Raw genomic sequence first — 121,896 nt, 5'->3', positions numbered from 1 at the left:
GAACATCCAAGAGGGGAATGACTGATTAGTCTTTTCTATCCATTTTCTATATATTTTTCCCCTCAGCTATTTTAGATTAGTGATATTATAGTTTCTTCCTCTACATTCCTCCCATACATGTATCTCATACAGGCTCAGCTCCAATTCTTCCTATCCACATTCAGGCGATGTAATATATATATATATATATTTTTAATATATTTTTCTCCACTCACCTCTTTTGGATTTACTACATATTTATTTTGTTTAGTTACATGTATGCTGTAGTTCCTTCATATACATTCCCCTCTCTTATACAACCTCGGCTTCTATATTTACTCTACCCTTTTAGGCAATATGCTTCTCCCTTTTCATATATACATGTCTCATTTCTTCTATATAGCATTATGGTTTTTTCCCCTCACCCCTAGAGGATTTACAATACTAGTTACACTATATATTTATATATGTGTGTATGTTGTTTTTTTTGCTTTGTCATTTATACTTATATGTCTTTTGCACACTATCAGTTGTTCCCCTTTCTTTCCCTTTTTTTCCCCACTCTTATGCACCAGTTTATTTCTTTGTATCCTGTTTGACCCACCTCTCACCAATTCTCTTGTTACTCATCATCTCTTCCTCACACCCCCTATCACTGTTTTGTTCCAGATCCTGTTTGATGTTGCCTGCCCAATTGTTTTGATCCCTCACAGCTTAGGGTCTTTTACTGGCCTTACTTACACTGACTTCCCTTTGTGTCTGCCTACACCTTTGCTTTTGTCCCCTTCTCTAACCTGATTGGTCATCGCAACTCTCTAATGCCCTTTTTGTCTCCTTGTTTCTAGTGTTGCTGTTGCATGTCTATGGTCTATATTATGTTTGTTCCACTTTATATGTTTGTCATTTTGCCTCCGACGAAGATTCTGCTAGGATCGAAATCTTAGGCCCCTTTTGACTCTCTATTTATTTTAGACATAAACATTTTCAACCCTGAGCATCCCTTTAATTATTTTGTAGCTCCTGGCATATAAGTAGCAAAATTCATATATAATATTATTTATAGCAAAGAAAAAAGTGAAAGAGAATAAATATCTAAAAGATGATTGGTAATATTCACCATAGAATAAACAAAGACATCTGGATAACCAAAAGATGAACATTGACCACACTTCATATGTCAAGAGACACAGCTGTTCTGGTTGAATGTATTGATGCCTTGATAAATATACATACAGTAGTCATATATTTAGAAGGAAGGGCATTACAAATTTGCTTGAACTCGCCCCACAAAAAGGTGGTGTTGTTATGCTTTTTCAAATTTCATTTGGTTTAAACTCTATCTAGGCCGGGGTATTTTGGGAGATTACATGGCCGGGGGGGCTCACGGGCTCCCCTTGAGAGCTCTGCCGTCGATCGCGCGATCACGCTGAAAATTGGCACACAGGTTGTCTGCGACATACTCTACAAAACTGTACATCAATTTATTTCTTGCAAATTACTATTAAGTGATTTTGCTAATTTATGCATAATTAGTATGCAAAATCATACTTTTACCTCTAACTCACTAAATAAAGCTCCAAATGTTCTTTTTTTTGGTATAAAAACTCTTTTTGGTGTTCTTAGCAAATGTGCATGAAAGAAATAGTGTTATCAGATCAATTTCTTATGTATTATTTTTTTTTTTTGCAATTTCTTATGTATTACTTTGTTTTTTTACCTTTTGTTTTTCATTGCTTTGTCGGAGACTGTGTTTTAATTAACAAACAACATAAAATAAATCCATTTTAGACAGGCAAAACTAAAAATAAACATACATTTATGATTTTTGGTTGAAAACACAATTTGCATTGACTTTGTACACAAAATCATGTTTTTAAGCAATTTTTGGTCTGACATGCACCTGCGAAAGTTGCGTAATTTCGGAACCACTTATCTGGACGTCGCAAAATTGGTTTCAAAAGATGTGCAAGACTTGAATATCTCTGCTGAAGTGAGAGATAGTGTGATAAAATTGGTGTCATTTTAAGGCTGAATATACACTCTATCAGGTCTGTAAATATGAGCGCGCGAGCACATGAATTCTCGACACTGTGATTGATTGAACGAAAGATGGCGAGGGTGGTGGATGGGGTGGGGGCGGGAGGAAGCGGTATACATAACAAGTGGAATGCCTCTGGCCGTCTCACCTGCATCACGCGATTCAATATAGCAGCAGTGCTGATTTTGAAAACTACTATAACTCGCACAAGATGTTCAGTGATACTTGGTTACTCGTATTTCCACGTTTTATGAATTAGACCAATACACTTATAGAGATATGATGGCAATTCAACAAATACCCCCAACGTGGCCAAAGTTCTTTGACCTTACATGACCTTTGACCTTGATCATGTGACCTGAAACTCGCACAGGATGTTCAGTGATACTTGATTACTATTATGTCCAAGTTTTATGAACTAGACCAACACACTTTCAAATTTATGGCTGTAATTCAACAAATACCCCAATTTGGCCAAAGTTCATTGACCCTAAATGACCTTTGACCTTGATCATGTGACCTGAAACTTGCACAGGATGTTTAGTAATACTTGATTACTATTATGTCCAAGTTTCATGAATCAGATCCATAAACTTTCAAAGTTATGATGGTAATTCAACAGATACCCCCAATTCGGCCAAAGTTCATTGACCCTAAATGACCTTTGACCTTGGTCATGTGTCGTGAAACTCATGCAGGATGTTCAGTGATACTTGATTAACCTTATGTATAAGTTTCATGAACTAGGTCCATATATTTTCTAATTTATGATGACATTTCAAAAACTTAACCTTAGGTTAAGATTTTGATGTTGATTCCCCCAACATGGTCTAAGTTCATTGACCCTAAATGACCTTTGACCTTGGTCATGTGACATGAAACTCAGGCAGGATGTTCAGTAATACTTGATTAACCTTATGGCCAAGTTTCATCAACTAGGTCCATATACTTTCTAAGTTATGCTGTCATTTCAAAAACTTAACCTCAGGTTAAGATTTGGTGTTGATGCCGCCGCCGCCGCCGCCGTCGCCGTCGGAAAAGCGGCGCCTATAGTCTCACTCTGCTATGCAGCTGAGACAAAAACTATGGGAAAGACACATTTCATATTTCAAACATGAATAACTTAAGTATACAGGGGGCTAGGGATTTAATTCTTAATTTTGGTCTCATTTTAAAGCTTGATGTGACTAGCATAATAAAACTTTTCACAATTAATTGTAGTTAACAATATTTAAGAAAACCCCCAAATTCTGTGTACAAAAATCACAACAAATTCCTCGCATATGAACTCATTATGATATGATTTTTCTGCCAAATGGAGATGTATTGTTATGAAATTGGTGTCACTTGAAAGCTGTAATAGGGTAAACATTATCAGCTTATATACATATCACTTTGTGATGTTGCGCTCGATATATAGAGTACCGAACTGATGACGTCACAAAAAAATGTTTTTTGCATTTTAGCATATTTGATACCATATTCTGGTAAAGCATGATGAAAAACACCTACTTTCAAAATTTGTTGAGAATCAGTCCATGGGGGCCTGAGATATGACCTCATGAATACATAATTAGCATGGGTGGAAATCCCAGGGGGGACAGGGGGGACGTGTCCCCCCTACTCAAAATAGTAGGGGGGACACAATATCAAATGTCCCCCCTACTATTTTTTGTTTTTATGATGGTAAGAAATACATCATTCTAAATCGAAATAAAACATGTATTTTGGGACGAGTTGGGACGAGATGACCGTACTTTTGGGATAATATCCTTTTTTTTTGCTTGTCAAATTTTCCCGCCCCTTGTCCCCATAGGCGGATCCAGGGGGCCGAGGCCCCCCCCCCTATTTAATAATAATATAAAATTTTCGCTCGCGCTTCGCGCTCGCATTGCCTGTTAGGTGATTTACATATCTTGTTCAATATGGAGCTCAAATATCAAGTTTGAAAGTCAAAATACAAAACATATTTCACTTCGGAAATCGAACTTTCATTATTTTGTGTGATTTACAAATTGATTTTTTTAAAGTGCTCTGTAAAAATGTCAGTTTTATGGTCAAAATAGTTTCATCAACATTCGCTGCTTGCGCTGCGTGCTCGCAAATTTTGATTTATCAGGTACCTATTATTTTCGTGTATTCCATAAAGTTTTCAAAATATCCCTTTTCAGGTCTGATTGTCAAGACCTATCAGCTAGTGCTGCACGCTGGCATTTTGATTGGCGAGTTATGTATGTTTCAATTATGATTATACAACAAACTACTTAAAATCGCCTTTTCATGACAGTTTATCAAAAATTTTAGCTCGCGATTTGCGCTCGCATTAATGGTTAAAAATATTTTAACTGATGCATCCTATTCATAATTACAAAAGTGAAATGTCTAGTTTTTTTGCCATAATATCATCAGATTTCGCGCCCTCATTATATAGGCATTAATAAATATGATATTAATTTAATAATTAAATTGTCCCTCTTGTTTCATCTCGCGCTTAGCAAGAGGAATAGGAAGATAGTCATCATTTTCATGACATGTTGTAAGGATGTCCCAGTCCTATGTCAATACTCAAAGTAATGATAATGAAAATGTTAGTTCTTTTTTTAAGTGCGATCCATATCCACCTTACAGTTTTCCTACAAAGTGCTTGAAATATAAAGCTGTAATTGACTCTTTTTTCAGATCGGAATATCAAAGTTTCATGATTTTCATGATTAAAGATGTATTTAGAATGCCTAAATTCTAGGTCTAAATATGAAACACGCGCGCGCATGTTTATTCAAATACTCTTTAGAAATTTTCAAAAAATTTTAGCTCGCGCTTCGCGCTCGCATTTTTTTATTGTTGAAATATGTAACGCCTTCATGGCTAAGTGCAAGCAGTCCTTAACAGGCACCTTTTCAACAGGTACCAGTTCAAAACGTATATAAAAAATTTCTGCTCGCACTTTGCGCTCGCATTATTAATACTCATCGTTTTCATGATTTACAAAACATGAATAGAGTGTCTCGTTCAGTAAAAATATTATAGGACTAAATCTCGAAATTTTCTGCTCGCGCTTCGCGCTTGCATCAATTGTTTACTTATATACCTATTCTGCTTGAGTTACAAAAATTGCTTAGAATTTCCATTCTTTAGGTGGAAATGTAAAAAAAAAATCAGCTCGCGCTTCGTGCTCGCATTATTTGATTGTTAAATGCTAACTGCACGCAGTCTTTAACAGGTACCTTTCCATCAGTTCATTTCTGCTCGCGCTTTGCATTTGTAGTAATTATTAGGTTGCATACACATTTTTTTCAGGATAACAAACATTGCCCAGAATGTTCAAATTTTAGGAAAAAATACATAAAATTTCCAAAAAATTAGCTCGCGTTTCGCGCTTGCATCATGTAAATAAGGATTATGATATTATATATGAATAAATATTTATAAGAATAAAGCTAAGAAGTGACTAATGAGGACTACCCCTTCCAAGAAACAAACACAAATCATCTTCGAGCTGCCGATTTCCCCCCTATTGGCGAAGGCTGGATCTGCCCCTGATGTGTCCCCCCTACCTTTTGGGAGAGATTTCAGCCCCTGATAATTAGCCCCATTGAAGTCAATGTATTATTGGCCTGGGGTGGTATTCTGAGATCCATTTTATCTCAGATAAAATAAAATATTTTATCTTGGTTAAAATCATTGAGATAAAATACCCTTAAAATCTCTCAGAATTTGTATTCTGAGAAGTGAGAACAATTTTATCTTCACTTTATCTCTGTAAGACACACCTACATGTATTTTTTAATCAATATCCAGTGAGAAAAGCTCTCTCATCTCACTCAACCAATGGAAATTAATTCCGCCAGGAGGTGTGGCAAAGGAGTGAGATTGCGTCAATTTATTGACTTAAAATACACTTGCACTTTACGCTTGTGCATCTTTACAGAGATTTCTTTTTTTTTAAATGACAATACTCTCATCTTTATCTATATTGCATCTTTTCAAGCATCATTTCAAAGACAATATTAGTCAAGAAAAGTCCTATGAAATAATTCCTGATTGTACAGGAATAGCGTTAAGGTGCTATTCTCAATAAATATATAATTTTTCTTCATTTTCATGTCAACATTTGGAGTAAATTCACTAGTAGAAATACTGATGAAATCAATCTTGCGGAGATAAAGTAGCCGCTACCTTCTTTTCAGTTTAATCTATTTTTTCTTCAAAGTAACATGGGCGCAAGCATATCATCTGCAGTGTAATGGTAAAATATGCGATTGGTATGTCTATGCAGACAGTGTTCTGTTGTGTATCATCTATAGATAAGCAAGATAAAATGAATGCACAAGATAAAATTGAAAATTTTATCTGAGAGATAAAATGTCATCTCAGAATATCAATCTCAATTTAAGAGATAAAATGAAATATTTTAAAGATAAAATGACCTCAGAATACCGCCCCTGGTTCCTAGCATTTAGAACCAGGCCAATAATACACTGACTTCAATGGGGCTATTGTACATGTATGTATTCATGAGGTCATATCTAAGGCCCCCATGGACCGATTCTCACCATATTTGGGCTGTGGGGGGGGGGGTTATCATGCTCCACCAAAATATGGTTTAAAAAGCGGTGAAATGCAAAATATGAAAATTGATGAAGTCACAATTCGGTACTCTATAACAAATAACACAACGGTAATTGAGGGGTGGTGGTAGTGGTACACATTACATGTGACTGTATGAGATTGCTGTATTACTAGTATTAAACATGCATAGCTTCAGTTCTGCTAGACCTTTGATTTTTGGTCTCATTTTACAGCTAAGTACAGTGTCTCCAAAAATTGTTTTAGTTACAAATTAATGATTCCCCTTAAGTTATATATCATCTGAAAGAGAATATTTTAAAGTTTTGATCATTTTAATCCTGAATGGTATGCTATCATTAAATTTGGGTGACGCAACACAAATGGGGTGAGTTCAAGACCCATGGCCACATGTACATGTAATAGAAGTTTTGTTCATTTCATATTTTCTGTATGATGATTTTAGATCTACACGATAAATGTTAATATGATAATGCAGTAATGAAGCTATCTACATAACTTTCTTTCTTTCCTTTCATGCTCTTCCCATGTTTACCATACTTTTATTTATTCACTGCTCCCCCCTCCCCATTATCCTTTCTATCCATCCTTTCCCCTGTGTCTCTCCTATTCAAACCTCAATCTTCAGAATGGATTTCACTTTTCTGCAACTGGAATCTTCTTTCTGTAAGCCTAACTGCTCACGAGTATATTATCAAAATTTCGCAAAATGGTTGCTGAAAACTCTCTTTTTCAGCTTCCTTTTCTCTGATCGCTGGACCACTACCCAAACACACCAGACAGGATCTTACCTTTCTGTTTATAATTGATATAGTTCAGGACCATGTCATGTAGGAAGAGGATCAGTTCAAAGTCCATGGAGACATTGATGTGATCCGTGAAGAGGGTCACAAAGGTCACCTGGACCTCTGGTGGTATTGAAGATGGTATCCCTGATGAAAATTAAAAACAAGAGAATAATTAACAAAGTGAGGATTTGTATCAAGATTAATAACCATGACAGATTAATTAAAAAAATGAGCCATTTTTACAGGACAAAATTAGAATCAAACATGCACTACACCAATAGTCATGATAGTGCCATTTCCTGCTTATATGAACTCCTCAATTATTTTGGAAATCTGACTTTGATTGATAATTCCTCCTTGGTTTTAGTGAACATTAATATGTGATTAATACCAATGAAGAGATCATTTAATTTCCTTTAAAATGATACCCTACATGACATGATTATGGTTCACATGGAGGTGCAGTGCCTTGAAATGTGGGACAAGGTCAAAATTCAAAAGTTGCAAAATGACACAATATTGAAAGTCACTGTTCTTTTTTCTGTGGAGATGAGTGAGTTTCTCAGCGGTTAATTTCGTTTTCATGCACCTTAACATCAACATTAACATGGAATCAAACAGACCTCTGCACAAGCAAACACATAACAAACAAACAATCAAACAAACATGCATGGGTATTTCAAACAACGACTCAAACCATCTCACAGAACCATCACTACATACCGGTACCTGTAAACCACAACAAAGCATCAAAAGTGAAGAAGTGGGGGCTTGATTTGAATGGATTTTCATCTCTATTGACACAGACAAAAGAATCATGTTCTTTATTGACCCTTCATGACTATTTCTGCTTGTTTTGCAGCTTTTCAATTCAGACCTCATCCATCTTGCTCTTTTCGTGATGGCATGATCATAACAAGCATGCATCATTTTGAAGATGATTAAATGATCTTTTGAATGATATCAATTATGCATTGTGTAGAACTGGGAGTTGGGAGAAATTAATGGCCAAACTCAGATTTCCAAACTGATTTTGAGGGGTTTATTAATCCTATACAAAACTAATGAGGCATGTTGTGTTCTTTTTTTCTATGATGGACATTTACCCTTCTTAAAATAAATTACAATAGTTCAGGGAGAAGTCAAGAGCAAGTCTGCAAGTCTTTACCCTATCTAATCTCCTGTTCTTTAGCCTTAACCATTAAACTGCCGGAAGGGGGGGGGGGGTTGATTCAACCCCCCTTGACATTTGCGACCATTGCTCTGCACAAAATTGTTTGACTGCGCCACTCACTGACCTTTTACATTGAAGTCTTCCGCATCTTTTTAAACTTAATTTATGATGCGCAGATATGTGGTTGAAAATCAAACAACATTCCGTAAGTGCATGTCAGACCCAAAATTACTCCAAAATGTGATTTTGTGTACAAGGATAAGATTTTATTTTCATCAGCTGAAATTAATTGATTTTTGCATCATCATGCTTCAAACAGGTTCTGTTGTAAATCTGGCAAAAAAACTAAGAAAAAAAAGTCGAAAAAGAAAGAAATATATATGAAATTCATAAAACAACAAGTGGAACGCCTCTGGCAGTCTCGCCTGCATTACGCGATTAAATATACATGTGTAGCAGCAGTGCTGACTTTGAAAACAGCTATATCTATATAGAATAATTATTCACAAAATACTATGTCCATTGACCCAACATGACCTTGACCATGATCATGTGACCTAAGACATGTGCAAAACATACTTGATTACCCTTATGTCTATGTTTCATGAACTACATGTGTAAATCCATAAACTTTCTAAGTTATGATGCCAATTCAACCAATACCCCCAAACACGGACAAAGTTCATTGACCTTAAATGACCTTTGATCTTGGTCATGTGACCTGAAAGGCACAGAGGATATTCAAGGATACATGGTAACTCTTATGTCAAAGTTTCATGAACTAGATCCATAGACTTTTAAAGTTATGACAATTCCACAAATACCCCCATTATCAAAGTTCGTTGACCCTAAATGACCTTTGACCTTGATCATGTGACCTGAAACTTGTACAGGATGTTGAGGGATACTTAATTAATCTCATGTCTAAGTTTCATGAACTAGGGCCATAAATTTTCAAAGTTATGATGACAATTCCACAAATACCCCAAAAATGGTCAAAGTTTGTGACCCTGTGACCTTTGACCTCGGTGATGTGACGTGAAACTCGGGCAAGATGTTCAGTGATACACTATTACCCTTATGTCTAAGTTTCATGAACTAGGTCCATATACTTTCCAAGTTATGACAACATTTCAAAAACTTAACCTTGGTTAAGATTTCAATATTGATTCCCCCAACATGGTCAAAGTTTGTTGACCCTAAGTGACCTTTGACCTTAGTCATGTGACCTGAAACTCACGTAGGATGTTCAGTAATACTTGATTAAACTTATGTCCAAGTTTCATGAGCTAGGTCCATATACTTTCTAAGTTATGATGACATTTCAAAAACTTAACCTTGGTTAAGATTTCAATGTTGAAGACGTCGCCGCCGTGCCGCCGCCGTCGGAAAAGCGCCGCCTAGTCTCGCTCTGCTATGCAGGCGAGACAATAACATGAATAAGAAATTAATGTTTAAACCAGGATTTTTTTACATTTGTAATGATTGTTATTAGTATTAAGAGCATTAATACCCAAAATTAGCATTCTTGGAGCTTTTTAGTGAATTACAGCAAAAAGTATGATTTATGCATAAATAAGCATAATTTAATTCCTATAAACAAATTTCCAATTAGCTTGGAAAAATTAACCACACAGCCTTGTAGATTACATCCCACACTATTATCATGCCAATTTTCACGGTAGCCGAGATCTCAAGGGGGGCTGATTTAACCCCCCCCCCCGCCATATATCACCCAAAAAAGCCCAGTCTGGTTAGATTAATCTTAATCTCCCTTTGCCTCAATATTAATCTATATCTCTTTGCCTCAGCCTTCTCTTTTGCCTTAATAACAATCTGACTCCAATTTTGCCTCATCTTAATCTTCAACCATCTTTTCTTCCTATACGTCTCTTTAATCTCATCCACCTCTCTCCTACGGCTTATTTTCAATTACATGTAGTAATGCTAATTCGTCCAATTACCAATTCGTCTACTATTATTCGGTCTACCAACAGTTCGTCCACTATCCGCATGGTCTAATTGCCATTTCAATGATTTCATCTAATAACCAGTTGGTCCAAAAGTTATTTAGTCCATATACCATTTGGTCTAGTTGGAATAAGTAATAATTGGGCAAAATGAAAGAAAATTAAATGGATATTAGTCCAAATGGTTATGAGATGAAATGGTCATAAACGTACAGGTGATTATAAATGTTTATAAATGTTTACAAATGTTTATAAAGTCTTCTAAAAGACATTTTTGCTGAGGTAAGAATCACAGCAATGACCTTTCAGTTCATACTTCATGGACCTTTGCTTTTAGCCACATCATATCTTCAATAATTCAATCATGTAAAGAATTTTTTTTCAAAAGGTCAGGGTTTCAATCATTCAGTTGTTTACTTAAGTTTTTTGCATTTACAATATAGGTTAATCACTTTCTAGAAAAGGAGGGATATTCATTCTTCATCTTGCAAGACTTGCTGCGAGGTCTGTCCATCAAGGGATTAAGTGTTTATGCTTGCCTTTGGCAAACTTAAGATTACAAGGCCTTCTTTCAAATCACCCATATTTTCTGAAAATATAAAGAGAATTGAATTCAAATTGAAATTGAAATCTCATGCATCGGCCGAATTGTAAATAGGTAATGGACAAAGCAGTACAGGAGAGTGATTTGAGTTGCATGACATGTGTGAGCATGTGTGAGAGAGGGAGTGATTAAAGGATGCAAGGAGGCGGAATATTTGAATACAATGAGAAGTAAACGCCAAAATGGAGAGTAGATACATGATGTCTTACTAAATTCTAGAAGACTTCAGTTGTTTGGATGTAAAATTTGGAAGTGAAAGAGACTACATGGATCACAGATGTTTCTACATGTATATCAGGCCACTGAGGCCAGCGCAATATTAAATACTCATCACATTTCACTTACAGTCATAATAGTGATCATCATCAAAACTACATGTAATATCATCATAATCATCATCATCATCAGCATCATCATCATAATAATAATAATAATAAGCATTTACATGTATATAGCGCCATCTATCTAGAAATATTCTATTCCAAGGCGCGTTGTTACTATTATTACCCTCGAGCTGCCTTTCAGTGCTCATGCATTCAAGGAATTAATCCTGCCGGGTACCCATTCACCTCACCTGGGTTGAGTGCAGCACAATGTGGATAAATTTCTTGCTGAAGGAAATTACACCGTCATCATCATCATCACGATTATCATCATCATCCATCATCATCATCACCATCACAATCACCATCATCATCATCATCATCATCATCATCACCATCATTATCATCATCATCATCATCATCATCATCACCAACATCACCATCACCATCATCATCATCATCATCGTCATCATCATCATCATCATCATCATAATCATCATCACCATCACCATCACCATCACCATCACCATCATCAATTTAGCTACATGTATCAATGCATTTTGCACTCACCAGGCCTTTGATTCTTAAGTTTCTGGAGTTGCTTGGATTTCATCTCCAGTTGAAGTTTGGGAAGGGCGAAGATAGGATCTGCTTCATGTCTCAGTGTACCTCTTCTCTGACTAGGCAGGTCTCCATACTGGAAGTACTGCTCAAATTCTGTTATAAAACAAAAACAGAAGATATTTTAAATGCAAATACATCACAATTGATACACACGATAAATAATTATCACGACACAATATACAACCAGCACAATCTTCATCGTTTCCATCATCATTGGTAGCAACAGTATTTTTCATAATTATCACATCAATATCAAAATCATTACCTCCAACTGTTCATCATAATCATTATTACATTCATTGACATGACTAGTTACAACTATCATCATTATTATCATGAATAAACTGCCAAGGTCACAATGATCATTTCCTTTATGGTCATAATTTCCCCAAGATCATCAACATCATGTTCAACATCATAATCACCACCATCCTCATAATCATCCACATCATCTTAATCAGCTTTATAATAATTATAATTATGAACACTACCATCATCTTCTTCCTCTTCTACTCTCCCTTGCCCTCTCCTCTTCCCCCTCTCCTCCTCCTTTTCCCCTTCCTCTTCCTTCCCCACCCCCTCTTCTTCTTCCTCCCCTCGCCCCCTTCTCCTCCCCACCTTCTCCTCACCCCTCCCCCTCCTCCTTCTCCTTCTCCTCCCCCTCGTTCTCTGCCTCCCCCTCCTCCTCCTCTTTCCAACTCCTTCTCCTCCTCCTCTCCTCCCCCTCCTCCTCCTCTCCCCAATCCCCACTCTCATCATCTGAAAGGTATTAGTATGCATGCTTACCTTCTGGAGTACTGATAGAGCTGACATACTGGAATGCCTCTAGCATGGAACCAGTGAACGGGAAATGGCTCTTGTCATTCTTGGACACCCTGAGTATGGTAGCCAGCCAGCCCTGTTCTCTCTGGGTTTGGTTGTGACCGAGGCTGAATAGAAGGTCCTGTAAGACCAACGTGTCTTCCCCACCTGCATGACAAAGACAAATCAAAAGAGATTACTCAAAGGCCATTCCAAATCTTAATACTCTAACTGTATCAAATAAGTGGCAGGTCCAGCTGGGGGTGCCATGGATGTGTACCCCTCTATATTTGAACAATAATCAACAACACTTAGGTATTTTGTTAATGTTCTGTACCTTGTTTACTCATAAGTATGTCTATTCATTGTTTATTTATTTATTTATTTTTCTATTTATTCACAATTCAAATGTATTTTCACTTTAGAATACATTAAACCCAACAGACCAATAAAAAAGTGAATATATTCATTTATCTAATGCAGCATCAATAAATGGCAAGGAAATGTTTAAAACATTGCATTTCAACAATCAAAATGAAATAGAGATTGGGTTACAGAAATATGATTGAACACCCTAACAATGTGTTATGTATTCCAAAATTGAAAAATTACCACATTATTCATATCAAGAAACCAAGCCCTATGCAGTAAACCACATTACATTTAAAGCGACCTTCCATTGATAAATCATGGGGAAATCAAGGCTAATCTCAGAACAGAGAAGGGATTCAAGTCTTTCACTGTGCTGCATGCCTGGGGGTGTTACATGTATGTAATAGACGCCAGCATGTCTGGGAGGTCTAATATAGGAGAGCAATAGTTAGTAGACTAACCAACCAGAAGTTAAACTGCGTGTTTTCACTTTGAAACATGTAACTTCACAGAGGTTATTTATTTTGGTTTAGCAAGAGACCTGCTAAGTGTCAAGGAATTGGGATTGCTGAAAACTAGAACTGCGACGACCCTAAGTAAATAACGATCACAAGTTCGGTCAATATTGTGCTGTCCGAACTTTTAATGCATTAGTCCGACGGGCTCTCATGACGGACGGATTATATTATGCAAGTCAACTGGCCTTTTGCAAATTTCGTATTGATTCAATTTCCCCATGATTTGTCAATGGCAGGCCGCTTTAATACAGAGATATTAATGAATTGTCACTTACAGTGTTCTGAGGAAGGCACCTGAAGAGCTTCCGTCTCAAACTCCACCTTGGGTTCCCGCATGGTGAAGAGCGCCCAGGAGTTGGAGCGGAAGTTGAGCCCGTGGAAGCAAGCCAGGAGGGCCTGCCGTCCCTGGAGGGTGACCTGTCCCCCGAGACGCATGCCCTCAGGGCGCGGCTGGTTCTTGTGGGCCTTGTGGAAGGTCTGGATGAGGAAGTCAAAGACACTCTGCCAGTGCTGGTGTTCCTTTGGTTCCTCTGCAGCATCGGTCTTCGAACCTTTTGATGTGATGATCAAAAAAGAGTTTAGTTTGAGGTCCCATATCACAGAGGCTTGTGTTCAATTTCAAATTTGATAAAAATTGGAAATGATTTTAGTTGGTTACTTGTCAGCCATCTGAACAGATTTTGCAAGCAAAAATGATCTTAATTAGCTAATTCAAGTTCCACAACTAATTGCCATTTTGGGTTACGGAACCCAGGGGAGCGTTTCATCAAACAAGTCCCATTTTATTCGACAGCTGATAGGGTGTTAGTGCTTCTAAGCCAATCAAAATCAAGTGAAGTTGTCAGACCCTGCAACTTGTCAGACAAGATTGTTGATTAAACACTCACCAGGCTGTGATTTCGAAAAGTGGAACAGACTTTGGATCCAATAAAAATCAAAGCCACATTTCATGCAGATCAAGAAAGCATGTCAAAGAGACATTTTGTTTGAAAAAAGTAGATGAATTTAATACCGCCCCCCGAAAAATCAAGATTTCTGATTTAAAAACTCATCCAATCTCACCTTTATAACCGCCTCCGTCGATCTCATCTATCGGCGCTGTACTGATGGAAGCCTTGCGAGCTGCAGCGAGGTGACTCGCTGCCGTGGCGATGGGATCCCAGGATGACAGCATCCTCCTGCTGGAGGCGAACTGTTGGGTGAAGAACTCCTCCAGACGGACTGCGATCCGGAGCATGTCGGGGGTTGTGGAGCGGCAGATCATCAGCTGCAGGATGTCCCAGGTGATGACGGAGTTGGCGTGGACACTCTCCACGGTGTGGTACTTGACTCTATGTAAAGGAGGGGAGGTGACAAGAGAGATATATATTAAGACCCGTATTCTGAAGTCGGGTTTAAATTAAACCCTGGTTTAAAGTTGTGGTTTAAGTATGGAGAGCCAATTGGGGCTCAAATCCCTAACAGTAAACAATCAATAATTAACTCATATGACACCAAATTGTTCGTAATTGTCTGGGAATGATAACTGAAGTATTTTCTTCATTATGAAAGCAAAAGGAAACAAAATATTAAACATAAGAAATATAAAATATAAACTTAATTTTTGATTTCTTGGCTTCCTATAATTTTAGTACATAGTTAGACCGTGGTCTAAGTTAAACCTGACTTCAGAATACGGGCCTAAATGTTCCTTGTGGACGGAGGTCTGTATGATGTATGGGCAATAACCTCAATGACTTAAGTCCTAGTTGTACATGTTTCTTTCCCAGGTGGGCGTTTCATGAAGCTGTAAGCTTGTTAAGCGACTTTACAAATGAATGGTGATCCTTTCTTACGAACACCAATGAGGATCTGTTGTGTATTATTTACCACAAGAAAGGATCACCAGTCGTCCCTAAAGTTGCTTGTAACTTACAAACAGCTTTATGAAACATTCATCTGGGATGTACTGATTGGGTATTCCATAGTCCAGCCATTAACTCTTTTTTTATGAAAGAAATATCACAGCTTTTTCAGAAATATTGGCATAATGTCATTAGGCGAATCGGCATGTTATTCATGATTGAATGAACTACAAAAACTTTGAATCCTATCTAACTTTTAACAAAATCTATCACATCTTGGGAGTACTTTATGAAGCATTATATGTGTGATCTTTATTGGTCACTGTGATAAGCTACTGAAATACTTGCACATGACTGGCTGAATGCAATCTTGTCAGTTTAAAAAACTTAATGACACTACCATTTATTTTGTAACACTATTTTCTAGCATAATTCTAACAGATTCTAGCAGGTGTAATATTCCAGGGGCCCATTTCATAAAGCTGTTCATAAGTTAAGAGCGACTTTAAGAACGACTGGTGATCCTTTCTTGTGGTAAATGATGTTCACCATTATATGTTGGTGATTATTTAGCGCACAAGAAAGGATCACCAGTCGTTCTTAAAGTTGCTCTTAACTTACGAACAGCTTCATGAAACACCCACCAGGGAGCTTGGCTGCATGTACATCTCATTACAACATTATAATCAACATGTAACTATCAGAGTGGTATAAGATATGAAAAAAACCCGGACAAATATCAGTTACAATTCATTACAAAACCAAACTTCTTTGGCTTACTTTGGATCAGAATTGGCCCTGAATTTCCATTCATCCTCGCACGCGATCTCCATCAGTGTAAGCCTAGCCAAGAGACTGCTGGATCCCATGTAGTCGATCCTGGACTCCAGGCTCTCCAGCTGGAGCTGTAGATCGTGGTGAGGCTCCTTGCCAGGGATCTTGACTTGACTACCTGGATCACAACAATGATATGATAATGGTGATAATTTCATATTTCCCATTTTTCTTCTTCACCTCTTCTCTCTCTCCTTTTTCATCAAAAGAACTGAAGTGAAACGAATATCTTCATCCATTTTTGTTAAAGTGCTGAACATCAGTCCTATTTGTTTGTATCATTTTTTTTTAAAGGGAAAACACAAGTTCTCCTTCCCTCCTTGTCCCCCACCCTTTCTCTTCCTTCCCTTTTTATGTCCCCTTCTTCACTTCCATACACATCCCTCCTTTAAAATATGCAAATGGGATGAGGGGGAGGAAGGGGGGGTTGACTCTATGGGGGCTATTATCCGTACTCATGTTCCATGAAACTTCATTCTGTACTATATTAATCCAATAGCTCTTTACATTACTTTAACTCTTGCACTTACTTACTAGGGCTTTTTCACATTTATTTTCATTCATTTATCAAGTACTTTTTTTGGAAAGAGGGGGGGGGGGGGTGGGATTGCACTTACATGTATTAACATGTATTGCCCCATGACTGAAAATCTTCATCATTTAACCCGCAAGCAGCAACTTGATAATTCAGAACCCATAATTCTCCAACAAACTGAGACTTGTAACTTACTGGTACAACTGAGTTTGGAGACCTCAAGAAGTCCACCGATCACCCCTCCTTTAGCCTCAAGACTGGATTTCTTCAGACCGGTGGTGATCTTGAAGACCCGATGACCAGTACTGTCGATGGTCAAGTGGGTTTGACATCGGAGATCTTCAGTTGACCACCTGAGTCGGTCAATAAAAGTAGACAAAATACAGGGAGGGAAATTGAAAATAATAATATAGGATTTGTATAGCGCACATATCCACCTTGCTACATGTAGGTGCTCAAGGCGCTTTTATATTACCCCGGCTAAACTAGTCTACCGATTCTGTTGCGCACAGCTTTTTGAGGAATTACTTCCTGCCGGTACCCATTTACCTCACTTGGGTCGAGTGCAGCACAGTGTGGATAATTTCTTGCAGAAGGAAAACACGCCATGGCTAGGATTCAAACCCATGACCCTCTGTTTGGAAGGAGAGAGTCAGAACCACTAGACCACGATGCACCTACATAAAATACATCTTTAATCAACTCTAACCAAGCAAACCAACCAACAAAAGTGTACTTGAGAGGAAAATATGTAGATCAAACCTGTTTTCAGTATTGAGTGTCAGTAATACCACAGAGCATGCTTTTCCAGATTTTTTACTATCTATAATGTTTCATTATATGTTTTTTGCAGGAATTTGCAATTTAGAAAAAAGAAAATTGAGGACTTCAGTCCGAGCTAAGCCAAATGAAAGACCACTTCTGGACTTACAATGTGCTTCCCATGACATTGCTCATGTTCATGTGAGTGTCGACCTTGGTGAAGTTGATAGCCAGGAGAAGAACAGTCTTCCAGGAAGGTCCAGAGACCACGGATCCTGAACTGCTACAGGTCGCCTGGGAATGGCTGTGTTCCGATCCGGACGGCTCCGATGATTGGCTGGTGGTCTCCTCTTTGGATAATCTCTTTTCTAGAAGGATTCACAGAAATAAAGAATTGTGTTTTTTAACTGATCTTTGTATAGATTCTTTATAGAAAGATGATCTCAGTCTGAGGAATGCTTCTCTTTCTGTTTGTTCACACTGTGCAACTAGCACATCAATGATGTAGAGCTCATCCGGCATCTCGCAAAGAGATTTAATACAATTTTTAATTTCAGCCCAGTTGACACTGTAGTGAATTATATTGGTAACAAAATTTGAGGAAACAGAATTGAAATTGATGAATAAATGACAGAGAAGAAGCAATTTTTGTGATTTATGAATAAATATTGCATAAATAAGCATAAATAATTTTCTACTTGAAATTTCAAAATTCTGTATAGAAGTTTGGTGAACCTCATGAAACTCTACCAGAGGAAAGAAAAAAAATCAAAATCGGTCAACAAATAAAGAAGCATTTTATGTGAATTTTGAAAAATATGCATAAAATAATTTTGCATAAATTGGCATTAGACGGACGCCACGCCACGGCATAAGCTCATCTGGCCCTCCAGGCCGGATGAGCTAAAAATGTAATATGCACGGCAAGAGTGGATGTGTGGTCTCCTCTTACTTGGATAGTCTCTTTTAAGGGTTTGTGAGGAGAAAGAATTGCTTTTCTTCATCCCTCTACTGATTCTGTATAGAATGATGTCAGTTTAAGAAATACTTTTCTTTCTGTTCACACTGTTCAAAACTAGAGTGGATAGGTGGTCTCTCTTTGGATAATCTCTTTTATTAGAAGGGTTTGGGAGAAGAAAGGATTGCTGTTCTTCATTCCTCTATTGATTCTGTACAGAAAAGTATCTCTGTCCAAGGTGTACTTTCCTTTCTATTTTCACACTCTACAAAAAATGTATCGTGTATACCATGAGCCATCTATTGTGTAAAAAATGCACCCGAACAATTTCTCCAAAAAAAGTTATCAAGGCTGACCTGTATAATGAAATCATGTTAGGGAATACTAAAGCAATCATATATGCTATTAAGGTAGTATTTCAACAATCTCTTACCTGTAACCATTCTCCTGAGATCAGGGCTACTCCTAGGGGGCGGTGTCCCACCCATCAGCGGGGTACCCGACTGAGACAGCGTGGGGGAGGAGGGGCTCGGCAGCTGAGAATAGATACTGAAGAGGCTCGGGGACGGAGGGTTATAGGGGAACTTCTCTCTACTCCCTTTGGAGCCTGGTGAGGTAGGAGAGGGAGAGGGGTCATCGGTGGCCGTCACAGAGGGTGCGGTGGAAGAAGGGGTGCCGGTCATGCTGCTGGCGGTAGAGGTTGGGGTGCGTTTCCGTTGGTAGCGACGGGGAGGAAGGTCAGTGAAGCTGTCTTCGGAGTCGGTTGATGTATCGCTGGACAGAACTGGAAGAAACAGCATATAACAGTGCTGTTACTGGTTGGCCCACGTGTAAATTTCTTTCATATTATACATTCATTTCATTCATAAGTAAAAATGCAAAAAAGTCAAAACTTTCTTATCAAAATGTAGGGATGATTCTTCTCTCAAAAATAAGAAACAAAAATCATTGCTCGTTGGTGTAAAGAGGAAAACTATTTTACAAAATTTTTACAATTCACAGAGCAACTACAGTAACTGTTCAAAATTAGTCGATTTTCAAAGCTTCAATTCAATCCCAAAAGAAATTTCAGCTATTACAGACAAGACTCATGACCTACTGTGGGTTATGAATTGGGTGACCACCTCAATTTTGAGGTGGGAACAATTAGGTGCAATGACAATGGTTGATTTGAAGTTGGGTGTTGACCTTTTGGTGTTGATGTTGGTCTGATCTTTACATTTGAACAGCATCAAAATAAAAATAAAACTGGTCTTGGGACAGACTTCACTTGGTATTGAGCTAGCAATAATCTGATTTGGACCATTATATTCTAATCTTAGATTATTGTGGTCCCAACACCGAACACTGAACTAAAAATCATCCAGTGTTTTATCTTTTGATGTTGGTCTGACTTTCATATCAACCCAACACTAACCCAAAAATAAAAATGGTCTTGGGACAAATTTCACTGTGCCATTGCGCTATCTATAAACTGATATGGACCACTATATTGTAAGCTGGAGCTATCACAGGCAATATACATGTAAACTGTGCTTCCGACACACACACCGAAACCAACACCAGCACGCACTGTACACCAACAATCACCCTGTGTCTTACTTGTTGATGTAGCTTCATCCTCAGGCGTTGACATCTCATCCTCCTGCTCCTCTTCTCCGAAGAACAACCTCTGCACGATGGACTTACGATACCATGCCTTGGGGAATGCAAGGACCTCGGTGAGGCGCCTCATGTCGTAGCGAAATGTTGCCGAGCCAACATCACACATTACTGTCAAAGATTAAAATAAGTGAAGGCAGATAAATATTAAAGATTGGAGGGCTGCACAATGTTGCACATTTCTAGGGTAATTTGCCTGGTTAACTGAAAATTTGTCCTTGGGGGAGATACATGTAATTTTGGGTGAGGTGATCTCGAAAGAGGCACATTCTCAAGGGAGGTTTCCATCGGCCGGGGTGCTTCTATGAGAGTGATGTTTGGGGAATCCTTTTGGGGAGTTGTCCTCCTGGGAGAGTGGATCTGTTAGCTTATATCACGATAAGGACATACAAAACACCATCCCTTCAGCAAAGTTCACATACCATGTACCATGTTTACTGATAATACTAATAATATGGTACATAAATATCGCATAATATTTGTGATCTCTATGCGCTTTACATATTAATTGTTTATTACATAATGAAATCAAGCAATTATTAATTTGAGTTTCATGACACTGTAATATTATTCTACAAAATACTAATTATTATGTTTACTGGGTGCCGTTTCATAAAGCTGTTCTTAAGTTAAGAGCGCCTTTAAGAACGACTGGTGAACCTTTCTTTCGCGCTAAACTATCGCCAATGAACATTTTTGTGTATACCATTTACCACAAGAAAGGATCACCAGTCGTTCTTAACTTGAGAACAGCTTTATGAAACACCCACCAGATAGCATACTAATAATACACTACCGGCAAATTTCTCTGCATATGGGAGGGCTTGTATGAGCGAAAAAAACAAATCTTACTTGAAAACTTGTTCAACGTGGCTGCATTTCTTGAGCCTGTGATGGTCGCTGATGACAGGGATGTGCTGTCTGACCTCAGGGACTCCCCCAACCTTCGACCCTCTTCTGCCCCCGGCACCACAGTCTGGTCACCGGCAACGGTTGGTCGCAGCTTGTGACGCTTCCTGGAGACGTTGACCCTGACGAAGGTCACCTCAAGAGAGAGGGCGTCCTTGCGGGTGCTTCCCGATGACAGTTTGGATGTGTCGTCATGTGTGTCCCCTATGTTGACAAATAAATTCATTATGAGCTACATTGACAAATTCAAAATGAGCTATATTGACAAATGAATTCATAATATATAAGCTATATTTACAAATATAGTAAATGAATATTTTCATTAATGGTTTAGCCTGTCATCACAATAATAAATGTCTTGTCCAAATTATAGCTCTTTATACAAAAACATAGGGCCCCAAGTTCATGTCAAACAGAAGAATGTCTCGTTGCATACAACGTTATGGCAGATATGTTTTCACTCTCCTGAAAATAACTTTTTTTTAGATAAAAAGGACTAGATTTTGTAATCAAAAAAGCACAAAGTACACACATGCCCAAAGCCAGACAAACATTACAACAAAAATATTTACCAGAGAGGCTCATGTTAGAGAGCATCTCCTCCACGAGCTTGCCTCCATCCCTCCTGAACTGACCGCCGCCGTAGGGATGGAAGATGACCAACGAAAAGTTGGAAAGGACGGCAGAGAGACTCATATCGGCCTTGTTGGCTTCCTCCCGGATCTCTTCACCGGAGAGGTGGCGACTTCGACATCGGCTGAAGGACAGTCTCGAGGCTGGAAAGAAAACACAGCAATATTGAATAATCAGATTGGATGGGCAATCAACAGCGACGCAAATGGGTAAGGGATTTTGTGAGATGCTTCATGGGATAAGGTAAAATATGCTCATCATAAATGTAACACAATACTTGATACAAGGATGTCACTTAGGCTTGACAAAAAAAGTCTGAAAATCATCTAGAATGGCCCCTTTCCTTAACATGGAAGAAAATGTGTTGAAAAAGGTCTTAATTCGGACGTTGGTCTGGAAATTGGCACAGTCCCTGTCGGAAATAAAGTTGATTTAAATTATACAAATACAATGTAAGCCTGCAAAGGCTGATTGGGATGGCATGGGGGGGGGGTTTCCACGGTCGGCCTGTCCCACTTATATCACCCCCCTTCATGTCACCAGAGAATCCTGATGCTAACCCCTTCCCCACTACGATTCTCCCCTCCCCCAGGGCTTTCCTACCTTTGAGATCATTCCTGGTGCCCTGCAAATCTGTCTCACTATGACCGTCCTCAGTCATGTCATCTGTGAATCTGAATGCTTCCCCCCTCCCCTCTCCCCCACCCTCCTCACGTCCAGTTTCCCACTCCCTCCTTCCCAGACCCTTCCCTACCTGTCAGATCATCCCTGGCATCCTGGAAGTCCGTCCCACTCCGATCACCTCCGGTCGTGTCGCCCGACAATCCCGACGTCTGCTGCCCTCCCCTGGACGAGAAGGCAAACTCGACGCAGGGGAGCTGAAGAAGACATTCCACCTTGGAGGCCGGTAGGCAGCTGAGATGGACGAGGGACGGATCCATGCAGACGTAGACCACCACATCCACAGGGAAGGTGGTGTAATCCAAGGAGGAGGATGACACTAAGGAGTTGGCGGATGCCTCGAGGTTGGGTGGGTTTGCATCAAGGTTTTCTGCAAGACAAAGTTGACCATTAGTGGATACCACTTCACTGGCAAGATGCACGTTTTTCAGAACGATTCTTAAATTTTTGTAGCTAATAAATGCCAGTGTACTACAATATGATCGTTTGAAATGTAATTTTCGATAATGTTCAAAAAGGATTTTTGTACAGGTATCTGACAAAATCTCTGAAAAACCCCACCACCTCATCTCTTCAATAACATATAACAATGACCTATCTTTTCAATAAATGCTGCAGATTATAAGTCTGATATTACATTTAGATTAAACAGAAATTCTATATTTCTTGAATAAGGGAGCACACTATCTTTTATACCTCATCAAAATTACTGTACGAAGAGTCCTCTCTTACCTGACGATGGACTGGTTAGCATCATGCCAATATTAGATGGAATTGTCTCCAGGGCTTGCTCCAAGAAATCAAGGAGGCTTGTGGTCACAACAATTTCCTGGGTAAATCAAATGACAAACAGGGAACATTTTCTAGATAAAATTCATCTTAAGTCGTGATTATTGATGTGAAAAATGGGCATTGTGTAAATTACATCATAAATTGGAATGCTTTACAAGTTGTTCACATCAATAAATGGGCACTGTGAAAATTACATCATAAATTGGAATGCTTTACAAGTTGTTCACATCAATAAATGGGCACTGTGAAAATTACATCATGAAATTGGAATGCTTTACAAGTTGTTCACATCAATAAATGGGCACTGTGAAAATTACATCATGAAATTGGAATTCTTTACAAGTTGTTCACATCAATAAATGGGCACTGTGAAAATTACATCATAAATTGGAATGCTTTACAAGTTGTTCACATCAATAAATGGGCACTGTGAAAATTACATCATGAAATTGGAATGCTTTACAAGTTGTTCACATCAATAAATGGGCACTGTGAAAATTACATCATGAAATTGGAATGCTTTACAAGTTGTTCACATCAATAAATGGGCACTGTGAAAAATTACATCATGAAATTGGAATGCTTTACAAGTTGTTCACATCAATAAACGGGCACTGTGAAAATTACATCATAAATTGGAATGCTTTACAAGTTGTTCACATCAATAAATGGGCACTGTGAAAATTACATCATGAAATTGAAATGCTTTACAAGTTGTTCACATCAATAATTGGGCATTGTGAAAATTACATCATGAAATTGAAATGCTTTACAAGTTGTTCACATCAATTGATGAGTAAAAGATAGCTTCAGTTAAATTCTACTTGGTATGCGATCTGCATGTTTGCAAAGCTTTTTATACGTTCGTTGAATTGACAATGTGATTTTAAAAGACCTTCCTAACCAATGATTAAAAAAGAGAACCTCTAGGAATAACTTTCTAGCAAACACTAACCTCAGCTGGAGTGAGTAACCTGGCCCAACAGAACAAGCAGCCTCTTCTGGCCCCATTCTTCTTCTCCGACGCTCCTTCGGTCGTGGATAGACGAGGAGATGACTGCATTGATGTACTTGCTGTATCGGTGTTGGTGTCTTGCTTGCTATCTGGCTCCGACTGGTACTCAACCTGAACAAAGGAGGAGGAGTGGTTTGGTAGATAAGTCAGTAAATAGTCTCCCTGTGTGGTTTTAAAGTGTCTCCTTTGAGATTTAAAGGGGGAGTGAACTGTGTGTGGTCTATCATTGAATGTGTTATAAATAAATAGTCTTAAAATATACGTTTTCAGATATCTACTAACACTACAGATAATAAATTGACCTATAATTGTATTTGTATAGAGAAACTAAAATGTCTTGAGAGGAAAAGTGGTTGTTTTGCTACTTGTATAGAGTAGTCAATTAACACATTATCATTCATGTGGGTCTATATTACGAGACTACACTAGCATTATGGGTCAGGAAACTGGCCAGGTATGAGTAGTTGAGGGCTCAAGATGGGGCTATCGGTTCGTATCTGCTTTAAGGTGCCTCCATGTGGAATTCAAAGTGTCTCCTTGTGGGATTTAAAGGCCCAAATTCACAAAGGTAGTTTTCAAAACCCACGGTTGAGTCCATGGTTTATGCAGATTTCCTGTATAGATTACGCCTATTTTACCGCGTATATTGAATGTCCAATGCTGATGTGCGCTTTTGTCACAGTGCGCCAAATAGACGCCTGTTACCGTGGTTAGATACGCTATTTTATTCATGAGTCCACTGTTTTAAGAGTGGACTCATGAATTCAAAACAGTGGACTCATGAATAAGATAGCGTAGATACCCAAGGAAAAAGAGATATGACCTTCTCTTTTTTTTTGGGGGGGGGGAGGGCTTCAATGTTTATGCTTGGTTTGGAAAAGGAACCATTTCATTTACTGTTATGTGTACAGATGATGAACATTAACATACCAAAGATATTTTGAAAAACCACACAAAAAACAAAAAAACTTCATGTTCTCTGAAAGGGACCTTTTAATGAGGATAGATGACTGACCGACGATTATTAGCACATTGCCTGGGTTTTGAACCTGGGTCCCGTTCATAGAGACTTGTTGTAATCACAAATGCACAATTTCTTTAACAACTACACTATCGACCAATCAGATTGAAAGATTTCAGTAGCTTTTAACTGTTAATTTGTTGTTATAACAACTTTTATGAAAAGGATCCCTGGTTCAATAATTTACAAGACCACCATCCCATTGCAATTGCCCCATGTCAAGGATAGCTACTAGCTTTGTATGTTCTGAACAAACTTCTCTATTCTTATTTGAGAAAGGGGGAAACCATGATCAAGAAGAATAACTAGGGGTTAAGGCCCTGTCACATCGTTCTGTGCAAGCCTTGCCTGTGACTTGCGGGTAACTATTTTGCTACCTGCAGGTCACCCTCGTTGACAGTCCCGACCTTTCGTTGGAAGAACGCGAACGCTTATTTACGACGTTAGTTGATTTTGGAAGAGACTTTTGGGCCCGTCGTCATGGTCTTAAAACTCTGTCCTGCAATGCAAATTGTGTGACATGAGATTTTTTTTTCTTTTCGCATCTGGAACGGAAACATTCAATTTGCGTTTCGTGTGCAAAATTCTGGTTGCTACTATGGTAACAGCGATATATCCGATTTAGGATGACTTTCCAAATCCACATTTGGTTCCTCCCAGAGCTCGAGAGGCCGCCGGGGGGCCCACTTCCATTGAAGAGTTGATACCAGGCGCAAAGGGGAAAGAGTGGGTAAGTACGTTACGTATAGGCCTATGTAAAGTTATAAAGGTGTCAAAAACGATGATTAAAATACTGAAAAAAGGGATATATATCCAATACTTGTAGGGTTTCACAAGCCAAATTCTTGTTAAGAGATGCATTTTCATAATCTGGAAAAGAATTACTTCCCAGCTTGTTTAGGGTACTTTTCGAAACCCCATGGTCGTGCCTGGTATCCACTCATCAATGGAAGTGGTCCCCCCGGAATTTGAATCTAATTCCCCATTTCTGGGGAAAGTAAAACATAATGCCCATTACATCGTGAGCTAGAGGCGTATCGTTTGTGTAGAAGGAGAAAACAAAAGAAACCCGCATGTTAAAACGTATTGCATACACTGTGTACATATCAACGCATGCGAAATGGGTTCGGCTGGAGAGGTGATCTGACCCATGGAATCAATTGCCAGTCATCCACCAATAATCCACATTAAATGCAATATCGATTCTATGGACAGTAATGATCTATATCTAAGCCTTAATGCAGTAACTTTTTCCTCACTCAATATGTACTCGATTTGTTTGAAAAACCACTTTCTTATCCATGTCATATTCTATTTTAGGTCCTGCATTTCAAATATCTCCAGCCATCAGTCGTAATACATGCATGTATGGTGCGGGTGTCGCGGAAAAGAATTTTGCACACGAAAAGCAGATCTGTAGGGCCTGTAACCCCCCTGTAACACAAATCTTAGCATTGATTGTAGAGCAGTTTTCTACGTTTGATTCTATTGACTATAATGTACAATCAATCTTAAAAATCAAGTGTATGATTAAGCGTCAACTTTTGTGTTAGGGGACCCTAATATTAGCGTCCGTGAGGATTGCGAAAGGTGGCAAGTATCTCCCATGCATCTCACACGCAGTTGCCCGCAGAAGCGCACGCAAGTCTAATTTGCACGTAGAGAAGTTTTGAACATGTTCAAAACTTTTTTGCGGATAGTTGCGGGCAATCACCTGCAACTCACCCACAAGGCTTGCACAGAATTATGTGACAGGGCCTTTCAATTCATGTGGATGGCATATTACCACTCAGATGGCATCCATATATCCTAAAACACCAATATTTTTATAAAATATGGAAGTTTGACTAACAACAAACCTTGACATCAACCGCTGGTAGGTTGAAGAGGGCAAAGCCCTGAGACGACAACATAGAGGGCAGCGTACTGCCTTTCAGCTTCATTCCCGACGTTGACGAGGACGATGCAGAGGAGAGCTGAGATTTGACCCCGGGTTTCCGGGATGGAGACGACTCGGTGGAGTTCCAGGGTCTTCTGGATTCTTGTTTCAAAGCACTTGAGGGAAGACAGAGAGCAAGAGGGGTGGAAGAGAATTAATAGAATTCTTCGGGGTATGGATCTTAACGGTTAGATGCATTAAAAGCGGTCAAAGTATTTCAATCTTGGTTTTACATGTAACTACACCCTGAATCATCATTTGTGATTTATATCAATAATAATGACATTTATGCTGAACAAATCAAGACTGTTCTATCTTAATTGATCCAAAATGTGCTGCACTTTATCCAGGGGAGACTTGAAATTGCACTTAAAAGCAGACGCGTACATAATATGCAACACGCAATCTCGTTGATCAATACGCAGTAGTGCGCTCCTCTTCACACAATCTGACCAATAGGGTCATGCCTTTTATAACGCATGCAACTAGGCATTTATGTTAGACTCTAAGTCATGCTTAAATCTTTGTGAAACACCCCAGCCCCCTCTGGTGAGGTAAATGGGTACCAGTTAGAAGTAAATCCTCAAAAAGCTGTGAGCACTGGAATCGATACACTACATGTAGCTTAGCCGAGGTATTATACAGTTGTGCTCAAAAGTTATTGAACCCCACCACAAAATGCATTCCTTCATGCTGAGTGTTAAATGCAGACAAAAACACTAAGGTGTCCGGCAAGTCAAGAGAAACAGATTTTATTGAATATGATATTTTTATCACCTGACTTGACAATTAAATATCTGAAAACATAGCAGAACTTGAACACTTTAGGCACAAGAGATTTAATCCTCCTTGCATGCGAACGGGCTCTGAACGGGGATTAAGAAGGGTGGACAATAGACCCCGTTCGTTCATGTTCATTCACGTTCAGAATCTTACTGAAATTGTGAGCGGAAAAGTCTATTGAATTTCATTGTCTTCTCGCACAAAAGGAGTGTGCCACTGAACGGCAAAGCGAACGGTCGGATTATCAATGAATGAATACATGCGAACGTTCAGATTATCACAACGCTGGGCGCACACGCTGGACAATATTGTCGAGTATTAAGGATTGACCAAACTTCACGCTTTTTGAAATTAGACGAACATATACTTGTTATTCATATTTATATTGAAAGTTAATCAATTTGACATTCAGAATAGATCGTTGGCCTATCATTTCAATTAATTTCCCGAGTATGAAGGGATGTTGAAACTTTGAGTTTTTAATTTTTACGAATGGTATTCTGGATTTTTTTCAGTAACATTCACAATTAAAAACTAGGGACAAATCGTTGGGCGATCATTTCAAAACATTCCTCGAGTCTAAACTTAGCGGTTTCTTTATTTTTTCGATCGTATTTTGGTATTTCTTCGGTTACATTCGCAATTAAAAACTCAAGACAGATCGTCGGGCGATAATTAATTTGCAAGACAGTTCCAAGTATTTAGTTCCGAAACCCGGGTCCGAAACGAATCGGGTTTTTTTTTCTTTTTATTCTTACAAACGCATTCAAATTTCTTGAGTAACATTCAAACTCAATCAATGTAAAACGCAGGACAAATCGTTGGGCGATCGTTTCATTCATCGTATGAATGGATGTTTAAACTTTTCATTTTCTTTTATCTTTACGAACGTATTCCGGCATTTTTCAGTAACATTCACAATTTGAAACTCTGGAATTTCCCCGAGTATGAAGGGCTGTCTTAACTTCATTTTTTTGTATTTATGTTTCCGAACGTATTCTGGTATGTTTCGGTTACATTCAAAAGAATGTGCGATCATTTTAAGACATTTCCCGAGTATGATAGGCTGTCTAAACTAAAGAGTTTTTTTAAGTTTCCGAACGTATTTTGTTATTTTTCAGTTTAAAGTTAATCCACATTACTTTTTTAATAGAACGTTTGACACACATTTCTAAACATGTTCCGAGTATAAAGGGATGCCCAAACAGCATTTTCTTTTATGACGATCGTACTACGGTATTTATAAAGTTGAATTTAAAGTTAACATATTTGACATTAAAAATAGAACGTTTGACGCACATTTCTTAACATTTCCCGAGTATAAAGGGATTCTAAACTTTGCATTTTTTTATTTTTACGACCATATTCTGGTATTTCCCCGATTCTACATTCACAGTCTATTCAGAACAGATCGTTGGGTGGTCATTTCCAAACATTTCCCGGGTATAAAGGGATGTCCAAACTGCATTTTTTGACGAACGTATTCTTGTATTTATTTGATTAAATTAAAAGTTAATCAACCTGACATTTTGAATGGATCGTTTGATTCATATTTCTGAACATATCCCGAATATAAAGGGATGCCCAAACAGCATTTTTTTATGACGATCGTACTACGGTAATTATAAAGTTAAATTAAAAGTTAACATATTTGACATTAAAAATAGAATGTTCGACGCGCATTTATGAACATGTCCCAAGTATAAAGGGATTCTAAACTTTGCGGTTTTTAATTTTTACGACCATATTCTGGTATTTCCCCAATTCTACATTCACAGTCTATTATTCAGAACAGATCGTTGGGTGGTCATTTCCAAACATTTCCCGGGTATAAAGGGATGTCCAAACTGCATATTTTTTACGAACGTATTCTTGTATTTATTTGATTAAATTAAAAATTAATCAACCTGACATTTTTAATGGATCGTTTGATTCATATTTCTGAACATATCCCGAGTATAAAGGGATGCCCAAACAGCATTTTTTTATGACGATCGTACTACGGTAATTATAAAGTTAAATTAAAAGTTAACATATTTGACATTAAAAATAGAACGTTCGACGCACATTTATGAACATGTCCCAAGTATAAAGGGATTCTAAACTTTGCGGTTTTTAATTTTTACGACCATATTCTGGTATTTCCCCAATTCTACATTCACAGTCTATTATTCAGAACAGATCGTTGGGTGGTCATTTCCAAACATTTCCCGGGTATAAAGGGATGTCCAAACTGCATTTTTTTTACGAACGTATTCTTGTATTTATTTGATTAAATTAAAAATTAATCAACCTGACATTTTGAATGGATCGTTTGATTCATATTTCTGAACATATCCCGAGTATAAAGGGATGCCCAAACAGCATTTTTTTATGACGATCGTACTACGGTAATTATAAAGTTAAATTAAAAGTTAACATATTTGACATTAAAAATAGAACGTTCGACGCACATTTATGAACATGTCCCAAGTATAAAGGGATTCTAAACTTTGCGGTTTTTAATTTTTACGACCATATTCTGGTATTTCCCCAATTCTACATTCACAGTCTATTATTCAGAACAGATCGTTGGGTGGTCATTTCCAAACATTTCCCGGGTATAAAGGGATGTCCAAATTGCATTTTTTTTAACGAACGTATTCTTGTATTTATTTGATTAAATTAAAAGTTAATCAACCTGACATTTTGAATGGATCGTTTGATTCATATTTCTGAACATATCCCGAGTATAAAGGGATGCCCAAACAGCATTTTTTTATGACGATCGTACTACGGTAATTATAAAGTTAAATTAAAAGTTAACATATTTGACATTAAAAATAGAACGTTTGACGCGCATTTATGAACATGTCCCAAGTATAAAGGGATTCTAAACTTTGCGGTTTTTAATTTTTACGACCATATTCTGGTATTTCCCCAATTCTACATTCACAGTCTATTATTCAGAACAGATCGTTGGGTGGTAATTTCCAAACATTTCCCGGGTATAAAGGGATGTCCAAACTGCATTTTTTTTTAACGAACGTATTCTTGTATTTATTTGATTAAATTAAAAGTTAATCAACCTGACATTTTGAATGGATCGTTTGATTCATATTTCTGAACATATCCCGAGTATAAAGGGATGCCCAAACAGCATTTTTTTATGACGATCGTACTACGGTAATTATAAAGTTAAATTAAAAGTTAACATATTTGACATTAAAAATAGATCGTTTGATTCATATTTCTGAACATGTCCCGAGTATGAAGGGATGCCCAAGCAGCATTTTATATTTTTTGACGAACGTATTCTTGTATTTATTTGATTAAATAAAAAGTTAATCAACCTGACATTTTGAATGGATCGTTTGATTCATATTTCTGTACATGTCCCGAGTATTTCCTAGCATATCCTTATGTCGGGTCGGATAAAAAGGCAATACTCGTAAGTTGTTGAAAGATATATTAATTACGCAAGGCAAATAATAACCAGATTCTTTCCGACTCGGCACACTTCCGAAGTATTATGTTTTAAACAATCAAGGACATTTCTCAGGTAATATTCCATAATTCATGTACCGTAATGGTCGGAAAAAACAATCAAGAGATACTCGTATGTTGCATGGACCCTATAGATAGATGTAATTATATAATAATTACACAAGGTTTTCTTTACGGGTAGGAACTCTTTCGAAGTATGTTTCTACCTTTTTGAGGTCAATATTCCAGAATTTGAAACCATAAGGCGGATAAAAAAAAGTCGATATTCGTTCGTTGTTGGAAGGTAGATTTGATTCCCTCCGCCTCGAACCTCGTCAGAAGTTATGAGAAAAAGAGAGAGAGAGAGAATGGCTGCAGGGAAGAGAAAGATGGAAAGAAAGAAGGGAAAGAAGGAAGGATAGAAAAAAGAAAGAACGAAAAAAAAATGAGAGAAATAAAAACTCAGGGGAAGAGAAAGAAAGGAGAGAAGGAAAGAAAGGAACGAATGAAGAACGAAAAAAAGAAAAACAGGTTAAAGGAAAGAAAAGAGAAAAAGAAAGGTAAAGGATGGAGGGAAGGAAGGAAGGAAGAAAGGGAAAGAAAGAAAACGAAAGGAAAGAAGAAAGAAAAGGATAGATAGAAGCAAGGAAAAAAAGAAAGAAAAGAAAGATAGAAAGAAACGAAGGAATGAATGAAGGAAGGCAGAAAGAAAAAATAAGAAAAGGTAAAGAAGGAATGGACGGAAGGAAGACAGAAAGGATGAAAGGAGGGGGAAAAGAAGGAAGGATTAAAGAAAGAGGTAAACAAAGGTTGGATAGAAGGAAAAAAAATATAGAAAGAAAAGAATGACAGAAAGAAAGACAGCTATAAACAGAAAAAATGAATGAAAGAAGGAAATTTAAAGAAATAAAGATATATTCAAAAGATAGAAAGATAGGCAGAAAGAAAGAAAACAGTGAGGAAGAAAACTCAAACTCATATCCAGTCATAAATAAAGAAGAAAATATATCATTTTCCTTGGCTAAAAAAAATAGTTACGAAAGAAACCACGTTTATCAACATACTCACAAATGCCCATGTTGGACTGTCAAACAATGCATTTCAGTGTGTGTGATACAGACGATCATTCGAAACCCGATATTTTTCAAGCATAAGAGAAGTGAAAATTTCTCCTTTTACCTCTTACAAATGACAGAGCTACCCAATTTTTTTTAAGTATGGACATTACAAGAGTTTTCATTGGTAAGAAATGTGAATTTTGACAGTTCTTTGGGAGATTTCTTCCAGATCAAACTTCGTTCGTGCAGCACCGTAGAAACCATGGGCTGCGAGTACTAGGCGCTAGCTCGCTATACTGCCATAGATTCTCTGTGTGTGTGTGCTGTCTGAGCTGTGTGTTAATTGCAGAAAATGGCGCAAATTTTGCAATTCGAATCATGACTTATAAACTTTTTTAAAAGAAGAAATTAATGAAATGATTTGTTTTCTCTTTTTCTTTTCTATAATTTTGATGGTGAAATATGGGGAATATTCTATATGAGAATTTTGCTTGCCCGATTCGGGCAATTAGTTTTTGTCTTTGCTTCAAAACAATCGGGCAAGCGCTTTATAATATGTCGCACCCTGTATAATAACGTTTAACCTTTTGAGGGCAGTACTCCATAATTCTACACCCTCACAAAATCCCTTTATGTTCGCAATCTATTTTTAAATTCATGGGTACGACGCGGAGTTGGATGAAATTGCCGTCATACCCCCAAGACACTCGCACATCGGCGCTCATAGAAGGCCTTTAGCTCTGCTTAGAGGATTCTGAACGCATCCGGTTCGATCCCGTTCTGAACGCAGTACTTAAGTGCTCTTCTATTGACTCCTTTGTTAATAGTAATCCTTGCGTTCGGGTGTATGCATAGGGCGCTACGAACGCATTCATAGCAAGACAATAGAGCATTCCGAACGCGCACGAACGAACGTGATATTAAATCTCTTGTGCCTTAATAAGGTTCAATTTCTGGTGGGGTTCACTAACATTTGAGCACCACTGTAGAAGAGCCTTGAGCTGCTAACAACGTGGAAATGTGTGCTATACAAATACCCTATATTATAATATTTGAACCTGCACCCTCTACTTGACAGGCAAATTGGAACCACCTGACCACAACTACAAATTATGACAGAAGATATCCTTACTCTGGCAAAAGATGATCGTTGGGGGCTGCAGGTGGGCCAGGCCTGTGACAGTGCAGGGTCAGCTTGCCGCTGTCTATGAAGATGCTCACGTCCAGGTGAAGCTGTAGCTCCGGTTCGGGCGCCACAGACCTTGCAGGGGAAGTGGCGTTGCTGGTGCGGTCCCTGGCTGCACTAGACCGACTCAGAACTGTAGAGGGGGCTGTTCCATCTTTTCCGAGTAGCGTGCTGGAATGGCTAGGGTTTTACAAGTTGAAGGTAAAATTATTAGAATCTCTCTATTGATTGCCAACAGTTCAGACAAAAGTAATAACAAGCCAGATTGGATTGATTGAACTAGGATAAGATGCTCAAAGGAATTATGAAGCAGAAGGCACAGAACTGATAGATCTGAATGGTCTTATGAATTCTGAGTGAAAGAATACTTCTTATCAAAATGTAGTGATGACTTAGGTCAAATTGATAGTGAAAATTTGTTAAAAAGGGGAAACAACTACACTTATCCAGTTCACACAATTTATTGCCAATAAGATATTCATCCTCAAAATGTACAAGATACACGTATCATCAAAAGAAAAAGGCATAAGATATCACTCCTTTTTAACAATGATAAAACAACATGTATCAACCCAAAGACAAAGAAAAAAAGGAATTCTCACCTTCCATCCACGTCATCCATGGCTGATTGACCGCTGTACCTTTCCTTTTCTTCCTCTTCTTCCTCCTCCTCTTCTTCTTCCGTGTCACTGCCATCAAGGTTACTGGTCATGGGAGTGGAATGCAGGGTCAGGCGTCTCCGAATGCTCTTCCTGCTCTGCCGGATCTCCTCCTGTATCAGAGATAATGTGGAGGATGTATGAAGATGGTTTATTTCTAATTGGTCTAATGCTAATTCGTCCAATTCCCAACTCGTCTACTATCATTTGGTCTAATATCCATTTTCTTTTCATTCATTTTGCCAAATTAACACTTAGTCCAATTCGACCAGATAGTATATGGACTAAATGGCTGTTGGACCAACTGGTTATTAGACTCCAATTTGCCTCATCTTTAGCTTTAACCATCTTTTCTTCCCATCTGTCTCTTTAATCTTATCCATCTTTCTCCTACGGTTTATTTTCAATTGGTCTAATGCCAATTCGTCCACTCACCATTTCGTCAAATAACCAGTTGGTCCAATAGCCATTTAGTCCACATACCATCTGGTCTAACTGAACTTAGTGTTAATTGGGCGAAATGAATGAAAAGAAAATGGATATTGGACCAAATGGTTACATGACAAAATGGTCATTAATAAACTCGTGATGAGACAAAGTGATTATTGGACCAAATGGTTATTAGACCAAATGGCTGTCAGACGACATGTCGATGGATGGAATGGCATTAGACTAAATGAAGGTAGACCATATGATGAGTGGACGAGTTGGCAGTAGACGAATCAGCAATTTACCATGAAGATCTTTATCCCGATAGGTACAACATCCATCTTTTTTTCATTCACAGAAAAGTGGGGTAGTTTATGTTATTTGTACAGGGGTCAGCAGAAGAAAGATACAAAGAAAGGAAATTCCTAATAGATTTTTTTTTTACACTGAGGTTAAAAAATTTGTTCATGGATAAACCTTACTTATTTTTGGAATGAACGTAGTATTTCTTTTTTATGTTGAGCTTTCCATGTACAACAAAAACCCTCTTTGTCCTGTGAATTACAAAGCCCTTGGCTGCTGAATAACGTTCAGGGGGGCGTTTCATGAAAGGACTTGTCGGATAATTTATCCGACAGTTACCATAGGAACAGTGCCTCTCAGCCAATCAAAATCAAGGAAAGATGTCAGATCTGACAACTTGTCGGATGAAAATATTGATGAAACGCTCCCCGGATGTGATGTTGCCAACCATAAAATGGTGGCACTGGGCTTTTGTTCATGTGAATAGTCAAACAGAGTCTATAGAATAAATCTAGAGTTGGAAAAAGAAGTCAACGATGGGGAGGAAAAAGTTGATATACAATAAAGTGTGTTTCAAGTGACTGTTCATGGAAGACTACAAAAAGATCTTTTTTGGTTGGCTGTCTTTAACCCATAGGCCCGTATTCTCAAAGAGGTTTCAATTGTACCATTGTACAAAACCATGGTTTATACAGATTTCATCTGTTTTCGTGCTTCATCTAGGCACTCATTGCCGAAAGCGTGCATTTATAATTGGGCTTTTCTTTGTGTATGCGATTAAACAAACGTACTCATGTACAAAATCTGCATAGTCCATGGTTTTGTACCATGGTACAATTGAAACCTCTTTTGAGAATACAAGCCATAGAGGTCAAGATCTTTGTACAACTCACCTGTATTCTCGTAGGATCACCTATGGTGGAGTTCAGGTCCAGTGGGGTCAGGCCAGAATCCATACCAAGGCCCAGACGAGACATGGGTCCCTGCCGGACATCGGTGGTCCAGCCCATGGGGGAGGCTTCGGGCGTGGTCGGTGAAGGGGTGTGGAGGGGAAGGACGAACGACACCCTGGATGGCGGGTCGGGGTACAGGGTGGAGCGGGCATTCTTGGGTGTCTTCATGGAGGAAGGCGTGTCATAAATGCTGCTCTGATGGTGCTGGTAGTCTTTGTCATAGGGTGTCATAGGAAACCTGACAGGCAATTTTAGAATAAAGAAACATTACAACATTATACCTACACATCAGGGTTGGCAATTCTTTTTTTTCATTAAAAAAATCTTATTTATTTGATTTAAATCAGATTTTCAAAAATTTAAATCAGATTTTTATCTATTTTTATATATTTTTTTAAACGAAAATTTCTCAAACAAAGTGGAAACGAGGAAAAATATAACCCTTACACTGAAATCATTTTAAAAATCATACATTTAACAACTAAAATTATCATTAACTTCTATTCTATTTCATGATTGAATCTAGTCAAAATAGAATTTATATAGAATATGTAAGTCATGATGTAGATGCTGTTTTCTGCATCCTCTCATGTAGGGTATTAAGCTCCTACTGAATTGTTTGGTCCAAGTTGAGGAACTACCTTTTATAGCTAATACTCCAAAGTTAGTGTTCCTATTCAAACATGAAATGAGGATCAGTGTGGATGAATTCCATGACTCAGAGACTTACATTTTCTAAAGAGAAACATTCTTGATTTTCAAGCCAAGGACCGAAAATCACGTGTTAAAGAAAACTACGATACCATATCCCACAGGACAGGGTATTTTAGAAGCCATGATGTTACTCTTCCAAAATTTAACTTTTTTTAATGAGTAGAGAATGTATCGCCCCAGCAACGAACGATACCCGCATGGGCGTAGTACTTCTGACATAACAGGAAATCTGGTAGACATATCATTAATTGCAACTTTAGTGCCTCTAGCAACCACATACAGTACATTAGGTAGAGGCATAAAAAAGTGATTCCATGTTCCAAGCACCATTTCTACTTTGAACTACATATCATAGTATTGTGAAAACAGTTAAAACCCAAAATAAAAAGGTATTATCATCTATATAGGGTGTTTTAGCGATACATTAAAAATGCATATTTTGGTCTGCGTCAATTGCCCATGCAGTATCAGAGCGTATCCCTAAAAGGAATGAAATCCGACAAATGTCCCATAGGCTGCTGTACAAATTTGCCGTTGAATATGAGAGCGTATTCAACAGTCTAGTGCACAGGTGCAAATGCATGAAGTATACAACGCATACAAACAACAAAAGCAATGCGATGCGCAGCAGAGAGCACAAATACGCCAATGACATCATAATGAACTAAATGTAGCTCGCATGTCAACGACCAAATTTGATCCTATGAAGTAATGATGCCATGTGATAAGTGATATGACTTGTTAAATGAAATTTCTCCCTCTTTTTTTTTGGGGGGGGGGGGTGGGATAGATGATAATAATGATATTGGATCATGGAATACCAGAAATATTCCACTCGTTTCGTGGAATATTGGCCCAAACCCCTTGGAATATTTCTAGTATTTTATTCTGAGCCATCCAATATAATACAGATATCTTCAAATGACTATATATGATTTTGAATGTTATTTGTCACTCACGTTGATTGCCTGACGTAGGAAGCATGCCTTTCCTTTTGAGAGCGTACCAAGGGGTTACCCTGTGGCTTCGTACTCTTTCTACGAGACGATTTATCTCTTCCTGAAACCTACAAAACAAAAGAAAAATGTCAACAATTTATTTACATGTTTGATACATTTATGTACATGTATACATGTATTTGCTTTAATACATATAAATCTCGGTTGTCATTGAACAAGATTTACAACACTAGGATGGGAAACAGATTGCTTTTAAACAAATCAAAACAAAATATTAAAATGCATCATAAAATACCCAATGATTCATCACAATTCATTTCATTCTAGTACTAGAGACATGTATATGAGCTGCTATATCACAAGCAAATTCTAGTCCATGTGACTCATTTCCATTGAAAATATATTTTGATATTCAATAGATTTAAGGAGATAAATCAAATAAAAATAACTGAATAGACACCTTTGCAAGTAGACTGTAGAAAGGTAAGGCCACATACATGTACATGTACATACAATTACCAGGACATTTCCTTCAGCAATTAATTAATCAACTTCGTGTTGCACTCAACCAAGGTGAGGTGAGTGGATACCGGTAGGAAGAAATTCATCCAAAAGCTGTGAGAACCGAATTGGTAGCCTAACTAAGCCGGGGATGGACGTTGTAGGCGAGCCTTGAGCACCTAACAGTTTATGTGCAATATACATGTATATACCTTATATCATTTTTTTTCATTAATAGGCAATTCCATAAAATAATCAACCTTTTTGTACGTCCGAACCCCATTTTTCTAATTTCTTACTTCATTTCATAAACTGACCAAGTAATGGTCCTTTGACAGCATTACAGACTGTCAAAAGAACAAGAAATCAGAGACAAAAAATTTCCTGAAAGTCCCACACATAGGGGGGTGGACGTACATATTTAATGGAATTGCCCTAATGCATTCACTGTTTATATGAGTAAGTCAGCCCACCTCAGCGCTTTGAAATGTCCCTACACAGCGCCCTATTAATGTTATTATTGTTACTATTATCATTATCATCATCATCATTATTAGAGTAATGGGATTTTTTTCCCTTTTTTATTTCATTAGTAATATAAAGCTTACTTTCATGCCCTGAGCCTTGAGTTTCTTCCTGATGTCCCTCCTGAAATCTTTGAAGACTGCAGTCTCCATCTGTCTGAGCTTATCAGCCTCCTCTGCAATGGTGCCACTTTTGGCCCCCAATGTCCTGAGGAGAAAACAAAAATGATACAAACAGGCAAGCTTTAGTATTACTGCTTATGCAACTTGTCAAAAGTCTTGAGCTGTGTCTTTTAATAATAATAATAATAGTCAGTTCTTGTATAGCGCATAACACATGATAAATAATGTCTCTATGCGCTTCGAAAGGACTTGGATATTATCACCCCTGCTGTAGCTCAAGCAGCTCGCTTCCAGCGCTCGGCATTTCAAGGAATAAATTCCTGCCAGGTACCCATTCACCTCACCTGGGTTAAGTGAAGCACAATGTGGATAAATTTCTTGCCAAAGGAAATTACACCATGGCTGGGATTCGAACCCACGACCCTCTGTTTCAAAGTCCGGAGACTAATCCACTGGGCCACAATACTCCACTAGCAAGAGTCCCGCCAGGAAGGCCCTATGGGTGATTTCAAGTCCGGTGTTGGTGTTGGAATTTGGATTGCTTCCCCTAGCTCAAAAATCTATTCTGAGTTTGTAAAACTGATCCAGATCACATTACTGACATCTCCAAAACTAGTGAGTGACTTTTCAGGACCATCTTCATTTTATTTCAGTTTGGTGTTATACTCGTGTAAAAATTGACCTAACACCAACACCAAAAGGTCAACACTGAACTTGAAATCACACTATGTCTCTCTTCATAACAGCTTATCCAGCGGAAAAAATGCAGCTCTGACTTCGGACAAGGTACTTCAGCTCAGAGCAAAGCTGATCAAGAAAAAGAAGGTTGGTCAATGATGTTCACAGACTAATTTGTTTTCAGCCAATCAGGTGTAAGGATTTTCAGTAGCTTTTAACATCAGAATTTTAATGCAACACTCCCTAAGAAGGGAATGAGGAAGGAGGATATCAAGCTGAGGGTTGTGGGTTCAAATCTAAGCCATGGCATAGTTTCCTTCAGCAAGAGATTTATCCACATTGTGCTGCACTCAACCCAGGTGAGGTAAATGGGTACGGGGGAGGAATGAATTCCTTGAAATGCATGTGTGCTGTAAATAATTATAGCTGTCAAGCTATAGCCAGGGTAATAAAATCCAAGTCCTTTGGAAGCGCATGGAGACGTTATAATCATAATGTGATATGTGCCTTACAAGAATTATTTATCATTATGATTTTAATAGCAATGATTGTCACCTGAGATCGCTGACCACCTTGGCCTGTTCATTGATCTCCTGCATGATGGCCTTTGATTTCCGTCTGTCATCGTTACGATCCACCTTCAGCGATGTCGGTCTCTTCAGAGGGGTTACTTCCTATAGATGGAACACACAAGATTGGATAAATTCTGTCTCTGGCTTAAAATGAATAGTGATTGGAAACTAATGAATCATAATGCCTTGAATACAAAGATACATGTTGGAGTCCATCTGATATTAAGCAAAAGGTGAGCATGTACTGAGTGTATCCTATTACCAAACATTCATGAATTAATTTGTATAACACACTTAGGGGGTGTTGCAAGAAAATATTTGCAATCGATTGCAAATATTCTGTTGCAATTTTACAACTGATAAAGAAATTTTAACTGTAGCAAATGAGATTACACTCCATGTTTCAAGAAGCAGATAAGCAACCAATCACGGATTTGCAGTTAATTCCAAGACTTATGATCGCAAGTTTCCTACAACACAGCTACCCATAGAACACAAGGATGTTGATTACGTTACAATATCACCATTGAATATATGCAACAGTTTAGTGCTTTGAAAATGGTCTTGTACAATCAAAATGGTGTTACAGTGGGAAGATGGACAACTCGGGTCATGTGGTCCAGTGGTTAAGAGCATTGGACTGATGATTGTAAGGTTGTGAGTTCAAATCCCCGCTCTGTCAATGTCTCCACTTTGACAAACAGACCCAATAGTAATTTCTGCTGTCTATCATACTGTACCATCCACTATGTCTGATTAAGTTAGGCGTAAATTGTTTCCTATGTAATTGGTTATATCAGCTTGGTGTTATGCCAGCAGAAAGCCGTCCTGCCGAATTCCTACAGGAGTTACGATCACAGAATCAGAAACAATTTACATGCAACAACAATCAGCTATTCTGACCATATTCTGTTATTTTGAGAAAGAAAGACAAATATCTTATGAGCTATTTTGTCATCTTTATTTTTAAATTTCCTTTGGAACAATGTTGCATAGATCTAAGCAAATGAAATAATTTTATGACATGTACACATAAATGCATGTGTTTGGTAATGCAATACAATACAAATTAGAATTTCAGCTGTCATCCCTGTTATTCATTGCTACTTACCTGATCAGACAGTACATCATTGGAGCTGACTTCTTGCTGTTCACTGACGGATGTCAGGTCAGCAATGTCATCATCAGCCCCGGTCAATGAGGTCAGAGTGTTGGCCAGAGCGGTCAGCTGATGACCGATGGAGGGATCAAACTGGACGTCGATGCCTTCCATCCGCCACTTGAAGTTGAGCCGCCACTGACCGATGGTGACTCGGTGGAAATCTTTAGCTGGAATACAAATGTCAATTTATTTGACTTCATTCGATGAAAATAACAGCTATTATCAGTTTTTGCAGCAGGACATTCTCTTTTTCTCTAACAGGCCCCAGAGCATGCTCAGAGTAGTTTTTTGGTCTGTAAGTGACATTGATCGCTTTATGGATTCTACAGTAGCTTTATAGGGGAAGTTCACCCTGACAAAAAGTTTAGCGTAAAAACAGCAGAAAAAAAAATAAAATATTGCAGAAGATTTGAGAAAAATTCATAAAAGAATAAAAAAGTTATTAGAATTCTAATTATTTGATTTGTGACATTATATGCGAGCAGCATTCCTACATGGCAAATGGTAAAAAATCAATGAAATGTAATTATCTCATAAAATTGAAAATGGTTTTTACAATAGACAAATCATTTCACACCCGATCATGGAAAGAAAACATAAAAAAGTGATCAGGAACCACTGAAAATGAAATTCATGCATTTTATATTACATAACCAACATGGGGCAGCTGCTTGTATATGAGGTCACAAATCCTAAACTTAAAATTGTGATAACTTTCTTAATCTTTAATGGATTTCCCTCAAACCTTCACCAATATTTTTTATTATTTTTTCTGATATTTTTACAACAAAATTTTCTTCAGGGTGAACTTTCCTTTTAAAGCATGAAGAGGGCAACCATTTTTTTTATAGCATTTCAACTCCATTGGCAATACCCCTCAAAGGGTGACCTAAATCAGTTCATTGCATCTTGTACGGACTTTAATCTTCCAAAATTTGCAAAAACTGATCAGACCCAAGGCAAGTGCTTTAAATGTTTAAGTGATTAAGAAATAATGTAAAACATACCCTGGTTGCTGTTGGCACTTGAGCACACTTCATATGTTCCTTGAGGAATGACACCTGCAAACATAAGGTTAAAAAAAATTAGTTACAAATTTAAGATCGATGTCAAGACAAGAAAATTAAGAGAAACATTGAGTGAAAGACAAGTGGTCTGAAACACTTTTGCAATAAATGACCTAGAGAATTTACCAATAAATCTGGACAAATTTTAATCTACCCAATATCACTGACAAAAAGTAGTCTGAAACACTTTGTATTGACATTTATATTGACATTGCAGGGAGAAATTGCTGATAAATTGGGAGAAAATATGAAAATTACATTTAACTGAAAAGCAATCAATAAACGTAAATAGGAGAAATAAAAAAACAAATAGTTGGTTGATGGATATTTTGGGGTCACAGGCCCACAGCAGAAACTTGTCAACTCTGCAGGACAACAATCCTTGACTATGTTGGTCTCCTGTCATCCATGGCTATCAAGGAATCTTCAGTGAACCTGAGGCAGATGGTATGAAATGAGCCTTTGGTGGCCAGAGCGTTGCTGTAGCATGCACTGATCAAGGAACTCTCAAAGGTCAGTACCAATACTTACATGAATTCATGATATGATCATAGGATGATGGTCTCCAGTCATCCATGGCCATCTGGAAATCTTCAGTGAACCTGAGGCAGATGGTATGAAATGAGCCTTTGGTGGCCAGGGAGTTGCTGTAGCATGCGCTGATCAAGGAACTCTCAAGGGTCAGTACCAACGCAGAGTGGCAGTCAATGTCTGCTCTTGTCCCACTCACTCCAAGGTTCTACAAGATATGACAAATGCACAATTTCTATAACATTTTTTGTCCAGTCAATCAGATTGAAGGATTTCAGTAGCTTTTAACTGTTATTGCAAATTTGCTATCGTAGCAAGTTTCATGAAACGGGCCCCTTAGATGACATTTGCGCATAGAATTTGGAAGAAACAAAAACTCATTTATGCATCGATCAATTTTGCTTCACACTTTCAGGTATAAATGAAAACTGTTAGCAATGCAAAAATATCAAGCCAATCATAAAGCAGAACTAGTGTGTTCTCTGTTATGTCAAAAATCATCTTAAAGGAGAATGAAACTCTTGGAGCAAGTTAGCTTTTGTGAAAGCAGAAAAATAAAAAAATAAGATCAACAAAAGTTTGAGTAAAATAGGACTAGCAATAAAAGAGTTATGAGCATTTGAATGTCAAGATCACTAATGCTATGGAGATCCTCCCATTGGCAATGCGACCAAGATCTGTGATGTCACACACGTACAACTCTCCCATTTGGACACTGAAAATATACCCCAAAACATTTCTTTTTGCTCATTCTAATCATATGATAAACGATTCATCAATGATATAATGTTGTGAAACCTCTGTACTTGTCATCTCATAAAGAGAACACCTCACCTTGTGATAGACTCTATAAAAGTGAGAATATAAGTGAAATAAGTACTAAAGTAATGAGGGAGTTGTACGTGTGTGATATCACAGATCTTGGTCGCATTGCCGATGGGAGGATCTACATGGCACTAGTGATCTCAATATTCAAATGCTCATAACTTTCTTATTATTCATTCAATCTTCCTCAAACTTTCAACAATATGTTTCTTTGATTTTTCTCTTTGATATGGATTCAGCTGGTTTCAAGGGTTTCATTCTCCTTTAACAGCATCATTATTACCTTATGACATGAGCACACAGTATGTACCGTAAGTAACGGTGTATTAACCGCACCCCCCCTTTTCGGATGGAAAAAAAAAAAAAATCATAAAAAAAAAAGTCATCAAACTGACTTTCTATCTCTAATATGCGTATTTAAGAAAGAGTCAAGAACCAAAAATGTAAAAAAAAAAAATATCAAAGTATTACTGGTAAAAAAATGATGGGAAATCAGCGCTTCGTCACTTATCTGCAAATTGCCGACATTATTGGCCAACTACACACTCACCTCACACACACATATGGTACCGGTGTTCATTGCAAGTACCGATACCAGCATCAACATGGGGGCTCACCCATTCGAGAAGATCGTTCATACCATATTTCCTGCATCACAGCCCCACTTTTGCTTTCAGAATTCTGTCTAGCATTCAATGTCTTGACATGAATTTCAGACACGGGAATATGGGAAGGTTCAAGATACGAGAAATTTGCGATTTTGTTCAGGTGTTTTTCTTGTCTGCTTTGAACCACTACCGGTAGTTCTCAGTACGTGTGTGGCGGTATCTTACAGACAGCAAATAGGAAAAAAATGATAGTACCGGTATACCGTATTTTCAATGGGAGCTCTGGGCGGGAATAGTCGAAAGGAATGAAGACGGGGATTGAAGATTGATTTTAAGTTGATGGATGATAGAGAGAAATGAAGGAAAGGCAAATGAAAGAAACTTTCTTCCGTTTACCTCCCTCCTCATGGCACAAAATTGTCAAATAATACCAATAATTTGTCAAACATTATAACAGCCACGGAAAGGTAAAGCGCCAGCTTACGTTGACGTTGCGATAAGCATTACATATATGCGTGTCTTATTCGGCTAGCCGCACCGCGCTGTTCGGTCGATTGTCAATCGGCGTCTGAACTTTGCCGCGTTGACTAATAAATGACAACAAAGACAAAGTCACACCATTCAAAATGTCAGTTTCATGAAGGTAGGTGCGTTTGTTACCGTGATATAACTTTGAGGGACATTTACGGTAGATACCGGTAGTCATAGTTGCTTTTCTTTTAAACCCGCGGCTCATGCCCCTCTAAACGGCATTGGCCCAAGCGGCTACGCTCGGCCACCCGACGCAAGTTGTAAACTAGTAGTGGTATCGGGCCGAGATTGGCTTGGCTCAGACCTGTCACCGTGTATAAACCGCACCCCCGACTTTTGATTCTGTCCCGCCGAAAAAAAGGTGCGGTTAATACACCGTTACTTATGGTAATCATTGCAGTGATCATAGTTCAATAGGGAGAAGTTTCAAAGATTCATTTCAATTAATTGAATTCCACTTCAAGGTTAAACATGAATGCACACATGTTTATTGCATTGCAGAGGGCTCAAAAACATAATTCTTGTAAGAAAAACATACTTCAGACATTTTCTGGAATAGGCATGTGTCTATGTTAGCATTGCAGATGGTTAAAAAACATAATTCTAGGAGAAAACATACTTAAAATGTTTTCTAGAATAGACAACTGTAATCACAGCAAAATTCTAAATATACTTCACAATGAGAAGTAATTGAGCAAAAACATCAGTACAAACTGAAACATCAATAAATGCTACCATCCCTTGCCAAACCAATCAACACAAACTTCTGCTATTTGTTGTGTCGGAGCAAGAACACCCTTAGCGAAACATTTTGGTGCAACGCATCAGTGCAGAAATGCCCTTATGTTTGCTGCCAAGGGCATAATTGCGCACATGCAATGCGCAAAAGTGTGGTGTTAATGGTGTTCTTGCACCGACGCGACAATTTCCGAAGTTAGGTCAAATTGAATTGTCATGGATGGCGTACATCTATCGGAGAAGAAACTACTCATCTTTACCTGAACTGAAGGCAGGATCGGGATGCAGATGCCCAGCTCCTGCACCGTTAGCTGCAAGAAGAGGGTGGAGTCTGCCCCCTCCTGGTTCCTGATGAGGGGCAACCGGGGGGCATCCTGGACCACGCCCTGGATGTTGTCGTCCTGCGCCATCGTCTTCCACTGCTCCACCCACTGGTCGTAGGACGACGTGTAACTCAGCCATAGAAGCACCGCTGGGATGGGGAGGGAATACAGTACATAATTTTGTATTGATGGGACCAGAATATAATTGATATCAATTTAGTCCCGTAATAGGATATGACATGTACACAATATGTTGCATGTGGGATGACAGGAAAATAAAGGAGCTTCTGTTTAATTTTATCTAGGTTTTGGGGTCTTAACTTCCATTATAGTTAGTTTCTTTAACCCTGATTTAACTGGGGGGGGGGTCAAATTGACCCCCCCCCCTCAACAACTTTGGCCACTACGCCGCCGCGCGAAATCATCAACCTTTTTTTAATATCCAACTCTCATACTTTTTATTCTTTCTTCACTACATGAACTGATCAGGGGAGCGTTCCATCAACATTTTTGTCCGACAAGTTGTCAGACCTGACAACTTTCCCTAATTCTGAATGGCTGAGAGGCACTGTTACTATGGTAATTGTCGGATAAAACATGACTTGTTGGATAAAATCCTTTCATAAAACGCTCCCCAGGTCGCAATATCTTAAAGCGTTATAATCCTTCATATGAACTACAAAACAGAGTAATAATTTCAGAAAGATGCCACAAACCTGTACAGGGGGTCAGACCTACATTCTTTATGGAATTGCCCTTTACATTTTTGTATGTCATATAGACTAAAATTCATGTACCTACGAAAACCAAGTATTCAACAGAAACAATATTCCTTGATATGCTTCAAGATGGGAGCATTTACAAGAGCAAAGTTTGTACAAATTTATTGCCGTAAGACATTTTCAATGTCTTTTAGACCCAATCTTCGTGAAAGCAAAACCATGGGTGGAAAATACAGTATCACAGTATGAGGAGGGATAATCATCTTGTAGGGCATTTCATCATTTTTCTCCCCCTGCATGAAATTATTTGCCTAAAATGCCTACAGCCAAGGCCATGAGGTTTGATAAAATCAAAGGTACAGGTGATTCCACATCCTAAAGTTCTCTTTCCTCTCTCTCACCAAATTGTTATCAATAACAATAATCTTTTCAAGACATTGCTCTCAGCAAATCAAAAACAACTATTTCAGAAGGTTTTAAAGCAGATACGAAACGATAGCGCCGTCTTGAGTCCTCAACTATTCATACCTGGCCAGTTTCCAGACCCATAATGCTAATGTAGTCTAGTAATATAGACCCACTTGAATGATAACATGCTAATTGACTACTCAATACATTTATACTGCAATAATCATGTTACCAAGTAGCAAAACAATTCTTTGTCCTCTCAAAACATTTTAGTTTCTCTTTACAAATACAATTACAGGTCAATTTATTCTCTGTAGTATTAATAAATATCTGAAAACGTATATTTTAAGACTATGTATTAATAACACACAGTCAATGAGAGACCACACAACAGTTCACTCCCCCTTTAACAACTATCCTAATTCTGTTACAAGGATTTTTTAATGAAAATGATGTTACCTCTGTCCGCTGCACTGGACTGTACAAAGAGGGTTGGTCTATTTAGAGTGATCAGCAGTGTGTCCTTTCCTTCCGTTAGATCATCATTGATATCCTGTTATCAAAATGGAAAAAAAAAATCTTTCATATTATTATCAGAAGGGCAATTACATGAAATAATGAAACTTTTTATCCATTTGTCTATTCAATTAAATAATCTATCAAACAACCCAATTCAAAAATTTCAAAGGACATTGTAGACAATGTCTTTATATCAAGAGTGATGATCTATAAACTTAACTTATTCAATTGTCCTCAGTTTAACTTCAACTCACTATCGTCTCATCTCATCAGTAAAACATCATGTCTGGAAGAGAAGAGTGGAAAGACCCGAACCAAGCCAAAGACACGTTCATCCGTGCTGGTCTTCAGTTCCCAGTGGGACGTGTTCACCGATTTCTTCGTAGTGGAATTTTGCAATTTTTGTATCGTACATGTACATGAATACTTTTTTGTGAGGACCATTTCCAACAAGCCATTGATGGCTCTTTATGATCCTTGCACCACAGATATTTATGTTACCTTGTTTGATTGAATCTTTAGGGCCAATGAATTATTTTTTTTTATCTTGAAGTGGAATTTAATTAAATAAAATGAATTTTTGAAACTTCTCCCTATTGAACTATGATCACTGCAATGATCACATACTGGTTCCATACTGCCATGAAAAAGGGAATGGAAAAGGGTGGAAAAAGATTGATTGCAAAAACTGAAATCGATTCAATTAGGTGCAAACATAACATAAAATTTATTTAGCAGTCATAGACATTGTGGGTTTGAATCGTAGCCATGGCGTGTTTTCCTTCAGCAAGAAATTTATCCACACTGTGCTGCACTCGTCCAAGGTGAGGTGAATGGGTACCCGGCAGGAGTAATTCCTTGCATGCACTGAGCGCCAGTGATGGTAGCTCGAGCTAAAGCCGGGGTAATAATAGCAGCGCTTTGTATCTTCTGGCAAAAAGCGCTTTATAAATCCAGCTATTATTATTTAAACAAACCTTGACAGTATTGCGGAGTCCTATCTTGGTCTTGAAGTAGGCCATCTCATGGAACTCTGGTTCAGCCTCGATAAAGACCGGGTTCTTGACCAGGGTACCGAGGCTGAGGTTGAACTCGATGAGAGCCTTGGCAAACATCCTCATTCCATGGCCTGGATTGACTGAAGGTGAAAAAAGGGAAAATAAACATGATATGTAGGTGATGTCATCTTTCTAGTACGTTTAGGGAGATTAAGTCGATAATTTCAGTCAAGATTGGTATTGATTTCGGAAGGTTATAGCATAAGAAATGACCAAATATGCTACTCTACAGCGGTAGCTCATGTGGCATGTGCAGTAATACATAATGTATTACGAATAACGTGCTGAATATAGGGAAGCTATTGATAAATCTGACTATAGTAAACAAAAAAACCCAGTGATTTTGAGCCTAATACAGACACTGAAGTTGATATTTCTGTCTTTAGACTAGGTCTACAAGAAGCAAAACAACTTCAGCTGGGCCGGCTCGGGTACTGGTGGGGTGAAGATGCCAGTGGGGCTAGAATCATGGGAGTTTGTGAATGTGGTCGATACGTGAAAATAATTGAGGGTATGGGTCACGGGCGCTCCTAATAATCTAGGGTTCAAAGGTTAATGATTATCAAATTTCACAAAACATTTTTGGGTACAAATCTAGAAATTCATAACTTGAATTGCAGCATGAATCAGATTACAAAAGTTTTCATAATACATGTAATGTAGTGTACAATATACATGTAACACAACATAACATGATACAACTACTACTATAAGTCATATTATATTACATGTATGTTAATTATTGGGTAGCATGAGATGTCAAAATTTACATTACTAGAAGGCAAACAATTAAGAATGGGAAAGAGACCTTCTACTTTAACATACTAACCAGTAGACTGTAACACAAACCCTAACAACTGGGGAGCACTTCTTATAAAGACTTGTTAGATGTTTTATCCAACAGTTATCTCAGGAACTATACTTCTTAACCAATCAAAATCAAGGAATCTTGTAAGATGTGACAACTTGTCGGACAAATGTTGATGAACCACTCTCTGTACAAATGACTTATGCAATTGAATGCACATGATGGTCCATAAAATCAATCACATGCAAGCCCTACAATAAATCATTAAGCTTTTTGTTACTGGACCCTGACTGCTATTCCTATGTACATGTGCCTTGCTATGAAAATTTATTGAAATACATCTCTCAGTTCTGAAGTGTCCATCACTGGGCAGACAGACAGAAATATCAATAACCAAGGCCTTCTTCACTTCTGAGGGAGGAGGATTTCGACAAAAGAGTTAGAGTAAAAGAGGTGCAGCTAAGTACCACTTGTCATAATTAACCTACAGATACCCAGTTGCCAATTTGAAATTTACAAAGTCTTTGTGATCTCGTTTTTCTAGACAGCCATAAATTTCTTATCGCTCATCCACTTTGTTTCAAATGTTCACCATTTTTTTTGTTCTCTCTCTCCTCTCTCACATACCATTGTAAGGCCAACGTTGGATTTCTCCTTTGAGATATATACATACCTTCTTCTTCACCCGAGTCTGTTTCTGTATGCGGCCTGTTTGAGAGTTCAAGCTCCACCACCCCTGTCTCAAACCTGACTGCACTGGCTGTAGGACTGGTGGCTGTCACTTGGATACCCTGGTCAAACAAGATAAGAAAAACAAGGGTCAACACCATGAGTCAAAACAATGAGTCACACAAATAGTCAAAACAGGGAGTCTAGAACTGACAGCACTGGCTGTGGGACTGGTGGCTGTTACTTGGATACCCTGGTCAAACAAGACAATAAAAACAAAGAGTCAAACAGAGAGTCAAAACAGGAAGTCTAGAACTTGACTGCACTGGCAATAGGATTGGCAGCTCTTACTTGGATACCCTATCAAACAAGATAAGAAAAACAAGGAGTCAAACAAAAGAGTCAAAACAGGGAGTCTAGAACTGATTGCACTGGCTGTAGGACTGGTGGCGGTAACTCGGATACACTGGTCAAACAAGATAAGAAAAGCAAGGAGTCAAACAAAGAGTCAAAACAGGGAATCTAGAACCTAACTGCACTGGCTGCAGGAATGGCAGCTGTTACTTGGATACCCTGGTCAAACAAGATATGAAAAACAAGGAGTCAAACAAAGAGTCAAAACAGGGAGTCTAGAACCTGACAGCACTGGCTGTATGACTGGTGGTTTTTACTTGGATAACCTGGTCAAACAAGACAAGAAAAAACAAGGAGTCAAACAAAGAGTCAAGACAGGGAGTCTAGAACCTGAATGCACTGGCTGTAGGATTGACAGCTCTAACCTGGATACCCTATCAAACAAGATAAGAAAAAACAAGGAGTCAAACAGAGAGTCAAAACAGGAAGTCTAGAACTTGACTGCACTGGCGTCAAGGAGTCAACACCATGAGTAAAAACAAATAGTCAAAACAAAAAGTCAAAACAAGGAGTCAAGAACCTGACTGCACTGGCTGTAGGACTGGCATCTGTTACTTGGATACCCTGGTTAAACAAGTTTAGGAGATAAAATGGAGAGATTCAACTTATATCATTGATGTGCTGTCAAGGACAGCTCATTTTTTTAGAGCTATGACTTAAGTGACAACCTTATTTTGCCAAGTAAGATATCTTTACAGCAGATATCAGGCAATATGTGGTAGCCATCATTGCCAGAAATAAATATAGCTTTTTCTGAGCTATCCTATTTTTTTTTAATTCTGAGATGTAAGGATTTAGCGGCCTAGTGACAATGTATTGTCTTATTGAATGGTGTATGACTTAATTCTGTTCCACACCTGAAATTGTTAGGAATTACCATCCACCGTATTGCAACATACACCATCGCAGTCTAACAAAATACGAAAACAAGTAAGCTTTTAAACGGCCATTGAATGGCATTTAAACGTTTTGACTCTGCCCTAACTATGGTGCAACTTCAGAAAAAAATTTGAGGATTCAATGTGTGAAAATGGTAGATTTTTTGCAGTTTGTTTAAATTTTTTTTTTTAGATTGTTCTTTGGGCCTGATGTTGCCATCATAAAATGATGAAAAGTGGTCCATGATTGCCACATAATAAACCATAATTAAATAATGTGACAATAGTAATTAGATGGAATGGGCAGTCAACCCAAACCAAATATAGCCAGGAGCCAAAGCCACTTGCTCCTGGGACTGAAACATGGTTCCCCCCTTCACAGCCGTACGGATGCAAGCTAGGGTTGTCACCACCTAAGGGAGCATGGTCAGCTAGGAGCCAAGCTACACAACCTTTGACTTCTAACCTCCCTTCTGTGCATGGTCAAAGGAAAACTACATGGAACTCACCTCCAACCTAAGTTGCATGCTGTATGTGAGTCTCTCTACTGTAGGTGTAGAGGGTGGAAGCTTTGTCTTGGATGATTCTGAGACCGGCCAGTGAGTCTGCTGGATACCTCGAACCATGTTGTTCAATTCCTACACACAAATAAAAGACAGTCAAACTTGACCAATAGACGATGCAGGGGCCACGTAACACAGAGATTAGCAATTGTCGTGGGGCTGGCTTTGAATACTGTTCATGCACAATAATCAGGGGCGGATCCAGGATTTTCCAAAAGGGGGAGGGCACTTTTTCCGAGGATAAATTTGACAAGCAAAAAGGTTTTTAACCAAAAATTAATATTTCATCCCCGAAAATTTTTGACAAGCAAGCGACAAAAAAAGAAACAAGTGGAACTCCTCTGGCAGTCTCGCCTGCATTACGCAATTTAATATAGCAGCAGTGCTAACTTTGAAAACTACTATAAAATAATCATTCACAAAAACACCATTCATATAATGACATAATACCACGTTCATTGACCATAGATGACATTTGAACGGTGACTTAAGACTTGTCAACTACACCCATGTCCACATTTTATTCACTCTATCCATAAACTTTCAAAGTTATGATGGCAATTCAACAATTACCCCAACATGGCCTAAGTTTATTGACTAAAATGACCTTTGACCATGGTCATGTGACCTGAAACTCGTACAGGATGTTCAGTGATACTCGATTACTCTTATGTCCAAGTTTTATGAATTAGATCCATAAACCTTCAGAGTTAGGATGGTAATTTAACAAAGACCCCAACACGGCCAAAGTTCATTGACCTTAAATGACCATGGTCATGTGATGTGACCTGAAACTCGCATAGAATATTCAGTGGTACTTGATTAACCTCATGTCCAAATTTCATGAATTAGATCCATAAATTTTCAGTTATGAAGGTAATTCAACAAATACCCCCAACTTGGCCAAAGTTCATTGACCCTAAATGACCTTTGACCTTGGTCATGTGACCTGAAACTCAGGAAGGATGTTCACTAATACTTGATTAACCTTACGTCTAAGTTTCATGAACTAGATCCAGAGCTGCCAACAATGGGAAGATAGAATCCAGTAGATTTCGCGGAGGTACTATGGTTTTGTGAGGGAGTGACGGAATGCTGTCCCACGGAGGGGAGTTTTGGGTAGCAAAACACATTAAAAAAACAAAATTTGATATTTTCAATAATTCATAAAAGAATGCATTGAACGTGAAAATACCTTTAAATGTCCAGAGGGGAAGGGGCTTCAGTAGTGGTAAACATGGTACATGAGCTTGCCTGGCCCTGTACTAGTGTAAAGACTTTATAGACTCTAGTCTATGTGGCCTGTAATTAATTAAAGTCTCTGTCTGAGTGATTCTTGTGAAAATTGTCACACAGTCCCATTCCGCTTGAAAATTATCTTTAAACTTCAAAAAATATTTTGTTGTCTTGGTCTTGGATGACTCCATCTCCATAATCTCCATGGTCACTGACAATGCGATTGTAGTGTGGATGAATCGGGACGAGGCGTGCTTCACACTGCACAGCTCAGCCAGCCAGTGCCAAGCTAGCTCACTCACGATAGAGAAAATGTTTGAATCCGATCAACCCAAGTGAAACTTTAGTAGGCGAAAAAATCTCCACTTTGCTTCTGTTCTTCAGGATTGTCAATAAAATTATTCCTGAAAGTAATCCACTTGTTAATCCCATGATTGATCCACAGTTTCAGCTCGAATAAAGCGCACAAAAGCTTACGAAAAATGCCCCGCAATGCTCGTGGACTTCCCTTGTCGCGGCGTAGCAGGCCGGAGACCAGGCAGGGCCGCGCCGGGGCGCATCGGGGGGCATGTGCATCGAGTGCCGCTAAAGTGTTTCCATCCCACACATTTCAGAACCCGGAAATAAAATGGCTTGTTAGACTAATTCACCAGTCGTTTTGTAAAATTATCTTCATTTAGATTGGAAATCAATGTACGATTATACAAAAACTGGTATAAGTTACTGGATAAAATGAAAATGTGATCCGGAGGTTCCACGTGGGTGTAAAGGGAGTTGAACATGCTAGACTCGTAAAACAGCCGTTTGTATGAATTTTACAATTTAACAGCTAAAAATCACGATTATCCGGGAGATTTTAGCATGGGGTCGGGAGAACGGGAGATTCGATCGAAATCCAGTATTCTCCCGCAGGATCCGGGAGACTTGGAAGCTCTGTTAAGATCCATAAATTTTTAAAGTTATGATAGTAATTTAACAAATACCCCCAACTTGACCAAAGTTCATTGACCCTAAATGACCTTTGACCTTGGTCATGTGACCTGAAACTCGTGCAGGATGTTCACTAATACTTGATTAACCTTATGCCCAAGTTTCATGAACTAGGTCCATATACTTTCTAAGTGATGATGTCATTTAAACAAGTGGAATGCCTCTGGCCGTCTCACCTGCATCACGCGATTCAATATAGCAGCAGTGCTGATTTTGAAAACTACTATAACTCGCACAAGATGTTCAGTGATACTTGGTTACTCGTATTTCCACGTTTTATGAATTAGACCAATACACTTATAGAGATATGATGGCAATTCAACAAATACCCCCAACGTGGCCAAAGTTCTTTGACCTTACATGACCTTTGACCTTGATCATGTGACCTGAAACTCGCACAGGATGTTCAGTAATACTTGATTACTATTATGTCCAAGTTTCATGAATCAGATCCATAAACTTTCAAAGTTATGATGGTAATTCAACAGATACCCCCAATTCGGCCAAAGTTCATTGACCCTAAATGACCTTTGACCTTGGTCATGTGTCGTGAAACTCATGCAGGATGTTCAGTGATACTTGATTAACCTTATGTATAAGTTTCATGAACTAGGTCCATATATTTTCTAATTTATGATGACATTTCAAAAACTTAACCTTAGGTTAAGATTTTGATGTTGATTCCCCCAACATGGTCTAAGTTCATTGACCCTAAATGACCTTTGACCTTGGTCATGTGACATGAAACTCAGGCAGGATGTTCAGTAATACTTGATTAACCTTATGGCCAAGTTTCATCAACTAGGTCCATATACTTTCTAAGTTATGCTGTCATTTAAAAAACTTAACCTCAGGTTAAGATTTGGTGTTGACGCCGCCGCCGCCGTCGCCGTCGGAAAAGCGGCGCCTACATGTATAGTCTCACTCTGCTATGCAGGTGAGACAAAAATGGGGGGCAGGGGCCGGTTGTGACAATTATCAATCAATCATACATATCAATCTCCAGAACAATCACTATGCTTTATGATAATAGGACTACAGACACATAATAGCCATTGGTCGAACAGTGCTCTGTAATCAATTTCCTGGGTTCGAAACTAAGCTAATGTACTAGTTCCTTTGGCAAGGCATCAATTCTCAGCTTGTTGCTCAATGGTAAATTTGACCTGCATGCTTGATTGCACTTAATGGCCAATATAATCAAACCTAAACATTAGCCCTACAATCGAGTGATTTGTGTTACAAATCTGGTCCTCTGATTGATATTAACAGACGCCCCCCCCTCGAGTTTGGATTATTGAAATCAACTTGTCATCCCAGAACTAATGAACAATACCTTTCATGCCTTCATTGCTAGGTTTATTCACTAGATTGACTACTAGCACTCACCTTGAGAATGACTTTCTGAACAGTGATGAGATGGTTGACAAGATCCGGTGAAAGGGTATGCTGGAAAGCTTGTATCTCTGTTACGGCTTCCAGAATATTGTTACTCCCCTGTCTTGAGCTAGCGGTGGTGGTCGTGGTTGAACTGCTCTCATTCTGAGCATCATAGAGGCCGTACCGACCTTTGACATGGATCCCGGGAAAGGTGATTTTGGCAGGGGCACCAAACTCTGCAGGGACCTTAGAAGATAGTTTGATGTGTTGTTAAATGCATTCATATTGCCCTACAAATTAATTATTGGTTTTGTATTTTTTCATGCTTTGTATATATTTTTGTACTACTATTTCAATACCAATTCTTATTAAATATATATTTAATATTTTGTTTTTTACCTGTATTCTCATGCTGCAAATCAATCTTGAATTTAATTATTTTATAATTTAGTTACAGGGTTAGACCTAGCTTGTCTTTCTGAATAAGGGATTTTCATTGCAAGGTGTCTCCGTGATGTTGGTGCAATTCTGTGACCCAAGATGTTCAGAAGACAACAGGGCTAAAAAATCATCAGTCTGATTGTGCAACACTATGCTCCATATATCAAAATTTTTATGAAATGATAAAAGATAGCTAAAATCATTAAGATATTTGCATAATACAAAGCGAGTGCCATATCAGATGTACCGGCATATCATGCTCCAGCTTTATGAATGAAAATATTTTTTTTTTAAGCATATCTAGTAAGTCTACATTACCACAGCTCTATGATTACAGTAAGAATCAAATTACTAGTAATCCAAAAGATAAAAACACAGCAATGCAGAGTAGCTATGAAAACTGAACACAAGAGTGGATGTACAGGGATTCAAGGACAATTTTTAGGGGGATAACTCCCTTGGCGCTTGGGAGTTCTGCTCAGGAAGTTGTCATTCGTGACACTGTGAGTTGGAAAAGATGGCTTTTTTGCAGACTTAGCCTTCAGGGAGTTCCCCTGTGGGGGAGTTTTCACAAGAGAATGGTATCCCAAGAAGATGTCGTGAGAGATAGGAACTTACTGTTGATATGAACTTGAAGGAATGCTCAGTGATATCAGCTGCAAATGTTCCTTCCTCACCCCATGATGCGGTCCCTGACGTTCCATCAATCTAAGATAAGAATAAAACAAAAAATGTGATGGATGACAATTGAGTTACTTAACTAGAAGTGCAAAATGTTGTGGTTTCAATCCCTGACATAGCACCAAAGAAATCTGACAAGGCATAATTTATTTTTATCATTCTAAAATCTAAACCCTGGCTCCTTATCAATTGATCACTGAGCAACTTTGCATGATTGATTGTACGTAATCAATCATAAAATTGGTTACAATCAATAGCTGTGCTTTTTGTGTTCAGGGCCGAGGGCAGATATATTTATGAGGAGTGAGGACCTGTACATGTACAGGTGTAGCTGAATAATAAATTGTTTTGTATTGTATGCCTTCACAGTGAGCTCATTATCATCATTTAAGAGCCTGCAATATCCTATCCAGTTAAATACAAAGAAAATCAAATGGCTGACTTCTCGGTCTTTTCATGGAAGGTCATATATAGATCAGTCTTTTTCAGAGATCTTGAGATAATGATGAAGAAATATTCCTACCGTATACTGGGCTTGTAGCTGAGGGAGAACCGAAGCTTGGAGAACCACTGTCTTCACTCTTGTGACTCCGTTAAGGGTCCATCGTGCCTCCGCCCTGTCTGGCGGCCATGTCTCGTCCATTTTGCTTCCTGTCAGACTGGGCTTAGAGGGCGCTGCAGCTATTACGACTTCTTCCTGGGTCGATCTGATTCAAATTTATAGATCATAATCGTAATCATAATAATAATAACAATAATAATAATGATAATAATAATAATGATAATAATAATAATGATAATAATAATGATGATAATAATAATAAGATGATGATAATGATGATAATAATAACAATAATAATAATAACAATAATATGCAACGTTTATATAACGCTTTATGCAAATGTTTCTAAGATCTGCACATTATACAAATAAGTGAAGAGAGAAGTAAAAATTGCCATCACAAGGTACCTCTACAAAGGTTTTGACACTCCTATAATGAGAGGGTGTTTGGGGTTTTTCAAAGGTTCCGAGTGTACTTGTAGGTTAATACACAAAAATGTTACAACAAAATTACTGGTATTGCTTGTTTCAATCAATAATGATGTGGATATTGACTGATAAATTACCACCGAACTACCGACCAGTGATTAAGAAATACAAATCATAAGTAAACTTCCATGTTAAGACCAAAATGCAAATAAATTCCTGATTTGGGCCCAACTGCATGAGAGCTACTATTATTATGCAAAATTTGACAACCAATAGTAACTTCCATGGAATCCTTAATTTTGATTGGCTATTGAGCATTGTTACCATGGTAGTTGCAATTGGATGGCATGAAAATATATTTGATGCGACTGGGCCAAGTACTATCTCTCCCAAGACTGTTTAATTCCATGCAAACATAAAGGAAAGACTTTATATTAGAAGACGACTGACCTGTAGCTCTTCTGAGTCTGTTTGAGTTGGTGAATTCTCTGGGCCAGTTTCTTGCTGCTCCTCGACACCACGGCACTCAGTACGGACAGGTTCATTGGGACGGTCAGATTGACCATGTCCACTCCAGTGGCCAGAGAGACCTGGTTCTGATGGTCAAGACTACCAGACAGGGAGACGGTGGACTGAGGCTTGTCGATGGTCAAGCTGGCAATGGTGCTGTAGAGGGATGAAGGATGAATGTTTTCAAGTGTATGAAAAAAAACCAACAAGCACCAACCGTAACATTATCTGCAAACTAGAAGGAACAGTACTAAAGTACTATAAAAAGACACAAAAACTGACAGAATATCATGACGTGCCCAATTCAGTACCTTCAGTCATACTAAAATACACTGAGCCCAGATTGTCCCCTATCTGTTGTGGCCCAGTGTATTAGTCTTCTGACTTTGAAACAGAAGATCGTGGGTTCAAATCCCACCCATGGCGTTATTTCCATCAGCAAGAAATTTATCCACATTGTGCTGCACTCAACCCAGGTGAGGTACATGTTAATGGGTACCCGGTAGGAAGAAATTCCTTGAATGCTTGAGCACCTAGGCAGCCCAGCAAAAGCCAGAGTAATAATGATAGCAGGGCCCGCTGGGAGAGCAGTTTTCAGAACTGAAGTGGCTTCCCCGGGTAAATATACCTATATTATTATTATTATTATCACTTTTTAGTAGTGTAATATTATTACCTGGGACCTTGCCAAATAGATTCATCTAAAAAAAGATGGAACTAGTTGGTTTTTAGGGATCAAGTATTAAAGATAATATTTTCATATCAATTTATTTGACAGTGGGAAATTTAAGTCTTGCAGACAGATGTAATGTTGCATTGAAAACCAGACAGGAATTTTAGGTGCAGTGAAAACACAGGGCAAAGGGTGATTCATCCCCCTAAGTGTCCAAATAGCAATAATATACTGCGTTGCACAGGCATTTCATGAATGATTTGGCATAGGAAATTGAAAAAGAAAAAATTAGCCTTCATTCAGGATATATGTTACTCACTAGAAATCCTTCTTGGCCTTCTCGGATAGTTCCAGTGTGACAGCTGTTGTCTGAAGCGATGCTCCTATGGATGGGAATTTCCTCCATAACGCAGCTGGTACGTACCCTATACATAAAACACAATATGGTATAGTCCAATGGAACCAGCTAATTAGTCCATTTGTTATTTTTTAATCATATTGCATTCAGACTTATTTCCAGACTGATATTCTTTTGTCATTCCTGTGCACTGTTAGATTATGTTTTTATTCTTTACCTTGTTTCATCATTATCATGAAAATATCATTAGATTGATTATAGGGAGAAGTCATTGTCATAATAATGATTTTAAACTATGCTCATGATGAAAATGATGAAAATTATGAAAATGATGATGATGATGGCGAGGATGATGGTGATGATGATGGTGATGATGGTTGATGATGATGAATGATGGTGAGGATGATGGTGATGATGATGGTGATGATGGTGGTGATGATGACGACGACAACGACAATGATGATGATGGTGGTGATTATGATGATGATGGTGAGGATGATGATGATGATGAAGACGACGATGATGATGATTTTGATGATGATATTGATGAGATGGTGATGGTGATAGTGGCAGTAAAGGTAATCATGGTGACAATGATGATCATGACGATCATGCTATTGATGGTTGTGGTGGTAGTGATAATGACGATAATGATTACAGTGTTTACGATTGTGACAATGAAGATGGCGGTGGTGATGAAGAAGATGATTGTGATGATGATGATGATGGTGGTGGTGATGGTGAACATAATAATGATGACCAGTGATAATAATTATGACAACAACAATAAAAGAAACACAAGTGATAACATTAAAAAAGAAAGAATTTGTTTTACCTAGTAAATTACACAGTACCATATAATATACATGTACCTTAAAGGGGAATCCAGCCTTGGCCAAAAAATGTTGTGTTGGGAAGGAGAAAAATAAATTAAACAGAATGGTGAAAGTTTGAAAGAAATTGGATAAGCAATAAGAAAGTTATAGCTGCTTTAAAATTAAGATCACTAATAGTATGTAGATTTCAAATTGGCAACTGGGTAAGTAAATTATGACAAGGGGCAAGGACAACTTTCCCATAGGCCATGTACTTTATTATCAGGGATTTGTGGTTTTCTCCTAAGTACCCATTCCCCTGGGGCAGTAATCTAAATATAACCCAGGTAGTATATTGTTTAATGTCCTCATGAATGAAAAATATAATTTGAAATAATTTTTTTTGGAAAAATGATATTTTAGCCATAATATGTATTGGAGTACATGGAAGAGTAGTCCTTGCCTTACATCACTATGACATCCCATATGCGGCCAATTTGAAGTCTCCATGGGTATAGTGATTACCAATATTTACAACTTTTAAAAATTCAGAACTTTCTTGTTGTTTGTCCAATATTGTTCAAACTTTCACCTATCAACTTTTCTGATTTTTCTTTTCCTTATAAACATAAGTTTTTATTTGGGTTGGATTCCCCTTTAATATAAAACCGATACACACCTTGCATGGGTAGTGTCTGCTGGAGCGAAAAGCTACCGGTGATGTAGGTAGTATCAGCCTCGAGATGAAGTCCAGCTAACTGGGCCAGAAGACAAACCTCATCCACAAGGATAGTTCCAATCAGGGAGACCTCTAGACCCTCAATGTCAGGTCTGGGCTGGGTAGCCTCCTCAGTGTTCCCATCAAGGTCTTCCAAGCCACCAAGAGCTAAAGCGTCTCTGTACAGAGGACATCAAATTAAAAAAAAAGAGAAATTCACAGGAGACATTGCAAAAGAATCACAAAAAGAAATTCACATAAGAATTTCATATCTTAGATCTTCACTCAGAAAAAACAGGTAATTAAGGCATACCACAAATGTCTATTATGTCAAGAGGAGCAATACTCGATAATACCTCTCGTACCAAAAATAAAATAAAAGTTGTAAAACTAGGTCAAATGAAGTGATATTGTTCAATTTCACAGTAAAACGTGTTAAATCCAGGGCCTATATATATATATATATACATGTATATATATACTTCGGGAATTCTATCCTTGTATAGAGTGCTCGATGTCCTTCACAGGAAGAGCTTTGAACAATAAACACAAGTTCACAAGGTTGACTGGAGGTTCATCAAATTTAATATATATAAAATGATAGAATGCAGCGTAAGTTATGATAAGACAAGTATAGACTTACATGTATAAATGTAAGAAGAAATTATATCAATAGCATTCCTTTCACAGAATAATATGCCGTTGAAGGAAACAAAATTACCTACCTATCTTGTGGCATGCCAAGTCCGAGATCTGCCACTCCCTCCATCATACCCCCACCTCTCTCATGCCCTTTGGCACTGAAGAGAGGGTTCACAAACACATGGGTGGTGGCAACATTGACCGGTTCATTCACACCAGAGTAAAGATTGATCAGATGGTACATGGTCTGCCAACACTTCGGGATGCTGTCGCTCTCTGCGTGCGAGTCAAAGGATTCCGCCGTTGAGTACAGACTGGCTGTTTCCTGCTCCTTGAACTTGAGGTTCCTGCTACGCTGGGAGCTCTGGCGTGTCCTGCCGAGAGTGTCCATGTTTGGCGGTGTGAACACCTTGTTGCTTCGATGGGACGGGTTCCTGGTGTGTCTGCTATTGGCGGCTCTGACACGTAGGTCAGCGACGCTTCCCTCCCCTTGGGGCATGCTTGATACATACTGTTTGAGTTTGAGGTCTGTCTTTGCATGCTGGAAGTTCTCCACCATCTGAATGACCTATGATCAGGATAATAGCATGTACATTTATCAAAGTATACTAAAAAAGAAAGGGACACAACATATACACTGTTGACTTCCTACAAAAAGATCCTAAGAAAAAAAAAAGACCTTTCCCAGTAACATGGCACCAAACTGATTTCAGAACTGGTCATGAATTTGAGTTTGTGTACATGTTTATCCAATACAATATGTTTAATGTTTGAAAAGAATGTCCAGGAATCGCCTTAAAAGTCCTTTCTAAATCATCAAGACTAGTTGAAAGTAAACATCAAAATTTCTGTCCGAGACAGAATCATTTTTTTCTGTGATTTTTTTGCTGTCTTGTGCAGTGTGTGTGGAAGTTGGTCTTTCACTCTGTTGACATTCGGGTCGAGAGCCAATTAGAGCAATAAAAAAACTTACTTGACTTAAGAGCCTCAAGATAGCCATGTTGACGACCTGAACAACAGATCCCACATGGATGTCACAGCAGATCTCGATGCTGCTGCTGCCACTGAAGAATGTAGTACTGGTTGCTTTGAACAGAGATTCACTCTTCTCTGAGGGAACAGTCTCCCTCACCATGGCACGGATATGGATCTTCTCACAAAGGAAGGCAGGAGTGTCCGCAGTGCGAGGGGTGCGGGTGCTCTCTGCATGCTGGGAGTGCCTCCGAAGGTGCTTGGAACTGGACTTGGTGATGACAACCCTGAACTGGTCAAGCTTGAACTGGAATGATACCCGACCAACAGACTGGATCAACTTGGCCAGGGGCTGTGAGGAATTCTTCTTGTGGAGTCCAAGATTGGACAGCAGTGGCCTGAAGAGGGTGTCAGCATCACCAAACCTTTGGACGGTTGGAGTGAGTACAGGACTTTTCTGCTCTTCAGTTGCCCCAGGACTTTGGAAAGCAGTGCCGCTCTCCAAATCAATGTCTAAATTGCCAACGGGACTGCAACCATCGAATTCCACATCATCATCAATCAACCGCGGATTTGATTTGTCCAGATTGTCTGTAATCTCATCACTGCACATACTCGAAGATGGACTAAAGGTGTCATGTTTGTCCTCTTCATCCAATGTCTTGTAGCCTCCTTTCCACTTCTTGGCTGAAGTCCCTGAAGCGGAACCAGCAGTACTGGTATTTGTCAAGGACCTGTAACGTGTTGCAGTATCCCCACTTCTTTCCCTCTGCCTGTTAGACAACTCTTTTAGCCAATCTGTTCCAGAAGGCTGGACTCTTCCGGAAAACTCAGCGTAGATGCTTTTCTGAAGGCCGACACCAATACGATCTGAATACAAGGACAATGTCAAGGGATCCATCAACTCACTGTCTCCGGTATGTGCTGTAGATGGAGGCATGTCGGACATCGGGTCCTCACTAATCTGCCGGGGTGACCACATCTCATCCTCCATCACGAGTCCACGCTCTTCCGGGGACTTGTAAACAGTCACCTGCTGCGGGAAGCGTGCCACATTGATCTGAGGGTTGATCAAGGAGAGTGTGACCTTCCACTGCCTGATCAGGGTGTTGGTGCCACTCTCCAATGATGACAGGGCAGGAAGATCCTCTCCAGAGACTATATCCTCAATCTTCTGCCAGTTGGCTGATGCAAGGTATCTCCACAAGATACCCATAAGCTGGCAGGACAGGTCCTTCAGCATGGCATCAGAAATGGCTGCCCATCTCGTTTGCTTCTTCTGTAAATTTATCAAACAAACAACAGGTCATTGTCTTAAACAGAATATAAATTATTGTGTCACTCAATTATAAACATTACTGTTGATAATCTACCATCAATGAGATTTCAATGGAAAAGTTGTGAAATGCAATCCATCTCCGTCGTGCAAAATCGTTTAAGATATTGTCATTATGTACACCTTTGAACAAAACATTTTAATGAAAAGTGGTGATTAAAGAGATACATCTATCTAAATCAACAAGAGACCATTTAAAAATTTGGGAAACATTCATAATGGTAATTTCAGTAATCCCCTTTTACCTTAGGCAGAGGTTGATGATTATCTAGGTCGTCATGAGCCTCAGCCATGATGCAAGCCATTATTGCGCAGCTACGGAAGTGTCTGGCATCCATAATGTCTCCAGCTGATGTGGTCAGTCCTGACATGGCCCTCAGCCATTCGTCAAGGGCTGGCGATGCAGTGGTCAGCAGGTTTGTATCAGTGCTGAAAGAAGAGTTGATAATAAAGCACTTTTTTATCTAAATAACCTCAAATGCTTGAATAAACATGATGCACATGTCATAATCTCGTAGCGGATGTAGTAATATGCGTAAATGGAAATGTCAGAGATGCGCCAATTACAGATCACCAACGAACGCAAGGCAATGACTTTAGCCGCTAAGATGCATAATATCTATATAACTGATACCTTGATATAAAGCAAATAATGTGAGGTGAGAATTCATTAGTGGTGATGCAGTGCACTCAGGGTATTTCAATTCATGCGAGAAGCATGCATCACCACTTACATTAGATTCACAAAAATGAAAGAAAGCCTTTCCAACAAATCCTCCAGTCCTTTGAAAAGTATGAAAAAGGGCAACTAACATCCTTTTCCATTCTGAACACATAAACTCCAGCAGATGAGGTGAGGCCTAACTGCCAATATGTTTTTGAAGTACAAGTTACTTTAAACAAAATCCTAGGATTTCTCCTTACCCTTGCACAAATGATTCCTTCTTTGGTTGAGGTGGGGTAGGCAAGTGAGACCAGAAGCTACTGATATGAATACATAAGTCCAAGCCTCTTTCTTTGGTATCAGATGGCTTCTCGAGGCTACTGCCACCAGAGCTGAAACGGTCCCTCCTCTTCCGCTTCCCGCTGCCTTCCCTGGCAGACGAAGTTGAATCCGTCCTCTTCTTGCTGGTTGATCCCGAGTCTTTTTTGTCTGTCCTTTTCTCAGATTTTTTGCTATCTCCAGCAAACTTGATCTTGGGGAGGGGGATGTCACCCCCCTGTCGGCCCAATTTGATCGATATCTCCTCCATCCCGCTCTCTGCCATGATCCAAGATTTTGGCATGTGGACGGACAACCTGCGTTTCCTTGGGAGAGAGGCGTACCTGGAGTCTGCTTCATCTGCGCTGCTACTGGGAGGAACCTTTGAGGATAAGGTGAACTGTACCTGAGTGTACTGCTCTGGAATGGCTGTAGGACTCTCCATGGTCTTGATCCCTGGTTTGGCAAGCCGTCGCAGCTGGGCGTGAAGCTTAAAGAACTTGATCAGGGTGACCACCGTCGGGTCGCTTTGTTCTGCAGCGCCCATTGCTACAGCTGCCTGGGTGTCCTGAGGGGCTTTCTTGTCACTGCCGCTCTGGCTCTCTCCCTTTATACTGCGGTTAATCTGCTTTATCCACAGGTTTGCTTCAGAGGAACCAAGTTGAGCAATCAGCAAGGAAGCATTGTTGCTAGTCAGACTTGGAACACCGACACCGTCTTCAGGAACTTGTAGGACACACAAATTGACCTGAAAAAGGCAAGAACAAACATCACATAATCGCATTGCCATGAGGGAAAATCTTGAAAGAATCACATTTCACCATTGCATGATTACAAGTACCATGGGTACAACACATCAAAGACTTATACATCAATTTCAAATAGAAACTTCCACAACTTATCTAATTTCTAGCAAACACAGGCTTACCTATATTATCCAAAGTTGATGATGCAACAAAGTGACCTTCAACACAGAGATATTCTTAGTCAACAGAATAACTCATAACTCATACATCAGTTTATAATTTTTACTCAGTATGTGGGAGGAAGAATAAAACTTGTTTTTAAAATGTCCTGTAACATTCAGAAAACAAATTGCAAGTTGTGCGTTGCAACTGATGAAATCAACTTTTGTCAACATATTTCCCCTCCAAATATGCCTAATTGTTGAGGAGTCCATGAGCTCACCAATTGCATATTAACATGTAATTATATCAATGTTGCAATGCAATCCAAGATAGCTGAAGTGACATTTTTAATGTATTGAAAGTATAAACAGTTAACTCCACTTAAAGTTGATAGAACTTTCCCTTCAATATTTACATGGTCTTTATCAGTACAGCTCTAATCCCACAGGTTAAAATGTCCCATGGCATGAACACCCAATAATACAGGAGGTAGTAACTTCATATCACATTTGATAGCTTATTGGCAAAGAACAAAACAATTGACCTTTGGTAGTCTGAGGGGCAATGTTGACGAGCTTTTGACTAGAAGAACCAACAAAAAAATAACTGACCTAGGGTAATTTGACTTACAATGTTGAATAGCTTTTAACTAGGCAAGCAAACAAAAGAGAACTAACTTTTGGTAGTTTGACAGTCATGGTGACCGTCTTGATGCTGTCCTCTCTCTCCTCAGGGTCTGCATTGTTGTTGAAGTTGGAGAAAGCTTGCTGCTGCTGCTGCCTAGTCAGACTGGAGCTGCTCCCGCCTTCAGGCAGCAGTCCACGGAGGAAGAGTGACTCCACGTCAGCGATGCAGGAGTGATGGAGAGACGACAGGAGGGCAGCGGGATGCTGGCTGGTGGTAATGGTCTTGGCAGCGTCCACATACCTTCAGACAGAAGAAATGGTAATCTCATCATGAACTTTTGCATTTGTGGATCATATTCATTGATCAAAGTATAACACTGTGGACTTTGAACATGAATTTTTGGCTCAAATCCCACTGCAGCACTAGCTTGCTTCAGCACAACATTAATTTTGTATTGCTACACTCCATCCAGGTGCTGATTGGGTACCCAGTAGGATGTTAGTCATTGTGACCTTTGCAGCATTGTGAGCTCTTCACATGTAAATGGCTGGAATACCCACCAAGTAGTGCCAATATGCATTGAGTTTTTTCAAGGAAAGACTAATTGAACAAACAATTAGGGTAATAATAGTGTTTACACATTTGGATAAAATGGCCCGTATTCTGAAAGCCCATTTGAACTTAATCCAAGGACTATGTCTGAGCTCAACTTATGGGAAGTGTCAAGAATTCAAACTCAACTTGTGGGAAGTGTCAAGAATTCATTTTCACTGAAATGCTTCCTGTGTTTACGGGCATTCTTCCCCTGGTTAAATTGGGAAAAAGCTATCATATTTATCATTTCAAGACAATATCAAATGATTAGAATGTCAAATATGATCATGATAAATTGATCTAATTTATGGATATATGAAAATAAGAATGAAAATCCGCATTTTATTGGCTACCCAGACTTAACAACAACTTTAGACCATGGTTTCAGATAAACCAGGGTTCGGGATATGGGTTTATGTCTCAAGTGTACAATAAAAAATGTGACTATTGATATCTATAGCATCTCCTGTATTTGATCCTAGAAGGAAAGCAGCCGAGTTTAGTGTGCCTACCTGTTGATGGCAACCAGAAGCAGAGGAGTCATGAGAACATTGACAGGTCCCTGGATCTCAGCAAAGACTGACGTTCCTGATGATGGCTCCAGCTTGATCGCTGAAGCTACAAGAAGAGTCAAAGGAAAACGGCTGATGACAACGTCTGTACTTTGATTCACAATGCTTTCAAATTGCGGTTCATATATGTCCATATATGGACAATTACGGTATTTGACCATAAGAAATAAGAGTTCATGCAATCATTTGTAATTAATTGGATATAAAGATCAAAATATTTTATAAAAATCCAATTAGGAAGATTCAAATTAGAAAGTGTTGTACAAATATGATTGAAAGCCAGATGACTGTTAAGAACTGTACTTGGAGAGTAAGATACTCATGAGTAAAAAGTAAAAGATTCATTCCAATGATCCTCTTTTTATAGGAATAGGATCAAAGTGAACTTACATGTTGTATGTGAAGGTTCTACAAAGAGTCTTTCATGCAGGTCCTGCAGGCTAGCATCCCTGTGGTCACTAGCATACCGTACACTGGAATGGTCACTGACTCCTTCACTGTCAGATGAGGGGACGTCCGAATCGACTGCTGTGATGATCTCTGGACTCACACCCTGCTGCTTCTTCACAAACCCCATCATCTGTATGGATGCTTGGTAGAGAGAGCTTGTTGAAGGTGTCATGTCCACTGGGTCAAAGTTCACATACTGCTTCCAGCTCTCCAGACTGAGGGGCACCGACCAACGGTGGCTGGTGACCCTCGTCAGGAAAGGAGAGTATGGAGAATGGTTCTCAGAATCCTTGCGTTTCATGGTTGCATCCTGCTCATCTTGCATCCTGATCAGGGTATCTTCAGATGACGCTGCTGAGACAAAGGATTCAGTTGAGGTAGCAGATTCCATGTTCTCTGGACTTTGGTGGTCCGAACTGGAAACGGTGGACTGGACTTTGAATTCTGAAAGGGAGGAGCCTGAATCAGTTGGAGGATGGACAGTTGAAGGAATGCTTGTTGAGGAGGTACTGGTGTGAATGGCAGCTGTCAAAGAAGGATCCTCTCCCGCAGAGAAGTACTCACTGTCAGCACCACTGGTGGGAGAGTCAATGGAGCTGGCTCGCGTCCTGTCTTGTTTAGGAGGAAACTGTTCGAAATGCATGGCTTTGTTAGTTTTTGGAATTGTATCTGAACTGTAGTTTTGAGAAGTTGGAGCTCGTGACTGTTGCTGTTGTGAATCTACAGGAAGACTATGAGAACTACCCACAAGCTGTGAATCTCCGGGAGCTGGGTTCGAGCTGATTGTACTGGAGGAATCGAAATGCTGATGTGAGGTGGGGTCTGAGCAGACACTGCTCCGGACAGCACTGCCGACACTATCTGACTGTTGGGACACATGAGACAGTTGTGACCTTTGAGATTCTCTTCTCAGGATGCCTACGGTCGATGACTGCTGGCTTGACTCACTCTGTGACTGCTCCTTCTTAGCTTCCGATGGCTGTTCAGATTCTACTCCTGCCTTTTCCTCATTTGCCCAAAACTGATCTCCAGGGGAAGTAGGACTGGCCAGCCCTACCCATCCCGGAGTGAACTTGAACGCCTTCGTTGGAGAGTCTGCAGGTGTGCGATCACAGACAGAGAACACCCACTTCCCTTCTTGGAGGAGACTCCTGCCGTAATCGCTCTCCTTCTGCTGGAACTCGTCATTCCAAGAATTCCTCTGTGAATGTGTTCCATTTCCGACCTTGAAGAAGTGCGTCCCGTAGGGCTTGTCCGAAAAGAACGCACAGCCACCCTGGCAACCACACTTGACCGACGAAGGGTACACCCTGTCCATGCTGTCTGGAGGCCACAGAAACCACAACCTCTTGGTACTCTCATCGTGCATCATAAGAAAGTAGTGCTGCATCCTGTAGTCAGAGACCTCCTGCAGGAAACCTACGCAGTCGATACAAACTGGCCCCAGGTTAATGGCTCCAACTTCGAGCCAATTCTGGAGCGGTTCAGAACGTAAAGGACGGCGTGACGGGGTTCTAAAGGATGGATGATCTGATTGCAATAAGTACTGATGAATGTCTATGTGGTTGATTAGAGCAGTCAGCCCACTTTCCACTGTTTCACTGTGGAGATTGCACGTAGCCAAGCGAATCTGGTTCACCTGAAAATTCAAAGATAAAGAAAACTCAGGACATTATGACCCAACTGATCCATGTATAATTGCTTATTCCAGTATGAGTGATGCTTCAAGATGCTAAAGACAAGACACACTGGTTGTGTATGTATGTGTGGAAGTTTTCAAAGGCTTTTATTTCATATTAATTTTTTTTTTATCTTGAGGCAGAAACCAAATTTTCGTATTTTGTATAAAGTATATTGTGATTCAAACAGTTTGGTTGACAAGAGAATGTATGGCACAATAAAATATACCTTAATTTCTAGAGCAGCGGTACTCTCTACCAACTGGAGTTGCACAGCATTGACAGCTACCCTAACAACCCTGTACTTCAGGTCATCCTCGGAGGGGCAAGGGGACGGGTAAATACCGCCCTCTCTGGCAGCACAGCGTTCAGAGTCCACCATGTGGACACACATCTGAGGTCGAGCTGGCTTGGCAAGCTTGTCAACTGGGTCCGTGACGAGAGGGAGGGTGAGACTCAGGGATTCTGCTATGGCTAGAAGCTGTGAATACAATTTGAAAAGAAAGGTTTCTGAACTTAATGATTTGGACAATTTGTACTGTCATCCATAAATATGAATTGTGTGCAGTGCTAGTGGGTCTGAACAGATTTATATCAATAATAAATACATGTAACTCACAACTGGTTGGTAAGGGAAGTCCCCATCCTAGTTTACCTGAGGCCCGGTGAGTTGTCCACTCAAGGCTCCCATCTGGAGATCAATCAACCATGCATACTCATGGGGAAAGCCCCTTTCTGATCATGTGATTCCTCTGGGGAAGTCCCCATCCTAGCTTACCTGAGGCCCGGTGAGTTGTCCACTCAAGGCTCCCATCTGGAGATCAATCAACCATGCATACTCATGGGGAAAGCCCCTTTCTGATCATGTGATTCCTCTGGGGAAGTCCCCATCCTAGCTTACCTGAGGCCCGGTGAGTTGTCCACTCAAGGCTCCCATCTGGAGATCAATCAACCATGCATACTCATGGGGAAAGCCCCTTTCTGATCATGTGATTCCTCTGGGGAAGTCCCCATCCTAGCTTACCTGAGGCACGGTGAGTTGTCCACTCAGAGCTCCCATCTGGAGATCTATCAACCATGCATACTCCACTGTCTCACTATCAGGAGGGATCCCTGCCCTGGAGAACATAGCATGGCACCGCAGCTGGAGACCAGACAGGGCCATCTGGCCACGCTCAGGTTGGTTAGATGGGGGAGTGGCATCCTACAGAAAATGTTACGAATAAGAAACATCAAAGATTTTGAAGCATTATCGGCAAAATTAAAGAACATACGACATTTGAAATAAATGATCTCCCATTATCATGATTCGAGCCCAGCCACGTCAGCGGCACCTCACTCCAGTGGTACCCGACCTGGCCCAGCTGATTTTGTTCCGTACTAACGATAATCTCAAATTTTGTCTCAAAATCACTGCGTTGATGGAAGTAAAATTCAAAAATAGCTTACGCATGGTCCGTATACACCTCGCCAAGTATTATCTCACGAGCCTCCTTGGTAGGGTAGTTTACTTTGGTCATTTTTTTATGCTAAAACCCTATAAATGAGAGCCAAATCGTCGACAAAATTATAAACTGAAGTTATCGACTGAATATCTCTAAAATGACATCATCTTTAAAGGTCCCCTGATATATAAAACCATTGCTTTTCGACTCACATGACTTGAAGCCGGTATTCCAGCTTTTCGGGTATATGCGCGTTCAAGGTGAAGCCGGTATTCCGGCTTTTAGGGTTCAAAGGATTAAACACAATTTGCCTCATTTTGGAGCTTGCAATGATGCAACAGTCCTTCTTAAAGTCGCTCTTAACTTATGAACAGCTCTATGAAACAGCCCCCCTGAATCCATAAATGCTCTGTACGTTGTTGTTCGAAAGCCTGCCAACAATGTATTAATCAAAGTAATAACCTGAGTAGGCGAGTTGGTAACCATGAGGAGGATAGGTGAGAGGAGAAGCTGAAGTTTGGTTTGTGAGAACTCTCGGCACATCTCAAAGCACAGCTGCTCCATCACTAGCGTTGCACAGCCAACATCAGCCTTGCTACAGTACTGTTGGATACCAAGGTGAGAAAAGACCGTAACTTTCATTTTTACAATCATGATGTAAGGTTGTTTGAAGACACCATACCCCGATACAATGCAAATACTCAAGAATAATGAGCTAGCTTCAGTGTACATGTAAGATACAAATAAAGATGCACCACAACTCCTTATAAGCTGGTATATAAGTGTCATTTTACAGCATCTTTACAATGGATAAGAGAATGGGATACATGTTGCAAATTGACAGAGGAACACATGAGTTCCCTACACCAACTGGACAGGTTACTGTAAGTAGGTTAAAAAGTTAATATTCAATATCTACTGTCCTAGAGAATCACATGTTTCTGGTACCAATCATTTATGAATTGGACAGTATTATAAACCAGCAAATTAAGATTCCTAGCATGCATATTCATGTAGGCATATCATAACTAACAATGACCTCACTAAAGTACTATTTAATGTAATATAATGTTACATTATGATTTCATATTCACAGCTGTCAAAGCTTACTTTTCTCCATCAAATGAGTTTCCAAACCAAGATATTTCCAGCATTGTCAAACGCAAGCCAAGAGAAGCCGAACTTGCAACAGTCATACCATCACAAACATACCATATAAAATGTACCTTAGCATGGCCATGGGCCTCACCCATCTCTATTCACTATCTACACACTCCCTGCACGTCAAAAGTTGTGCACAGTTTCATAGAGCTGTTTAATGAGGCATGATCTTGCAAATAATTTGAATATGCAGAGACACATTGCCTATTTCTGATTTCTTGACAAATCTTTTTAGTTAAAGGACAAGTCCACCCCAACAAAAAGTTGATTTGAATAAAAAGAGAAAAATCCAACAAGCATGACAATGAAAATTTCATCAAAATCGGATGTAAAATAAGAAAGTTATGACATTTGAAATTTTCGCTTAATTTACAAAACAGTTATATCCACATCCTGGCTGGTATGCAAATGAGGAGACTATGATGTCATCCACTCACTATTTCTTTTGTATTTTATTATATGAAATATGAAATATTCTAATTTTCTCCTCATTGTCAAGTGATACGATTAATTCCTCCCTGAACATGTGGAATTAGCATTGTTGAATACTATACGGTTCAGTCAAGCTGGTCCTTATTGTCAAATCTATAAAAAATTCAATATTGTATAATTCAAACAATATCATCATCGACTAACTCACCTAGTTGTGCATATCACTGTTTTGTGAAAAATAAGCGAAACTTTAAAATGTCATAACTTTCTTATTTTTCATCCGATTTTGATGAAATTTTCAGCACTATGCTAGTTTGATTTTTCTCTATTTATTCAAGTCAGCATTTTCCTGGGGTGGACTTGACCTTTAAACATTTGATAAAAAGGCCGGGTGGGTGCTTCATATAGCTGTTCGTAAGATAAGAGCGACTTTAGGAACGACTGATGAATGTTTCTTACATACTAAATAATCACCAATGAACATTTGATGGTGAATATCATTTACCACCGACAAGAAAGGATCACTAGTCGTTCTAAAAATCACTCTTAACTTACGAACAGCTTTATGAAACGGCCCCCAGGAGAGTGTCTCATGAAGCATTTCATCAGTGATTTGCTTTCAGCCAATCACATACAAGGATTTCAGTAGCTTGTAACAATTTATGCTCCTCAGTTACAACCTATCCACCTTTGGACAAAATCCCTTGATACTGTCTTTTTTGAGACAAACTGTTATATTGGCCCACAGCCAATCAAATACAAGGATTTCAATAGCTTGTAACAATATGTCAGTGAAGAATCACAGACTATTTGTTTCATTTACCTTTGGAAGAAATCCCTTGATACCGTCGATGTTAAGAGAGACCGTTATATTGAATGGTCTTAGAGCCATCGGGTTGAGGACCCTACTGTCCGCGTACTTGGTAGGCTCCTCCTTCTTGTCTCTCTCCTTCCGATTCAAGGGAGACATGAAGTCCACTATGTCCTGGTTCAGCCCAAGAAAGTCCTCCTGTTATTTGAAAAGGAATGGTGATTATAATAGTTTCCACATCTGGTACTTCATGATTTATGGCATAATTTTCTTCATAATTTCCTTCAGCAAGAAATTCATCCACATTGTGCTGCACTCTACCCAGGTGAGATGAATGGGGACCTGGCAAAATTTATTCCTTGAAATGCCACCGCGCTGTAAACAGCTGCGGGGCTAAAGCCCGGGTAATAATATTCAAGTCCTTAGGAAACGCATAGGGACGTTATGACATATGTGATATGCGCTATACAAGAACTGCTTTTATTAATATATGTCTTCGTGGGATGTTCAAACCTAGAATCTCAAAAAGGATCTATTTCAGAATCATGGCAATGATCTCAACCTCATTTTGTCTGAAAACAAGTCTCTTTCGATGCAAAGGAATGTTGCTAATTATGTCATAACTATAACATCTAGCTAGTTTTGAGCTGTCCTCAATACTTTTTTTAATTTACATTTTTAGATTACAAGTCTTAATACCCCAGCAATGATAGATGCCTATCACATCTTGGTTCAACTTAGGAAAGATTTCTTATCATTAGAATAGCAAATCAAACAGCTGAATGTTCTGGGAAATCTCTCATTCAATCCACATGCCTCAAATTGAATCACTTACTGGATTCTAATTATATAATTTCTTGATGATAATAATGACATTAATAATTCAATTTGAATAAGTATTTTCAGATGATGATAATTCTTGGTTATAATCCTTACATTGTAAATCAAGTAACATCATTTTTAAGACACCATAGAAATGCCATGACCAGGATTAGAATCCTAGGCCCCATAGCCATCCTATGGTAACTATCATGGAATCCTTGATTTTGATTGGCTGTTGAGCATCGTTACCATGGTAATTACCATTGGATGGTAAAGTTATTGTAATAGTACTTCTATGCAATAGGGCCCTTGTGTGGCACTCTATGCCCTTGACCAAAGCATTTGACACTTTAAATCTTACATCAAATAAATGAAAATGCTATCGGTACCATTAAAAAATCAAGAGAGCACAGGTTTTCACCTTCAGTGATGGTATCATCTTGATCAACGGACCATACGTCATGACGAGGAGGGGACCGATATCCACCTCCAGCTGGAGGCTATCGGCCGACAGGGCTCCGGGATCCACCATGGACTCCCCCCTCCTCCAGCCGCCGTAGCTGGTCTGGGGAGGCACCAATGACCAGTGCTGCTTGCCCCTTGGACCCTGCTTGACCACGATCCTGGGGACGTCTTCGTCCAGCGGGCACGGGTGGTAGGTGTAGAAGATGCAGAGGGCTACGACGGGGACACAGGCGCACTCAATCCATTTGGGGCTGGACATGGGTAAGAGGGATACAAGCAAAAATTAAACTTATGTGCATATTGTACAATTTCATTCTGTAATAAAAGATGAGTTGTCAAAGATTTGCACTCAGTCTTGTACAAAATCAAGTATTCCATGAAAGATACCATTACTCGACCAGTATGACCGTGCCAGTCAAGCTGAATGTGGGCAATCCACCACATTTAACTGTATATGCTTTTTGATAAACATATAAATACCACTACTTCTAATTCTTCTACTACTACTACTACTACTACTACTACTACTACTACTACTAACTACTAAACTACTACTACTACTACTACTACTGTCTACTACTACTACTACTACTACTACTACTACTACCATACTTGCCAACTTTAGAAGAAAAAAAGAGGAATCCATTTTTCAGAGTAACGAGCGTGTGACATTTTGCGGGGGAAGGGTGTGGGGGTACCCCCTGCCACACCCACGGTTAGAAATTTTTGGAATTTTAGAAGATGAAATGGGGGTTTTCCTTCACTTTTGAAGTGACTTTTACCTGTCCACTAAGAAGAAAAAAATCTTAATTTTGTCCCAGTGTAATGAAGCATGAAACAGGAAAATCAACAGGATTCCTTTCATGAAATTGTACCATATTTTAATTAGACTTCAAAAACATGTAGAATTTGTAGATCTATTTCCATTGAATATTGTACTGACTGGAGATATCCTGAATGAACATTTGGATGAGATTGATAGAAGTGAAATAACTGGATATTTCTCAGAATACTCTTTCTTGTATTTCTGATTAATTTTGGGTTCATTTGACTTTATTTCACGAAAACAGACTACTAGTAACACATGAACTTAGAATCCATGCAATTGCAAATGCACCGGTACGGTACTCACTCACTGTCAACCCAGGGAGCTCTGGCCCACGAAGCGTGCCGGAGCTCCCGGGGTTTACACGGTCACTGTGTGGTACTGCCCACTGCACTGTCTGTATAACGATCCGAATCACAGTGACATTCACAATCCAAACGATGCATTGGCGATGGTATCCACTTTCCACACACTAAATTTGTAATTTTTTGCTTTAAAATTCCACGGAAAAACTATATCCTTTGACAATTAGCATTAGTCCGACGATCGTTGAGCTGGATCTTACGTTTGCACACGTATTATGCACTTGTATAATGCATGCAGCGCGGTATACTTGCGACGTCGCAGAATGCATTGTATTTGCACGTGTTGTCGCTCTAGCTGTGTTTGCACATGCTTCTGCAATGTGCGCGCCATGTGAGATAGGCAAAGTGAAAAACTACGTACAAGAGTGTGTTCAGTTGGTGGAAAAATAATGCTATTTGGGATATCGCAATATCCAGGTGTCCGCAAGCTTCAGTCAAGGCCCGATATAAACAGGGCCTTGGCTTCAGTTTTGTCTAACCTTTGCTCCAGCTGTTTTTTCCATATTTTCAATGTAAAAATTAATGAAAATCGGAATTATGGGGTTGATATTCGTAATCCGGAATTGGCGATAAAAAATCGGGATTCCGCCAAAATCGGGATGGTTGGCAAGTATGTACTACTACTGTCAACTACAACTACATGTACTACTACGACTACTACTACTACTACTACTACTACTACTACTACTACTGCTACTACTATTACTACTTCAACTATTACTACATGTACTTCCACTACTACTACTACTACTACTACTACTAATACTAGTACTTCTACTACTAATACTACTACCACCACCACCACCACCACCACCACTACTACTACTAATACTACTTCTACTACTACTACTACTACTACTACTACTACTACCACCACCACCACCACCACCACCACCACCACCACCACTACTACTACTACTACTTCTACTACTACTACTTCTACTACTACTACTACTACCACTACTACTACTACCACTACCACTTCTACTACTACTACTAGTACTACTATGATAACAGCTTTATGTCATGGGACTCATATACATGTACTTACTCATCTGTATTATGTCTCCAGTAGCTACGGTCTAGTCCCATACTCTTCTTGTTCTCTAGGTAGCTACAGGAGGCTTTGGATGCTTTGTCCAGTGTAGTAAACAGGTGCTGACTGGTGTAACAATCTGGGAGAAACAGGTACCCTGATACCGCATCAGCCTGCCCCAAAAAGAGTTAATAATTACACTTGTTTATAAATATACATATGTAATTAATAATAAAAATAATAATAATACATAAGACTTCCCCCTCCCCTCTGAAACCCTATATCCAAACACTACAGTCCGACCTCTCTTATCCGGCCTCCCCTTATCCAGATCTCTCTATTATCCTATTACGCACGCCGCAATTTAACTTAGTTTCATCAAGTCATTCTCGTTCTTTTGAGGTATGTTCGATGGATACCTCAATCATTTCAGCAGGTAAATTATCCAAGAGTTTTGGCAACCAATCGATTTCATTTCCCTTAAAAAACTGCCTATAATTTGCAATGACACTGCAGTGAATACTGTCTGTGTACTCCCACTACAATAGATAACGTGAGGGGCAGCAGCTGTGTGTATTTGATATTGGGTCTCCCGGATTAGTGCTGGTCCCAACGTGTCCGGATAAGAGAGGTTGGACTGTAATTTGTAACATCTAGTTTTCAATTCTGAAAAATCTAAGAAAAGAAAAGATCAAGTTAAGACTAGATTATGATAGGATTAGGATAAGATCAAATTAGGATTAGACTACCTTAATGAGAATCCTGATTGGTACTGTCTGTGGAAGGTAGTCTGTGAATGGCAGGACAATGGACATCTCCAACTGCTCACCAACAAGCCCAATACACACTGGTAAAAGATATCAAAATAATCAACTTTATGGGGGGGGGGTGAAATAGAAATGGAGTAAACTTTGTTCTTCTGTTCCTGCCCCCCCTCAAAAAAAAATGAATGCACAAAATGGAGGAAAGAAATGTGCACAACATACTGGAGCACTGGAATACATTCAATATTTTATCAAGGTATACATATAATCTTAACTGGTTTTCATATAATGATAATCCATCAACCCTAACATTTTCTTCAAAATTAGTAAATAATTATTTACTTATTATTTTGCTGTTCTTGGATGGCATTCCTCCGTTTTCCTACACTGTTTATTGAGTTCTATACTCTAACTAGCAACAACAGTTCATTTGTAGGGGAAGGCGGGGTTTGCATTTTGCATGTTAGAATTGATATAACTTATAATATTGTAGAAATAAGTACCTTGCCTTTTAATTTGATTCTTGGGAAATATTTTTCACCTATATTTAACTTTCTACCCCCACACTGAAAGTCACTGTGACCTTTGAAAAAAAAACGATGTCAAATGGCTAACTTGCCCCATTTATGGGGTATAAAGTTGTGCCACCTTCTGGGGTAAGTTGAGCCACACAAACTGAGGGAAGAACCTGCATGTCAATTTTTTATTCAGTCTTTTCACTTGCTAATACTCTATAAATACTAATATGCTCTAAAAGTAAAAGAACTGTCATGTGAATTTGATCCTTTCTGCCTGCACATCAATGGCCTTTTAAAGTTTTTTTAATTATTATTATACATTACTGTAGGAATTAGCATGGCTCAACTTGCCCCATGGTGGCTGGCTCAAACTACCCCAGTCCGAACTTAATGCGATATTTTCACATCCACACATTTCTTATGCATCCATCATGTAAAAGACTACGACAAGAATAAGAATCCATACCTGGACTAACAATATTGTTCTTATTTCTTTATTATATTTAAAGACGTTTGTGGGTAAAAAGCATTGATCTATTTCACACCCTTTTTTACTTTTTTGGCTGAAATTTGTATTTTCCCTCTAAAAAAGTACTTTTTGTTTCAAAGTTGAAAACAATGTGGTGGGGTTAAGGGTTATGTAATGGGTTATCAATACATGACACCACCACAATGTCTGACTCATTCATTATTGGCCTGGGGGTGGTGGCTCAACTTGCCCCTATGCTCAACTTACCCCGCCTTCCACTATTGTTTGCTCAATACGGGGGAGATTATTACATGTATGTCTCGATTGCAGCAAAATGTTATCCTTTTCCAGAATGTGGAAAACTGTAGAAGATGAAATGGCTACAATTCCTGATGAATACTACCATTTCGTCGCCTTCCCGCACAAAAGCCATAAGTGTGTAGTGAAGTGTGCGCGCTAATGGCCTTTGTACGGGAAGGTGACGCGTAGTGCGCGCTAGCGACCTTTGTGCGGGAAGGCTACAATATCACTGATTGCTCTTACATACCGTTTTCCTCATCATGAGACGAGCAATCAACCCAGTTGTATTCGTTGACGGGTAGCATCAGCTCAAACTGATGAAGGGTGATGTTCAGACGTACAGTGTAAGGAACAAAGTTAAACAGATCCTGTCTTCCTTTGCTAGACCAGTCCGACATCATATCTGAAAGACAAGCGTGCATGATATAAGACAAACATTTCAAACACAAAAGAAATTCTTGGAATTCAAGTTTGCATGAAATCTGAATTGGATATTATCATTGAACATGGTTTGCCTAATAAGCATTTCAACATGCACTTATCAGATTTAAATCTCATGAATAAATAGAATGCTAGTATGTCCATGTTCAATGTTATTTTCTGATTTTGCAGTAATGAGGACTTTCAAATTCAAATTCTGAATGAATCATCTTTGTCATAATAAGCAAATGAGTGTACACATTTTTATACCTCATTTAAATTTCACCATACCGGCCTCTACGAATAATGTATAATCTCAGTCTGAGAAATGAAGGTATACATTTTAATGTGAAATCAAACACTGTTTTGAAAAAAATTAGAAGAAAACTCTGATTGGTTTGATATTTCTCACAGATAGACTTGCCCTTTTTTGTTTGTTTCTTGTTTCTCTTGTTTCATGATTGTAAAAGGCTGCAGGGCTAATGATACCCAAGGGGTAGTAATAACATTATCATGTTAAGCAGGGCCCGCTGGGAGAACAGTTTTCGGAACTGAAGTGGCTACCCTGTGTAAAATTTGACATTATTATTATTATAATCATTATTAAGTCCTTTGACATGCAAAAGGATTTTATACATGTATCATGTGAATTGCACATAACAAGATCTGACTTTTACTATCACTACTTAAAAAATCTCTAAAGAACAAGTGGGAGTGTTAGACTAGACTCTTTGAGTGTTGTGAGATTATAGACATTCAACATTAAAGTCCCTTTCACAATATAAACTTTTATAAGTTATACTTTACCTGTAAGAAAGATCTTGTGTGCGTAGATGAAGAACCAATCTGCTTTGCTGAACGTGAGAGATACTTCCCAGTTTTGGGGGTGATTCCAAGCACGAGGGTAATGAACATCAACCTTAAACTAGAGAAGAATGGAAAGGAATCACTATAGCAACTGATCAATGTGGAGCGTTGTGGCCCAGTGGATTAGTCTCCGGACTTTGAAACAGAGGGTCGTGGGTTCAAATCCCAGCAATGGCGTAGTTTCCTTCAGCAAGGAATTTATCCACAGTGTGCTGCACTCAACCCAGGTGAGGTGTAAATGGGTACCGGCAGGAAATAATTCCTCAAAAAGCTGTGTGCAGCTGAATAGGTAGCCTAGCTTAGCCGGGGTAATGATAAATGCAGGGCCCGCTGGGAGAACAGTTTTCTGAACTGAAGTGGCTACCCTGGGTAAATATACTGTTATTATTATTATAATCATTGTATGCTTGATTTGCATGGTTAAATGTACATTGTAGTCAATTCAATCAATCAGATAAAAAATGTTCTATGATGATTGCCAGGAACACATCATCTGGGGCCCGTTTCATAAAGAGTAGTTACATCAGGGATAATTTTGGTCAAATGACCTTTCATTTATTTCATTATGATAGGCAGATTTCAAAGCAGGATATAACATATGCATGCCTTACATAGCAGGATTAAGAAATTGAATTATACCAGGTGACTAGAATAGCACACCATTGAAGACTCCATGAAGGTATTTGTTGCATTTCTACTTTGAATGCATATTATAGCATGTTGTACAATGTACTTGGCAAACTGCAGTGAAATACCAGTTGTGGAAGCATTTTTGTTCCATGTGGATGCAAATGAAAAACACAATTGAAAAGAATATATATGAATAATCAAGACACCAAAGTTGGTGCTTATCTCATGAAATTTAAACCACCATGCCACTTTAGTACAAATGACCTTTCTCTGATCATGCGCAGAATCTTCTGATCATGCGCAGAATTGAACTACGAACTGGCTTATTACAACTGTTGTTACTTTGTCATTATGGCAACTACCAATGATGGTAACCTTGATTTTGATTGACTGCTGAGCCCCGTTTCCATGGTAGTTGCCATAATGACAAAGTTACGATAGTTGTATCTCTTTATGAAACGGGGCCCAGGATTATAACCTGTACAAAAGGGGCAATAATATGAATTTTTGAACTAATATTTTCACATTGGGGGTGTCACATCAGGTAGGTGCTTAAAGCCATTTGTAAGTTACAAGTGACTATACATACGACTTGTGACCCTTTCTTGTGGTAAACAATATACACCAAATTTTCAAAGGTGTTGGATTTAGCTCCTGAGAAAGGGTCACCCATCATTTGTTAAGTCACTCATAACTTACAACTTCTTGAAATGCCCACCTGGACATTTCAGCAAACGTACGCTGGTGTATGAAACATTTTAATATTGCATGTACTTATTTATTCCCACTTCTTAAAGGTCAAGTCCTCCCCAGAAAATTGTTGATTTGAATCGATAGAGAAAAATCAAACAAACATAACGCTGCAAATTTCATCGAAATCGGATGTAAAATAAGAAATTTATGACATTTTTAAGTTTCGCTTATTTTTCACAAAACAGTTAAATGCACAACTCAGCGATATGCAAATGAGAGAGTCGATGATGTCCATCACTCACTATTTCTTTTGTTTTTTATTGTTTGAATAATGCAATAAAGTTCAATTTTACAGATTTGACAATAAAGACCAACTTAACTTAACAATAAACTGTTAAAATAATGGTAATTCCACATGTTCAGGGAGAAATAAAACTTTGTTTCACTTTATGACAAGGAGGAGAAAATTAGAATATTTCATATTATAAAAGAAATAGTGAGTGGGTGATGTCATCAGTCTGCCAATTTGCATACCGACCAGGCTGTTCATATAAATATATAATCATATAATAATCATATATCATATATAATATCAAGAAAGATAATCTCTGATATCACGCAGTCATTAATTGATTGATATTAAGAAATATCATGAAAAAAAACTATGAATTGCTACATGTAGGTTTCATGCTAAAGGGCCTAAGGCAAGCATTTTATGAAACAAATATTCAGTGATTTTTGCTGAAAAACGATCTGAGCCAATCAGATGCAAGGATTTCCATTGCTTATAACACAGTCCGTTGAAAATCACTATTTACTCACAAATTTGCTCTGAGCCAATCAGATGCACAGATTTCCATAGCTTACAATTTTGTCGGTTGAAAATCACAGACTATTTACTGACAAAATTGATCTGAGCCAATCAGATGCACAGATTTCCGTAGCTCATATCATTGTCAGTTAGTAATCACCAAGTATTTATTTCACGGAATGCTCCCCAGGGTCCCATTTTCATTCAGACTCATTGCAATAACAACTTCACAGTTTCTACGACAAATCAGCCAATCAGAATGAAGGATTTCAGTAGCTTTTAACTGTTATTATAAATTTGTAATTTAACAAGTTTTATGAAATGTTCTCCTGGTCTTACCTCCAAAGTCTCGCTCTTGATGAATGATCTGTAGGGCAGACTAGTATCAGCGTCTAAGAGGAGAAGCTGACCAACAATCTTGGTGTTGTAGCCTTCTATGCCGATCAGCTGCGGGATGCATATCTCAACGTAGGAACCACGCCTCATGTGAATGTGAAAAGCATTGGTCTCCTGTAATGAATAGAAAGACAAAAGCAACATTTGAGAGGTGACAATTATGATGATTGTGAACCAGGTGGGTGTTCCATTATTCATAAAGCTGTTCGTAAGTTAAGAGCCACTGTCAGAATGACCGGTGATCCTTCTTGTGGTAAATTGTATACACCAAAATGTTCATTGGCGATGGTTGAGCCCGTGGTTTAGCGCGTAAGAAAGGTTCACAAAGTCACTCTTAACTTCCGAACAGCTTTATGCAACAGCCCCAGGGAAAAAATACACAGGGACTAGGGGTGATTTCGCCCCCGAAATGCTCAATGCTTACTACTATTAGCAATCATCACACTGTCATCATCATCATTACAATAAATATAATAATATGAATAGAGTTTCATCAGACCTTATTCTTGGTGAAGAGAATATCTAAGGTGGCTTCCTCGACGATGTTCAAGGTGATGTCTAGCGTTTCAAACTGCCTCTTATCTCCAGGGACAGCAGGTGGGGTGGCTGGATGGGTGTTGTACTGCTGCGGGTAGAAGAACTTCATCAAAAACTCCCTGAAATGAAAAATAATGCAAGGTGCTACATAACTTTTTAGAAGCACTTGCCCCATCGGGCAAGTAAATTTTTAAGTTGTTGAAATATACTTGCCCCAAAATCTATTTCACTTGCCCGAAAAAATCCTTGAAAAAAATAGTTTTACCTCTTCAAAAGAAAGTTTTGCGGTTTTATAAACCATTGACCTTTTTCTTTCTTTTCACATGAACTGATCTACCTTGTTATTGCATTTCGTTTTCCAAAGTGATTTTATATTGCCTGCCATGACCAAAATTAGGGTCAATATCATATCATATCGACCTTGATTTTGGTCATTCTACTGTGAGAATTTCCCTTGCCCAATTTGGGCAAGTAGTTTTGGTCTTTACTTCAAAACACTTGCCTGACTCTAACTTTTACTTGCCCCAGGCAATCGGGCAAGTGCTTATGTAGCACCAAATGCCACAAAATTTATATCAATTAAGTCTTAAATGTGCACGTAAGATGAAGATAAGTGAAGACATCCCAAAAAACTTTAGAAGTAAGATAGAGTGTTCACTCTGTTAAACCGTATGAATGAACAACACTTGTAAGAGGAATGGGGGGTATTATCAATATAAAAAGGAAACTTATCTGGCAACAAGAGCTTAAAATTGCAAATACAGATTAATTTCTCCATATTACAAAGGTGGGATGGTCTGCTTTTACTTTCCATTGGTGATTTTCAACAAATAGATTTTACATTACGAACTGTGATCCCTGTACAAAGTTTACCTATTGTTTTCAGAATTTGTCATCTGGTTAACCCATTGCCTACTGGAACCGGATTATCTCTATACAGAGTCTTAAGGGAATCTTGGATATCAGTGGTCAAAAGGGTGACCCCATTGCTTACAGGAAACGGATGATCACTGATCAGAGTCTATGGGAATGACAGGTTCAGCCATTGCTTACTGGACCTGAATGACCCCTATACAGAATGTAAGGGAATCTCAGATATCAGCAGTCAACCCATTGCTTACCGGAAACGGATGATCCCTGTAGAGAGTCGATGGGAATCTCAAGATATCTGAAGTCAACAGATAAACCCATTGTTTACAGGAACAGGATGACCCCTATACAGAGTCTACAGGAATCTCAGATATCAGTAGTCAACAAGTTAACCCAACGTTTACAGGAACAGGATGACCCCTATACAGAGTCTTTGGGAATCTCAGATATCAGGAGTCAACAGGTTAACACATTGCTTACAGGAACAAGATGACCCTTAAACAAAGTCAATGGGAATCTGGATTTTAGTAGTCGATTGGTTAAACCATTACTTACAGGAACCAGGATGATCCATACTTTACAAAGTCCATAGGAATCTCAGAATTCCATAGTCAACAAATTAACCCACTGCCTACTGGAACTGGGTGACCTCTGTACAGAGTCAAACGGTAATCTCAGAATTCAGCAGTCAACGGGTTAACTCTTCTTACCTTTGCCTGTCTGCCCAAGGTCCGTAGGTGAAGTGCGTTCCTTTCTTCTGACAGGTGATGTCCAGTACGGAGACCGGTGGATTGGAGGGCTGGTATTCATCATCGTCTTCTTGTAACAATTCCTCCTCGGTTGGTACAAGGCCTTGTCAAATAAACATGGACATTACACTTGCAAATATTATTCTGTGTTTACTTGAATTGCAAACTTGCTTTTCATCATTTTCATATTGACAAAGCATAACTAATGCTTCCCATTTTTAATTACATATAAAGTACAACAGGACCCCGTCTTACAAAGAGTTATGATTGATCCAATCAATCATAACTCTCTGGAAATTCATCAGTGTCATGATTTTTTTCTATAGGAAATTTGCAAAATGTCCTTTGTAAACAAAGGGGAACACACCAAATTTTCAAGATATACATTATACCTAGAAAACATTTTGAACTAACATGCATTTTAGATGTGGGCGTTACTGGCTTTCCATAGTTGAAGTTGATTTGATCAATCCCAACTCTTCGTAAGACGAGGCCTCTGATTTCATTTTGATGAATAGTTCAATCACAGAGTTAGAGAGATACAGTAAAGTCCGGGGTCAAAATAATCATATCTAAATTATAAGAGTAAAATTCATTGAGCAAAACACTAATCATTTCCGTCAATATCTGATAACAAATAACAGTTATTAAATCTTATAGTTAAGCAATATTTTGTGAAAAACAGTTATATGCATACCATCATGAATATGCAATAGGTGGGCTGATGATGTCATGTCCCCACTTTCCCCTTTTTTATGATATTACATAAAATCATGATTATTCATATTTTCATACATGTGATTATATTATGTCTCCTTGTAACAAAAGAAGTAGTAACAATGATGTCCTTACACATTAAATCAGTAGTCAATCCAGTTTTTGTAATTCTTGGAGGACAAAATGTGAAAAGAAATAATTCCATATAATAAAATACAAAAGAATAGGTGGGGATATGACACCAACAGCATGCTCATTGCATATTCATGAAGACATAAATAGAACCGTTTCACCAAAATTTTGAAAATACTTACTGTGATTTTCTTATTTATGAGATAAGTGGATATATTCATTTGATGTGCTAGTTCATTACGATTATCTTGCACACCAAATAGTAAGCACACAATTTTTCCTGCACGTGCACTGCATCTCCCTACGCACGCACTACCCCCAGATCATCACGCAAATTGGCGTCCATTTCCTCTTTTACTTTCGCCTGCCAACGAGTTAGGACGTTAAGATAAGTGCACTCCACAACATTTCGATTTAATGTATACTTTTTTATTTTTATTTCGTACTCCATTTTTCAATCTTATCTCTTTAATGCAAAATTTCAAAATCTCACGACTCTGTTTTTCCTTGTCCGACTATCATGAAACATTCAGTGTTTTGTTTGTCTGATTCTACTTTATCTGTTCAAATCCTATCATTTTCAGCCTGGAGCGCCCCTTTAATACACTCTGGAAGTCAGGTTTAACTTAAGTTTACATTGTATATTTCTTATGTTTACTATTTCGTTTCATTTTGCTTCATAATGAGGAAGTCTACTTCACAATACTTCAGCAACGGTTCCCAGACAATTCTGGACAATTTGGGTGTCATACGAGTTAATAAACTCAATGTGTAATGTTAGGGATTTATGCCACTATTGGCTCTCCATAGTTAAACCACAACTTTGAACCAGGGTTTTAATTCAAACCTGAGTTCAGAATACGGGCCTCTATATTTTAAGTGAGAATCAGACTGCAAGAGACCAAAACGAGGAAAACTGTGTTTTTATTGAAGAAAAGCAACGAACCACACATCAAATATCTACTCTCAGCAAATTGGATTTTACTCTTGAAACAATGTTATCTCCTACATGTATGTATAAAAATAATCACGAATTCTGCAAGTCACAAGCATTTATCTGCACAAGTGCATGACATCTGGACACATGCATGATATCTGAAACTTTAATAGGGGCAAAGTTTCAGTCATAAAGCACATATTTAGGCAATAATGGACACACAAAAAAGGAATCTTATTTGAAACTGATTGATACATAGTGAGTAGTCAAAGTGGCAGCTTTACAGTCTTCTAATAAACATCCTACCGGTAAACCATCTTTTATACACGTGAATTCACTTGACTGGTAATTCTTGTCAAAACTAGTCTCTTCATTGACAATGCCATTAATGCTATTTGTTAACCATGAAAACACTTAAATAGGGGCAAAGTTTCAATCATAAAGCACATACTTAGGCAATAATAGATACACAAAAATAAATCTTATTTGAAACTGATTAATTAAATACACACTAAGGCTATTGGACTTGAATATACAGAAACATGAGCAAGATAATCTGACAATCTAATTCATGAGTTGCAGTGAATCCCGGCATGATTCTAAAAGCATGGAATATGAAAATGTCATATTTTCACCCACAAAAAGGAAGATGGCTCTGAACATACGCTGAATCCCTCTGTTCTTCATACTATCTCTTTTTGACAGAGAATATTGTAACTGATTTTTTTCATGTAGCATATGCATATACAACTTGTGTTTCATGACACACATTTCCAACCAATCGCTTAATTGCATTGGCCAATCAATACTGTTGCATGCCCAATTCATTCAAAATATTGACCTGGAAACGATTAGAACTGTTATTTCATATTAACAATTCATAGGAAACCTTTAGCATTACAGGGACCAGTTTTCTAATGGTCAAGAAGAGGTGTGATTTGGACTGTATTCACTTCTTGCTTGTTGATTAGATTTATCTTAATAAGCAGCAAACTCACATCATCTTAAATTTCTTGCTTATATCTTTCTATCGTTAAAATACTACTTTTATGTCTGCTAATTACAAGGTTATTCACCCGTATCTTAACGTTTCTAATCTTTACTAAATTCTAATAAGGATTAAGAATATTTCAAAGCCAAGAAACAGAACAAACTTCTTGTAAAATAAAAAAAATGTAATTTGAATTCAATGCTCAAATACCTTTTTTCCTTCTCTCTCTCTTTAAAATAATAATAATAATAATATGCAACATTTATCTAGCGCTTAATACAAATGTTTCAAAGCGCTGCATACCATTTCCCCGGCTTTAGCACGGCTACCCTGATCGGGCGCTCGAGCATTCAAGGAATTCCTTCCTACCGGGTACCCATTTACTACACCAGGGTGAAGAGTAGCAAATGTAGATAAATGCCTTGCCAAGGGACGCGAGTGATGTGGTGATATTTGAAATCCAAACCTTGTGGTTCAAAGTCCGGAGACTTATCCACTGAGCCACAACACCTCTACATAAAATATTTAATGCTGCTTTGTATAATCATGTCAATACACTGTAATTTTGTCATGATTCCATGATTACGTTTTTATCTGATCCATAAAAATTGAAAGAAAGAAATTAATCTTATTTAAGCCTTTACTAGCTGTAGAAAGGAAGCTGTGACAAATAGGTATTTGGAGGTCCATCCACTCAAACTTACCTGGTTCATCTTGATAGTAATGTATCTGAGCTTTACTCGACTGCATCACTACAAAGCCAACCTCTCCCATATATCTTGGAGGCCTGAATATCATGAGGGGGAGACAGAAAAAGAGGGAGATATCATTAAAACATGGTAAGATAAACGTAGAGAATGAGGAAGGTAGAGAAAGAGAGAAAGAAAGAAGGACAGGGGAGAAGGAGAAAATATATATATGTAAATATATGGTAATTAAGAGAAAAGAAGAGGGGAGAGAGTTAACAAATAATAGTCTAAATCTGTAAGGGTAATCCTACCATGATATAAAGCTGAATTTATTAACTGCTACATATATCTAGAGGAAGATATTATTCAATATTTCAATAAATTTCCATATCTATAATAAGAGAATAATCAGTTTGCAGAGTACAAATCACTTTGTCACAAATTGAGCCACTTTGAAATTGTGGTAATTGCCTTGAAATAAAGGCTGTAAAAGATAGCCATCTTAACATTTAGCTCTTGATTGTTTTTATTATCAATACCATTAGTCTCAAAATCACAGCAAACTGCTAGAAAGCAGTCAATGCCCTCGCCCAGCGGTGGCAATAGTCATGGCACAATGAAGGACAACTACAAAATATACATCTACAAAGTCCTTACTCACACCTTTAAGAGCTCAATGTGACATTCTCAACAACAAAAAAATGCTAGCAATGTATATTTGTAAATGTAAGGGGGTCGACTAAATCTGTTTAATAAGTAGAAAAGGGTTTCAGGTCTCAGAACAAAATGAAAGACAACTTAAAACAAGGAAAGGTACATGTTTTAGAGGCATAATAGGGTGACACTTACTCATCGACGGGTCCTTCATACTTTGGACTTGGTGCTAGGACCACCTTCAGCTGCTCCGCAGTGCATTTGACCTCATGGGTGAACCTGTCCCATCGACACTCAGGCTCTCGGGTGGTGTAACTCCCATGGCAATCATCTATCCTCAGCATGAGGACACTGGGCACCAGCTTGTTGCCAAACACAAACCGACCCTTCAAAGGTGAAAGTGAATTACCATAGGTGATAGTCTTAAATATTGACTGCCAAGAGGTTGACGGTGGAAATTATCATTCCCGAAGTGATAGCACTGAAGTTTCGAATGCTCAAAAGGATGACCACAGAATTTTTATAATTTTCAAGGTTATAGGATAAAATATTGACTGCTCAAGAGTCTGACGGTGGAAATTATCATCCCCGAGGTGATAGCATTGAAGTATTGCATGCTCAAAAGGATAAAAATAAAAATTTTATCATTTTCAAGGTGATAGTATATAAATATTGACTGCTCTTGAGGATGACAGTGGAAAATATCATTCCAAGTTGATAGAATATAAATATTGACTGCTCTTGAGCATGGCAGTGGATATTATCATTCCGGGGGTCCGTTGCATAAAACTTTTTACCTGAGAAAACTCAGGTTGTTTCTACCGGAGATTTTGCCCTGTGTTAAAGTCAATGGCAGAAATCAGACTAACCTTAGTTTTCAGTTTTTACCAGAGTTTTCTCAGGTAAAAAGTTTTATGCGACAGGCCCCTGGAGGTGATATTATACAAATATTGACTGTTAATGAGGGTGACAGAAGAAATCATCATTCTAAGTTGATACTATATAAATATTGACTGCTCTTGAGAATGACAGTTGATATTACCATTTCCAAGGTGATAGTTATTGACTGCTTATGAGGATGATGGTGGAAATTATCATTCTTGAGGAATAGTAACAAAGTATTGACTGCTCAAAAGGATGAAAAAATAATTTTTATCATTCTCTATTGAAGTGATTGACTACTTAAACGAGGATGACAGAGAAAACTATAATTCTCAAGTTGATAGTATATGAATATTGACTGCTCCCGAGGATGATGGTGGAAATTATGATTCCCGAAGTGATAGTATTGAAGTATTGACTGCTCAAGAGAATGATGGTGGAAATTTTTTATCATTCCCTAGGTAATAATTTATAAAGATTGAATGCTAGTGAGGATGACAGAGGAAATTATCATTCCAAGTTGATAGTGTATAAATATTGACAGAGAAAATTATAATTCCCAAGTCAATAGCATATGAATATTGACTGCTCCTGAGGATAACTGATAATTATCATTTCCGAAGTGACAGTACATATAAATATTAACTGCTTAAGAGGATGACGGTGGAAATTTCCATCATTACTAAGGTGACATTATTAGAATAAATGTTGACAGCTCCTATGGATGACTGTGGAAATTATCATTCCTGAGGTGATAGTATAAGTATGTCTGCTCCTGATCACTATGTAATTCATCATTCCTGAGCACACAAATAGTGACTGCTCCTGAGGATCATGGTGGATATTATCATCCCCGGGGTGATAGAATATAACTACTGACTGCTCCTAAGAATGAAGGTGGAAATCAGTGGCAATCCAGGTAGGGGCACATCCCGCCCGTGCCCCCCTCCTCCCCTTTGAGAGTCGTAAGAAATATTGGTTAGGGGGAAAATCAGTGCATACGCAAGTGAGGAACTTTACTTTGCTTGTCAAATTTTTCCTGACATAAATTACTATTACATTCATTTGGAGTGGAGACCTTTTTTTTTTTTGGGGGGGGGGGGTCTTGTTAATTTTTTTCAATACAAAAATGCCCCCCCCCCCTTTGGAAAACCCTGGATTTTCATTCACATGGCGCTTTTCTTACTGGCCTTTTATCACCTCCAGGCCTTGGCAAAAGCTGGGGTGATTTTCACAAAGGAATAACAATAATGGTTACTTTGCCAGTATGGTAACTACATGTACTAACTACCAAGGAAATAGGACTTATCAGCCAATCAACAGGTCTATTCATCGTGTTTTTGCTACTTACATCGGTGACTTCAAATTTGATGACACCAAAGAAGTCTCTCCAGGAGATTCCTGCAGCATCATGCCTTCTCTGTAGCTCATTTCTCCCATCAGTGCTAAAAAGACAGTATTCACAGACAATTTACAAAATAAGATATAAAGTCAGTGCTACAAAATTTACAGATAATTGGTCAACAATGAACAGAATAACGGCGTGTTGTCTACAGAGAATCGTTAAACAGTATTACCCGCGTAAGTATCCAGAATTCCGGAAAACTTCCCTGTAGAAACAAACGCGATGCGGTTTATTGATAAACCGCATCGCGCATAATACGGTTTCTCATAACCACCTCATTGCCGTGTTAATCCGTTTATTTGCGACATGGAATGCAACTAAATCGGATTATTCGCTCTGTAGAAACAGGTTGGTTTAAGGGCGATACGTTTTTTCGATTCCGGAAAAGATAAACCGTTTTATTTTTACGATTCTCTGTAGAAACACACCGTAAGATACACCGTCAGTGCTAAGGAGACAGCATTAATTTACAGACAACTGATCAATATTTTATACACTGTCCCATATGTGATTTCAGATTTCATGATTCCAAAGTCAGGTTCATAGGTAAATCTGCTAGGTCTAGATCTATGATGATATGGTCAACCTTGATTTTAAAAGACTTTCTCATGAAAAGTTTGCTTGAAGCAATTACAGATATTACAGCGCTTACAACAACAAAAGAACACATCAAGTATAGATTGAAATTGTAATCCTAAATCTCTGGACTGGAAAAATGAAATGTCTTCAGTCCCTTTTTAAATGAAGGGAGAGATGGTGATTGTCTGAGTGAAAGATGTAACTTATTCCAATATTTGGAAGCAGTCAATACAGTGAAAGTCCTATCCCCAGCCAGTTTCTGTGTAATTTTGTACGTTAGCCGAATTGGGTCAATGGAGGCTCGTACATTCCTGCGAGGGGTGTACAAGGTCAAACAATCATTTAGATATTGAGGTGCCTGTTCGGAGATGATAAGGCTACATTTGGACATACTCTGTACTTTCTCTGGTCTCGCTCTCTCTACGTGATACCATCTCTGGGGGCAGACCGAAGGCCTTCTCCAGCTGAGCATACAGGGATGTCCTGTTGTAGAGGTGCACCTCACAGCTGCTCAGGAATACCGTCAGTCTCGTCTCACATTGTGATGTATCTGGGAAGATGAGGAAAAACCAATAATGATGATGATAGTAGTGCACTGTTTTATAGAACACATCACATTACGATTGCGTGCTTGTTACCATAATAGCTTGATGTATGTTTCTGTTAACTCAACAAGACAGTTTTTGATGGTTTTGATGTATCAATTAGATCGGAAACATATATATGCATGTGTTCATGATTGAACTGAAAAGAATGCCATGTTAGCATATTTTGGATAGATTGTCAACTGAAAAAAAGTCAAAATTCATGCCTCCATTACTGCCAGATTAGAAATATAATGCACACGTACATGTATAACATTTTAACTTTTCATATAAGAGCCTGATACCTTTGACCTTGTGCCCTAAAAATATAGTCAGATAATTGCACGTAACAGTTCTTACAGTTCTTAGGTTATCGCAGGAACTAGATATTCAAATATGTCTATACACATGACCTTGACTTTGCTCATAATTATTCATACCCAAACTAATCAGAGCAATGCCACTCCTATATACATGTATGCATACATCCGACCAAATTTGAAGTTGATTCATCAAAACAGTAGAAACTGCAAGAACCAAGACAGGACAGACGGACAATACAGGAACAAAGCCCCCCCCCCCCCCCTCGCGGCAACCACCTTCAGAAGATAGAGGAATTAAAGCTGTAAAATAGTTAAATGTTGTGATAATTTAATGTCATGACAAATTTGACCTTTGACCCCTTATGTTGAGCAATGACCTTACCTTCCTGTCCTCCTAAAGGAGTGTATGGCCTCCACCATCTGAAGATCAAAAGTCCATGCTGGGCTCTAAAAGCAAGCATGAATAGAAGATTTTTTTTAATATGATTAATAAAATAATAATAATAGGCATTTTAATATATAGTGCCATCTACCTAGAATTATGTAATTTGAGGTGCACTGATATTATTATCATTATTATTAACCCAGCTTCAGCTCGAGATGCCTTTCTGCGTCACTGGCTCCAAGGAATTAATCCTGCTGGGGACCCATTCACCTCCCCTGGGTTGAGAGCAGCAAAATGTGGGTAAATTTCTTGCTGAATGAAAACACGCCATGGCTGGGATTCTATCCCACGTCCTGACTGAGAGACAAGATTTGTAACCGTTTGACCAGGACGCCCCCACATAAAGACATCCTCAACATCATCATGACACGTCAATAACAATGATGATTTTACATAAACAACAAGATGCTAAAATAAAGAATCATGTCTTACTTAATATAGCAAAGAGGTGTATTTACACAAGCATAAACGATAACAATAAGCCAAGCATTGACTATTTTGAAAGAATGTTGTTTTCTTCGGACACAGAAGAAATGCACATCGCTAAAAGGAAGGGAAAGTTGTATCTCCATCAAAGAAAATGGACATGTATTATGCCACTATTTACTTCCAATCACTGCTAAAAAAGATGGTGATTTTTTTGTTGGTCTATACATGTACATGTACCTCTTTTTTCTATACTTACCTTTTATATTACATAAGCAATAATTGTACATAACGAACCTTAACTTATTTTGTTATATACATTACTATACTGTGTAAACACAAAAAGTATGAATGTATCCTTATTGATCTATATTTTATGTTTTATTGGAAAGAATCAATAAAATACTATTAAAAAAAAAAATTATGATGCTGGTGAGAAATACAGCAATGATTCTTATTCAAACAGTTCAAGTGATTTTCATTGATTGATTGATTGATTGACATTAGATTGAAAATAAAAATGAAATTACTGCACAATAAAGTGCAAGAACTCAGTATAAAGTAATTTAAAAAGGTCTGACATAACTAATTAATTACAGATCGCATATAAAATTACAAGTACAACCTCATGGTTAATCTGAAATGGGATATTATGGCAGCTGACATCTGTAAAACATTTTCTACCAAATTTGAATCTGAAAGTTGAATATTATATGTGAAGTGTAAAGTAAGGAACTATACATATATTGGATGTCTTCTCATTTCAATTGTCAAGAATCAAACATTTTACCTTGTAGACCTTCAATCAAATTCAATTCAGTTCATTTATTTTCCTCTTTCAATCTTTTCATATTTACAAAGATAGTACAATTTACAACATATATCCATTTGGACAATACAATAAGAGGCAAGAAATCGATAGGGAATCAATTAAAAAGCAGAACATGTACATGTAGGGTGAAGTCTCTCGACCTCTGGACTCCCAACTACTGGCAGACACTACATCCCTGACATTTATATATTACATTTTACACTATGAATTACATTGCATACATTCACTTTATCGCAAGGGTTCACCCCTTCCCATTGATAGTCTGCAGGTACAGACCCTTACTGACAATTTCATTAAAAAAAAACCTGCTAAATTTGAAAAAGCTACATGTAACCTGAACCAAAGTCATTCCCTTGTTTGCAAGCCAAACTGCAGCGAAGGGGGCGTTGCAAATTACATGACACAAGTAGCTCCCAGCAGACACATCATGAATTACCCGTTCTTCATTATTATACATGTACATGGATAGCGTGACAAGCATCCTGTAATGTAGGTATTTGAATGTCTGATGGAGCCTGAAATTATCAACTGACCTTCTATTGCGTCAATGCATGAGAAGAGTCTGTAATCATCATGCTTTGTGTAGTGTAAATCACAAGGCCAGTGAAACTGAACACCTTGGTAAACTAGATCAGATTCACATCATACAATTGTATTGCTCATTTAAGAAATAAACCTGGGCCCCATCTTACAAAGAGATCGGATCAATCGCAACTACGGACAGCCAGCAACGTCAACATATAAAATGCTACGTCTTTGTTCAATATGTGTATCCATAAATTCATTGATTTCTTGACAATTTGGTGTGTTCTCCTTTGTTTACAAAGGACATTTTACAAATTTCCTGTAGCAGAAATTATGACACTGATGGATTTCCAGAGTTACGATTGATTGGATCGATCGTAACTCTTTGTAATACGGAGCCCAGGTGGGTGTTTCATAAAGTACATGTAGTTCGTACATGGAAGTTAAGAGCGACTTTAAGAATGACTGGTGAACGTTTCTTACGCTCTGAATAATCACCGATGAATATCTAATGGTGAACATCATTTACCACAAGAAAGGATCACCGGTGGTTCTCTATGTCACTCTTTACTTACAGTTGTATGAAACACCCACCTGCTTTTATACTTTAACAGCCACCGGAGAGTGGAAGTTTTTCGAGCATGTCAGGTTTAAGATCATACTGACTCGATTTGAAGTCTATTATCGAACAGAAAATTAGGTTCGCAAATCTCATATTACACAATTTTTCCATGCATATTTTTTCATGTGGATCATAATTCAATCCTATAAAATAGCCTTAAATTATGATTTTGTGGTGTCAAACACTTATATATTTTAATCTCTGCATGCATGCAGTCATATATTATATACATATAGACCTATTTACAAACCCTCAAGAAAAATAAAGGCAAGGTATTAATAAAAAGACATTACTTCCTTGTTATTGGTGGCTCTTCATTGTTTTGCAGTTATTAAAAATGAAATGAAAATAGCTCCTATTTGAACTATATACAGTTGAGGCCAGAAGTTTAAATACACCCAGGAAATTCGAAGAAAAGTTGACACTTGCCAAACATCATAAAATTTACTGTATCTTATAAATTATTTGTGCTATCATGACGAGTTTGATATCAAACAAATGAGTATATCATGCCCCTTCATCATGTTGCTTTATCATCAGGAGCTGAAAAATATTTAGGTGTCATTTTCCCCCAAAATCTTCATATTTTAGACAAATTAAAAATAAAAACTTGATAAAAACATTTCATATCTGTGCTAACTTCTTCTCAACACAGACATTTCAGATTACACTTTTTTGTTCATTGGTTATATATCATGATAGAAAATATAATATAAATCATAGATTTGACATTTATTTACATGTATTTCTATGAAAAGAATACATTTGGCACAAATATTACTTTTTTTCTTCAAAGAAAATTCCACCTGAAATATACTTTAATCCCAACGGCATCCCAATCATGTGAAAGAGCTTAATACGCTCTTTCACTTGATACCAAATTCGTCATAGTAGTATTTATATTTTTGAAGATATACAGTAGAAAATTTTACAATGTTTGGCAAGCAAACAAATTTCACTGAATTCGATGGGTGTATGTAAACTTTTGGCCTCAAATGTACATGTGCACAAACAATTTGTGTTTCAGATCAATAGGAAGCAGTCCTATTCCTGTACATAGATATTCTCAGTTTCGAGTGATTCAAATATGGAATGTACCAGTAAGATGTAGATGACAATTATCACCATCTATCACACATTATTACTGAAATCCAACACTGTTGTGGTCGTAAGTGCCTAAGACCACAGGGTATGGGTAGCTTGCACGCGCGCGTCCCAAAATGGGGAGATCGCGAACGGACGGCCGTACGTTCGCAAGGGGCCTTGCCTGCGTGGAAGCCATTTTCATCACTTGAGAGTCGACCGGTGCGAGACGAGGACGTCTGTGATTAGATAATATCTACACAAATCAACCTTTGCTTCGCCCTTTCGCCCTTCGAGTTTCAACTAGCTGCAGCAACTATACATCACACCGATAGCCATCTACAGCAAGAATACCAGTAATATCTACAAGTTACTTTGGGCCTGCTCTTGGGTTTATCTTTATTTTCACCGTGCCTTGCACCAACTCCTGTCTGGTGAGTATATCAAAAGTTTCCTTCTGTTAACCCCACTTTCCACCCTCTTTCCCTCACAGGTGATATATACTTATTATACCTAATTTTACCACAGTGGCGCTTGCGAATCTTACTTTACGCGAATTGGCATCCCATTGGGCTTCAATTCATTTTCATTTTTCATTTTGAGTGTATTTCGGGAGTGTTTTGCTTCCTTCGTGAATTTTCGGAAGGGGGTAGGATCGCACGTGTGATTTTCCATTTGCTGTGTGTGGTGTGCATGTAGTGCCGTGTGCATGCGAGCGAGTGTCGTAACTCACTGCAAATCTTGGTCTGTGGATCTATCGTTGCAATTTGCAAGGCGGGAAACTACGAAAGGTAGTTTATTTCGTATTTTTACATAAAAATTGGAGTGTTTGTCGTATATTTGTGATTTACGAACACGTGGTTCGAGATTGGAAAATTCCGTTCAGGGTTTCCCATAGTGCCTTTGCGCTATGCAAATTGCTATTGTTTCGAGTCATGTGCGAAACCTGCGCCGCCATTTTGCGTAGATTTTTTCCCATTGACTTTGTACGCGGTGTCTTGTGTGGTAAGGTGACTATCCTTGATACGTCCCGTAAGCCCACACCTTGCGCAACGCGTCCCAAGTTATTTTTTCTTTCGGATTAAGTCCTTTACAAAATTAAACAAATTTAATCCCACCTTTGCGGTGATTGTTATATTAGATTTATTCCTGGAGAATTATTCTTATCATATTTGAACTCAAGATATTTGTGCTGAATTGCGAGATTCTAATTAATTTTCCAGTCTTCCATGTTCTATGCTTGAATTCCTGTGTGAGTGTGTACGCTTGTCGAGGGTGCATTCTGATTGAGAAATTTGCATTCTGGAATTTATTTTTCCATAAGAAGTTCAGGGCAATACTTCTAAAAATATATCTATGAATATTAACAACTGTTATAGTATTATTGCTACATGTTTTGACACAGATTTCTGACTAAAGTTTCAGTTTGTCAAGATCGATTGGGAATATTTTTTTTAGATCAGAAGCAAGTTGAAGATTCAGATTTTAATGCCCCAAATTTTGGATTTATCCAATCAATTTTCTTGAAGGCAGCCGATTTTTGGCAAATACCTTTTTTTTGCTCCTTTTTTGGATTTAGACTCCAAACTAGATTTTGAGTGATATTGGTCACCTTTCTGTGTCAATTCATACTCCATATACTCTGTTGCGAGAGCTTACATAGGCTTATATATTGTAATGACTGAGAGGTTTTCATAGCAATTGTTAACTTCTTGGACTTTTTATAGGCACAGCTACAACCTTTGGAAATAAAGCAATTTGTTTTTTGATCAATTTGTTTAAAAACAAAACAAACAAAAAAACCCTCAAAACTATCCGTTTTTTGGATTTGACCCGTATACCTTGAACTTTTCCCTTTTCAATATTTGGGAATAAGACTTAGTGACATATAGTGTTCTGTTCTGTCTTTAATTATTTTCCTCACGATGGAGAGAATTAAAGTGAACATATGTACAGAGGAAGAGTTGCGAACTGTCCCTGGGGTGGGTGAGAGAACCGCGGCAGTTATCTTACGCCGTCGTGACGAATTTGGGGGGCATTTATCTGTAGGTCATCTTTTGGATATTCCCACATTAAAGAATCTAGACTTACATCAGATATTTGATTTTACGTCTGCGGAACGATCGGCTAGGCTCCAAGTTCAGTCCCCTATTCCATTTGCCGCTGATTATTTTCCTCCTCCTGTTACCCGTTCGGTACCTGCGAGTATGAGTCCTGAAATGCCTTTGGATGGGGGGCTCTTAGATAGACAATCTATGGGAAGCACTAGGCAGTATCCCACATCCCAGGTTCGAGGTGATGCAACCCAATCTAGGGCTTATAGCGTAGGACCCAATGCTAGGAATACCCAGGCTGGGACTCGGGGAGAGGCTGGTCGGATAGGCAATGTAGGTAGGGCACGTGGGAGTAACTCTCACAGACCCAGTTATACCACACCCTGGAACATGGGGGGGAAGGCAGCATCTTCAAATGTCCCCAAGAGTATCAGCTATGATGGGAGGGGAAGTTGGATGGCATTTATTCAGAAATTTAACAAATTTGCGGATAATGCACAATGGACCACTGCGCAACGGCAAGATAACCTTTGTTGGTGTCTGCAAGGCCGTGCTAGTGAGGCTTTTGCCGCAGTAACGCAGCGCGATCCCGGGATAGATTATTTTGATCTCTTGGGGAAGTTAGATCGTAGGTTTGGTGCGCGGGAGCTCCCTGAAACATCGCAAATTGAATTTCAATATGCACAACAGAAATCAGATGAAGATACTGTTGAATGGGCAGACCGCGTATCCCATCTTGCTATGAGGGGTTTTCCGGAATTACCTGATAATTTTCTCGAGCAACAATGCATAATGCGTTTTTGTCAAGGGTGTAGGAATAAGGATGCGGGGCAGAGGGCGCTTAACATGAAGCCTAGTTCGCTAGAAGAGGCAGTGGGAATTGTTCAGTGGACTACCCATACATCTCGGTTAGTGCATGGGAAAACAAGTGAAAAGAAACCCGCCGTTAGGCAGACTTTCGGAGAAGAAGTTTGGGGGGAGGTGTCCATTTCGAAAGTGGGTAGGGAGGAGTCAAAACCCTATACTCCAACTCGTAAGTGGTCTTCACCGTCCGCGCAGGTGTCTCGAACACAATCAAGTCAAGTGTCGAGAACACAATCCACACCTAAGTATCAATCTCAGGGGGGCAGCGCCCAAGAAGAACTCCAGGACAACCGTCTGGGTTCACTGGAAAACAAAATAGATAGGATGGAGGGACACATATCAGAGATGCGGACATCAATTAACAGGCTGACCCAGGTCGTAAATGCCTTGTCCGCTCTCGTAGTAAAAGGGGCTGCGGAAACATCTGCTACTAAATCACCAGCCCGTACCCCCCTTAGGTCCGATAAATGTTTCAGGTGCAACCAAAGTGGGCACTTTCAATCGGAATGCCCATTAAAGTCTCCTAAAAGTGTATCCTTTGCGTCCTGTGACCCAAACTTAGAGGGGTTGGAAACTTTGGCCGCACTCCAGCCCAATCAGAGGGAGGCCGGGAGTCCACAGTAGATGCAAAATCAATCAATGTCAATGCTTTCGTAGGCACACAAAAGTTACCCCATGTACAAAATTCTCCCGAACTTGATTGTTCGTCACTTGGCATTAAGGGCGGAGATCCATCAAATGGAACCAAGGACTCCAGCCCAAATTCTGACCGAGGACTTGCCTCAACTTTAGGGGGTAATTTGGAATGCAAAGTAGAAGAATTGGAGTATGGAGGTGACAATCCAGAACCTATTAATAACACTATTAATGATTCTAATGACATTTTGGAACCTGATATTTCGGAACCTGAGCCCCTGACAAAAGATTTGGGCAAAGATGAAATAGTAATTTGTCAACTCAGTTCATCCTCCAGTTTTTCTATTCCCATTCAAGTCCATGGGAAGTCTATCTATGCCGTTGTTGACACTGCGGCAGAGGTTACTATTGTTTCGGATAGAGTAGTGGCAAAATTTCAAAATCCTCCGCCTGTTATCAAATCTATAACCTTTAATACCGCGGCTAGGGACATGAAAATGGCCGGAAAGTTGGTAGGCCCAGTAGAAATCCATATAGGGCCTCACATTTACAATGATCTGATTTTTGTTGCCCCTATTGTTGATGATATGCTATTGGGTGTGGACCTAATGTGTAAGTATGGGTTTTTGATTGATATTCCTGCCGCAGAGTTAGTCATTAGGGGAGAACGGATCCCAATGACCTTTGGACGCGAGCGCGATCACAGGCGCTATCCTGTACGATTGTATGGGACCACTTTGGTGCCGCCGTGGTCTGCAGCTCGAGTCAAGTGTTCTTGGGATACCAAGTTTGAGGGTGCAGTTTTGTTTGAACCTGATTGTAGCTTACCCATTTTATTTCCCCGTACTTTACATTCAGGGGATTCTGATTTCTTTATATATGCCGTCAACCCTACAGCAAAACCTGTTGAATTGTCAAAAAATAAGACTGTAGGAGAGGTATGTTTAATTTCAGAATTGGGAGAGCAAAAGAAAAGTTATGAAGAAACAGAAGAAGGACTTGTTATACCCCCCCATTTGGAAGCCCTATGGATAGATTCTGGGACCCATTTAGATAATCAACAAAAAGAGAAATTGTTGGGTTTATTGTGTAAATATAGTGATGTGTTCGCCCAACATGAATTTGATTTAGGTAGTTTTAATTTAATTGAACACCGTATAGATACAGGAAATTCTGTTCCAGTAAAACTCAAAATGAGACGTACTCCTATTAATTTTGTGGATGAGGAAAAGAATCATTTGCAAAAAATGATTGATGCTGGTGTTATAGAACCCTCTGTTTCAGAGTGGGCCGCACCACCCGTACTTGTTAGAAAACGAGACGGTGGGGTTAGATGGTGCATCGATTACAGGAAACTCAACGATGTCACTAAGAAGGATGTGTACCCTTTACCCAGTATAGAAGAGTGCATTGACACTCTGGGGGGGAATGAATGGTTCTCCAAGTTAGATGCTAATGCCGCATATTGGCAGGTGCACATAGACAAAAGGGATAGAGAAAAAACTGCTTTCATTACAAAATATGGTTTATTTCATTTTGTTAGAATGGGTTTTGGGTTATGTAATGCTCCCGCCACATTTTCTAGGGTTATGGATCTAATTTTGAGTGGTTTAAACTGGAATATCTCTTTAGCTTTCCTTGATGATGTTATTGTTTTAGGACGTTCTTTTGATCATCATTTGCAAAATCTTGAACTGGTTTTGGAACGTTTCCAGACATATGGTCTGAAGTTAAAGGCCAAGAAATGTAGTTTATTCCAACGTCGCGTTGAATTTTTAGGTCGCGAAGTTGATGCAGAAGGATTGCATTTGAGGTCGCAACACATTAATGCGGTTTTAGATTGGCCAACGCCAAAGAGTACCCAGGAGGTGCAACAATTTTTGGGTTTGGTGAATTATCACAGGCTTTTTCTTAAAAACTGCGCAGAAATTGCAGACCCTTTATACGCGCTAACAAGCAAGAAGCGTACTTTTATTTGGGAAGAGCAGCACCAAAGAGCGTTTGAGCAACTCAAAGAAGCATTGACTTCTGCTCCAGTTTTAGCGCTGCCAAATTGTCATGATTCTTTTATTTTAGATACCGATGCATCGCATTGTGCAATCGGAGCTGAATTATTACAAGTTCAAAATGGTGTCGAACGAGTAATTTCTTATGGTAGTTTAAGTTTGTCACCTGAACAGCGCAGGTATTGCGTAACACGCAAAGAGTTGTTGGCTGTAGTAAAATTCATACAGCAATACCGTCATTTTCTTTTGGGTAAGCGGTTTATTGTTAGGACAGACCACGATAGTTTGAGGTGGCTGTTAAACTTTCGCGAACCCCATGGCCAACTTGCGCGATGGTTAGAAGTTCTTAGTCAATATGATTTAGTCATTGAGCACAGACCCGGTAAGAGGCATGCCAATGCAGATGCGCTTTCGCGTAGGCCAGATCATTCGCAATCCGCTTGTGAGAATTATTCATTAGGTTTAATTCCAACAGATCTTCCCTGTGGGGGCTGTAATTACTGTGAACGGGCTCATAATAACTGGTCAGTTTTTGCTCGTTTAATTGATAATGTAGTTCCATTAAGCAGGCAAAAACCTGTGAATGATGATCATTCAGCGGACATGTGTGTATCTCATATGGACATTTTATTTAGGGAAAATGACCCAGAGATTATAGTCAACCTTGATAGTGGCTCATTTCAAGACAAGGGCAAATCACCCAAAAAAGAAAAAGAGGGAATGGAGAATTGTGAAATTCCTTTTGTTAGTAGCATTTCTTCTGATTCGGATTTTAAGTTTTTAGAGCATCAAGTTAAAGATCCTGTGTTATTTCATTTAATACAATGGTTAAAAGATGGGACTGAACCAGAAGAAGGTATTGTTATGTTATGGGGTGAGAGGCAGAAGGCCTTGTGGATTAACAGGGACAACTTTTATTTAAAAAATGGTGTTTTGTTCAAGAAAGGTGCCCCAAAAGATAGGATAGTAGTACCCCACAGTTTACAATCAGTCCTTTTAGGTCTAAACCATGATGTACCTCTAGCTGGGCATGCTGGAATAGACCGTACTACAGCTAAATTAAAGGAAAAATATTACTGGTATGGCATGACCGCGGACGTCAGGGACTTTATCGCTCAATGTGACATTTGTAATGTTAATAAGAAACCTGCACGGAAAGGGCGCCATGCTATGACTATTTTTCATGCCGGTGTACCGATGGAAAGGGTACATTTGGATTTTTTGGGACCACTCCCTAAGACAAAGCAAGGAAATGTCTATATTTTAGTTATAGTTGACCAATTCACAAAATGGGTCGAATGTATTCCCCTTCCCCTGCAAACGGCAGAAGTGACTGCCAGAGCAGCTGTTAATGAGTTTTTTACCCGTTTTGGTTGTCCTTTGCAAATATTCACCGACCAGGGTCGGAACTTTGAAAGTAACCTTTTCCGTTCCATGTGTAAACTTTTACACATTCACAAAACTAGGACCACTGCATACCGACCTTCGGCCAACGGGCAGGTAGAAAGGTTTAATAGGACATTAATGGATGCAATCCGATGTTTTATTAATTCAACACCAACTGAGTGGGATTTCTACCTCCCACAGCTAGCAGGGGCAATCAGGTCCACAGTAAACCGGAGTACAGGTTTTACTCTGAATATGTTAATGCTGGGAAGGGAAGTGATTCAGCCAGTGGATCTGATCTATCCTTTGCCTCAGACAGAGGAGCATATGCTTGTAGATGAGTACTGTTCTTCTTTGAGGGATTCGATTGGCAGGGCTCATGAGGCGGCGAGAGACAAGCTTCAGTCGGTTGTGAATACCAGGAAAAGAGACTACGACCTAAAGATAAGGCAAAATTCTTATGAAATTGGGGATAGGGTTTATTTCCTTAATTCAGGCGTAACATCTGGTAAGGGTAGAAAACTCAAGTCCCCCTGGAAGGGACCAGCCACTATCATCCATAAGTTCACACCTTATCTTTATCAAGTGGCTTATCGTCGAGCTACCTTCGTGGTAAATCACGACCGGCTGAAGATTTGCAAAGACAATAGTCCTGTTCCATCATTATCACTTCGGGGTAACAAGCATGAAAGATACTGTCTCTGTCGTCAGAAGGATGATGGTACTTTCATGATCCAATGTGACTATTGTTTTGACTGGTATCATGGGCACTGCATTCGTATATCCCAAGAGGAAGGGGAGGCTATGGATAAGTTTAGGTGCCCTGTCTGCAAATTGAGGCAAAGTTATGGATTAGATGGTTTTCATGTTTGCTTCGTTTCTTTCGACCCTGCAACCATGGGTGAAGATAATTTGAAATGCATTTTTTGTTAACCGTGATTTGTTTATTAATATCTGCCTGGTTAAAGGATGGCAGATAATCAAATTGTATTTTTTTTGGTTTTTCTTTCTCCCATTTGCTCAGGTATGGAGAACGTAGAGTCCATGGAAGTGGACGACGGCTTGAGCAAAGGCAAGGCCCCCGATGCTAACGACGTCGCGGGCGATTCCTTGGAGGCGCTTCCAAGTAAACCGGAAGTGTCTTCAGAGACAACCCTTGCAAAGGGTCCGGGTAACGCAATTCCCAAGGCGCCAATTGCTGGCACTCCCCTATCTCCTTCGAGGAAAGTGGGTAGAGTGAAGCGGGGAATTATGTGCCCCTTTAGGGGGTGTAAGGTTGTCCTCAGAAGGGACAAATTAGCTAACCACTCATTTAGGTTTCATTTACCCCTATGTTTTAAGATGGAATCCTCTGAGTCTTGGCAGAAGATGCGTGGCCTGCGCATCAATGCTCTGTTTACTCTTTCACAAGAGCTTGGAGTAAGAGGGCTAATAGGGTTGTTTGATTTCTTATTCAAAAGGTGGAATTGTTCGATTAAGACTCAATTTCAACTCGAGCTTGTCGATGACATGATACACCTTTCGAAAGAATATGGCTGGCATATACCTCCTCGGTTTAACTTGTCACCACCAAATTCACCGGCAATTCTCATTCATTGGCGTCCCTTGCTATTTTTGGTAGGCCAATTACCTCGCACCAGACAAATTTGGTTCAAGAACAGATTCTCAGTTCTCTCCGTTCCTTCTATAAAAAAGGAGCAGGTACCACCTCCCCAAGAATGTCAGCACAAACCAGCGACACAATCAGCGCCAATTGCTGCTCCACCAGTGGTGCGTACGTGCAGTTCTGAGATTCCAATTGCGCATTCACAATCTGCGCCAATTGCAATGACCATTCCTGCTAGTGCGGGCGTGGCAACCTCTACCTCGCCAGCAAGGCCTGCGCCAATTGCAATGACCATTCCTGCTAGCGCGGGCGTGGCAACCTCTACCTCGCTAGCAAGGCCTGCGCCAATTGCAATGACCATTCCTGTCAGTACGGGCGTGGCAACCTCTATATCAGCAGCGATGCCGTCAAGATCTGCGCCAATTGCAATGACCATTCCTGCAAGTGCGGGCGTGGCGACCTCTATCCCAGCAGCGATGCCGTCAAGATCTGCGCCAATTGCTATGTCTGGTCCTGATGAGTCAGGTTTACCTGCTCTAACAGCTTTTGACGCACATTATCACCCTGACCGTTTGAGCGCACATCTCGGGCATGTTACGGAAGAACAGTTAGCACCGCCCCGTGTTCCGGTCAGAGTTATAGGAGGCGTTATGAATTTTTGTGACCCAGGGACGTACAGCCAAATGCCGCGTTTAGTTGGGCATCCTTGGCATCTTGCTATTGGAATTCACCCTTCGCGCGCAGGTACATACACTGCAGACGATTTCGCATACCTTGAGCAGACTTTGTCATCTCGTCGGGTCTCAGGTATTAGTGAAGTAGGGTTGGATTACAATCTTGATCCAAGCACATGGGATTCCCAGATGCGTCTTCTAAATCGCATTTTAGAACTGGGCACTTTAGGTTATGTCCTTATTATGCACATTCGGGGACCTAAGGGAAACCCGGACCTTACTCGTTTGGTATACCGCAAGGTATTCAAGCAGGTAAGGTTGTACTGTTCCGTTTATCAGCGGATCCACTTACATAGCTTTTCGGGCGATCTAGAGACTATGAACGAATGGGTATCTAATTTCCCAAATTGCTATGTAAGTTTCTCCGGATTGTTGCGTGTATTCACGTCGGATCAGCTTAGCGCACTGCGGCACTGCCCGTCAGAACGACTGCTGATCGAGACGGACTCACCATATTTGCCCCTCAGGACTAATGTGGGAGTGAATACGCCCAACTATATTGGAGATATAGCGGCTGCAATTGCTGAAATAAGAAATGTTCCTCTCAAGGAAATTCTGCAGAGGACCAGCAGAAATTGTAGGCTCTTGTACCTAGGTGTACATGAAAGCAGCACCTAGATACAGGGAAGTAATTTTGTACATACCTTTTTTGTCTTTGGTTTGTTTTTCTTTTACAAGAAAGATCAGAGTTTGATCTAAATACCTGTAAAATTGCAATGAAAAGTGCAGAATGTGACAGGTAAAATATTGCAACAAATACAGCAAAGACAAATTGTATCAACTAATTTTCTGTTAGTACTTGTGCTAAAACTACACATGAGTACAAAGAAAAGAATACCTTTAACCTTATTTTTTATTACTAATATGCAGGCAAATTGTTTTTTAAGGGATTCCCTGGCAGTCTCGGTATTGGTATCAAGTGAATCTTGTGATCGCAAGTTTGGGAATCAAAATATTTCAAAAGTCACATAGATACAAAACCCCTTGGACCTTTACTTGAGAGCTGGTTAGATATTTAAGAAAAAAAAAAAATATATATTAGACTAAAAGATACAGACTTGTGACGTGTTAATCTACTAGTCCGAACACTTATTGAGGGATTCTCTTTCCTGATATTTAATACTAATCCATGAGCGCGACAGTAGATTAATATATGCGTTCTTACCTTATTTGGAATCATTGCGACCCGTACAAGGGCCATGATCAAATTTTTGGATACTACCCGCTTGAGGGTTTATTTTTCTATCCTTAAATTAAAAGGCGACAACGCTGTCCTAAAGTCGGGGGGAGTGTGGTCGTAAGTGCCTAAGACCACAGGGTATGGGTAGCTTGCACGCGCGCGTCCCAAAATGGGGAGATCGCGAACGGACGGCCGTACGTTCGCAAGGGGCCTTGCCTGCGTGGAAGCCATTTTCATCACTTGAGAGTCGACCGGTGCGAGACGAGGACGTCTGTGATTAGAGAATATCTACACAAATCAACCTTTGCTTCGCCCTTTCGCCCTTCGAGTTTCAACTAGCTGCGGCAATTATACATCACACTATCTACATCTACACCAAGAATACTTCACACCGCACCAGTAATATCTACAAGTTACTTTGGGCCTGCTTTTTGGTTATCTTATTTTCACCGTGCCTTGCACCAACTTCTGTCTGGTGAGTATATCAAAAGTTTCCTTCTGTTAACCCCACTTTCCACCCTCTTTCCCTCACAGGTGATATATACTTATTATACCTAATTTTACCACACTGTACATATACATGTAGAGTAAATTGCAATGTCCTGGTAGGCCTCAAAAATTTCTCTTTAAATGCATTGGTATACATCTAACATTCATGCTGAATAACAGCTGATTTTTTTTTCAACTAAATGGCAAATTTGCAATTAGAACTTTTGCAATCTGACTTTATATGATTGATTTTTTAATCTCAACTTGACATGTCCATCAAGCTGAGGAAAAAATGGACAGGGGAGCAGGAAAATTTGCCCCCAAAATAAGTGCCCTGGAAAACAAAAAGGAGCCCTGAAATTCCATTCTAGGGTCCAATGTAAACTGTATCAGATTTAGGCTGAGGAGCTTAAAAAGTCGCCCCATAATTTTATTTGAAAATTAATTTGTCTCTTTTTCCAACTTGGCGAGACTTGACAATAAAAAAAAGTCATATTATGCAATAAAGATAACGATATCAATAAACACAGCATTTACAATGCAACATAAACAATTCTGACCCAAATACAATAGACCCTGAAGTAGACATGACATGAGAAAGTGTTACGTCATGACTCAAGGTTGTGAATAGATCAGTCAATTATGCCTACCTGATTGTACAGTCTTCTGTCAAGTAAGCCACGTCATAAAACATCACCTTTCCAGACAAGACAGAGAATGAGAAGGAACCTAGTGAAGAGAAAAATAACAAAGGATGGTAAAGATCATCATTGTACTAGAGAATGTGCTTCCTCATCAAGGAATCATCAGGCTCTTTTATGGGGGGGGTCTTTCTTATCCCCTCCCCCTACACACACACTTCCCCAGGGGTGTGTTTCACAATGGGGTTAAATGTGACTAAGATTCATGCTTTAACGCCAATGCACACTTTATATACCCTATCTTAACTGGGCTTTTTCAGACCAGGATATACGGGGGGGGGGGGTCAATTTGACCCCCTCCCTCAGATCTCCGCCGCTGATTGCGCGATCGCCACGAAAATTTGCACTGGCGTAGGGCCAGATGTAAACTACATGACTGTATAGTAAAATAAATAAAAAAATAATTGTTTATATTTTTTCATTAATTAATTATGCAAATAAGCGTATGATATTTGCCCTAAATTTGGTTTTTTTGTGAACATGTATGTTTTTGCGACAAAGAGGCGCACAGTTCTGAAGTTACATAACACTTTGGAAGTGCATGTCAGACCCAAAATTGACTTTATGTACAACTCCAATGCAAATTCTGTAAGTAGCAAAATTTCATAAATTATTATTCATCATTTTTATTTTTAATGACTAAAAGCAATAAATTTCAGGTTATTTATGACGACACAAAATACTTATATTTCAAAACCCTTCCACGCTTCCAGTGAAGAAGTAAAATATTCTCACCAATCTTGAGATGGCCCTGCTTGATGAACTTATTGATGATCTTGGTGAGGAGGAAGCCAAAGACTCTGGCATTGTAGAAGGCCAGGTAGAGGATCCAGATACACGCCACCAGGGTCACCAGCAAGGTTATAAAGAATACCTGCCCAAAGGACTCGGAGGTATTACGGGGCGGGCTCAGGGTTGTGGTGGGTGTGAGGGTGGGCGTGGCCATTGACATACTGGCTGGGTGGACTGTGCTTCCGAGCACGACCACGAGATCACTTTGGATGTATATGAGTAGAGTGCTTTGAGGAACGCATCATACTTCGATTTGATTCCAGCTGGCTTCTCATTAGCTTGTGATCTGAAATTTAAGAGAGTACAATAGAACTATACAGTGCGTCCCAGAAAAAACGAAACCGAGATTTAGCGATGATTTATCATAACTTAATCACAAATACAATAGACAAATGACCTACCAATGTAAAGCTTAGAATCTCCTCTTTCATGTGATATTACTTAGATGATTCCTCATTCACGCATGAGTGAGCAAAAACAATTTGAAGAAAGGATACCAAAAACTCATTTGGCGGGGGGTATCTGAATTTCAAAAAGAAAACCACATGTCTTAAAAGTTCAATATCTGCTCTTTAATTTGATACCTCAATCACAGAAAATGGTCAAGAAATAACAAAGTTCTGGTTATTTGAAATAAGGCTTGAATTTCCATAATTTCATTAAATAAACTGTTTTCACTGGTTTCCCACAGAAGCTATCGCAAATAACAAAAGACTTAATGCATGGCTGATCGTAAACAAAACGGAGTGTCGAGTGAGTTTGAACGCTAGCCTGTAAAACCTCTTCATTTTATGAAATTATTGAAATTCAAGCCTTATTTCAAATAACCAGAACTATGTTATTTCTTGACCATTTTCTGTAATTGAGGTATCAAATTAAAAAGCAGATATTGAACTTTTTAAAAATGTGGTTTTCATTTTGAAAGCCAGATACAACCCGCCAAATGACTTTTTGGTATCCCCTCTTCAAATTGTTTTTGCTCACTCATGCGTGAAGGAGAAATAATCTAAGTAATATCAGATGAAAGAGAAGATTCTAAGCTTTACATTGGTAGGTCATTTGTCTATTTTATTTGTGATTAAGTTATGATAAATCATCGCTAAATCTCGGTTTCGTTTTTTCTGGGACGCACTGTATAATGAAGCAGGAAGTTGCAAGCCTAACAATATAAATAAACACACTTGTAAAAATATGTACATATGTCATGTATCCAGCGAAACATATCACAATATTCATAAGTAGTAGGAGGCGTGGTAGCTCAGTCTGTAGAGCAGGGGTTTTGGATTCCGGTGACCAGGGTACGATTCCCACTTGGCGCGCTAGTGCCCTTGGCTATTAAAAAAAGGCTTTTATCCTCATTACCAGGTCCCCCAGAGAGGACCTTTAGCCATCAGTCCTCTGGTTGCTTGCTTGCAAGCATTCATGCTTTCTTAGCAATCAGGTAAAAAGCCAGTGCAGATCATTAAGTAGAGGTGTTACATGTACATGGGAGAATTTGGGGGAATTACACACGAGTCTGGCGCATGCATTTCAAACTATATGACTATATTTCCAACTACATGTATATGACAAATACAAGCGAGTATATAATGATTTGAACATGAAATTTCTCTGTCAGTACCACAATTATTGATTATTCACTCGCATATTTTCAATAATAAATAGTAAAATACAACTTTTGTGAGTACAAAAAACAAAACATAATTCAGAAGTTTACATCCATTTATCACGCATAGGACCTTGCTTCCGAGGCAAAGGTACCAGTACACCCCCGCTAAAAATGGATGAATCCATGATCACGTCATTTGTCTGCTCTGTCTGAAAAATGCTTGAAAACCATATTTGTAATGTATGATTTGAACCAATATTTGACAGTGTTCTAATTGTTGAATTTAATTGCAAGTATGATTTTAATGATGAGTGATAGATAGATGTTTTTGTGAACAACTTGCTTCAAAATCCAAGTTGTTTAACTATGTCAAATCGTAGGTCAAAGATTTCATTTCGTGCTACTAGGTTTCGATTTAGCTGTGTCTACCTGCCAAGGGTTTTCTCAATGTTGTCAATTGTCCTTTCATTTCATGAATTATTCATAAATTACGGATTTTGACCAATCAGAACACTTAAAAATGTTGCATTTAAAAGAGCATGTCGTCACCAGCTGATTCTCTCAGCGCAAGATGGAGAGGGGAAATGCGTGCCGCTGGAGAGCTGGCCTGTCCCCCATTGACATTGTACACTCGTAGAGTGTGTGTTTCGGCTGCACGATTACGTAATACTTCCGAGGTGCCTAGTCTATGTATTGGTGGGCAGAGTCAACGTAGTTCAGCGGAACAACTGAAGCTATTTGGTCTATTTTTTTACATGACGTATTGCCTTTTTTACCAAAAATGTGACACAGTGCAGTTTGTCACTGGTTTTTGAGAGCGAGTATTTACCGCTCGATGGTTCGGGGAGGTGTAGCGGAGGGTAGCGGTAGTGAAGTGGAGGCTGTGGAGCCTACACGAACCATCGCCTGAGGTTGAGGTAACAGTGACATTGTCATTTTGAACGATGGTGTCATGCCATGGATGTGTTGTCGAGATTAGCCTTGAGGACTCCGCGATGATATTTTCAAATATTTTATATACTTTTTCATCACGGAGCCTTGAAATGCTTGCCATATATGCATAAGCGAGACTTGTAAACAAAGATGGATTTCCCTAGGAAATCCTTCATTAGAGGTGAAATCGGTATGTTTCTCTTGATTTTATTTATCTATGAACATTCATACGCCTAATGCGTATGAAGGGATTAAAATTATTTTGGTATAAATATGAAAAATGCGAGGTTTCTTACCAGACCGATCTCATGTACATCCCTCGATCCATTCGTAAACACCGCAAATACAATAGGCTTGACCCTTGAACCGCTTCGTTATGACGTAGCTTCGATAAGCGATGTTACAAAATGCTGTTTTGAAGATCAATTTATAGATAAAAATTATTTAACAAATAATGAAATTTGAAACTTGATTATAAATAATTATTATTGTATAATAATTATTTATAATCAAGTATAAATAATAAAAATTGAAACTTGATTAAATAATTATTATTGTATAATAATTATTTATAATAAAGTTTCAAATTTTATTTATTTGTTAAATAATAATTTCATCTATAAATTGATCTTCAAAACGGCATTTTGTAACATCGCTTAGGCCATGAGAAGTAAGGTATTAGATTTGCGTCAGAAAATTTTTCAAATGACATGAGGCTTTTTTTCATTATTCATTATTTACTTCTAGTACCTACTTTTGACGATATTCTTGCTATCTACTTGCATATAGTGTATGTAAACATTAATGTACAGTGGCAAATTGTATAGAACAGATAGCGGTGCGTTCAACGCTAGCGGGCGTGTACATTTTGCTTATAAATTACATGACGTCATCCAGCCACTGCCGAGAGCCAATTTATGAATGAAAATATAGTAAGCATGCGCATTGCAAGCCTTCCATAGCCCCACACAGTATACCACCAAAACAAGTGTGCAATTCTCTATCACCTCGTACCAAAATCGACCTAGAATTTCACTTTCCTATATTTTATATGAATTATGAATGGTATTCTCGGAGGATCTATTTTCTCACCGATACCGCACAGGTAAGTGAATTTCGATTACTTCTTGCTTTTCGGTCAAAATCTTACGAATTAGCGTCGATATGGCATCGTGTTTGTTGGAGTTTTTAGAGTCTATCGCAACGAGTACAAAGTCAATTGATTTCCGGGTTTCGGAGCGTCGCATGAATATGCATGAAATTGCCGAGTCTTGATAATTTTTGATTGATATTGGAGCGATCCGATCACGAACCAAGACCATTCCCCACGTAGGCAATGTGACCGGATATCGTTATCTCTATCGATACTTTCGCACGCAGTCCGAAGGAATTATTTTGGCGACCACGTAGTCATGACGTGATCTGTGCGATTGGCCAATCAGCGATCTCCGATTCGCTGAGCCGAGACGGTCTATCCATTGAACACAGTCTTTGGACAATTTGCCATTGCGCTGCAGTGGTATACCGTATGCACGTAGTAGGTGCGTAAATATAATCTTTTACTGCCCTGCGATGATTTGGAACTAGTAATTTCGTGATGGAGAGTAAGTAATGAATTTTTTTTGAAATAATAATTTTTTTTGAAATAATGACATTTTCATGCGGGCGGTTTTGGAGCATGCGGGCGGTGGACGCAAATCTAAAACTTTCATTCTCTTGGCCTTATGATTATCGCAGCTACGTCATAACGAAGCGGTTCAAGGTTCAAGCCTATTGTATTTGCGGTGTTTACGAATGGATCGCTAAACAGATACCACAACACCTCTAGCGTTACATCTATGCTTGAAGAACTGGAATGGCCCACACTGCAGAAACGAAGGGAGGATTCTAGACTGGTCCTTATGTACAAGCTGCACCACAATCTTGTCAGCTTGTGACCATCACCCCACTCACTAGATCAACAAGAACTAAATCGCAGCAACAAGGGAACGGCTACCAGCTACCACACTGCAGGACAGAGCACCATCTTCAATCCTTCTTTCCGAGGACGATCAAGGCATGGAATACTCTCCCTCCCAACAAAATCAATGCCTCTTCTCCAAAAGCCTTCCGCCTGAGACTGGCGGAAGGCCAGAGCTAAATCAGATGGGACTTTTTACTTGCACCTGTATATATTTTGCACTGCACACCTAAACCTGGCCATACACACATGCCAAATAAACCATCTGCAAGAATCTTCAATCCTGAAGGAGGCAGATTTAACCACTCCTAGTACCAATGAGGTCCAAACATTAACATGTATGGACCTCATAGGCGACATTACCCAAATTATGGGTTGGACAATGCTGTTCTTATTTCCAACCCAAGACTTTGGTAAATGTACGCCTTAATACAAGTTGGAGTTTTCCGATATAACTTTCATTTGGTCGGAAAACATTTAATAAGATCTAAAAATAGTTGAAATTAAAATGTATTGTTAAACTTACATTTCAGGCCCTTTTTGTTGATTTTCGTAGAGCGTTCCACACAGCTGCGACGAGTGATCAACTCCGAAGTGATACGCGTACTGGTCAGCTGATCGGTCAGGTGATCGGTTGGTTATCTTTTTTGTCAGACGTTCATAATTTATGTTAAGCGTATCAATCTTCAGTATCTTGATTTCAAAGCATCAGTATTGCAGAGAAAAGTCATTATTGATTGGAATCAGTGGCGGATCCGGGGGGGGGGGGGGTTGGGATGAGCATTTCTGCCCGTTCCCCCTTTTGAGATTTATAGTAAACATTTTGGAATTAAATATGTTGTTAATACTAGTTATGTGCCCCCCCCTTATGAGAATCACAGCATTATTTGTAATGGGGATATTTCGTTCATATTCTTTTCTCTTTTTGGCATTCTTTTTTTCCTTGTCAAATTTTACTGGGAACAAATTAACAATATGACTTTCTATACATCACTTTTAGGGACAAACTTTTTATTGGGAGTGGGGGTTGGGGGCTTGCCAAATATAACGTTGGAAAAAATGACCTTCTTTTTGGTGACATTTAAAAAAAAAAAATTGTCAAATTTTACGCAAGACAAAATGACCTTCGATCACTATTAGTTAAAAACCATTTTCCGTTTTTTTTCTTTTTTTTGGGGGGGTGGGGCTTGCCAAATTTTACGTGGGACAAAATGACCTTTTTTTAGCCCAGCTAAAGCTCGGGTAATAATAGGAGGGCCCGCTGGGAGAACATTTTTCGGAACTGAAGTGGTTACCCTGGGTAAATATACCTCTATTTGTTATTATTATTATTATTTTTCAGTGACATCCTTTTTTTTTATTTGCCAAATTTTATGCGAGAAAAAATGACCTTCGATCCTTATTATAGTTAGAACCTTTTTTTATTAATTTTTTTTTTTTGGGGGGGGGGCTTGCCAAATTTTACGCGGGACAAAATGAAATTCATTTTTTAGTGACAACCTTTTTTTTTATTTGTCAAATTTTACAAGAGACAAAATGACCTTTGATCATATTTTTTTTTCGGGGGAGGGGGGCTTGCCAAATTTTACGTGGGACAAAATTACCTTCATTTTTTTAGTGACAATCTTTTTTTTCATTTGTCAAATTTTACGTGAGACAAAATTACCTTTGATCATTACTATAGTTAAAACCTTTTTTTTTTGGGGGGGGGGGTTGCCGAATATCAAGTGGACAAAATGACTTTCCCTTTTCTTATTTTATTTTTTTTGTGGGGGGGGGACTTGCCGAATATTACGCAGACAAAATGACTTTCATTTTGAGTGACCATTTTTTTTTAACTTGTCAAACTTTACGCGAGACAAAATGACCGTTTTTTTTTTTTTTAGTAAGAACCTTTTTTGGGAGTTGTCAAATTTTACTTGAGAAAATTCACCCCGGGCCTCCCCCCCCCTACTTTGGAAAATCTTGGATGCGCCTCTAGTTTGAATCATAATGAAGATTAAGATCATGCGTATATATAGCTTACATCCACGGCAGAGGCGTAAACCGCTGGGGGCATGCAGGCTGGCCCTTGATCCCCAGTGGATTTCACCGGGAAAAAAACGGGATAAGAGAAAAGGAAAGAAGGAAGGAAAAGAAAGACAGAAAGAAAGAAAGAGAGAAAGGGAAGAGAAATAAAAGGCCATAAAAAAGCAAAAGGAAAGAAAAATGCATGCGAGAATCATCCGGAATGTTATGTCAAAATCTATCGCAAAATTGATATTTGTAATAAAAGTGACAAAAGTTTTGCTCGCTCGCCTCTTTATCTGGTAGGCGCGTAGCTAGGGGCGGTGCCCCCCGAAAAGGTAACTCCCCCCAAAAAAAAATAAAAGGAGGGAAAAAAGAAAAGAAAAAGCGAAATGAGAAAAGGGGGGTGTATAACTTAGTTTATAATCATGTGTTTTTCCTTTTTTTTTGGGGGGGGGGTCAAAACAATTAACCTTAACGAAATGTTTTTCTATAATTAGGTCTAATTGCTAAATATCCAGAGGTATCGAGACCCACCTGCTGATATTGCACTGGGGGTACACGATGGAAGGGTTAGGCCCAGTGCATGGCCCCCGATTGTTCTACAACCAAGATAAAAAAGAAATGAAGGGAATTAATGAAAAGAAAAGGAAAAGTGTAAGGTAAGATATCTATCTCAAATTTAGATTTGCACGAAAAGGTTTTTTCTCGCTTGCTTCACTCGCTTGGAACATATAGGCCTAAAGCAATTTTATTCCCACGCGCCATGTAGGCCTACATTAGCCCTCTTTCTTTCTTTTATTTTAATTTTTTTTTACTCATCACGCTACTGCCACACAGGGGTTTGCCCTAATGATCGTGGACAATCATAAAAAATGTCATTTTCATACCATGTGACTGGGAAATTTTTGGCTCCACCCCCCCCCCCCCCCTCTCGATCCCTGCTTTCCATTTTGACTTGATAGGGGCCTATCCCTGATGTAATTTGCTTCAATATAAAATCATAACGGATAGAACGCCTTGAATACAGGCCAAACAGCCTAACGACATTGCCGTGTCACGTGACAACCCGTATTAAACGAGGATGTGCACAACCCTATGGCAACAAGGTTTGTCGCAAAAGTTGAGCAAGTTCTGGACAAAAAGGCTTCAATACCCCAAGAAAAGACCAGGCGAGTGATCCAATACAAAGGACTCTGGTGGAGACTTTGGTAGTGAACTTATATACAGGTTTATTATACAGGCCAGCTAGGCAGGTCAATCAACAGGCTTGGTATCCATGTTGCGGGAGGTGTATAAAGTGCTTAGATATCAATACTGATATCGTAACATCCCCCTTCTTCTGATAAGATTGAGAATTTCAAATTTCAATGTTTTCAAACAATACTTTTGGTAGTCTGCAAATTTTGGTAATTTGGCTTAGTTATGCTACATCAGATAATATAGAAATTGTTTGATGAGAATAATATCAATTTGTGATAAACTGTATGCATCTTCAATTTTACATAACTTCAATCTTGTGAAAAACTGAAAATAATTTGGATAACTGGATTGATCCTGAAATCAATATTTCCAAACAATAAGTTTTGGCTATAGTGTCTTTTTGATAATTTCGTAAACACTATCTTGACATACCAAAAATAATGTGCAATGATTATACATGAATATAATAAACTTTAAACTACACTAATGTCTTCAGTGTTGTTCTTCTTTCTTCTCTTTCTCTTCTTTGTTTGAGCGTTTAGAGTGTTCATAATGTTCAATCTTCAAACATGAATCTCTCTGGTTTGCGAATAGTGCGTCCAGACCTCGTAGTTTGTGAGTATGTCTGTTGAGATTGAGTAGCGTTAGAGTTGGACATTGGTGTTCGTTGGACGTTGTCTTCCTCTGGTTGAGTTTCTGTGGAGTGGTCTTCATCAAACCTCACACGCTTCGGGGTTGGGTTGGTGGATGGAACTTCCCTCAAGTGAGATCTATTTCTCCTCAAGATTCCTCCGTTCGGCGTTGAAACTTCGTAGGATCGAGGTTCTTCACAGACCTTGGATACCTTGGCTGGTATCCAAGTGCGGTCTCTTGGATGCAGAACCCTCACTGGCTGTCCTACATGCAGTGGTGGCAAATCAGAACTTGCATGTCGATCATGCACTTCCTTCATTTTGTCTTGCCTATTCAAGAGAAACTCGGTGGCAGCAGAATCTCTCGAAAGATAGTGACTTGGCAATGTGGTTCGGATGGGTCTTCCAAACAACATCTCTGCTGGTGATCTCAAGTTATTGTCAACTGGTGTTGCTCTCAGGTGCATCATGGCTAGTTGACTGTCTTGGCTAGTTTGAGAACACTTCGTCAACAGATTCTTGATTGTACGAACCATTCTCTCAGCTAATCCGTTGGATCTTGGATAGTGCGGTGAAGAAGTGATGTGCTTGATATTCCACTTCTTGCACATGTCTTGGAATGGTTTCCCGACAAATTGTGGACCGTTGTCGGACACAATCTCTTCTGGTGGACCGTACAGACTGAAGATTCCCGTGTGTCCTAGGTGAAGCTGTCTAAGGATGTCATTCCTTAGTGTCTTCGGTATGATGACTTGACTTCCCTTGAAGAGTACTCCGTGTGATACTCCGATTTCATCTCTGTAAGACCAAAATTGACGAAGGGATGTCGGCAATTCTTGGATGGTCTCAGGCCATCCCTGAGTGACTATTTGCCATAGTGATCTGAGAACAGGATCACTAGCTGTTTCTCTCTGAAGCTCTGTTCTTTTGTGTTGTCCGAAGTATATCAAGTCAATCTGGTGCGAATCTTCGGCTTCAGAGCAGATGGATTCCACTCTGACATCTAGCGGAACATCGCGTGCTTCCTTGGGATTAGGAAGTCGGCTCAAGGTATCGGAAAGAATCATGTCTTTTCCTGGTCTATACTTGACTTGACATCGGTATCCTTGGACTTTAATAAGCAATCTCTGTGGACGTGGTGGTGCACTTCTAAGAGGTTTCTTCCATATCATCTCCAATGGTCTGTGATCTGTTATGACGGTGAATTCCTTCCCGAACAGATATGAATGGAAGCGGTTGATACCAAACACTAGGGCTAAAGGTTTCCCTCTCTATGTTGGAATAGTTGGACTGTGCAGTGGAAAGACTTTTGGATGCAAATGGGTCATTCCATAAAGGTCGGACGTACATTCGGACACATTTAAGAGCTGTATCTCCTTTGATTTAATAGCAGTGTTTTATTTTTTCCAGTATATTATAATATGTGACCTAGGCTATCATTACACCATGACAGGACCAAGCTGCAATATGAAGAATAAAAAATATGGGCAAAAATGTGAGGGGTCGGACGTACATCAGACAAAAGCAGGTTTTATGCTTTTAAAGTTCATGTCAAAATCTCTGTGATTTATGTGATGCAGGTACTGAAATTCTAGTATTAGCTGTTAGCTAAAGGATGAATCTTTAAAGAACTGAAGTAAAGAAATTAATAAGCATTGCCATGTTTTAGTTACAAGCTGATCTATTTGGGGTCGGACGTACACTTTGACGGGGTCGGACGTACACTGTGCAAAATATGTGCACACTGTACGTCCGACCCCCTAAGAAGATTAGTTACACAAAACGTGGAAATTCTAAACTGGTGAATTTATTTTATACATGCTGCTTGGTTAGTTGTCTTTCACATAAGACAGAATTAACAAATTAATCTGATGCTGATGAAGAGTTATGCTTGATTAAAGTTGACATGCATCCAGACAATGTACGTCCGACCCCAATACTGATTTTCTTACAGTCAAGCAAAATACTCCTCATATCTGTTACAAATGAGTCGGAGGGGTTAAACTGTTTCCATTTTGATATCTTCATTTTCAGACCACATCAATAACAAAACAACAGAAACTATTCACACGATGCAGGATATTTTTAATATTAAACTTCAAGTAAAATGTATCTTTTTTAATGGTTTACAAAAGAACTGACAAAGAATTTCTTCAACATTAAAAAACTTAACCTGTTACAAACTTTGTTTAAACAAGGTGGGTTTTGAACCATGAGTCTTCCCTGATGTTGCAATCAATAGTATGCATTATGACCTTTTGACCCCTAGCTGACCTTTGATCTTTCCATCCTCAAGAACATACATGTATGTGGTTTTTCCCACTGATTGTTTTGTTCCAAGTTTGAGCAAAATTAATGCAGAAATACAACATTTGACATTTTAGCCCTAGATTACCTTTGACCTCTCCATTCTCTTTAACAAATATGTCGTACTACCCACTGATAATTCGTTCCAAGTTTGAAAACAATTGATGCAAAAAACCCTACTTTTAGCAAAAGTTTAACCCCCTGACTCATTTGTAATATGTGGAGCAATTTGATTGACTGTATGAAAATCAGCATGGGGGTCGGACGTACACTGCCTGAATGCATGTCAACTATAATCAAGCATAACTCTTCACAAGCATCAGATTCATTTGTTAATTATATCTTATGTGAAAGACAACTAACCAAACAATCATAACCAATTATCATTTAATACAAGTTTGAACAATATTGATGCACAAAAAAAGAAATTTAATTTATACAAAAACTGTCAAAAATGACTGAATAGCCTCTTATCTTTTGACCCCTAGATGACCTTTGACCTCATCAACACAAACATGGTATTAACCAAGGATCATTTGTACCAAGTGTGAACATGGTTGATGCAGAAATAAAGAAATGAGAACAAGTCAAAATTAAATGAATAACCCTTCACATTTTCATAACTTACACCCCTGTTGGCAAAAGTGGAATAGTCTTGACACCCATGTACCATTGAAGCAAATGGGCAGATCTATTTCCCATAGAGGGGCGAGTGCTGTATCTGAGATTGAGGGAAATAGGCAATTTCTTCTTTTATACATATGGAAATTCTTTGTTTAATAAATTTCTCATGTATTTGTATGTTCTTTATTTTGATTTTCTTTTTTAATTTCCTGCAGGCTATTATTCAATCATAATTACCACTAAATTGAGTGATAATTTGAGATGAAGGAAGACAATTTCCATTGAATGTGTACACAAAAAACAAATAAATCATTATTTCTTGAAGATGATATCATCATATGAAAATCTACATATTGTCAAAAATTGGTCTCAAAACTTCTGCAAGACTTCAAAGAAAAAAAATAATAAAACTACACAGCACTATCACCTATGTTAAGATATTATCATGCAAAATGTTAAAGATGGAAGGTGATTTTTGCCCCCAGTATTTGTTTGGTAAAAAAAAATACAAAAAGGTTATTTTTTAACTAGGTTGAAATTGAAATTTGTGTATAATATTGAAAGACTGATATGAGTAAAAGATGTTATGATATTTAAACTTTGCAAGAAAACATCTAAGCAGTGCAAGATAACTTCATAAAAGAAGTTGCAAAGGGGTCGGACGTACAGGGGGTCGGACGTACAAAAAAGTTGTACGTCCGACCCCCATTTAACTTGAAATCCCAGACTAGTGGTGAGCTGCCTTCTGGTGTATATATTAAACAAACCAAACTTGCTTTGCATCTGACTTTGGGGAAATTTATCTGCTTTTGTTTTGCTTGTAAGAAAAAAAGTGCATGTGAAAAGGGGTCGGACGTACATTTGAAAGTGCCTGCTTTTAATAAATTTTATTTAAAAAATATAAGAAAAGTATAAAAAACCTAACTTGTTTTTTAGAAACCTAACATAATAACAACTTGGACAACATCCAACTTTAATTATTTCAAAGCTTATATAAAGTTTAAAATTTGTTGCAAATTTGACCTTTTAAAATAAGTAAAATTGTACTTTGTTGCAATGGTGACTTCAATGCCTTGCCAAAATGAAACGATACATTATTTGAAATTATTTCTTTCAGATTCATACATTTCAGTGTCTTAGCTTTCGAGTGATACCTAATTTGTTCTGTTTGTAGGATTTTGAAATTTTGACCAAAAGGTTTACTATTTTATGGAACAGCCCAAATGCAACTGGTTTGCCTTCCTGGAGCAGGCATGCTCCTAGCCCTTTCATCGATGCATCTACCTCTGCACTTTTCAGGCTGTTCAAGGAA

The 121,896-nt window shown here is 38.8% G+C and overlaps 2 protein-coding genes across 2 annotated transcripts; both read right to left on the bottom strand.

Moving 5' to 3' along the window:
* Positions 1-7,114: 7,114 nt before the first annotated feature.
* LOC129261409 (bridge-like lipid transfer protein family member 1) lies at positions 7,115-93,389 on the bottom strand. Its single transcript, XM_064099510.1, has 60 exons — positions 93,311-93,389; positions 92,415-92,571; positions 91,389-91,482; positions 89,351-89,541; positions 88,517-88,599; positions 84,997-85,138; positions 83,379-83,535; positions 82,823-82,993; positions 80,290-80,407; positions 79,310-79,465; positions 77,761-77,858; positions 77,027-77,184; positions 74,741-75,035; positions 73,510-73,695; positions 71,556-71,696; positions 70,673-70,852; positions 69,878-70,129; positions 67,910-69,608; positions 67,460-67,565; positions 66,404-66,653; positions 64,761-65,566; positions 64,082-64,265; positions 62,502-63,779; positions 61,612-62,096; positions 60,848-61,065; positions 59,315-59,420; positions 58,263-58,478; positions 57,346-57,529; positions 56,760-56,849; positions 55,710-55,946; positions 52,041-52,169; positions 50,244-50,361; positions 48,682-48,842; positions 47,645-47,738; positions 45,993-46,204; positions 43,031-43,238; positions 42,440-42,493; positions 41,382-41,599; positions 40,254-40,372; positions 38,982-39,105; positions 37,873-37,979; positions 36,140-36,437; positions 34,458-34,627; positions 33,802-34,035; positions 27,284-27,479; positions 24,344-24,514; positions 23,329-23,425; positions 22,670-22,966; positions 21,855-22,058; positions 21,226-21,486; positions 20,314-20,484; positions 19,145-19,495; positions 17,923-18,121; positions 17,187-17,344; positions 16,403-16,574; positions 14,841-15,109; positions 14,054-14,329; positions 12,874-13,056; positions 12,034-12,180; positions 7,115-7,536 (listed from the first exon to the last, which is right to left on the bottom strand). Exons 1-60 carry the CDS (start codon positions 93,387-93,389, stop codon positions 7,367-7,369), a joined length of 14,085 nt encoding a protein of 4,694 aa, XP_063955580.1. The 3' UTR covers positions 7,115-7,366.
* Positions 93,390-117,577: 24,188 nt separating this feature from the next.
* Positions 117,578-118,825, bottom strand: LOC129279524 (uncharacterized protein K02A2.6-like). The gene has a single exon (XM_054915631.2). The coding sequence runs from the start codon at positions 118,823-118,825 to the stop codon at positions 117,578-117,580; it is 1,248 nt and encodes a 415-aa protein (XP_054771606.2).
* Between the last annotated feature and the right edge of the window lie 3,071 nt (positions 118,826-121,896).

The sequence above is a fragment of the Lytechinus pictus genome, chromosome 5 (genome assembly GCF_037042905.1).
Source record: "Lytechinus pictus isolate F3 Inbred chromosome 5, Lp3.0, whole genome shotgun sequence".
Classification (NCBI taxonomy): domain Eukaryota; kingdom Metazoa; phylum Echinodermata; class Echinoidea; order Temnopleuroida; family Toxopneustidae; genus Lytechinus; species Lytechinus pictus.
The sequence above is the reverse complement of the archived record's forward strand: the minus strand, read 5'-3'. Positions and strand labels throughout refer to the sequence as shown.

Excerpts from the sequence above, each read along its gene's own strand:
- LOC129279524 (XM_054915631.2), bottom strand. The coding sequence starts at position 118,825 with ATGATATGGAAGAAACCTCTTAGAAGTGCACCACCACGTCCACAGAGA.
- LOC129261409 (XM_064099510.1), bottom strand. The coding sequence starts at position 93,389 with ATGCTTGCTTTTAGAGCCCAGCATGGACTTTTGATCTTCAGATGGTGG. Across the intron at positions 46,205-47,644 it reads GTCCAGTGCAGCGGACAGAG|CGGTGCTTCTATGGCTGAGT; the intron begins GTAACATCATTT and ends TCCCCATCCCAG. Across the intron at positions 18,122-19,144 it reads TCTCAGGAGAATGGTTACAG|AAAAGAGATTATCCAAAGAG; the intron begins GTAAGAGATTGT and ends GAATCCTTCTAG.